The 144,179-nt window shown below is 31.8% G+C and overlaps 4 protein-coding genes and 1 long non-coding RNA gene across 9 annotated transcripts; 2 read left to right on the top strand and 3 right to left on the bottom strand.

Moving 5' to 3' along the window:
• The first annotated feature begins 8,524 nt into the window (after window positions 1-8,524).
• On the top strand, window positions 8,525-19,724 carry LOC127727939 (toll-like receptor 3). Of its 2 annotated transcripts, none has more exons than XM_052235097.1 (2): window positions 8,525-8,554; window positions 17,104-19,724. In XM_052235097.1, the coding sequence occupies exon 2, from the start codon at window positions 17,133-17,135 to the stop codon at window positions 19,500-19,502; it is 2,370 nt and encodes a 789-aa protein (XP_052091057.1). In that variant the 5' UTR covers window positions 8,525-8,554; window positions 17,104-17,132; the 3' UTR covers window positions 19,503-19,724. The 2 variants fall into 2 exon arrangements, with proteins under 2 accessions (XP_052091057.1, XP_052091056.1); XM_052235096.1 differs by lacking the exon at window positions 8,525-8,554 and adding an exon at window positions 15,897-16,012.
• Window positions 19,725-25,360: 5,636 nt separating this feature from the next.
• Window positions 25,361-43,182, top strand: LOC127727988 (zinc finger and BTB domain-containing protein 49-like). Its single transcript, XM_052235140.1, has 4 exons — window positions 25,361-25,395; window positions 32,750-33,201; window positions 37,294-37,513; window positions 38,692-43,182. Exons 2-4 carry the CDS (start codon window positions 32,797-32,799, stop codon window positions 39,621-39,623), a joined length of 1,557 nt encoding a protein of 518 aa, XP_052091100.1. The 5' UTR covers window positions 25,361-25,395; window positions 32,750-32,796; the 3' UTR covers window positions 39,624-43,182.
• A 10,470-nt stretch (window positions 43,183-53,652) lies between these two features.
• LOC127727905 (voltage-dependent calcium channel subunit alpha-2/delta-2-like) lies at window positions 53,653-142,496 on the bottom strand. Of its 4 annotated transcripts, none has more exons than XM_052235061.1 (38): window positions 142,378-142,496; window positions 137,625-137,718; window positions 135,655-135,771; window positions 135,098-135,157; window positions 131,483-131,618; window positions 129,840-129,971; window positions 129,125-129,185; window positions 128,656-128,706; window positions 115,510-115,609; window positions 114,667-114,735; window positions 112,051-112,140; window positions 111,499-111,618; window positions 111,086-111,170; window positions 107,933-107,982; window positions 103,738-103,821; window positions 95,774-95,839; window positions 92,430-92,507; window positions 91,744-91,818; window positions 91,480-91,548; window positions 90,636-90,656; window positions 87,508-87,579; window positions 86,894-86,955; window positions 85,298-85,365; window positions 84,108-84,165; window positions 81,901-81,995; window positions 74,702-74,789; window positions 73,233-73,289; window positions 71,678-71,787; window positions 70,988-71,229; window positions 69,960-70,030; window positions 69,540-69,615; window positions 68,779-68,840; window positions 67,977-68,003; window positions 61,908-61,936; window positions 61,236-61,350; window positions 59,211-59,350; window positions 55,687-55,763; window positions 53,653-54,561 (listed from the first exon to the last, which is right to left on the bottom strand). In XM_052235061.1, the coding sequence occupies exons 1-38, from the start codon at window positions 142,482-142,484 to the stop codon at window positions 54,463-54,465; spliced, it is 3,213 nt and encodes a 1,070-aa protein (XP_052091021.1). In that variant the 5' UTR covers window positions 142,485-142,496; the 3' UTR covers window positions 53,653-54,462. The 4 variants fall into 4 exon arrangements, with proteins under 4 accessions (XP_052091021.1, XP_052091033.1, XP_052091024.1 ...); XM_052235073.1 differs by lacking the exon at window positions 103,738-103,821 and adding an exon at window positions 101,170-101,244; XM_052235064.1 differs by lacking the exon at window positions 103,738-103,821 and adding an exon at window positions 99,876-99,956.
• Window positions 76,426-77,519, bottom strand: LOC127728062 (uncharacterized). The gene is made up of 2 exons (XR_007993985.1): window positions 77,418-77,519; window positions 76,426-76,828 (listed from the first exon to the last, which is right to left on the bottom strand). It is a non-coding gene; the product is annotated as an uncharacterized LOC127728062 (long non-coding RNA).
• On the bottom strand, window positions 120,992-123,978 carry LOC127728044 (uncharacterized). Its single transcript, XM_052235221.1, has 2 exons — window positions 123,763-123,978; window positions 120,992-122,173 (listed from the first exon to the last, which is right to left on the bottom strand). The coding sequence occupies exons 1-2, from the start codon at window positions 123,845-123,847 to the stop codon at window positions 121,659-121,661; spliced, it is 600 nt and encodes a 199-aa protein (XP_052091181.1). The 5' UTR covers window positions 123,848-123,978; the 3' UTR covers window positions 120,992-121,658.
• Window positions 142,497-144,179: the final 1,683 nt, after the last annotated feature.

Raw genomic sequence — 144,179 nt, 5'->3', positions numbered from 1 at the left:
AGAATAATAGATATGAGCGTATAGGGTATACCAAAATATATTTCTAAAATGTTTGCCAGATTAGTAGTTTATAATTTGTCTAAACAAATCTTAAACGATTTTTTTTATCATTTCTCTCTGTAGTTACATTGAAAGCCTTGAGCTTTCATGATTTTTTAAAAGCTTTTCTTCGTTATCATTATTTGTTGGGGGATTTGTTTTTTATTTATTTTTTAATTCAAATTTCATGCGGATAACTTTATTTCTCATGGATGGCGATCGCGTTGGTAAGTGCTGTCATCCTTTATATTTTTTAATACAGATTTGTTTAGGATGTTCAGGTTTGTTTGGTGGGATTTCAAAGAATCAAAGATTTTAATATTTAACGACGTGCGACAATGTGTGTCAAGTTAACAGTCGAAACCAGCTGTCTGGTCCAGGTAAGTGAAACGCTAACTTTAACTGAACTATATTGGAAATTGATTTAAATATTGTGTATTATCAGGAAGTAAATAAACATATCAACGGGAAGTATACGTATCTATATTAATATTAAAGGCAAGTGCCCAGTATTTATAAGATTACCAGTACCTGATTTTAAGTAAGTCAGAAAACAATCAACATCATTACAGAGAATATAAATCTAGAGACTGTCAACTCCATTAAATGGCCATATCACCTATTGAAATATCATTCGGCTCTCTTATTAGTTTTCGCGTGTTCGCCTCGAGAGCAAGAGGTCGTGCGTTCGAACCCCGGCCGGGTGAAACCAAATACTTTAAAACTGATATTTGCTGAATTCTCCACTATGTATTCTGTGCTTTTGTTAACAGTTACCTTGTGAACTAGCATGTTAAAATCCAGCTTAGCGTGTCGGTCTATTACAAAGCAAGATTAATATTCAAAGTACATTAACATGTTCTCGTCCTGACTATGCAATTTATTTGCCGCTGTACGTTAAACAGCCACAAATCATCATCATCATTTTTTTTTTCAAACTACTTTTTCATGTACAGACACATATTCCTATTCTTGCTTTTTCTCATCATAGATTCTATCCGGATATTGTTTAAATGGTTTGAAAAATAATAATTTTGAAATAAAGATTATACGAACAAGGAAGTTCTAAAATTGACGTCAATATATTACAAATCCAACGAAAAAGATGGAGTGTTCTAATGGCTGATACTTCATTTTTGTTGTTGATTTATAAATATGATGGTATAAGATACGGAAAACTAAATGAACTTTTGATAAGGTATTGAAAGTTTTATTTAAATATTTTGTTTGTTGATTTCGGGAGAAATATTATTTTAATTCGTACTATCCATTTTGAATGAAATCACGAGATTTCGCATAGTTGCCAATCTCTTGCACTATATGGTTTGATCTGATTGATTGAAAACTTCTTGATAAATATATAAAACATGTAATCAGAGGTTGTCGCCGATATAAAAAGAAGAGTCGAGTGATTTTTTTCTGTAAATTACTAAAGCCTTTAATCGAATTTGTGTTTGTTTTGTTATACAATGTATGCAGCAATAATTATACAAGTAAATATTGAGACAAGGAATGACACACTGAACCATGATCTTCATACCAATTGATTAATGTGCGAAAAATACCCAAACTATATAAAGTTTACTCAAAGAATTGCATTATCTTCGATGAAGATTGCAAATTTATAGCATATAAAGAGCTGAGTTGAGTGCGTACAGTCGATACTATATCTAATAACAGAAGTCCATTAATAGGGTCCTAGTAATGGACTTCTGGTTATAGTAAAATACCAAAAAGAATAAACATGAAAATACAATTTAAAGGGAAAATATAACCACTGCACGTCCTTGGTTATTTAATGCAGTTCAGATATTCAGAGCAGGCTATTCTAACCATTTTCTTATTTATTGTTTTCAGATTGAACCAGACATCGACTGTATGTAAAAATGATCTTATTCTGGTGTTGTTCTTTGCTTTTGCTATCAGATGTGATCGCCGTGAATTTTACAACTTGTTATTCTAAATATTAAAAAATAATCTGCTCCTGCGACCATCATCAGATGATTTGTTCAAATCATGGTGACACACTTGATTTTATTCCAAAGGTTCTGAATAATATCAAAATGCTTATATTTACAAATAATACCCTGAATCACGTGACAAAAATGACTTTTGCTAATATGACTAGGAGTAAGATAGCACATCTAAGTCTGGCTGGAATTGATATATGGTTCATTTCGAAGCATACTTTTATAGAATTTACCTCTCTTGCCTTTCTGGATCTAAGTTAAAATGCTATTCCAGTATATGTACAAATTTCTTTAAGTGATTTGCATCTGGAAGAGAATGGTTCTTTGATATTAAATCATATGATCATTACAGAAACTAAAATGAATGAACTGTTTCGTTATCTTGATAAAAAAAAGAATCAAAACGCTTTCTTTGGCCTACAATAATCTAATGTACATCGGCAGTTGCAATGCGGTGAATTTTCCTTCTTTGAAAATTCTAAATATAACCGGAAATAAATTGAAGAATATGACATTCAAATGTCAAACAAAAGTCGAAATCATACACGCAGACTTCAACAACTTACTGTCCTTTCCAAATTTTTGTCTTAACAACGATAATTCAACCAATTACTGGTATACTAAATTCGAAACATCTGTTCCCAGTTTAAGAAAATTTTTATTTCCAATAACATAACAAAAGAAATGCCTCCAACTGTACTGAGATGTATGGACGACTTACGTGAATTATTTATTACCAAGAATTCATTTTATAAGATTGAACTCCAAACTTTTTATAAATTACATACTCTTTGAGATGTCTAGTATTTTCAGATATTACCAAATTACTAAACCTCAGTCACATTCAAAATTTTTAACGGCATCTATCGAGCATCTGATGTTGCAGAATCTATCGTTTGGAAGGTTTCGCACAGATCTAGGAATATTTGAAGGACTTCATCATCTAAGGAGTCTTTACCTGTCATATTCCGATCTTCCGTTTAGCCCTATGACATTCAAAATACTCTTCAAATCGTTGTCAAATTTGACGAAGTTGACATTACAGAATGTAGGACGGAAAAGTATGCATTATAATATATTTCACATGTTTCCTTACTTAGAAACTCTAGATCTAAGCAATAACGAAATTAACTATATAAGTTGGAGTCGCTTTAGATATTTTAAATGTCTCAAAACAATCGACTTAAGGAACAACCGATTTTTTTTATCTGGTAAAATACCAGTCCCGTCCTCGGTTTTAAGTTTGAAATCTTTAGATATCTCAAATAATATATATAACTGTAGTTGTGACATTCTTTCATTTTTCGAAGAATTATCAATAAATAATGTGACACTCAAACATTATCCGGAAGAATATATCTGTACAAGTCCGGAAAGAAGAGCTGGCAAGTCGGTCGCCGATGTTGAATGTAAGCAACATTTGGAAACTATAGTTTATACAATTATAATGACTGTTCTATTCGTAAGTGCTTTTGCCATTATTGCATATAAGTCCAGATATCGCATTCGATATTTAATTCATATCTCGAGATCACGACATTCTTGGAAAGTAAGAAAAAAGACTGACAACCACTTGTATTTGATGTTTTTGTAATTTATAGCGAACCAGATAAGAACTGGTTGTATAATATTCTTTTACCATTTCTTGAAAAACAGCATGGATATAAATTATGTATTCATGATAGAGACTTTCAATAGGGAAGACTTATTGTAGAAAATATGATGAACAGTAGAAAGATCGTACTTATTCTTTCAGATAGTTTTGCAGAGAGTAAATGGTGCCAATTTGAAGTTCTTTTGGCTCATGAAAGATTTTTTGAATATGGTCCAGATTCTTTGATCAGTATTAAACTAGAAGAAATAACTACATTTATAATGACAACCACATTAGAAACATTGATCAAATTTGCCACGCATGCAGTTTGGTCAGATCACAACAAGGAAGAATTTTCTGTACGAATACTAGATTGCTTTCAAGTAAAAACTTATAATATTGATAGAAACAATTCAAATAGGAGCAAACATCGATGTTCACCTAGTCCTGCGAAGAAAAATAAGTGGAAGAGAAAAGAAATTAAATTTTAAGTAATAAATTCGAACAGGATGAACTTCGAAATCTGTTCTTTGAAATGTGTAGCCGTGTTGATCTTATGAGCGAAACGCTTTGTAGACGTATGGACTCCCTCGAAAAGACAGTAAAAAGTGATATTACCTTCCTGAAAAACAAAGTACACAAATTAGAAACAAATCTTACCTCACTGCAAGGTTATTATTTAGACTCTCAAAGTACTTCCATATGATGTAATTTTTATAGTTTTTACATCAGGACAAAACTAATAATTCAAGAGGTATTGTCCGTAAAATGGTCAGTGTGACATTTAGTTTGGACTATTTAGTTAATACACAATGATTTGTAAAATTAGGATTCACAATTTTTCTAATTACAATAATTAAGAAATTGACAATTTTTTTTTTCTGATAATTGAGTTAACAAAGATATATTTCTTTTACCTGACCGAATTTCATCTTTATTTGTATTTTTTAGGGTCAGACGCTTCAATCATTTCCCAGTCTCTGAGTTTGCTTAGGAATTCCTAGGCTCTGATTGAGGTAGGCTAGATTCTCAAGATTGTATCTAAGTTTAAATTATTCCGTTATATAACTGATTTCAAAGTTCGAAAATGTGTGATTTCTGTAAAGTCAGGTTTCTGAAATCTGACTACCGAACAGAAACGAACAATTCTTGTCATAGAGTGTTCTTTAGGTTCTCACTCCCATTCCGACCTTTTTTCGTTCTTTTCTTTAATGAACTTATGTTTCTTGATACTTTGTTTTCGTGAGTCTTATTTTACCAAAAATAATGTTATATGCACGCATTTATTACGAGTTTCACTGTTCCCTGTTTATAAGACTTTTCATGTCTGTTTTGATGAGTTGGAGGCAAATATAGGTCTTGTCATAGAGTGTTATTTATGTTCTCATTCCCATTACGATCGACCTTTTTTCGTTCGTTTCTATGATGAATTTATGTGTCTTGATACTTAGTTTTCGTGAGTCTTATTTTACTAAAATCATGTTATATGCACGCATTTATTTTAAGATTCACTGTTCCCTGTTTATATTAATCTTCGTGTCTTATTTGAGGAGTCGGAGGCAAATATAGGTGTTCTTGCGAGAGAAAAATAAGGTCATGGTAGTGATGGTGCTGCGAACGCTGCTGCTGTAGATTTCATCGATTAGAATATATAGTTCATACAACTATATTTTGAGTTTATATGGTATTATTGTACGAAATACATGTACGTCTGGCAGGTTTCGCCTGACATAGACCTCATTTTCGTGGTTCATTGGTCAGCATTAAATTTTAATCATAAAGTCAGTTTCTCAGACACTATCAGTAATAGAGCTACTGTGTCTGGATTATAGAATGATTGTATGGTGATTATGTCTGTCAGGGTTCTTCAAACCTTTGCCTCATTTTCAATGTTTATTTGTCAAATTTAAGTTTTCGAGAAACGATTTTCCATATACTATAAACAAAAGGTCAGCTATGTTCTGTGCATAACATGATTGTAAGGTGTACATGTCCCTCTGGCACAGACTTAATCTGACCTTGGACTTATTCTAAGGAATATATCCTTAAATTGTTAGCTTGAGCAATGTCTTTTGTAAAACCTTGATCTTAAAGACTTTCAACAAACTTCCATCATGATCATTAATGCAGACTTGATACTTCAGTGTATGCACTTTTATTAACCTATATTTTTATGTATTTTCTTATTCGTTAAATGAAGTAATCACTTCATAGATTGTTATATCATATTTTTATGTATATGTGTACGAAAATGTAATGATTTTTTTTTCTAATCAAACTAACAAATGCGAAATACGTATAGTTTGTTTCAAAATTAGCAGCATAATTGTAAACATGTAGTTAGCCAATTTTAGGTATTTGCCAAGATTATTGAGTTCTTTGATTAAGAATTGAATACTTCTTTTTATAATTTTATTGGAGTGTAAAAGCGTTGACCGAACCACATTTTGTATGAAGCACATGAGCTCTTAATACTAAAACTATGCGCATGATCAACACATCAATTCTTATAATTACAGTTTATGCTACAAACATGAAATTAAGAGCTATATGATGCTTTTTGTTCGTTTTTTCTGCATTGTTTTAACATTGTCGAGGATAGCAAATGTAGTCTAGCTGTTAAATGTTTATCCTGAAATAAAATATGATATTGAAGTGCTTTGTAAATTTCATCAGCCCATCAACATTACGGATTCAAATGAAACATACATGTAATGCAATAGTTATTTTGTACAAATAACAGGTGTATCAATTTTTTGGTAGACGGGTGTCTCAAAATATATTGTTTAATATATGTGGTAACATATCTATTACATTCTAATATGAAATGAAAATTGTCTTCGATGAATATTGTATCAGCATCAGTGCATAATATATCTTTTCTGTCAATAGTATAGTATCGTCCTGTCTTTATATTCAAATTATGTGTAAAATTCGATATTTACAAACATATGGTTTCTAAATATAAACCACTTTTTTATCTTAATTAAATTGTAATGTGTGTGCTTTAAAATTATATTTATATTATTGACATTTATTTGAGACTTCACAAAAGGCATTAGCTTCGCAAATAAAAATAAACCATTCCTTCTTTTGATTGTCTCATAAGATTGTCTACCTTTGGTCTAAAACGATCATAGGTGAAGGGGTAAAATTAAGTAAATCATCACCCATTAACTTCAATGTTAACCCATTTCTTCAATTTAATTTATAACAATTTTACCTTTATAAATTTGAAACTTTCATATATCATTCATTATGGTACAAATGAAGCCCCATCTTTTGCAATCATCAAAACTTTTAGTTCATGCGGCATATGTGGGCAGTCCACATGGCTTCATTCACAAACACTAGATTCGTACTAAAATCCTACATACACAATGACCCTAACACTTTTCAATCATATTGTAAAAGCTTTTAAATTCATTCAGCATTATTTATTTTATTCTTTTCTACCTTAGTTTTGATCAATCTAATCAAAATAATTTATTGAAAATTGTATCTACCAATCAGTGGCGAACAAGTATTTAAGGTTATACTGAAAGTTCTCTCCCAAATGGGTGGTGCTTGATGACGTATGTTTATTTACTGAGTTTACCTCTATAAGAAACATTATTATTTCCTCAAATCCTACATTTTTGTATTTATTGTGTTACTAAAGGAGTATTAGCTACCAAGTTGACAAAAAAACATTTAAAAAGGCGGAATTGTGAGAAAAAAAAATATATCGCTATGAGCAGTCAGTTTTGCTTCAATGTTGTCAAAATAAGCTCAAAAACATCGATGATGTATTAATGGCTTGCAAGTCTATAATTCAACTCATTTGAGTCCGTATTCATGCGACCTTCACTTTTGCCCTTAGCTGGGATGTGCTACGCATGAGCTAAGAAAGTTTAGTTATTTAAAAGAAAAGAATGTCAACATTGAAAAATGAAACAAGGCAGCCACCGGGATCCCTTTTGTTGACTGATTCTTCCCAACAAAAATCTTTCAAATACAGTTAAAACGATGATTTACAAATTATTTAATCTATGACATGACATCAAACAGACCCTGAAAAATCGTCATTATACGAGTGCACATGCTTAACTGTGTATTTATATTTATGTTTACATCAGGTCCTATACCCACAGAATTCTTCGGCGATCATCTTGGTGGTTAATTAATTAGCTGGCGTCTATTCGAAAATACACAGGAAATGTTGTTACATTATATCAAGTCCATGCATTATGAATTTTTACTTCTTACAGGTCATAGGCAAGGTTTGAAAGGCTAGAAATTTTGCTAGATTGTCCAGTCTTATTTTGCAAAAATCGCCATAACATTTGAGTTTCTTTTTTTTTTCTTATAAAACACTGGAACATTAGATATTGGTTTGTTTCGGGGTTTGGCTCGTTTCGTTTAAGAGCACATAATATATTTCCATAATTTTTGCTACATTAAAAGTTTAGGAGCTTACAAATCTTATTATGATTATTTTATCATTACTATCTGTAATAACAGTGAGAGCCAAGGGTTTATGAATTTTTAATAGCCGTTGAGTCTTTTTTTCATTTTCATGTGTTTTTTTTAGGTGGGGGAAGGGGGGGGGGGGGGTGATTTTTATTTATTTTTTTAACTTAAATTTCATGCTGATAAACTATTTCTTCATGGAGGACAATGATAAGTTCAGTCATTTACATTTTTAATGCAGATTCATTTAGAGTATGTAGATATGTTCTGTAGGATTTCAACGATTAGATGATTTTATGAAAACTTTTAACAACGAGCGACAATGTAAACAAGTGAAACCAGCTCTTTTCTCTAGTTAAGCGAAACGCTAACCTTTTATAAACTATATTAAACTGATTCAAATATTGTGTCTAATCGGGAAGTAAATGAAAATTTCAACGGGAGTTTTCTTTTAATGCAAGTGCCCGGTATTTATAAGATTAGCAGTATCTCATTTTAGGTAAGACAGAAAATATTTTACATCAAATCAAAGAATATAATCCATAAGACTGGCAACTCCATTTAATGGCCATATAATGTATTGAAATATCATTTGACTCTCTCATTAGTTTTCAAACTACTTTTACATGTACAGACGTGTTTCTTCTTTTTTAATTGTTTTTTTTTTTCTAATTATAGAAGTTTTTCGGATATGGTTAAAAATGTTTTTTAAAGTAAAAATTATATGTACAAGGAAGGTAAGAAAATAAAATCAAGATATTAAAAATTAAATGCAAATGGGAATGGTGTTGTTATGGATTATACTTTATGTTTGTTTTTGAAAGTATAAATGTGATAAAATATGGAAAATAAATTAGGGTATTATTTTATTTTTTTTTTATGTGATTTTGGAGAAAATAAGATTTTAATTCGTAATAAGCCATTATGAAAGCAATCACAAGGACCTCGTAAAATCACGAGGATTTGCATAATTGCCAATCTCTTGTATCATATGTCTCTGATCTAAGTGATTAAAAACTTATTTATAAACACTATAGGATACTTAAGCATTGGTTGACACCAGTATAGAAAAAGTCGATTAATTTTTCTGTAAATCACTGTAGCCTTTAAACGAATAGTACGTTTTCTTGAACAACATATGCTGGTATATTGTAAATCAGTAAATTTTAAGAAAAGAATGATATGCTAAAAATTAACCTTGATCAACTGAAGATACGAATTGGCGGTGCGATAATATCCAAACTATATAAATTTAGAACAAAAATTTGCATTATCTTCAATGACGAAGGAAAATTCCTAGCATATGAAGAGCTGAAACAGGGATTATAACTACAATAAGGTTGAGTACGTACAGTCGATACTCTATCTAATAGCAGAAGTTCACCACCAGGATCCTACAAAAGAATTACAATGAAAATACATTTAAAATGGAAAATGTAACCAAACTTTGTTATTTAATACGGTATAGATATTCAGAGCAGGCTGTTCTAAATATTTTCTTATTTCTGGTTTTCAGATTTAAACAGACCGACTGAATGTAAAAATGATCATATTTTGGTGTTGTTCGCTGCTTTTGCTATCAGATGTGGTCGCTGCAGATTTTACAACTTGTTATTCTGAATATTCAAAAACAATATGCTCGTGCGACGATACTCAGATGATTTGTTCTAATCATGGTGACAAACTTAATTTTATTCCAAGGGTTCCCAATAATATAAAAATGCTTATATTTACAAACAATACCTTGAATCACGTGACTGAAATGAATTTTCTTAATATGACCTGGAGTACGATAACACATCTTAGTCTTGCTGGAAATGATATACGGTGCATCTCGAAGCATACCTTCAGAGAGTTTACCTCTCTCGACTTTCTTGGGGGGCCTCGGTGGCCGAGTGGTCTAAGTAGTTACTACCGTAATCACTAGCCAGTCAACACTGAGGTTGTGAGTTCGAACCCCGATCGTGCAGGTGCACTCGACTCCAATCTTAATTGACTAGGATTGTCAGTTTTCCTATCGAAGGTCGGTGGTTTTCTCCGGGCACTCCGGCTTCCTCCACTAATAAAAACTGGCCGCCACGAAATAGCCCAAAAGCGGTGCTTAAAAGTGGCGTTAAAACACCAAAAATCAAAATCAAAATTGACTTTCTTGATCTAAGTTATAATGTTATTCCAGAATATGTACAAATTTTTCTCGGTAATTTGCGTTTTAAAGCAAATGGTTCATTGATATTAAATTACATGAACATTACAAAAACCAAAATGAATGAACTATTTCTTTATCTGGATAAAAAAAGAATACAAACACTAGCTTAGGCCTACAATAATCTTACGTACATGGATAGCTGCGATTGGGTTACGTCTTCGATTTTATTTTTTAAATCTTTCGATATTTCAAACAATAGCATATACTGTACTTGTGATAGTCTTTCGTTTTTCGAAGAACTAGCATTAAATAATGTGGCGATCAAACATTATCCTGAAGCATATATCTGTTCAAGTCCGATGAACATGGCTGGTAATTCGGATGATGATATTATATTTTAATTAGGAGTTATTATTCGGTATATTTTCATAACTTAGAATTGGACAATGATTTTTATTATAGCCTATTTTAACCAAGGTGCTCTTCTATAACCTGACCTACAGTCATATCTTTTTCAGATGCCTTTTGGGATCGGATCCTTTAATCATTTCCCAGCCTCTGAGTTTGATTGCGAAGCTCTAGGCTGTGTTTGAGGGAGGCAAAAATCTTTGGTTTACATTTTTACGGTGTTTTCTGTAAGGCGGGCTTTCCTTAATTTGAATACGTAGCAGAAACATAATATTCTTGTCATGGGGTGTTATCTTTCACGTCCACATTTGCACTTGTAACTTTCATTTACCTTGCATCTTTCGGAATTTGGCTAGTTGTTTTGTGCTTAGTATCGATTAGCTGTAGAACCGTAGCTCTCTTGGTCATGTGTGTTTTGATAATTTGTACACCATATAAGTACCAAGCTAATGAGTCAATGGTTTTTTTTTATTAGTTGTTATTGGCTTTGAACTAGCTGTCAGTAACTGCGAGTACTCTCAGATCTATATTTAGTGTCTTATTGATGTGGGGGTGTACAAGAACCCTGCCACGTCTACTCTGTGTTTTGTTAGATGTATTTCTTTGTATCTATCTGATGAGTTAAGCCCTTTTCAACTGATTTTTATAGTTTGTTCTTTTGTTGTACTGTTATATCACTGTCCCAGGTTAGGGGAGGGTTGGCGCCTTCAAACTAGTTTAACCCCGCCACATTCTGTACGTGTCTGTCCGCAGTCAGAAGCCTGTAATTCAATGGTTGTTTGTTGCTGTATATCATATTTGTTTCGTTCATTATTTTGTACATAAATCAGGCTGTTAGTTTTCCCGTTTGAATTGTTTTACATTTGTCATTTCGGGACCTTTTATAGCTGACTATTCGGTATGGGTTTTACTGATTGTTAAAGGCCTTACGGTGACCTATAATTGTTAATTTCTGTGTCGTTTTTGGTCTCTTTTGGAGGGTTGTCTCATAGGAAATCATACATCATCTTCTTATTTTTATAAACCCTTTCAGTTGTTTTTTTATATATGTCATCACTCAAGTTGTTAAGTAAAATGGTGCAGAATTCTAAATTGGAGACATAACATGAAACTAATGATGTGCCTTATGGCTTGCAGAATGTTTAAGCACAATTTCAATCATCTACATACAAATTTTGACATGACTTTAAATTAAAAAACGAGAAGTTGAACAGTTACTTAATTTTAAATATACACTTGCATATAGTCCTTTGTATTTCAAAATTTACAAATATTACATTTTATGAATTAATGTAAAAGGTAAGCTATCATATTTAGGCAATTGATAAGAATCATGAAAGTATTTTATCAGTTTCTTTTGCTTGAGTTTTGTACAAGCAGCTTCATGATATCGAGGCGATTCCCACACTTTTTTTTAAAATACTTCAGTTCCATTTCTTTCCTTTGCCCAGACAAACTGTTGCTAGACATATTTTCCTCCATTTTCAATTGATCCTTCTTAATATTACCATCTATTTTATCAGCAATCAAAGACGGGCTTCAAAGTTTCTATGAAACTATCTACTCTAGGGGCGCTTTGTATCAGATGTGGATACTAAAATAACCAAAGATTTGTTAGAATACATACAATCTCTTTCCTCTTGCAATAGTATTAAAACTTTTGACCTCTCTAACCTTTACACCAGTATTCCTCATTCTTAACATAAAGATAGATCGTTAGAATGAGTACAAATTTGTTTCATTAAAAAGAATGGCCAAAGTAGATGCAAATATCTTGTTTTAGAAAGAGATAAGTTATACACTTGATTTCAAAAAAAAATGTCTAAAACTGACATCATTTGTTACGTCAACGAATTTGTACTATATGAGCAACACGACGTGGACCCTTGGTAGCACTCCACAGTTAGAAAATAAAATTAAAATTGAACCATATAATGTTTAATCATCTTCTATTCCTGTCTTTCTAATACATTAAGCCAACTGTTTGTGTCATACATGTGCATATGTATGTAATCAGTACCTTCCATAGATTTGTTTTTCAAAAGTTAAAATTGTGATATATAATTCCTTTTTTGTGCATCCATGGCAACATTCTGCATTTATTTACCATAAAATATTGCAAAAAGGGGCATGGAAACGTCACATATTCCCCCAAAATTTGGTTCAAACTAGAATTTCAATCCATTTGAGTGATACCTTTTCTGAAACTATTGATATTATTCTACCAAATGATCAAATAAATATTGGATGTCTTTCGTCTAATTTTTTCGTGAAATTTAATCACAAAGTTCGTGCGACAAAAAGTAGGAAAAGAACATTACACTAATTTCCTGACCAATGTCTGGTATGGATATGAAAATACGGACTGTCATACAGATAACAGCCCATAATAATCACATTATACAATCTAGATGTTCCTATAAACCCTCTATGACGGCTATATTAATTTTCAGCCATCCAAAAACGAATTTTATTGCACACTAGCTTTCATATTTGAAAAATCCTCAGGGGCCAAAATGCGAAACTACACATCTAACTTGGAGTGCTACCCTATGTTACACAGGATCTGCTTACCATTCCGGAGCATCTGAGATCAACCTCAGTTTTGCCGGTCTCTTCGATATTTATGTATTGTTATACGCATGCGTTAACTTAATAAATATTGCCAGCGAATAATTAACACAAACTACAATTCCTATGTGAAAATCTTTTTGAGCGAGTGTTCAATGATATTTGGCGGTTTTACTGAATTTTCTGCTATTGCATGGCTGTATATTCCAGGGGAAGAAAACCATTTTAATCAAAAACAGAAAAATTGCATTAAATATCATAGGTGCAACATTAAGATCTGCAAAAAGCTATTTCATTATACGGCCATTTTGACCCCAAATGGTACCTCCATGCACTTTCGATTACCCGATATTTCACACATCATCTTTAGAACAATGCAAGCAGTCATTGGAATTCCGGCGAATTATGAAACCAAAAGATTATCTTGTATTACATGTACTGTGTATGTTTAATAGGACATGGTTGCTTATACAATTTTTAAAGATGTTCGGTAGTCGTGTCGGTCATCTGAATTTTCTTAATTTTGATTCTCTGGCTTTTTTTACTCCTGTAAACAAAGTTTGGGGGTATATAGGAATCACCATGTCCGTCTGTCTGTATGTCCATCTGTCTGTCCTTCCGTCCCGCTTCGTGTCCCATGCATACACTTTGTACAATGAAACTTAGGATAATCAAACTTGGCATGCAGTTGCATCATAGGCTGTAGTGTGTCATACACCAAAGTCAGGTCACTCTGACCTTTACTTTGACCTTTGACCACGATGACAGTAAAACCCTATTCAATTCGTGTCCGGCTTATGTATCTTGTCCTGTTAAACTTAGGTTAACCAAACTTGGTATGCAGTTGCATCATGGGTTTTATGTGTGTCATAAACTAAAGTCATATCACACTGAGCTTTGACCCCTATGTTGGTAAAACCTTATCTGATTTGTGTCCATCGCATAACTTTTGTAGCATAGAACTCATGTTGACCAAACTCGGTATGTTGATCCATCATGGATGGCAATGTGTCATATATCAAAGTCAGGTCACTCTGACTTTGAAATTGACCGTTGACCCCTATGATAGGAACGCATTGTCTGATTTGTGTTTGGTGTATAACTTTTGTACGGTAGCACTTAAATCGACAAAGCTTTGTAGCATCATACTGACCTTGACTTTGATCTTTATTTCTAAATTTAAAGTATAGAAACCTCAGACTTTGTTCCTGTGTCAGAATAATTCTTTCACAGTGATCTATCAGTAGCCACTTTCCAATCTAACACAGAGGCAATGATTGTAGAAAATCAATGGCTGATAATTATTAGTCTATGCGGACAGCTCTAGTTTTTATCTAAAACATTAGAAAAAATGTCCAGCTATCACCACCTTTTAATCTGCTTTAGTTCATTGTTAACTTATTCGTTAGTGAGGCATGTCGACTTTTGGGCCAATCAAATTTAACTTATATATAATTCTAGATTTGTGTTCCTGTTGACGTTTTTTTTTGTGAATTATGTTATGAAATGAACTTTTGGATATCAATAGGATGAAAGATATAAGGAAATAGTATACACGTATTTAATGGCTATGAAGACAATAGAAAATTTATTTTCCCCGAGATACCAACTATTTCCTGACACGAAGCGAAGGGTAATAGTTGCTGTCGAGGGGCACAATACACTTGCTATCGTGCGAATAGCCAGTAAATAAGTGTTTTAGTATACAGAAAAAAGGACAGGTATATATTTCGAGACAATGTATGGTATATCACTGTATACTGCAACTCTTACAACTGTTCCAAATGAGATATTCTGTGTAAACCATCAGTTTTTTTTTTATTTGAAGCGGGCGACGTAAAAATTCCGTGAAGCTATATAAGTGAAAATTTCAGAGATTGTTTTCCTCAGATGATAGACACGAAGGTTAGATAAGAGGCGTGAAAGGGAATGCGAAAGATTTATAACGGGGTCATTTCAGAGTTTGATAAACATTGTCGGAGTTCTTCGTCTAATTTTTTCTATTGATTTTTTTTTATTTTCTCATTGTTTTCATTGTTCTGTAGTTGTTGGTTTACAAACGATAACACATTTTGAAATGAACAATTTAAAAAGTATCTCTTTAAATGTTGTTAAGTACTGTCTTACAGGTCAAAGGCAAGGTTTTAAAAGCTTGAAATTTAGCTAAATTGTTCCTGTCTTATTGGATGAAATATCACCGTAACATTTCGGTTTCTTCTTTTTTAAAATCCAGAAAATAAGATGTTTGTTTAGTTCTAGGTTTGGTTCGTCTGCAGCATTTCGTTAAAGAGAGCAAAACATATTTCCATAATGTTTGCTACATTAAAAGTTTGGGATCATAAAAATTATATACGAATTATTTTAGCATTACTATCTATAGTAACAGCAGTTACAATGAAAGCCGTATGTTTTCGTGAATTTTTATTAGCCGTGAAGTCTTTTTTTTCATTTTCATATTTTTTTTATTTGTTGTTTTTAACTCATTCTGATAAATTATTTCCTTACTCATTGATGGCGATGATAAGTACAGTCATCATTTGTATTTTTAATGCAGATTCGTTTATGGTATTCAGATATGTTTGGTTGGATTTTAACGAATGAAAGATTGTATGGATTTTTTAACGACGTGCGACAATGTAAACAGGTGAAACCAGCTCTCTTCTCCAGATAAGCGAGACGCTAACCTTTACTGAACTATATTTGAAATTGATTTAAATACTCCAGTGTGTATAATCAGGAAGTAAATAAACATTTCAACGGGAAGAATTCATATCTATATAGATATTAAGGCAAGTGCCCAGTATTTATAAGATTAGCAGTATCTCATTTTAGGTAAGACAGAAAATATTTTACATCAAATCAAAGAATATAATCCATGAGACTGGCAACTCCATTTAATAGCCATATAATAATGTATTAAAATATCATTTGACTCTCTCATTAGTTTTCAAACTAATTTTTCATGTACAGACTTATTCCTACTCTTTTTTTTCTCGTTATAGATTTTTTTCGGATATGGTTTAAAATATTTGAAAAAAATATTTTTTAAAGTAAAGATTTTATGAACAAGGAAGGTAAAAAATTGACATCAAGATATTGAAAATTAAATGAAAAGGGGGACCGGTGTTGTTATGGCTTATACTTCATTTGATTGTTTTTGATAGTATAAATGTGATGTTATAAGATATGGGAAAGAAAATTAAGTCTTGATAGGGTATTATTTTAATATTTTTTATGTGATTTTGAGGAAAATAGGAATTTTGCTATTATGAAAGCAATCACAAGAACCGCGTGAAATCACGAGGTTTTGCATTATTGCCAATCTCTTGTAGTATATGGCTCTGATCTAAGTGATTAAAACGTATTGAACAACTTTATAGAACATTTAAGCATAGGTTGACCGTTCAAGTTATTGACACCAGTATAAAAAGAGTCGAGTATTTTGTCTGTAAATCACTGAAGCCTTTAACAGAATTTTAGATTGTTTTGTTAAACAATATATATTAAGGTATAATTATATCGGTAAATTTCGAGAAAGGAATAACACACTTAACCTAACCTCGATAATATAAACTGAAGATACGAATTTACATGTGTGAAAATACCCAGCCTATATAAACTGAACACAAAGAATTATCTTCTTCAATGACGAAGGAAAATTCCTAGCATATGAAAAACAGGCACTATAAATACTATGGGGTTGAGTAAGTACAGTGAGTCGATACTCTATTTAATAGCAGAAGTCCACTACTCGGGTCCTAGTAATGACTTCTGTTAAAAGTACAATTACAAAATAATTGCAATGAAAATACAATTAAAAAAGGAAAACATAACCACTGCATATCAAATACTTGGTTATTATTCAATGTGTTTCAGATATGCAAAGCAGGTTGTCATAAATATTTTTTCCTTCTCGTTTTCAGATTGAACCAGACATCGACTGAATGTAAAAATGATCATATTTTGGTGTTGTTCGATTCTTTTGCTATCCGATGTGATCGCTGCTGATTTAAGTACTTGTTATTCTGAATATTCTAAAATAATATGCTCATGCGACCATCATCAAATGATTTGTTCGAATCATGGTGACAAACTTGAATTTATTCCGATGGTTCCGAATAATATCAAAATGCTTACATTTACAAACAATACCCTGAATCACGTGACTGAAATGACTTTTCTTAATATGACAAAAAGTAAGATAACACATCTTATTCTTGCTGGGAATAAAGTACGGTATATCTCGAGGAACTCTTTCAGAGAATTTACCTCTCTCGCCTTTCTGGATCTAAGTTATAATGTTATTCCAGAATATGTACAAATTTCTCTCAGTAATTTGCGTTTTGGAGAGAATGGTTCATTGATACTAAATCACATGAACATTACAGAAACCAAAATGGATGAACTGTTTCGTTATCTGGATAAAAAACGAATACAAACACTGTCTTTGGCCTACAATAATTTAATGTACATCGATAGTTGCGATTGGGTGAATTTTCCGACTTTGACAACTCTAAATATAACCGGGAATAAATTAAGGAATATTACATTCAAATGCCAAACGAAAGTCGAAATCATACACGCAGACTTCAACAACTTAGTGACTTTTCCAAATTTTTGTCTTGATGGCGATAACTCCACTGATTTTAATCATACATCTGTTCCCAATTTAATACATTTTTCTGCTTCCAATAACATAATAGAAGAGATGCCTCCAAATGTATTGATTTGTACGGACGACTTACGTGAATTATTTATTACAAAAAATTCATTTCATGAGATTGAACTCCAAAGTTTCTATCAGTTACATACTCTAGAGATATCTAGTATTTTCAGATATTACCAAATTAATAAACCTCGTTCACAGTCACAATTTTTAACGGCATCCATCGAGCATCTGATGATACATAATCTATCGTTTAGAGTAGTTCCCACAGATTTAGAAATCTTTAAAGGACTTCAACATCTAAAGAGTCTTGACCTGTCATATTCCGATCTGCCGTTTAGCCCTATGGCATCTAAAATACTCTTCAAATCGTTGTCAAATTTAACAAAGTTGACATTACAGAATGTAGGATGGAAAAATATGCCTTATAATATTTTTCACATGCTTCCGTACTTAGAAACTCTAGATCTAAGCAATAACGAAATAAACTATTTAAACTGGAGTCACTTTAAATATCCTAAATATCTCATAGAAATCAACTTAAGCAACAACAGAATTTTTCTAAATGGTAAAATAACAATTCCGTCTTCGGTTTTATCTTTGAAATCTTTAGATATTTCAAACAATAGCATATACTGTACTTGTGATAGTCTTTCATTTTTCGAAGAACTAGCATTACATAATGTGACGATCAAACATTACCCTGAAGCATATATCTGTACAAGTCCGATAAACATGGCTGGCAAATCGATCGCCGATGTTCAATGCAAACAACAATTGGAAATTATAGTCTATACAATTATAATGACTGTTCTATTCGTAAGTGCTTTTGTCATCATTGCATATAAGTACAGATATCGCATTCGATATTTGATTCATATCTCGAGATCAAGACGTTCTTGGAAAATTCGAAAACAGACAGCACAACCACTTGTATTTGATGGTTTTGTTATTTATAGCGAACCAGATAAGAACTGGTTGTATAATAATCTTTTACCATTTCTTGAAAAACAGCATGGATATAAATTATGCATTCATGATAGAGACTTTCAGTATGGAAGACTTATTGTAGACAATATTGTAGAAAATATGAAGAACAGTAGAAAAATAGTACTTATCCTTTCAGAGAGTTTTGCAGAGAGTAAATGGTGCCAATTTGAAGTTCTTTTGGCTCATGAAAGATTTTTGGAACAAGGTCCTGATTCTTTGATCAGTATTAAACTAGAAGAAATTACTACATTTCTAATGACAAACACATTAGAAACGCTGATCAAATTTGCCACACATGCAGTTTGGTCAGATCACAACAAGGAGGAATTTTATGTACGAATACTCGATTGCTTTCAAGAAAAAAAAGATTTTTTTGATAGAAACAATAGCAGTAGGAGCCAGCTTCAAAACTTACCGAGTCATGCAAAGAAAACTAAAGAGGAAGAGAAAAGTAATATGAATGTATCTGAAAAATTTGAACAAAATGAAATTCGATGTATGTTATTTAAAATTTGTAGTAATGTTAATCATATGAGCGAAACACTTTATAACCGTATGGACGCCCTCGAAGAGTCAGTAAAAAGTGATATTACCTTTCTGAAAAACAAAGTACACAAATTAGAAACGAGTATTGCGTCACTGCAAGGTAATATTTCAGACTCATAAAGTACTTTCATATAATGTTAATTTTTACTTTTGTTTACATCAGAACAAACCTAACGTTTTCATCCATCAAGTGGCCAGTGTTATACCTCTTCTTGACACATTTAGTTATGACGATTAAGGTTATATATAATGTTGGTTTTTTTTTAAATTAGGATTCATTATTATTATATTTTCATAATTTAGAATTGGACAATGATTTTTATTATAGTTTATATTAACAAAGGTGTTCTTCTTTTACCTGACCTACAGTCGTATCTTTTTCCAGAGCTTTTTGGTGGTCGTTCTTGTCATAGAGTGTTATCTTACAGGTTCACATTCGCACTTTATGATATGTGTTGTTCTTTCTATAATGGGTTTATGTTTAAGGTCTCAAAGTTCAATATACGAAATATGTTGTTTTTTGTAAGGTGGGTATTTGTTCTTTGCCCTTATCTTGAAACGTTGTTTTCCTGAGACTTATTTTTCCGAAACCATGTGATATGAACGCATTTATTAAGAATGATCCCTGTTTTATGGTGATACTCTTCGTGTCTGTTTTAGGAGTCGGAGGCAAATCAAGGTGTTTTGAGAGAAGGAGAAAAAGACCAGATGGTCCGTGTAAACTTATTAGTCCTTTGAATAAACAGTTTTAAAGGTTATCAATATAGCATGGTAGGTAGATCTTTGAATATTGTTTTTATAGGTGCTTACATCGATTTTATTTTAACAGTCCAATGTGTAACGTTAGCCGTCCTGTTATTTGCACGTGTGGTCCTACATCCTTTCGATACTCAAGACAAAATGTTTAGAGGGAAGCTAATTGATATATTAGTCTTTTAAAAACATTGTCTATTAATTACTTGAAATAAGTTATGGTAACTGCGAGTACTCTAAGATCAGTACCGTTTTTTGTCATTGTGCTTGTTTTTTTTTTGTTTTTTTTTTTTTGCTTTGTACCATTAGCTGCGGAACCGTAGCTCTTATGGTCCTTGTGGATATTTTTGGACACTTTGCGGACCAAATATATAAGTATCGATTCAACAAGTCAAGTCCTTTTCAATTGTTTTTTTTTCTTATTTGTTCTGATGTTGTGTTGTTGCACTGTTGTTCGTGGTTAGGGGAAGGGTTGAACGCTGACAAATATGTTTAACACCACCACATTCTTTATTGCGACTGTTCCAAGCCAGTTAACCTGAAGTCGAGTGGCTGATGATAGTTTCCATCTTTAAATATTGTTTTTTGTATAATTTCACGCTCATGGAACTTTTGCAAAACTCTTTAAAAGAGAGGTGAAAGATACCAAAAGGACATTCAAACTCATAAGTCGAAAATAAACTGACAACGTCATGGCAAAAAATAAAAAGGACCAAACGACAAACAACAGCATACAAAACACAACAAATTTCTGCCCTTACATATCCACCATATCTTTTCCAATGGTAGTCAAAATGTCCCGACCTTCATCCTTGTCGATCGACTTGGTAGATCCTAACTATTGGATTTATTGTTAACTTGTTCTCTTCCTGGTTATGCATGAAATATTTCCCACAAGGCGGTAGTTAAACAACAATCAATCAATCAATCAATCAAATTGTACTCTCATAGCGGCCAAGGCATTTATAAATATATTTCATATCGTAACGTCTTAGCCTGTGTCGCTCACCTTGGTCTATGTGCAAATTCAACAAAGGACACTCTCCAACATTGTAGGCGAGAATAGAATTCATGACAAAAATCTCTGTTTTGTTGATCTTGTATAGCTGATCATTTAGTCTGTTTAGTTTCTCTCTATCTTCTTTAGTTTTTGCTCAAAACACATAAGAGGGTAAAAAAAATCCTCATTTAAGGGCAATCACTCCAATAAAGAGTGACAGTTTACTAACTTTATCTAGATCTTGCCTTGCTGATAATTTTTGTTATTTAAAGTGTCTATTTATCTATTATAATTTTTATCATATAGGGCAAAACGCAAATAAATGGTAAAAATCGTCATTAAAGGGCAATAACTCCAATGAGGAGTCGTCGAACGATTTCTTCCATATTCTCTCAAATGTAGACCTTGTCTTGCTGATCATTTTTGCTTATTTAAGTTTCTATCTATCTATTATCATTTTTAAGATATAAGACAAAAACGCAAAAAAATGGTATAATCGTCATCAAAGGGCAATAACTCTAATAAGGAGTTGACTGACGATTTCCACCATTCAACTTATTTGTAGAACTTGTCTTGCTAATCATTTTTGCAATTTAAAGTTTCTCTCTTTCTATTATAGTTTTCAAGATAATAGGCAAACATGAAACAAAATGGTAAAATTTGTCATTTAAGGGCAATAACTCCTATAAGAAGTCATCTGACAGTTTTGACGTATATAGTCAATTGGTAAAGCTCAACATTCTGATGATTTCTGCTCTGTCAGATTTTCTCTATTTATAACGGTTTTCAAAATAATAGACAAAACTTGCATTTTATCCCTATGTTCTATTTTAGCCATGTCGGCCATCTTGGTTGGTAAGCGGGGTCTTCGGACACATTTTTTAAACAAGATACCCCATTGATGATTGTGGCCAAGTTTGGTTAAATTTGGTCCAGTAGTTTCAGAGGGGAAGATTTTTGTAAAAGTTAACAGACGACGAAGGACGCCAAGAGATGAGAAAAGCTCACTTGGCCCTTTGGGTTAGGTGAACTAAAAATGAAATACTGCAAAGAAAATATGGGGGAAATATAACAATAGGGTTGCATCATTAACATTTTATTAAATATCATTAAATTTCGGAGTTTTCAACATGCCCAACTTGGGCTCTATAAAAATTTATTTGTTGGTATGCATATTTTATGTAATATATATATTCTCATTAATATAAATCCTATTGTGAATAAAATACAGTACAACAGTACAAATAGAACAGTAATTGTATTTTTGCACCTTCTACTTTGTTCATACAGAGATGGTGGCGGTTTCATTTAGAAATTTGTATTTCAACTGCTATATAGTTTTATCCAATCATTATAAATAAGATGTGGTATGAGTGCCAATGAGACAACTCTCCATCCAAGTCACAATGTATAAAAAGTTAACAATTATAGGTCAAAGTACAGCCTTCAACACGGAGCCTTGGCTCACACCGAACAGCAAGCTATAAAGGGCCCCAAAATGACTAGTGTAAAACAATTCGAACAGGAAAACCAACGGTCTAATCTATATAAAAAAAAATATATATATATATATATATATAATTGCATAGATATTTCTATTATTTAGAAACTGGACATTTAGCAAGCAACAATCCATTAATGCAGCGAAAGGTTGAACCTGATTAATACTTGGACATGTTCAGAGCTTGTGTTTCATGACATAGTTTCCTTGATAGAGGTTTGCTTTTTTAAATCAAGGGTACCAAGATGTAAAGTTGAAGTCATCCCTTTGAACGTTTTACGGACGCCATCACAAGTTGGTGACCGTTACGGAAAATCTGTGTCACAGATAGGTTCCAATTTTCCTCAATTGTAACATTACCCAAAGCGACTGATCACCGGATTTTACTTTCAGGTGCTTGGAAAGGGTTATCCAAAATGGAAAGAAGTTTGCCGAGCGTAGCGAGGCAAAATGTTTTGAGACGATATAGAGCAAAAAAAAAATTTTATATTCCGCTCAAAGGGTACGCTCTCTATGCCCCTTGTATTTGCCACTGCCAATATTTCTTAACTATTGTATAGCTTGGTAAATTTGGCGAGCGAAGCGTGACCAGTTTTATGGTGTATATATCTTTGTCTAACTCACCTGAAACCTTTTTCACTATCGAGCAGTCACACGAGTGCATTCCAAAAAAATGAAAATATCAACTTAAAAACGTTGAACATTGAATATAAATGCGAAGGCAGATGTTATATGACAACCGTTCATGTTTCCCCATTTAGATAAACCCTATCGGAAAGCACTATAGAGTTAAAACATGTATTTACAGCTTCAATATAAATTTTTGTCGACTACCATTGTGTCTGTAGTGATATTATTGTAAATAGTTACCAGAACGCGGACGTGAAAAAACGCCAATTAACATGATTTAGGCGGAAAGATATAAAATGAGTTGAATAATTAATACCTAAGATTTGCATCGAGATTTCCATGTTTACAATAAACTTGCGATCATTACAGAGCGTAACTGACGATCGACTTAGTATTCCTTTACTATGCCTTTGTGAAACACACGTAACCGGAACGTAGAACCACAAGTACACGGATCTTAAAATGATAAGATGATCATAAATTAAGTAGGCTTTATAAAACGCTGGCCTGGTCTCTAAGTTTTTTTTTCCTCCAAAAACTGACATTTCATTGCAAAATGAAATTCATCTTTAACCTCTGTTATACAAAGCCCGAAATGGGACACTATTTTTTTCTGTCGGTAATTTAATAAATTACAGTGTCTCCCTTGTTCAATATTTAAACTTCTATTTCAATATCTTATTCTAGTAAAATAAGATGTCATGAATCAGTCTATCAATAAAACAATAATTTCGTACTAATTTATAGAGAGCACATGCAACACATAAAGCAAAGCAACATAATATATAAACTTGTGACACACAGGCATGAAAGGCATCAATACAGACAAAGCACATGCAATGTAAAGAGCAGTTAACCATATTCACCTAAAACACATAATGATACAAACAATAAAACATAAGATATCAACACATATCACACATACAAGCAATAAAACATAAGATATCAACACATATCACACATACAAGCAATAAAACATAAGATATCAACACATATCACACATACAAGCAATAAAACATTAGATATCAACACATATGACATAAGATATCAACACATATCACACATACAAGCAATAAAACATAAGATATCAACACATATCACACATACAAGCAATAAAACATAAGATATCAACACATATCACACATGCAAACACAATAAAATAAAAAATAGTAGAAACACAGGCATAGGAATGCATGTACGCAACTAAAGCACAGTTTAAGCATGAGCTAAATAAGACAGCTTATTAGTTATAGCTGATTATATATTTATTCAAGATAAAAGGCATGAATTTGACAGACACAATAAAGTAAAATGACATACATGCAGATATAGCACTTGACATGAATAGGGTTTCACAGTTACAGACACTAAAATGATTTACTGTTAAGATCACTAAAAAATATAATTTCAAAAATAAAATTATGAAAATTGTCATTATTTTGATATTTGAATAGACTGTAATAATTGATTAAATGGACTAGATTTTCACTGCACTGAGCCTAATACCTTAGGATGACCCACAAAAGTTAATGAAACATATTTCCAGTGGGGTCCATTTAAGAACAGACTACCAGTTTACACCAAGGTTGACACATATAAATAATAAAAATCATTTAAAATTATCACAGATAAAGGCTCAAAGTCTCAGTAAAATTAATATAAAAAAAACAAATTCACTATTTAAGATTGATTTAAAGTTTTCCATCAATTTTTTTTTTACTTGTACTTCAAGTTAAAATTATATTTCTTTTAGCAACTTTTAACTATTTCTGGTAGCGAGTTCATTATATTCCATTATAAAAAAAAGGTGGTAGATTCACACCCTTTTATTCAAGGTATATAAAAACTCATGTTACTAGATCTTGTGTTGAAAGATGTTTCATTTCTAACAATTATTAGTATGCATTAGAATTATCTTAATCATTAAAAAGACAGTTTTTCCAGGAATCTTTATAACGTTTAGCTTATATATTTCTATAGCATTCAGCAGTAGTTTCTTTTAGAAAGTAATCTGATTTTCACATACATTTTATACTATTTATTCGTATGATATCGGGACCAACGGACATTTTTTCTTTTCCAAACAAGGGAAGGGGCGACAACTCTAACCGGAAACAAACAGCTGTTGGGTGAGAACCGAAATATTTTCTGCATATTTCTTTGCTTTTTTAATGTCCTTTTGAATATCATTATAATAAACTAGTGGTGGTAATATTCTTTAAAATAACTGGTGAGACTTATGCACATTGCTCTTGAATAATTTTGTTACTGCAAGTTGAGAAGTTGCAAACAAAATGAAACACTTCACAGATACTGAGATAGGATTTATTGTTATGGCCAGTCACCGATATAATTTGCTTATACTGTTGTTATTCATCAATTTAAGTAGCATCATCTGCAAAAATGTTTACTTTTAAGTGAATACATATACAGTGTAATCCAAGTAATGCCTACTCTCACCTCTCACACATATGTGTAAGACTCAAGTTTTGCAGGCTATGTATCGTATACTTTCACTTCTGTATTGAAACAACAGATAGGAAACAACCCGCCATATAGGGAATAGCTTTACAAACAATGAATATTTTTCCTGTGATTTAAATTTTTTTTAAAACACATTTTATTCTTTAAATGATATCATTAGAACTTATCACAATTTCAGAATCTGCGACATATGACATCATACATGTACATTTATCACTTCAATCTTCAATCTAAAGGCCTGTTGGCACAAATTGACTTTTGCATAACTGTTGGGTCATCCATTTTTCTTGTGACGTCTAAATCTGTGATTACCAGTAGAGGTGGACAAATAGGGATAAGGTGTATTCATTAAAAATACAGCAACTTTTTCATAAGATGAATAGTCTTAAACTTTAAAGTTTCAAGCCATTTCATGAAAACTTCTATAATTTAAAATTTTCAATTCTACATACTTTGCATATTATTAAAGGGGCATTAGCTATGAGATATAAAAAAAAATATATAATTATTTTTTTTTTGTTCTATCATTAATGAAAGTGAAAAAATAATTTGCTTTGAGCAGTCAGTTTGGTTCAATTTCGTCCAAATTAGCTAAAAAAACATTGCTGATGAATTATTCACTTGTAAGTAAATAATTCGACCTCATGATTGAATTTTGTATTCATGTGACCTTCAATTTAACCACTTAGCTGGAGATGTATTCAGCTATGAAAAGGAAAAGAATGTCAACATTGAAAATGAAACAAGGATGAACCATTTGGTTGACTGATTCAATCCACAAAAAATCATTGTTGTACAGGTAAAAATGATGATAAACATACTTTTTATACGACCGCAAAAATTAAAAATTTTTTGGTCGTATATTGGTATGACGTTGGCGTCGTCGTCGTCGTCGTCCGGCGTCGTCCGAAGACACATTGGTTTTCGCACTCTAACTTTAGTTTAAGTGAATGGATCTCCGTGAAATTTTACCATAAGGTTCAATACCACAAAAGGAAGGTTGGGATTGATTTTGGGGGTTATGGTACCAACAGTTAAGGAATTAGGGGCCAAAAAGGGGCCAAAAATAAGCATTTTTGTAACTTCCAGACATAACTTGTGTGTTAGTGTATGGATCTCTCTGACATTGTGCCACAAGGTTCCATATCACAAAGGGAATGCTGGGATTGGTTTTGGGGGTAATTGCCTCAAAATTTTAGGAATTAGGGGCCAAAAAAGGGGCAAAAAACAAGCATTTTTCTAGTTTCATGATAATATCTTGTGTGTAAGTGTATGGATCTTTCTGAAATTGAACTACAAGGTTCCATATCACAAAGGGAAAGCTGGAATTGAGTTTGGGGGTAATTGCCCAAAACATTTAGGAATAAGGGGCCAAAAAGGGGCCAAAAATAGCATTTTTATAGTTTCCAGACAATTACTTGTGTTCAAGTGTATGGATCTCTCTGAAATTGTACTGCAAGGTACCATACCACAAAGGGAAGGCTGGGATTGATTTTGGGGGTAATTCCCTCAAAATTTTAGGAATAAGGGGCCAAAAAGGGGAAAAAAACAAGCATTTTTCTAGTTTCAGGACAATAACTTGTGTTCAAGTGTATGGATCTCTCTGACATTGTACTGCAAGGTACCATACCACAAAGGGAAGGCTGGAATTGAGTTTGGGGGTGATGAATCATAAGGGGTTTCAAAAAATTGGGGGGGGATTTTTTTTTTTTTCATTTTTTTTCTTTTTTTCCTTTTTTTTTCTTTTAAAATTTTCCATTTTAAGTTGGTTATTTCTGATTTATATTTAAAAGCAAATAATAATGATATGGTAGGAGATACACACCAAACAGGATGTGTAAATTATTATATAATAAGTATTGTGCAATAGCAAGAAATTTTCAATTGCACAGTATTGCACAATAGCAAGAAATCTTTCATTGCACAGCATTGCGCAATAGCAAGAAATCTTCAATTGCACAGTATTGCGCAATAGCAAGAAATATCCAATAGCACAATATTGCGCAATAGCAAGAAATTGTCAATTGTACAGTATTGCGCAATAGCAAGAAATATTGAATTGCACAGTATTAATTGCTTATTTCTTGACCAATTTCAATGGGGTTTTATTCTTGAATTCTTGGGGTTCTTTAATATACTGAATCTAACCTTGTATTAAGTTTTTGGATTTTGGGCCCCGATTTTAAATTGGTCCACATTGAGGTCCAAAGGGTCCAAAATTAAACTTTGTTTGATTTTAAAAAATTGAATTATTGGGGTTCTTTGATATGCCGAATCTAACCGTGTATTTAGATTCTTAATTTTTGGTTCCGTTTTCAAATTGGTCTACATTAAGGTCCAAAGGGTTCAAAATTAAACTTAGTTTGATTTTAACAAAAATTGAATTCTTAGGGTTCTTTAATATGCTGAATCTAATCATGTATTTAGATTTTTGATTATGGGCCCAGTTTTCAAGTTGGTCCAAATCGGGGTCCAAAATTAAACTTTGTTTGATTTCAACAAAAATTGAATATATGGGGTTCTTTGATATGCTGAATCTAACCATGTATTTAGATTTTTGATTTTTGGGCCCGTTATCAAATTTGTCCACATTGAGGTCAAAAGGGTCCTAAATTAAACTTTGTTTGATTTCATCAAAAATTGAATTCTTGGGGTTCTTTGATATGCCGAATCTAACCGTGTAGTTAGATTCTTAATTTTTGATTCCGTTTTCAAAATGGTCTACATTAAGGTCCAAAGGGTTCAAAATTAAACTTAGTTTGATTTTAACAAAAATTGAATTCTTGGGGTTCTTTGATATGCTGAATCTAAACATGTGTTTAGATTTTTGATTATGGGCCCAGTTTTCAAGTTTGTCCAAGTTGGGGTCCAAAATTAAACTTTGTTTGATTTTAACAAAAAATGAATATATGGGGTTCTTTGATATGCTGAATCTAACCATGTATTTTGATTTTGGACATTGGACCATAATAGATAAATTAAAAAAATTCAAGTTCTTAGACCACATTCTTTCTGTGTCAGAAACCTATGCTGTGTCAAATATTTAATAACAATCCAAATTCAGAGCTGTATCAAGCTTGAATGTTGTGTCCATACTTGCACCAACTGTTCAGGGTTCGACCTCTGCGGTCGTATCAAGCTGCGCCCCAGCGAAGCATTTTATTATCCTACAATATGAAATCAAACAGACCTAGAAAAATCCAATTGCATGTGGTTACTATCTATTTATATTTATTTTTATATCGGGTTATATGACTGTCGGCAGTCTTCGGAGGTTATCTTAACATGCTCAATGGTTAATTAGATGACATCTAGACAAAAATATACACGAAATGCTGATATATATTATCAAACCATGCATTGTCAATTGTTTATTTTAGACTTTTTGTACTTTGGATATACGTTTTAGTATGTTATAAATCAAATATGAAAATTTGAGTCAAATTGGTGAACATGAATTTGACAGCTAATGCCCCGTTAATTGATGTTTCTGGTTCTCATTATAATTAAGAGTTTTTTGTAGAAAATGAAATGCCTTCATCTCATTAGGTATGCAATTTTTAATAAGGAGGTATAATTTTAACCTTCATCTTTAAAAAAAGCCATTTATTGCTACATTCCAATCTTTCCAGCAAAACTATAGCAACACTTTGATTGCTTTAAAATCTTCCTAAACTACCCATGCTGTTTTCACTAGAAGCAGTATTAGGCCTAGACTGACTAAATTCTTCTGAACACCCTTTTATACAATTTTTTCTTTTTTTTCATTTGCTTAGTTTCTTGTATTTATTATTGCTTGTTAGTCCCCTACCGATGAAGTCGAAGGGGACTTTAGGTTTGCACCCCATCCGTCTGTCTGTCTGTCCATCCATCAGTCCGGCAAATCAGTTTTCCACACTTTTTTTCTTCATGCTTGAAGATATTGATTTAATATTTGGTGTATTGTTTTATCATGACAAGTTGCAGATCAACTTCAAATTTTGTTCTGGTCTGATGATTTTGTGCAGAGTTATGGTCCTTTGGCTTAGAAAATTCACTAAAATAATCAGTTTTCTGCACTTTTTTTCGTCATTCTTGGAGATATTGATTTGAAAATTGGTATATAGTTTTATCATGACAAGTTACAGATCAAGTTCGAAGTTTGTTCCAGTCTGATGATTTTGTGCAGAGTTATGGTCCTTGGACTTAGAAATCAGTTTTCAACACTTTTTTCATCATGCTTGCAAAAAATGACTTGTTATTTGTTATATAGTTTACACCATGACAAGTTATAGATCAAGTTAGAATTTTGTTCCAATACAATGAATTTTTAACCTGTAGGGGACTGACTATGTATTGCCATGCAATACTCACAGAATGCTTGTTATATTTGTGACATACATGTACATGTATATAGAGACAGAAAGTAGTGTCTATTGAAACAGACTTAAGTATTGGACAAATGATTTATTTATTAGTTCTAATAGGCAAGAATTAACCTTGAACTAGCTTTCAATAAGCAGATTGTTTCATTGTGTCTTTTTTCTCTGTTTTTTTGTTGTTTTATTTTTGCTTCATGCAAATCTAATGATTCAAGCTATTTCCAACTAATTTTTACAGTTTGTTCTTATTTTGTGCTGTTACACCACTGTCCCTGGATAGGATGAGGGTTGAGAGTAAGGATCCAGAAATTTTTTCACACAATTTTGGTCATTTTGAGATGACTTAAAAGTTGGGGCCATTTTTTCAAACTGTCGAAATTATTCATACCAAACTACGGCATCAACGAACTTGTATGGACTGTTTCATCGCATTTACTTTAGGAATTTTCTTACTGTTTTTCTAAAAACGTTCAAGAACAATTTATGGAATGCAATATTTTAAAATTGAAAATATTTTAATGACTCTAAACGGTAAATTTCTAAGGAATTGCCAAGCTTCTTTCGATTTTGAAGACAAAAACTGGAAGTTTTTTATTAATACTCAAGTACGTGAATTCCTGATTCATTTCCCGGATTCGTTCTGTTTATCACACATGACAAGAAATCACCGGATTTTTAATTTTATTACCTTTAAAAGTGTTTGAATATACATGTAACAGGTAATAGTTGCACTCGTTGAATTTAGCAAGAATTTATTTTACATTTTACATTTAAGTGTCTTATCTGGTGAGGACAATTTCACGCATGTGTATTACAAAGAGTATATAAAGCACATGTTTGACTCGTCAAAAATGTCTTTTTTCTACTTAAATTAAATCCAGTTATAATTTTTAAATCTTCGCTGAAAAGTAATAAAATAATAAAGAAAGTTATCATGGAATTTTAATTTCTTTATGATATTAGTTCTGAGCTTGTGATCATTGTCAGGTGTGAATTAAAAACACAGGTAAAAAGTGAATAGCAATCCATAGCCAATATTTCCCGGAGGCATTAATATGGTTATTAGGAGGGCCCTCAGGATTATCATACTATACTATAGTGGCAGTTTTATTACCAGAAAAGGATTACAAAACAAAAACAAGTGCTAAATGGCAATTAAGGAACCCAATCTCAATGAAATGACCAAAATTATTTCTGTAAAAAAAATTGTCCTGAATCCCAATCTGCCATTTTGGACAAATAGCTTTCAGTTTAGGTCATGACTGGCAAATATGATCGTTTCCAGACACATGGTTGAGAGCTCACAAGTATAATGTTTACCCCACCCCACATTCTTTATTTACCTGTCCCTAGTTAAGAACCTGTAATTTAGTGGCTGTCCTTAGTTGCTGTCATAAATCAGGCTGTTGGTTTACTCATTTGAATTGTTTCACATTTTGTCATGTTTAGGGTACTTTATACATGTACATTGTAGCTGACTTTACCTGTTTACAGTATGGGTTTTGCTCATTATTGTAAGCTGCACTGTAACCTATGGTTGCTACATTTACATCATTTTACTTTGGTCAACAGTTGTCTCAATTGGTAATCATACCACATCTCCTTATTTTTATATTGCTTAGATTTACACAATTTGTATGCATTGAATTTTTTCAATTCTTTTGTATTCCAACAATAAGTTTAGATTGTAATAGTTTACTTTTTTCTGTGTTTTGCTACCAGTACTTTTGAACCAGTATTTCTTTAGTGCAATAAAAACTTTGCTTAAAAATTCTAAAATTAGAAACAAAGTAGGTAAAAATTAAAAATGGACTATTGTCATTCAAATCTAAAGCATGGTTAGGATATACAATGTACAAAATGTTCATACATGTATGCATTGTATAAATACATGTAAAATATAGAAAAGTGGTAATTGTTATGAATTACAATGTAAAGAACTTTATTTACCACTCTACATGTGGCTAAAAACATGTAATGCTTGATAAACCCTTGTCTCAATGTCCATTTTTTTCTAAAAAAAATAGCAAAATTATAAAATTATTTAATTGGTTCAAATAAAACATGTATAATACATATACACGTATAACGTGTTAATACTCTAAATTGTGAATCACTTTTGCATATTTCTGTTATATAAATGAAATTTTTAGAGAGAATCACTAGCATGTAAAATGTACTAGGAAAAACTACCATTTTGAAGGATTTTTAACTGAATCATTTTGTATGTACATTTGTGTTCTGTAGTCTCTGAATGGTCCTCCTGTCATATCTACAGATGTAATTATGAGCATTTTTAACTTAGCTAAAATTAAAAGCTTAAGATTTATTATGTACAAAATGTATGAACTAATTAAACAAGACTAAAAATGAAATAATGAATTTGTATTGAGTCTATACTTGTATACATTTTAAAAAGTTTAGATTGAATGTTCAAAAAATCTTATACAGAACAATATGTTAGTATTTCTTATGTTACTGTTGTAACCAAACTTTAAACAAGTATGAGTAAAAATAAGAATAACATGAGACTGAAAGTCTTCTGTAGTTTATTTTCTTTACACAGTTCATTCTAATATGTATGTTGTGGTTCTCTAGTTGAGAGAAATGTGTGTTATTAAATCTTTTCTTTTTTCAGGAACCACAGATGATGTAGCAGTGTTTCATCATTTTGGAAGATAGAAGATGAATTCAGCTCCGTTATCAATGGTTTATAGATGTGATAAACAGACATCCAAACTTTCCCAACAGCTGAAACATTTCTACAGCTGTGGTGAATTCTGTGATGTTATATTATACTCCAAAAGTTCACAGATTCATGCCCATCGACTAATTCTAGCAGCATTTAGCCCTTATTTTTACCATTGCATACACCGAAATACAGATAGGAGAAATATAGCAGAAATTCAGCTGAGAAGTTATGATGATCGAATAGTAAAATCTATCGTAGATTTTTTCTACAATGGAGTAATAACTGTTGATTCTGATTCTGCAGAACAGATTTTCTCTCTTGCCAATACTCTTCAAGTGAAAGAAGTAGAGAAGTTGTGCTTAACCTTTTTAAATGCACAACAGTCTTTTGCTTCTGAGGTAAGAAAATGTGTTATTAAAGAACCCTGTACTTTTGATGGGTGCTGTAATTTCTTTTAAGTGGAATCAGTGCAGTTTAAGGAAGATAAGAATTGGCAAGGGTTTAATTTTAATGTTCCTTTGTTTTCAGTTTGGTGATGGTGACATGTACAATGTAGCAGGAGAATGTGATTAAGTGAGCATAAAAAAAATGTTGAAATGAACACAGCATAAAACTACCCATACCATATAATCTTTGACTAGAACAGAAGACAAATTGTTTTATTTTGTTTAAATTATTTCTACTTTTGTTTTGCACATTTCAAAATGTGCAATGAAACCAAGCTTTTGTGACCCCAAAAAATATTAGAAAAGTTACAACAGCAGAACCTTGAAAAAAATGCTTGATAAAGCTTATCAATTTTTCATTCTTGGCATTCTATTTAAAATATTCCTGTTATGAGGAATCAACATATTGGCATGTTTTGTCATTTATAGGAGCTTTAAAATAGAATCAATTTGATTATTTTCTAATGAAAGTGCTTTCATCCATCTGTAGGGACTTGTTAAGACTGGTAAATATATATATTTGGAAGTCTAAATTCAAAACAACGTTCAAACCTATGATTGCGTTGGATAAAAACCACAATTTTTATACGTGTGAATGCAAAACAAATTTCTTGGTAGATGGATCTAAATATAGCACAAACAACATTTTCCAAAAGACCAAAAAAGTGAAAAAGTATATTTTAACAAAACGCATTTGACTAGCAGGTTGAACAATGGATGTTCTTAAACCCTGCTGACTGCCATTGGCGATTGCCAAATAAACGAATCACCAGATGTAACAAAATGGATCTTAACTATTAATTTAATACCAAACAGAAAACAATAAACTTGCGGAAAAGATGGTATACCGCAAACAAAAGGTGCAAAAGTTAGTACACCATATCAGGATTTCGACAATTAAAGTCTCTCCAGTGATGTTAGGAATCGAAACAGTATTTGGAATGCCATATAATTTACCTCAATTTAGAATAGACACTTGAATTTTGAAGAGTCAAAATAGGATGAACGCATCATATAAACCCGAAGGCAAATATAATACAAGCCCAAAGGAAAAAATATAAGCAAGTCTAAATTGAAAACAACGTTCAAACCTATGATTGCGTTGGATAAAAACTGCAATTTTTATACGTGTGCATATAAAACAAATTTCTTGGTAGATGGATCTAAATACAGCATAAACAACATTTTCCAAAAGACCAAAAAAGTGAAAAAGTATATTTTAACAAAACGCATTTGACTAGCAGGTCGAACAACGGATGTTCTAAAACCCTGCTGACTGCCATTGGCGATTGCCAAATAAACGGATCACCAGATGTAACAAAATGGATCTTATCTATTAATTTAATACCAAACAGAAAACAATAAACTTGCAGAAAAGATGGTATACCGCAAACAAAAGGTGCAAAAATTAGTACACCATATCCAGATTTCACAAATTAATGTCTCTTCAGTGATGTTAGGAATCAAAATACATGCACCTGTCCTAAGTCAGGAATCTGATGTTCAGTAGTTGTCTTTTGTTGATGTGGTTCATAAGTGTTTCACGTTTCTCGTTTTTTATATAGATTAGAACGTTGGTTTTCCCGTTTGAATGGTTTTACACTGGTCATTTTTGGAGCCCTTTATACATTTGTAGCTTGTTTTTCGGTGTGAGCCAATTCAAGGCTCTGTGTTGAAGACAGTACTTTGACCTATAATGGTTTACTTTTACATATTGTGACTTTTCAGTTTGGTGATGGTGACATGTTGAATGTAGCAGAAGAATGTGATTAAGTGAGCATTAAAAAAATGTTGAAATGAACACAGCATAAAACTACCCATACCATATAATCTTTGACTAGAACAGAAGACAAATTGTTTTATTTTGTTTAAATTATTTCTACTTTTGTTTTGCACATTTCAAAATGTGCAATGAAACCAAGCTTTTGTGACCCCAAAAAATATTAGAAAAGTTACAACAGCAGAACCTTGAAAAAAATGCTTGATAAAGCTTATCAATTTTTCATTCTTGGCATTCTATTTAAAATATTCCTGTTATGAGGAATCAACATATTGGCATGTTTTGTCATTTATAGGAGCTTTAAAATAGAATCAATTTGATTATTTTCTAATGAAAGTGCTTTCATCCATCTGTAGGGACTTTTTAAGACTGGTATATATATATATATATATATATTTCGAAGTCTAAATTGAAAACATCGTTCAAACCTATGATTGCGTTGTATAAAAACCACAATTTTTATATGTGTGCATGCAAAACAAATTTCTTGGTAGATGGATCTAAATATAGCACAAACAACATTTTCCAAAAGACCAAAAAAGTGAAAAAGTAAAATTTAACAAAACGCATTTGACTAGCAGGTAGAACAACGGATGTTCTTAAACCCTGCTGACTGCCATTGGCGATTGCCAAATAAAAGGATCACCAGATGTAACAAAATGGATCTTAACTATTAATTTAATACCAAACAGAAAACAATAAACTTGCAGAAAAGATGGTATACCGCAAACAAAAGGTGCAAAAGTTAGTACACCATATCAGGATTTCGACAATTAAAGTCTCTCCAGTGATGTTAGGAATCGAAACAGTATTTGGAAGGCCATATAATTTACCTCAATTTAGGATAGACTCTTGAATTTTGAAGAGTCAAAATAGGATGAACGCATCATATAAACAGGAAGGCAAATATAATACAAGCCCAAAGGAAAAAATATAAGCAAGTCGAAATTGAAAACAACGTTCAAACCTATGATTGCGTTGGATAAAAACTGCAATTTTTATACGTGTGCATACAAAACAAATTTCTTGGTAGATGGATCTAAATACAGCATAAACAACATTTTCCAAAAGACCAAAAAAATGAAAAAGTATATATTTTAACAAAACGCATTTGACTAGCAGGTCGAACAACGGATGTTCTAAAACCCTGCTGACTGCCATTGGCGATTGCCAAATAAACGGATCACCAGATGTAACAAAATGGATCTTATCTATTAATTTAATACCAAACAGAAAACAATAACCTTGCGGAAAAGATGGTATACCGCAAACAAAAGGTGCAAAAATTAGTACACCATATCCGGATTTTGACAATTAATGTCTCTTCAGTGTTGTTAGGAATCAAAATACATGCACCTGTCCTAAGTCAGGAATCTAATGTTCAGTAGTTGTCTTTTGTTGATGTGGTTCAGAAGTGTTTCACGTTTCTCGTTTTTTATATAGATTAGAACGTTGGTTTTCCCGTTTGAATGGTTTTACACTAGTCATTTTTGGGGCCCTTTATAGCTTGCTGTTCGGTGTGAGCCAATTCAAGGCTCCGTGTTGAAGACAGTACTTTGACCTATAATGGTTTACTTTTACATATTGTGACTTGGATGGAGAGTTGTCTCATTGGCACTCATACCACATCTTCTTATATCTATCTCTTCACTTTTTGAATTTATCTTAAAATATTATTTTTTTCTTTTATAATGAGTTCAGTAATCAGCACCAATCAACTTATTTTACAGGAGTTATGCCCTTTGGAAATAGAAATGTTATTGAAAATTGCATTGGAAGCAATCTCGCCCCTAAATTTCTTGTTAGATATTTATGAAAATGTTTAAATAACAAGTTATGTTGGACCTATTGCCCTTGGACAAATGCATGCAAGATATGTGCTTTGCAAGGGGAAATTGGAATACTGCTCTGTTATTCATTTGGTAAATGCTTTTGATAATTAGCATCTCTACTTATAAACATTAAATCTGAAATCTTATAGCCTATAATGAATTGTAGTAGGTTATATGCATCATACTCATGTTTTTTGTCTCCCTTTGATAGTTATATACATATAGCTATGTCATGTATTTACCATATGTGAATGCTAAAATGATGGTTGATGTATTAATGGTAATGTTCAAATCAAAAAACATTTCAGTAAAAGGATTTTGGAAAACAAGGAAGTAACCAAAAAATATAATATGCCAGAAATGAAAAACTAGAGGTCAGTTAAAATAATTCATTCACAATTTTCAATATTTTTGGACCATATATTTTTGCAGATTGAAGACAGAAAACCACATTTTGACACCGAGATTGGACGTTACAGCATTGTTGAGCCCTCTAAAGTTGAGAGTTCTAGCCGTTCAAGTCCAAGAACTAGTCCTAGTGTATCTACCTCAGGAAGACCACTGTCAGATTCTGGATCGATAGAGACAGTGGATAGTGATGTTGTTAATATCAAAACTGAAGTGCAAGATTTCTCTTATGAAGCACTACAAGGTAAACTGAATATATATTTCTGAACAAAACCTAGATTCATTTTTATGTCCAGACTGCTATAGAAAGGATTATTATATTTTCTGGTCATCATGTCCATTTGTCATGCATTACAAATGTAGGTTACATTTTTTGGTTAAGGATTATGTAAATGTAGTTTAACATAAAGTTGTGGCCACATAAACTTGAAACTTAGTAAACATGTTCACTATGATGGGAACTTTTAAAATTATACATCAAATTATGGTTTTGACCCCTATTCCACAGTTAACTGATCATGGAAATATAGTGTGACCTGTGCACACAGATTCTTGTACTTAAATTGATGAAACCTGATCACAAAACTGATATAGATAAAAATTACTTGTGACAAAATTATTTATCATATTTGATTTCAAGTCAAAAAGGATTTTTTTGTTGTTAACCTTGTAATCAGAATGTGCATGTTGCCAATATAAAGTTTGCCTTAAACAGTACAGTTTACATCTATTTCAATTATTAAATGAATCATGATCTTTTGGACATTATTGAAGTTAAAATTTTAACATTTAAAGCCTTTCATCACAAGATTAAGTGCTAAACTGTTGAGAAATTTGTTTTCTTATAATTTAACCTAGAAATAGAAAAGGAAAGATATGGAGTATATTCATTTGTGACAAATTTCTAATGAATTACTAAGAAATAACCAGTATATAAAAGGAATAGCACTTCTATTGCTGTTGTTTGTCTTAACAGTTGTTGGAAGACCATTGCTGGAAGGTCTCTTCTATATCTTGTGCCTTATTGTTTGGTTCAGATGATAAGTAGTTCAGACTTAAGCTGTGCTATTGATAATCATCAACAACCACTTTTTTCATTGAAAGAGATGTGTGATAGTTATCAATCAGTTGCTTATATGCTGGTTATGTCTTCTTACAAGTTTTATCATTCATTGTCTTAAAAAATATGATCATTACTACTTAAAAAAACCAGATAATCACAAGGCATCATCATGAACTTGACCAATAAAAACTTAAGTTTGCTTTTTAATCTAAGTAAAAGAAATCAATTCTGACAATTAATTCACATCAATATTATGTGAATCTACAAGTCTAATAAATATTCTATTTAGTATGTCAAAGCAATATCTTCAAATCATTTGTTTGTTCTTATATATAATCAGTATGACTTTGATTTTTTAGATGACTACAGAGAGTATTATAGAGAAGGGAGAAAAAAAGATAGTGAAGGCAAAATTAAACTAACAAAGACAGTTGTTGACATGTCACACATTCAACCAAAATTGACAGGTCAATCCGTTAACTATTCCCAACAATACATGTTTGTAAGACCCTCTCAACCACCACCACCACCCACCTTACAGATGATGGCACCTCAGAGAGATTCAGAAAAGTCAAATGATGCAGAAATGTCCGAGCCAAACAATTCATCTAGCACCTCAGCTAAAAACCAGCAATATCAGTCTAGTGAAGAGGGTAGTGCTGATGCCAGTCAGCAGGAGTCAGATCTATTTTCAGGAACATTAGAAGCTATGTTTGAATGTCAAATTTGTAAACAAATGTTTGTTGCTAAGCATTTGTTAGAAATGCATATGGTGGGTATACATGGTTTTGCTAATCTTCTGAATCATCAGCAGAAGAAGCGACAGCGTGTTTCTCCAGGGGAGGTAAGCCCTGATTTTGTAGGAGGAATGCAGTGTGACACTTGTGGAAAGTATTTCAGAGATGCTCAGTCTTTGAAATTCCACAAGTACAACCACATACTTAGATTTTCCTGTAATGTATGTGGAAAAAGGTTCTCAAGAAGTTGGAATTTACATCGACACAGGAAAACTCATGTGCGTTATGGGGAAGTCATCTTGGATAGTGGGGAAGATGACAGTATGATGGAGAATATTTCAGCAGAGTATGTGGATGAAATCAGCTCTGAAATGGTGGATCTGACCAGTAATGTAGAAGATGATGCAGATTCTTCTCTGTCTTCTATGAATACATCACAAGATATACCTAGTGAAAAAGGTGAAGAAGAGAAAAAGGAAGAAGAGAAAAGGGAAGAATCGGCATCAGAAGAGAAAGAATCAGCATTGGAAGAACAAGAATCATCATCAAAATAAGCATTCTTTTTTTTTCTTTTTAATTAGAAAACATGTATGTACTTAGGAAAAGCTTTCTTAATATGTCCAAAAGAATGTTATCATCATTTTCAATGTCATATACGACTTATTTGTGTTAGTTTACAAAAGCCTAAAATAGATCAATGTAGGAAATTTTCTATTAAGAGAACATTTTCTAACACCTGTACAATAACTAATGGAAGGTTATTAAGAATGTTATTGTAGGAATTCTATCTATCCAAAACAACTCAGCTATTTACAATTCTATAGGTTGATGCAGACATCTTTTTTTCTGTCATTTTTCAAAACTATTTTATGCAAATGTATGCCATATTTTGTCTGATTAAAAGTTTTAATTGTTTGAATCTTTGCTGCACATTTTGGAAATAGTAGACATTTAAGACTTGTATGTTTATTGTCAAAAGAAAGTTTTAAGCATATAGGGCTCATTGATTAAGTATGTTTATCAATGTACTGTTCATTGTAAGGTAAGAGCTTTTATATTGAGCATATTTGGAGATACTTGAAACTTAATAAACAATCCCTTACATTTTGTAAATGAGATGTTTTTCTCACAGCTAATGGAACTCTTTTGAAGCTTTTTTTAAACAAAATTAAATTCCAATTTGTTCAAAACTTTTCATTAAAGTTATAAATCATACAATGTCAGGATGTTCAAATATATATTTATATTTTAAAAATGATTTTTAAGATTGTTATCACGAAATTTAGACTTTGTATTGTAGGGAAAATTTTTACATCATTTTGAATTGTTGTTATCTTAAAATTTTGTACTTACTGTTTTATTTCATTTCCTGTTGAAATGTGAAAGAAAGGGTTTCAAGCTTTAAAATGAAATCAAATATTGCTTCATCATGCAGTGATGCTTCATATACATGATTTTCACTTATCTTTGTTATTTTGCACCAAAATATTTTTTAATATCTTAGCATACATGTACTTAAAATTTCAAAACTCCACAAAAAATGGGATAACACAAAATTAACAGCGCTTATGGTGATCATAGGCTGACCAGTTTAGGTCCTTTGTGGACCTAATTCAGATTTCAAAACTTCACTGAGGAATATTCAAATATCTTGAAATAACAAGGAAATATTTAAACATCCATTTCTTCAAAGGTGGAAATTGAATTAGGTTTATCTATTTTTTTTATCAACTTTTTAATTTGTGGTTTTATTTTCAATAAGAAAAAGAAATACATTATGATCCTAGTGATCTAATTGGAATTCATTGTTTTTATTGAACCAGTGTTTTAAAGATGGCTGTCAAATACTGGTTTTACAAATACAAGGTGATTAAAATGAACTCTGAATGGGACTTATCTTTGAATTTTCTCATTATTATAACGCCACCCAGTGGCCAGGTCATATAGCATTACCAATGTCCATCATTTTTTAACCCAACAGTTGTTTCTTTCTTTATGCTTGTTGTTATTCAGTTGGTTTATAAGGTGATACTGATGAGTTACAGATATTCATTTAGTTTGAATTTTATTTCAAATGATGTACTTGTCACAGAATTACTGTGTCATTTTACAGGCCAGGGCATTTGTGTTGATCTGACATGTGTACGATAGTCTGAATCACTCTGAATCTTTAGAAATTCCCACCAAAAGCATCCTTCAAAAATGTCCAATGGTGATATTTAATAGTTACAAATTTTTAGTTTTAATTGAGAACCAAATATATGCATTCATACAGTCTACAATGTGCATTATATTTTTTTTTAATGTGGAAGTTATTAGTGCATTCTCAAGTTACTAATTTGAATAAATAATCTTTTTATAGGAATAAAAATGTGTGAATGAGACAACAAATGTGTGATTTTCAAACAGTTTGTATTTGAATGTGTGTGTATTAAAATCATATAGATTTTATTCCATTCTGTTATAACAAGTGCTTTCATGATAAAAAAATTTTAAGAAGGTTTTATAAAATAAATACGTTTTATATAATGAAAAAAATATTTGAGGTCTAATTGATTTTTACATCTACAATGTTTTTCATGAATTATGATTATTTAATTTTTTGCATGTATTTATGAAAAATTTCCTGTGTATTGTGTAATGGTATTTAGCAATCACTTTATTCAATATTTAAGATACCAAACAATGACCTCATTCAACATTTTAGAAGGCAAGTCATTGTATTGACATAAAAATTAACGACTATATTCAATGTTTTAGATTGCCAAATATAGTACTTTGACCTGTACACAAGTCTATGTTGTGCAAGCATTCACATAGAATTCGAAACATTCACAAAAAAAAAAAAGATTAATCAGCATCCTTCTAACAGAGCAAAAATTCTGAAAATGTTTAGATTCATATAATTAGTAGGTGATAAACCCGTATTATGAAAGAAGAAAAAATATTTTAGAAAACTGAATTTTTAAGTGTCTTTCAAGATATTTTGAAGAAGTTCAATGAACTATATAAACATATAATCATAGAAATATATTGAATAAAAAGAAGAGCAAAAAATAAAATCTTGAGCAACAAAATTAGACCTCATAATATAATTGAATCCACAATAATCATGAAAAGAAATTTGCAAAGAAAGTAGCCAGTTCAACAAAAGGATGGAGATTTTATTAATGTCATTAAGTTTTGAATTATTTGTTTTGGTTGTATATTTATTTACTCTTGAGTTGTGCGTTCATTCATATCCATTTAAGACATTACAAAATGTAAACCTGATCAGAATGAATGTGTTTTAAGTAGAAAATAGCAATAAAGACCACATGGTGACCTTAAGATGTCTATTTTTGTGAACTTTTGTTGTTGGGTTGTAATTCTACGACATTTACCCTTCACTCTCCTTTCATTCATGCATATTTGCTATTGTAAAGTGGTGCAATATCTACAGATCATGTTGTAATGTAGATATTAAAATATGAACATGTAGGTGCTAAATTTAAGAGAACTGTGAGGGTCAGCCCACTGGCCAATCTATTATAATTTAAAAAATCTACTTGATGTGCAACAGTATAAAGTACCATACCCATAACCAGTATTAGGGTAAGAATACCAATCAGATCCTTAGATGCTCTACTAAAGCTGTTAGAAACATTTAGTACTAAAGTAATAGGTTCATTCTTTCAATTTGTATTGAACTAGGTATCATATACCTAAAAACCCTTGGGTGTACAATGTATATATTTAGATTCTTATTTCATGTGGAAAATGGTCAGGTTTACAGTTGTGTTGTATATAAATCACAATTTTAATCATTTTTATTTTTATTGCCCCATTATGTACAGAATTGTATCTAGTCTATTCATTTTAATGCATGTTTATTTTGGATATTTTACTGGTGTGGGATAAGAGTAGTTGTGATAGACAAAATACACATTTATCATGAAAGGCATTTTACAAGTGAGATGTTTGTAAAGTAATATATTTTATATAATAGTGTATATTACATATACTTGATATTGTATTGTACTTAAATGGTATGGGAATGAGTTGATTTATATAATGATGAATTATGTATATACAAAATTCATTACAATAATCAGAAATAAACATTAAGATTTACAGTTTCTCAATTTTTTCTGTCCACATGCTTTCACTAATCAGCATGTCAACGACAATGAAAATACATTTCAGTTTTGTCTCGCCTGCGAGACTTAGGGATAACAATCTGGCAGTGAGAGACTAAACTATTTGTATAAGGCTTTATATTTCAAAAGTAGAACCCTGGATGCTTCATACCTTGCAGATGCATTATGTTACAAAGTTTCTGCCATATGCAGGGGCGTAGCTAGGTATCCAATAAACTGTAGGCACAAATTGCAGCAGGTCCAGGGCAGAGCCCTTGTAGGGGGTTCAGGGAAAACGGATTTCAGCATTTTAGTTGCAAAATTTTGTGTACAAAAAGACATGAAAACTGGTCATTTTATCATGATAATATACATGAAAAAAATTTCGAAGAAATTATAATATACATAATTTTACAATTACATCTGACTGATTAATTAACCGGCAGTACAATCGGAAATATATAAAAAAAAAAATATTTACAATACGCATTGCCCAGCGTGGATCAGTGTAGCCCTTTATTAAGCAGCACAACCTGTTTAGTATTTTCATATCTATTCCTGTCTGATTGAGGATGATTGATATATACGTCAATTGATAGTACATATTGACGATCCAACATTTAAAAGAAACCTTCACCGTCCCCTGGCTACACAAACACATACACACACAGTTGATGCCTCATGCAGAAGTTCTGTTCTGTTCATACTTTTGAACAAAATTCAAGAAATTCATAATTCCTTAAATCCTGTACTGTAAAATCCCTACCTGCTTAGGAATTTGTATAATTATGGTCATTACACATAGATCTGAGAGTACTCGAAGTTACTGAAAGCTAGTTGATTGATTGATTGCTAAATGTCCAGTGGCAAATAGTTCATGCATGTTCAGGATAAAAACAAATTTACAATAAATACAACAGGTAGCTAGGTCCTATACTAGGGGTCGTCCAGGACGAAGGTCTGGAAATTTGGAAACGCCATGCATTGGAAAATGAGGTTTTATTGGATAAGAACAGAAATTTTGCATTTCAGTAGACCACCTACGAAACGCTCAATGAGTTGTTGCAAGTTTCTTAACGTGCAGAGAGCGTGGCATTCTCTCTACACTAGGCATCGGATTTAACGTCCCCATTCTGACCAGACGTGACTGCGTATTTATATATCCTGCACAGCCAAACGGACGCCAAACTTTGGCATGGATTTTATTGTAGGTCGGATGAAAACCAAGTGGAAAGCTAGTTAAAAGCCAACAGCAACTAATTAAAAAAATCATGTGTCTAAGTTGAGGTTCATTCAAGTATTTGTTGATAGAAGTGAAATGATCTGAACCAAAGATCTAGTTTATAGTTTCTATATAAGGGGGAATATAATGACATACAATTCTAACCAATACTCCATTCACTAAGGATGATCGATAGACTAGTGTACACATGACATTCGATAAATAAAGAGTTTTGACGACTTCACTGGCGTGCATCTACAGATAACGTTTATTATTTTTTTTAATAAAAAAAAAATATTTGTGAAAAAATTATGTGTAGGCACGTGCCTCAAGTGCCTAACGGCAGCTACGTCCCTGATATGTCCATTGTCCTTGACCTCATTTGAATGGTTTAGCGTCTGCTTGAAATTTAAAAAAAATTTTGAGTCATGTGAATAACTCTTATTATGAGTAATAGGATATTCGATCCTTGCAAGTTGTACATGTTTGTTAGACAGGGTTCACCTGACCTCGACCTCATTTCATGGATCAGTGATCAAGTTTTTCAGGTCAAGTCTGTATCTTGGATACTATAGGCAAAAGGTCAACTATATTTGGTGCATGGAATGATAGGTCATTGTTAATGTTAAGTTTATGTGATACTTGTAGTACACTGTAAAACCTTCATATTACAGACTTTTAACATAAATCCAATCAACATAAGCAAAACAGGCGAGGCCAGTGTGTGCACTCTTGTTTATTTAATTAGAGGCATATACAATATTATATCTTTTTTTATTGCCTTCCATGAATGTGAGACATAGTGATGCTAATCCTGTGGTAGTGTTAACTATTTGTATAAAGCTTTATATTTCAGAAGATAGAAAAATTTGATTCATAAACAGAAGTTTTTATCTGGCACATGTCCATTATCCTTGTCTTCATGGTTCAGCAGTTGCTTTATAAAAAAACTATACAGGTAGTTCTTTTATCACATGATAATTTTAATAGACTCTGGAAGAATTAGTTCTTGACAGATTGTGTTAACACCTGTCTATTGTTGGACGTTGCCCTCTTAATGTCTTATGGATTGTTTTGTCTATGGGTTGCTGGTCCTATTGACTTATATCCCACATCTCCCTTTATTAGCTCACCTGGCCATCTTTTACAGATGAGCTTTTGTCGTATGGGCCAGGTGAGCTATATTTTTATAAATTTATATTGTTTGATGTTGCCTACCTACCCACCTAAGAAGCAGACTACCGGTACCCAGAAAATTTTATGACACAAATGGGTTCACATTTTTTGAAGATTTTTTCCTGCTTGAACGTTGTTTTCTTGTCTAAAACATGTAATTTGTGTTTTTAGCCAAAAAAAAAAATGAAATCCCTACCTACCTACCCAACCCTTCAAGGCATGGGTAGGCAACATCAAACAAAGAATTTTTTAAGAGTGGTCTTATATTCTGTCCTCGTTGTAAACTTTTTAATAATCTTCTTCTCTGAAACCACTGGACCAAATTCAACCAAATTGAATGATTAGTAGGGTATCTAGCATAAAGTTTGTGTGTGTCTTTTGCTCCAGACAATTGCCAACATGGCCGCCATGCCTGTAGGTTTGCAAACGTTCCATAAAATTCTTAAGATATTGGTTTCAAACCAAATGGCTGCCATCTTTTGTAAACTGTGCTGAAAAATTACTAGGAGTCTTATATGTTAATTTTTCTGTAAATTTTATTTTTATAAAATGTTGAATTATTTAAAACATTGATTTTTTTTTACCTCCAGGTATAGATTGCCTTAGTCTTGATTAGCACAACCTGTTTGGAATTTTGAGGTTTTAATGCTGTTCAACATTGTATTTGATTTGGCCTTCCAACTGTTTAGATTCAAGTGTCACTGATGCATTTTGTGTAGAAGAAACGCACATCTGGTGTACAAAATTATAAGCAAGTTTTTTGAAAAATTGCCTGAAACAATTCCTTAATAGCAGGTGTACAACTTCAACATGTGTACAATTATTCTGTGAAGTTACAGGGATCTGGGTGGAAAACTGTAAGAGTTGGTTACACAAATTAGATTCTCACGTTTCCCTGCTTGCCCTTACCCCCAATATCACCATTCTTTGTCTAACCAGGCCAAATAGGAGACTATCAAACATATAACTAAAGTATACTTTACTATGTCATTTATAAAATAGAGTAATTTCCACCAGAAACTATAAATCTGATCATTCTGCATTCATTTGATCAGCAAGTTCATTCAAATAATTGATACCAATAACTGTTTTGATGAATGGATGTTTATTCAGGACAAGAACATGCTAATGTGATATGAATTCTTTGTTTTTTTTTCCTAAATTCTGATGACTACCTCAATGTGAGGGTGCTCACCTAGAGCACGGGAGGTGTTTGATTCTATTTCTGGCCGGTCAAACCAAATACTTGAAAATTGGTATTTGCTGCTTCTTTGCTAATAATGACATTTAAGATTGATTTTAAGAGCAAAGACTGGTTGGCACAGTCAGAATAATGTGTCTGAGAAGGGTAACATGTCTTTCTGTAGACTGTTACATTGTGAACTAGCACATTAAAAATCTAGCTAGGCATGTAACCATGTTGTTCTATTAGTTAAATATTCATATTAACATGTTCTCATAAGCATATGCATGTGATATTTGCCACTGGAAAAAAAAACACCATTTCATCACCTTCAACCTAAATAAAGTGTGCTATACCAACTATTTAAACTTCATTTAACCAAACAATGGATCAAATCCATGACTCACTCACAACCAATGAGACTTCTGTTTAATAATAACTTTTTTGCTTTGGACAAGGTTGGTTGATTTGAGAAATTTGGTACTTTGCATTGTTCCCTTCAAACATAACAGTATTAAGTTGTGCTTTGCTGAATACCCATGTTCGAGATTTGTATTCTATTTCAATAGATTAATAATAAGAAAGAACAAAGGATATCTCATGGTTTTATTAATAAAAAGTAAACAAATGATATTGTCTTAAAGTTTTAAAAATCAACAACCCTACAGTGACTAGAAATAAATAAGGATTCATATTAATACATCTAACGAGATTCAAGGAAAAATAATTCACAACACTTCTGGAGATTCAGATACCAACAATAAATATACACATACAAGTTTGAATTGTAATGAAACACGTTGATTAAGCATTGGCAAGTTTAAAGGTTCATATATATGAATCAAATATGTAGAAAAATACTTTGGGTCAAAAAATGGTTTCAACAATTTAACAAGAAACCTAGCAAAATAATCTATTATTATAATCAAAATATTTTTTTTATTTTTAATTATTCTTGACATTTTAAATCTGTATATAAAAAAAAACAACAGATAAAATATGTAGAAAAGGGAAAAAATATCATTGTATTTTACATTATTCACATATTAAAAAAAATATGCAATAGACTTTCAATACCACATACATGTATATCCAACTTGTCAATAAAAAGCAAGCTGGCTGATATTGATTGATAGTTAAAATCTCAACACAAATAATGAAATAGGACAATAATGGACAACTCTTATCTGAATGAAACCAAGAAAATTTTCAATGCAGTAAAATTAAATCAAGAAAGCTGAATAGTTTTTAAACAATATCAATATCTACATGTAAAGTTTGTCTGGCTTACTCTTAATGCTAATATTTATGCACTGAACACAAATTAAAATACTGAGAAAAGTACTTATTATTGATTGCATGGTAAATAATAAATTCAATAATTATAGATTATCGATGGTTTTTCAAATGAGAGGGTGTTTCTCAGCTACAATCTCATTGAAGGGCAATAGAGAAACATCCTCGTGTTTGAAAATCTGTTTATTGCTATTTTGCCCATGACATCGTTGATGTTTACATTGTCAACAGCACATGCTCCTTAGTTTCTGATAATTTTCTATCTCAAGTGAGTAGCATGATATGAAAAATTATCACAAAAAAAGATCAAAGGAAAAATATACAAAATAGCGATAATATTGTTAATAAAGTAATGAACGCCTGATATTATGCTTGATATATATTCAGAAACACATTGCAAATATAACTCAAAATGTATAAACTAATAAAACACCTATAAAACAATCAATAAAGAAAATATAAACTGGGACTCTATGTTTACAATGAAAGAAATATACCCGATCTTAAATATGATCAATATCTTTGAGGAGTCAAGAGGAATGATTAATTGAAATAAGACAGATGGATACTAAAAACTGTTGGTCTATAAATAAATTTCATGATTTTATGCCAATATGCCAAAGTCTGTCAATTTTAGGTAGTAATTTCGGATTTCCACTAGAAGTGTCAAAATTTGAACACTACAAATTAAATAGCTTTAATTATAAAAAAGAAAATATTGCACAATATGAGATGTAAAAGGCACGTAAAACAAGAAAGACAAGCATAGATTGTAGCTTTAAAAAAAAATATATTTACACAACAGGGTCACAACCTACAAAAAATATATTTCAATAATTGTTTACATTTACAAGAGTTGACACACTTTAAAGTCTCGCTTACTGCAACATTATAATTTTGTTCAAAAGAGCAATGAATTCTAAAACTGGGGTAAACTTAAAATTGTCTGGTGCACACATTCAAATACAAATACAAACTTTTTCTAAAGCATCATGTATAATTTGGTCGAAGGTAAATAAAAACTCTTACCTAAAGGTTAAATAAGGAACATCACTACTAAACATTTAATGCTGCACACATTCAAGGGATAATTTATTTTGTTAAATAACTCTGGCGGAAGATAATGTTGAAAGATAAAGGGTGAATGTTATTTTTTTTGTCTTGTTTTACACTTCAAATCCACAGAATTAAAGCGCTGAAAAAGGCAGTTACTGTTTATTCAATTTTGTGACTTCCAGTTTTACATCCTTGTTTATAAATAGAATCACACATGAACAAATGTGTATAAATACATGGAAAACAACTGTTGTTGAAAAGTTTTTCTAGATAACTAGAAAAAAAAAGGGTATTAGTAATAGCAGAAGTATAACCACAGTTGAACAATTTAATATGATGACCTGTAGACCCCTGTCACAGACAAATACAGTGTCTCATAACAGCAATAAAGGCAGAAACTACATTTAAATAAAATCAAATATTAACTTTGACTTGATGACACAATATGACTTGAGCATCATTATACTGTTGTCATATCAGAAATTAGTCATATTTAAAGCAAAAATAAGCAAAGTTTAGGAACAATTTGAATATTTAAATATCAAAGCACATGAGTTATTTATAATAATACTTTGGCAGCAAATACATAAAAACAAGAAACTTTTTTGGTGGTGATATCTTTTAGGGTAAGGGTTTTAACTGTCATTTCATGACTCTATAATCCATAATAAAATGCTCCGCTGGGGCGCAGCTTGATATGACCGCAGAGGTCGAACCCTGAACACAACATTCAAGCTTGATACAGCACTGAATTTGGATTGTAATTAAATATTTGACACAGCATAGGTTTCTGACACAGAATGAAAGTGGTCTAAGAACTTAAAAAATTTTCAATTTACCTATTCATACATGTGATGGACTGTGAAACTCAGATCAGGAGATTGGGAAATTTTGGTCAGGAGATTAGGACTCAGATCAGGAGGTTTTTAATCGACATTAATTTTGTTGTAAATGTAACCGTGTGCTGTAAAAATGGTCTTTTAAAGTGTGTTTTCTTCAACTTTCCATCCAATTTATTATGTTTATAGTACCCTTGTACTTATAAAGTTTCTCCATCTTTATATTCTACATGTTCAATCTAACATTGTTTTTTTCCAGTATGTTCTTTAAATTTTTTACTTCATATTCTATAAAACAATCATTGCAACCAGAACATTTGTTTAGCTATCTGCAAATAGTTATTTTTTTTTTTTTCTCTTGCAAATAGTTTTTATTTGCAAACTCAGAAAATCATTCTACCTGTAAAATTAGGGTCATAGTTATTATATAAATTTCAATTTAAGCCTTGAAAGGAAGTATAGAATCCTCAAATAATTTTCAAATTATTATTTTTTTATTTGTCCTAAGACATTTAAAATCATTTAATAACCATCCTTTTATGATTATTTGTTCAATTTATATTTTATTTATATTCTTTTAAAAATTTTCATTATTAAAAGGAAAGTAACTTAAAACAGGATAAATCAAGGGAAGTAACCCAATAAATACACAGTTTTTGTTACACAACGGCAGTTAGCCTGAGGTAAAAATCGTTGATTACCAGTATGTTTGACACCCAAGCTGACAAGTGAAGCCATATAATTATGCATGTTAATTGATTTACAGGTAAAATATAACTTCAGGTAATGTCAGTTACACCAGATGCCTGAGATGATATGTTGGGCAGAAATTTTTCATTCATGAAAAATTTCATACACGGGATTTTTTCCTCTTCAATGGGAGGTCGGGAGGAGACCCCTGAAAACGGGATTATTGTACTCCCGTCGGGAGGTTCACATGTATGCCTATTCAAACCATATCATTATTATTTGCTTTTATATATAAATCAGAAATAACCAATTTAAAATGGAAAATGTTAAAGAAAAAAAAGGAAAAAAAAAATCCCCCCCAATTTTTTGAACCCCCTTATGATTCATCACCCCCAAACTCAATCCCAGCTTTCCCTTTGTGGTATGGTACCTTGCAGTACAATTTCAGAGAGATTCATACACTTGAACACAAGTTATTGTCTGGAAACTAGAAAAATGCTTGTTTTTTGGCCCCTTTTTTGGCCCCAAATTCCTAAACGTTTAGGGCAATTACCCCCAATCTCAATTCCAGCTTTCCCTTTGTGATATGGAACCTTGCAGTACAATTTCATAAAGATCCATACACTTACACACAAGTTATTGTCCTGAAACTAGAAAAATGCATGTTTTTTTTGCCCTTTTATGGTCCCTAATTACTAAAATTTTGAGGGAAAACCCCCAAAATCAATCCCAGCCTTCCCTTTGTGATATGGAACCTTGTAGTACAATTTCATAAAGATCCATACACTTACAAACAAGTTATTGTCATGAAACTAGAAAAATGCTTGTTTTTTGCCCCTTTTTGGCCCCTAATTCCTAAAATTTGGAGGAAATTACCCCAAAAATCAATCCCAGTATTCCCTTTGTGATATGGAACCTTGTAGTACAATTTCATAAAGATCCATACACTTACAAACAAGTTATTGTCATGAAACTAGAAAAATGCTTGTTTTTTGCCCCTTTTTGGCCCCTAATTCCTAAAATTTGGAGGCAATTACCCTCAAAATCAATCCCAGCATTCCCTTTGTGATATGGAACCTTGTGGTACAATGTCAGAGAGATCCATACACTTACACACAAGTTATGTCTGGAAGTTACAAAAATGCTTATTTTTGGCCCCTTTTGGCCCCTAATTCCTTAACTGTTAGTACCATAACCCCCAAAATCAATCCCCACCTTCCTTTTGTGGTATTGAACCTTATGGTAAAATTTCATTGAGATCCATTCACTTAAACTAAAGTTAGAGTGCGAAAACTAATGTGTATTCGGACGACGACGCCGGACGACGACGACGACGACGACGACGCCAACGTCATACCAATATACGACCACAAAAATTTTTTTGCGGTCGTATAAAAAGAAATATTTAAACCCAAACCCAAACTGTTATGTTTTATTTAATAACATTTATTCAAAATTTGTAAAATTCTGAAAGCTAGAGAATATTTTTTAAAAATTTGATCCAAAATCAAGCTCTCTTTACATAAGATTATTCTAAATTCTATCAATTTTGGATGTCGTAATATATTTTTTCAAACTAACTTTTTTCAGAGAATTTTCAAATAAATAAATTGTTTTTTAACTGTAACAAATAAATCTCACCATTGGGCCACCTGTTATAATTTCTTATAAAATTACACAAAAGATTGAACCATACAATAAACATATATAGCACTCTTATATACAATAATTTGATTAATGTGCCATTATGGAAAGACAAATATGCAAAATTAATCGAACCATCCTTTAATATAATATATATGTAAATAAACATGCTGTTCTTAGGCTTTGAGTTTTAAAGTGTTAAACACAATTACATACTAAAATATCACTCAACAATTGTCAATAGGTATTTCATCACACATGAAACATTCCAAATAAAAAACAATATCTATAATACCTTATATATAAATATCAGGGAATGTTATTTGGAATTGTTGTAGGATAATACACAAAAAAATCTATACACAGTTAACGTTCAACTTCAAAATTAAAGACATTTCTCCTATTTCAATCTTTAAGAGTACTATATGTATAATTTACATGAAATCTATTGTATTATGGTATATAAACCATTTCAACATATAATCTTTAAATTATTGTTTTACCTATATCTGAAACTCATCTTTTTCATTTCATAGATTACAAATCAATTTGCTTAAAACTGTTGTATATACAAATGTTTGGCACAAAAATGTATTCAGTAGTTTGATATATATGTTTTATCACTGGTCTCCCCACAAATCTAATAGTGCATCCTGGTAAACAATGAATTTTGAAATAACATCATAATTGTAGAAATTATTGTACTATATCCAGAACAATATTAGGAGAAAAGTTCATTTTAGATAGCATCTCATTCAAACAATTTGCATCACTTTACCAGGATGCTAAAATGCCCTGGGGAAAACACTTTTTACATTGCCATTTCTTTAATAAATTGAATACATTTAACCTGAAATATTATTTTTTTCTCTTAATTGTCATTACCCATAATAATATTGCAGGTATAGTTCTTATTTCAAAACTTAATTTCAGATTTATTTTTTTTTCAAAATTATATAAAAAGTAAATACTCGTATGATGCAAGCATCTTTGTTTAACACAACACCATGAAGTATTTGTTAGAACTTTTATCAACACACAAACAATCTATGCCAAGTTAAAATATGAATTTGTATGTGACCTGTCTAAAGTAACAGTACCCAAATTGCACTGAGTACCCAAATCGCACTTATTTAGCAAAAATAGCAGCAGAAATCTTACAAGTTTTATTAGAGACTAAACAATTTGTATTTTTATAATTTTACATTTTGCAAGTCTTTCAACATAGCTAAATGTATTTTAATATACACAAAACATTCACAGCATATATCAACAGATGAATTACTCATTGGAAAAAGTAAAATCTACTGATACATCACATGCCGACGTGCACAAAAAGTAAATTTTTAGATTCAGATGTGAATTTAAGCATGGATGCAATTTGAGTACTCCTCATTACAGAATCATCGATCTTTGGGAGGTAGATTCAAACAAATTTTACTATGATTCAATATGGCCTCTAAAATTATATTGGTGGAACTATAATAATAAGGATACATCTACAAAATAAACACAGAGTGGAAACTTTTGTCTGGATCATAAATAAACAGAGGGGAAAACCGTCAAAATAAGAGCAAATTGGGTACCATCACATTAACTTTAATACTGATGTATGTAAGTATGAATGACCAAAAAATTGGGGAACTAATGTCTAGTGCAATATTTTATATTGGATTAAGCAACATTCATGTCTCAAAATTTATTAGAACAATATTTTTTTTTATTTCACTGTATAATAAATCTTACTCTTCTAGAACACCATCACCTATACTTTTAAATATGAAAAAAATCTGATCCTTAATGAAGTAATTTCTAAAATGCTGTTCTCTTACAATTTGGTAAAAACTGTAAGTATTTAATGGTTCTGTAAATTATTTTTTTTATAAATTCAAAATATCCATACAGAGGAACCACAATTTCTAACAGCATTAAATTTTATCAGAAAAAAAAAACCTGATGTGACAAAACAAAACAACATGAACAGATGATATTAAGTATAATGTACTTGGCAACTTTAAACACAATCGATGAAATATGTACACATGATTACAGCGGTATTTTTTTCAGCACAATTCCAGACCGTTTTACTCTATCCAATAATCCACCATTAATTGAGGAATCTTAAAGCGGCATTTACATGTATTTATTTCTTTACATTTCATGCTACTATCATCTAATCCATGTGCATAAAACAGTTACAATTGTTGCTATGACAATCACTGCTACTGACACTGGTGTTGATAGTGGTCCACTACAATCACTTTCTTCCTACAAAATACCAATTATATATATTCAACAGAAAAATATTTATAGTTTACTTTGTATGTTCCTCATTCATATATATATATTATTCTATTTTTCTGTTTGCCGTTTAACCCATTTTGTACCAGTTGTTTATCAAAATTCAACATAAGGTACATAAAAATCAATGATCGACTAATTTAAGATCAATGCTGCTAAATATTTCTAAATTTCTAAAACTGCACAAATAAGTACAAAAAAGAAGTGTATAAATAATTTGTGCCAACTTTGAATTACAGATTGATTGATAAAACAAACAACACCCATCAAGATCTGCATGCAACTGTAAATCTTATTTTATTAACATTACTTTGTGAACTTCCAAATTTCCTAGATCTCTTTTACATCATCTTTAGATGAATTTATTGTTAAGTCTTGTTTTTATAAGGCAGTTCTTCATCACACTATTCCCTTAAACATGCTTTTGCAGACATTGCAAAAATATGAAATCAAAAGGCTGTAAAATTAACAGCAAACCAGGTTTTTATTACATTTATTAATTGTCATTGTTAAACATGTTAAAGCATTGAAATGCAATTACTCCTGAACAGCAAAAATGAAATATTGATTTTAACTTCAATTTCGTCATCAGTTACAACATATCAAAATGTATAAAGCATTGGTAGAACAGTTCTAAACTTATTGCAATGACAAGATTTAAAGTGACATTTAACAATGAATCAAAGACCATAACTCCTGAAAAACAAAAGTAAAAAAATCCTCCATATCAAATTTGAATTCCATTTTGTCACTAGTAACAACATATCAAAATTAGAAGTGCATTGATTAAGAGGTTCATAAGTTATTGTACTCAAACAACATAAAGTGGCATTTCCAATCAATCAAGAACCATAACTTCTGAAAGGCAAAAGTGAAAATAGTCAAAATCAAACTTATCTTCCATCTTGTCATCAGTAACAACGTATACAAATTTGACAAGCATTGTTTGAACAGTTCATAAGTTATTGCATGGAAACAACAATAGCCACCTGTATGCCCAGACAATAGCCTTTTAACTCCAAATCAATAGCCCCTCGGAAAACCGTGTTTCAAAATCATCCTTATTTTGCAACAGCTTATGCATATACAGACCTTCTCATGATAATCATAACATGGCTCTGTCACCCTTCTGTATCTTGCCTGCTTATTACAAAAATGCTCACTTTCCTCTGTCAAAATAAAAGATATGAATTGTCTAGACTGAAAATGATAGCTTGTAAATTTACATATACTATTCTAATGCAATTATTTTGTATCAATGGTTCTGATTGAATGACAATACTCGTAAAATTCTCTATCTCCCTGTCTGTAACTAAGGAAGCCGACATTTTGAATTCCGGAATGTACTGACATGTAATTTCTCCAATAATAAGCCAAAAAACCTTACATTTTGCACCTAGAAATCTTCTTTTTATCAAATTTTAATACATTCTAAAACGGACAAGAAGCCAGAAAACGCCCGGTGTTTACTTCTGATGCCGGAAGCTTACCTATGACGTCACATAGTTTAGGTGCCAAAGAAGATAATATCATTTCATGGAATTTTTTGCTTAATGAAAATTTTACACTGAAATAATGACTAAATTTCAATGATTTGTTTATTTTGTATTAGAAAAGAGTAAACTATATTGTATTTGAAGCTTTGCGGACGTCCATCGGAAGTTTTACTGTCGCAAATATCTGTTTACCTGTCTCCGCTTAACGTCGCCAGGTAAACTAAATTTGCGACAGTAAAACTACCGATGGACGTCCGCAAAGCTTCAAATACAATACAGTTATCTCTAAAATACAACACAACAAAATATTAACAAATTTAGGGTTTAACATTGACACTCATTATTATTTTAGATATGCATGGAAATACCAATTGATCAAAATGTTTTTCAAATTCAGGGGCAAAATATAGATACATCCCCTTAATTTCATTTTAAATGGTATGATAATAATAACAAGAGGCTCATGAGAGCCTGATATCGCTCACCTGCAGTTTCAGGCATTTGACTTATTTGTAGATCTTACTTTGCTGAACAATTTTGTCATTTACATTTTCTCTCTTTCTATAATAATATTAAAGATAATACATAACCCAAAACTGTAAAATTTCCTAAAAATTAACTATTTCTGGACAGTAACCCAACAATAAGTTGTCCTATTGGTCTGAAGATTACTTGACAGGTAGATCTAAACCTGTTGAACAATTTCACCTATGTCAGTTTTGCTCTTACTGCTTTATTTTTGAGATGAAAGCCAAAAACTTCATTTGACCCCTATGTTCTATTTTTAGAAACTGCCGCCATGTTTTTGAATGGATCAAATCCCCAAATACAATCTATAAACTAGATACCCTAAGGAACATTGAATTTAAGTTTTTACTTATTTGGCCAAGTAGTTTCAGAGAAGAATATTTTTGAAAAAGTAATTAGACTTTCACAAAAAATGTAAAAAAAAACCCTTTTAAGGGCAATAACTCCTTAAGGGGTCAATTGACTATTTTGATCATGTTGACTTATTTGTAGATCTTACTTAGCTGAACATGTATTGACATTTATACTTTCTATCTATTATAATATTAAAAAAAATAACCAATAAAATGCTCCGCTGGGCGCAGCTTGATGCGACCGCAGAGGTCGAACCCTGAACAGTTGGGGCAAGTATGTACACAACATTCAAGCTTGATACAGTACTGAATTTGGATTGTAATTAAATATTTGACACAGCATAGGTTTCTGACACAGAATTAATGTGGTCTTAGAACTTAGAAATTTTTAATTTACCTATTCAAACAATATCATTATTATTTGCTTTTATATATAAATCAGATATAACCAATTTAAAATGGAAAATTTTAAAGAAAAAAAAGGAAAAAAAAAATCCCCCCCAACCCCCCAATTTTTTTTAACCCCCTTATGATTCATCACCCCTAAACTCAATCCCAGCCTTCCCTTTGTGGTATGGTATGTTGCAGTACAATTTCAGAGAGATCCTTACACTTGAACATAAGTTATTGTCTGGAAACTAGAAAAATGCTTGTTTTTTGGCCCCAAATTCCATAACGTTTAAGGCAATTACCCCAAACACAAACCAAACTTTCCCTCTATGATATGGAATCTTGTAGTACAATTTCATAAAGATCCATACACTTACACACAAGTTATTGTCCTGAAACTTAGAAAAATGCTTGTTTTTACCCCCTTTTGGCCCCCAATTCCTAAAATTTTGAGGCAATTACCCCCAAAATCAATCCCAGCATTCCCTTTGTGATATGGAACCTTGTGGTACAATGTCAGAGAGATCCATACACTAACACACAAGTTATGTCTGGAAGTTACAAAAATGCTTATTTTTGGCCCCTTTTTGGCCCCTAATTCCTGAACTGTTGGTACCATAACCCCCAAAATCAATCCCCACCTTCCTTTTGTGGTATTGAACCTTATGGTTAAATTTCATGGAGATCCATTCACTTAAACTAAAGTTAGAGTGCGAAAACCAATGTGTCTTCGGACGACGACGCCGACAACGTCATACCAATATACGACAGCAAATTTTTTTTGCAGTCGTATAAAAACAGTAAAATTTAATAAAAATAAACTAATTCCAACAGTAACCCAACAATGGGTTATCGAACTGGTCTGAAAATTTCATAACAGATAGGTAATGACCCATTTATCACTTTAACTCCTTTCACTTTTGCTCTAACTGCTATAGTTTTTGAGATAAAAGTCAAAAAACTGCAATTGACCCCAATGTTCTATTTTTAGCCATGGCGGCCATGTTTGTTAATGGATCAAAACTTCGGATACAATTTATAAACCAGTTATCCTAAGGAACATTTAGGTAAAGTTTAGAAGTATTAGGCCCAGTAGTTTCACAGGAGAAGATTTTTAAATGTTAGCAAATATGATGAACAATATTGTGTAAAATTGTCTTTAAAGGGCAAAAACTCCTTAAGGGGTCAATTGACAATTTTAGTCTTATTAACTTTTTTGTAGATCTTACTTTGCTGAACATTTTTGCTGTTTAGTTTATTTTTATCTTCAATAATATTCAAGCTAATAACCAAAAACTGCCAAATGTCCTTAAAATTACCAATTTAGTGGCAGCAATCAACAATGGATTGTTCGGTTCGTCTGAAAATTTCAGGGCTTATAGATCTTGACCTACTGAACATTTTTATCCCGTCAGATTTGCTCTAAATGCTTTAGTTTTTGAAATTTAAGCCAAAAACTGCATTTGACCCCTATGTTCTATTTTTAGTCATGGCGGCCATGTTTGTTGATGGATCAAAACTTCGGATACAATTCATAGATACCCTAAGGAACATTCAGTTAAACTTTGAAGGTATTAAGCCCAGTAGTTTCAGAGGAGAAGATTCTTGAAATAGTTTACGACGACAGACGACGGAGAACGGATGATGACGGATGCCAAGTGATGGCATAAGCTCACATAGGGCCCTTTGGGCCCGGTGAGCAAAAAATATGCTTCAAAATAGTTCCCACTTTTTTCATTTGAAATGTCATCATATTAGAAATATGCTTCCAAATAGTCCACATTAAGTTTATTTTTCTTGCTACTAAAATGTTCAAATAGATATTTCCCAAAATGTCATGGCCACTTACTTTCATAAACTTGTGGTTCTTGAAGAAGATCCATCTCACTGCTCTTCTCTTCTAAACACCCATCACATTTTGCATCAGCCATGACAAACATTAGATTGCTCTTCAGCTTGCTGTTGTTTAATTTTATTGCTTTATAATTCCTAAAAGAGAAAAGAACATGTAAAACAATCATTAAAGGTACTAATCTATGACGAGGAAAACCCCTTCACAAATCAATGACAGATGATAAGCAATGAAATGTTACAAGCACATTTAGGACATTTAGTTTGACTGTCCCTCTGGTATCTTTCATCCCTCTTTGAGGACTGTTCAGTACATTGCACTTGAAACTTTTTGAAAAGCTGAAGTAAATTTAGTAACCCCTTTTGGATGTGACGGAAGGTATTGGTGAAACAATATATAAATATCGTCAAGATGGATGGATTCCTTAAAGAAAGACAGCATCTTTTGTTTAACCAGTGAAACCTATTATCTACCTTTCATGTATTTCCATTGGGACATAATTCTTAGTGTTGGGTTGATTCTTTTTGTAACTGAGATTAACAAGAGTGCACAAGCTGAAATGTTTTGTCTTCTTTACTGATCATGATTGAATTTGTGCTGAAAGTCTTTAAAATAACGGTTTTAATACAAAGATTCATGTACATGAGGTCCAGGTCAGATGAACCCTGCTAAACAGATTTGTATACCTTTTATAATCATTCAAGATACCAAACAAAGATAATCTATTGCTTAAAGAATCTGAGAAACAGACATAACCATTATATATGTTAGACTCAGATTGACGTTCAGTCTCAAATCGACGTCTGTTCCTCAAATCGACGTCCAAATCTGACGTCAGATTCTCAAATCAGTTTCCAATATTTTGACCCTCTAATCTATATCCAAATATCCAATGTGACGTCATGTTTTGCCAAAACTGTAGTTTCTCTAATCAATGTCCAATAAATTACTGCACGTATACATGTACATGTATATTACTGATTGATTTTGGAACATTCAAATACAAAATAAAAGATGAATTTTGGTCTGTTTGCTTTTTAAAACAACCCAATTTTCAAATAGTTACAGACTTTCCATAGAGATTTTTTCAACCTGAAAAGGTAACTGATGTATTGATATTCATTTGCATAAGGTCGATTTCTATCCAAGTCATAATCCGATGCAGCATTATTGTTATTAGATTGATCTCTATTTATATCTAATGTATCCTTTTGTCTTTATGTTAAGCTGTTTTAAGAAACTTATTGTCTTTATACAGTACAAATCATAATGACTTAGTAGACATATGAGAAGGAACATCACAGTCAGTTACATCTCTTCCCAAAGAATTAACTTAAACAAAATAAAAGGACTAACATCGATAAATGACAACAAGACAACCACCGACATCTTATAACATATACATGTATATTGATATTTATCTTGATACAAACTAATCCAATCTATCTACGTCGTTGAATGTCATTCATATTCATACTGATAAATGACATGTGAGTATACGTCAATCACAAAACAACCCTACGACAAAGAAAACCAAACGACATATAGAGGGCAACATTCAGCATTCTGTTTTGGGAGTATTATAATTCGGACTCTGTAAGATATTTTTCAACAAACTTCTGAGTTTTACACCTGGAGTGAAACATATACAAAAGAAATTGGCATTATGAATAAGGTCAAAGTCATAAGCGAGTAATCCACATTACTAAAAAAAAAATTTTTTTAAGGGGGTTACTGAAACATGAAAATGAGGTCAGGAACAATAGATATATGTCACATAAAAACTGTGTAACATAAGGCATATATATACAAGGTATAAAGCATCCAGGTCTTCTTCCTGCTGAAATATAAAGCTTAAGTGTTTTGTTGATTTTGATGTAAGATTTCTGGTTAAATAGTATCAATTCATTCAGAACTTGTTTAACTAATGATTCTTAGTTGATATCTCAATGTTTACCCAACATTTCTTTACTCAAATCAACATTACTAACAAAAGATAAATACAAACAAATGATACTTTACCTTGTACAGTTAACATTTATACATTCAATTACACCCTCTATTTCACTGAAATCTGTAGGTATATAATACTGAGCTTGTCTTTTTATACAGTTTTTATTAACTTCTGGTGCGGTAGCTGAAAGTAAGTAGATAAATATAAATAAGAAAGTCATTTCAACTTATCTACATAGCTCTATTTAAACTTCAGACAGAAAACATACCTAGATGCATCATTTTTGTACAGGAATTCCTTCCATAAATTACATTGTTTTACAAATTACTTTCATTAAATGAAACTTACTAGTGACAAAAAAACAGATATTTTCTATTTGTCTCCAACATTATGCCCCTCGGTAAATTTCATCCACTTCCAGAAATAACATATCCCTTTTTTCCAACTGCTTTCAAATGTGTGTGGCCAATTTGATAGTTTAAATGTATTTTCTGTGATTTTTTTATGCCTATCTTTAACAAACTTGCATAAATGTGTTAACATTTGATACTTTTCATGACCCTGCTACTGTATTCAGTTTCTTTACAGATGATTGTGAGCCTATGACAAGTAAGTTGAAATTCTAAAATTCTAAGAGTAAAATAAAACACTTTGCAATCTGTCTAATCTTACAGCAGGACAAGGGGTTTTCATTTGCTTCTCAAGAATAAGATCAAGCTTAAGAATGCTATTAAACTTACCTGTCTCTACAACTGGAGCATTTAACCAGCTGAAAAAGAAACATGTAAATTAATGCATTAAATTGAAAAATTTGTAAGGGTTCTGCGGAACCCAGTGTGTTGTCTTCTTTTGCTGTTAATTGCAGGCGCAACAAAAATGAGGAAAAAAATTAATAAAAATATTCCTCTCTATACTATCTTCTGATTGTAAGTAGCTTCTGTCCAAGTTTGGTAAAAATCCAGGATAGTTAATGAATCTAATAAATGTTTTAAAAACTTAAACTGCAGACTGTATGTAATGTTAACTGGAAGAAAAACTAAGTCCATTTATAAATAAAATACGGAAAAAATGGAACAAAATTTTAACAAAATTTCGTTCTAGATACTGGGTTTTAATCATAAACAAGCTTCTGTCCAAGTTTGGTACAAATCCAGGATAGTTTAAGAAAGTTGTTTAAATCTTAAAAACTTTAACCACAGAGTGAATGTAATGTTAACTGGCAGAAAAACTAAGTCCATTTATAAGCAAAATACGGAAAAAATGGAATTTTTTTTTTTACAAAATTTATTTCTGGATACTATCTTATGATCATAAACAAGCTTCTTTCCAAGTTTGGTAGAAATCCAGGATAGTTTAAGAAAGTTATTAAAATTTTGAAAACTTTAACCACAGAGTGAATGTAATGTTCAGTGTTTTCCCTAGGCTGTTCAAGCATTGCGGTACCGCTACGCATAAATTTCGACCGCCATGCTTTCATCATTGCCGCAATGCATCCCGCTATGTGTGAAAATTATAACTGTGTAAAATATTTATTATCGATTTCGAAAGTGAAGTGACAAGTGACCACACTCCACATGTGTTTTAAACTCATCCGACTGATAATTGGATGCATCACGTCGCGCCTGCCGGGATTTTACAACCTTCTTGATTAGTTGGTTATACATCGAGACTTCGGTTACATAATAGAAGTTGCCAGTTAGCTGATAAATAAATAGTCAGATTAATCTCCAATGCATATCTTTCTGTGCTAAATAAAAAGTTTAACCTTTTCCAGTATAAATTTCACCTTAAAACGGGTGTTTGACATGATCGTTATTTTACTGCGATCTTTAAAAAGTAGAAATTAAAAATTTGGTATAGTCTCTGGTATTATAAAATAAAACTAACGTAATTTCACCGAGAATGGACAAAACTTTTGTATAATAAAGTTTCGCAGTTTTTTCATCAGCTATATTTACATCGATGAATTATTTTTTGATTGGTCACAACAATCAGTTATTTTTAGATTAGTCGCGGTTGATTGATTATATCAAAGAATACACATCACAGCCACCGGGCCGAGAAAAAGACGTGTTTTATGAAATATTTAAAAGATTTGATAGAAAAACTTTCAAAACATACATAGATATTTACGGAAATATTGTTTTTAATAAACTTGTGTTGTTCTACTTTTATTTTAATGGGTCACATGAAGCTTAAGTGTAGCGGATTCATTTGCCGTTTTTTACACAAGTGGGGCTAAATTTCTTTCACTTCGGCAAGATAGGATTTTTACAATTATGAAGCGTTCTAAATAAATCGGACAGGGATGTATTTAAAAACAATAGTTACAAATTGTCATGAAATAAAATGTCAGCTTAGCTTCCAAACAATGTCATCCGTTTGTCCGTTTGTCAGGTATTCTTTATTGACGACTTCTGTAATTAACGCAATAAACTTTGTTTTATTGTTTCCTGTAAAATCTCTGTGAAGCAATGATGACATTCAAAGTTTTATTTAACAACTTGCTGTTCCAAGATGCTGAAACCATTCTATCAGCTAACTGAGGACACTGTTAGTGAAAGAATGTAAAGACATGACATTTAGGCAGACAATGAACAAAGTTGCCAGTCTTGGAACTTTGTATCCATGTCTGTCTAAGTATGCAGTATTGAGTCTTCCATTGCCAGTTTCAACAGCTGATTGTGAAAGGTGTTTTTCATGCTTAAACAGAGTTAAAACACCTTTGAGAAAAAGAATATGCCAAAAAGGTGCTGAATTGCTTAATGCATATATCAATTGAAGGACCAAAGGAGGAAGATTTTGATTTTGAAAAATGTGTGGTGACCTTTGGAAAGTTGAAACAGAGGAAGATATCAACAAAATAATGTGTAGGCCTACATGGCATTATTTTGTAAATAACTATTACAGACTGGATTATTTTTATTATTGTTTATTAAGTCTTCCTCTCATCTGTAATAAATACTTTAAAGTTCCATGACTTATATGAATTGCTGTACCTATAATAAAACAATTAGATTGGTATATGGCTTTAAACATATAAATTATGTAGTGTTACTAATTCTGGAAAAAGAAGCGTCGCGCGCCGCGTTGCAAATTCACCATGAACCCACCATGCATGAAAAATTTTCTAGGGAAGACACTGATGTTTCCTGGCAGAAAAACTAAGTCCATTTATAAGTAAAATACGGAAAAAATTACTTTTGAATATTATCTTATGATCATAAATAAGCTTCTGTCCAAGTTTGGTAGAAATCCAGGATAGTTTAAGAAAGTTATTAAAATTTCAATAAAAACTTTAACCACAGAGTGAATATTTGTGGATGCCGCAGCCGACGACAACAATGACGACGCTGCCGCCGCCGACAACAACAACGACGACGGAATGTAGGATCGCTATGTCTCGCTTTTTCGACAGAAGTTGAAGACTTGACAAAAAATGAAAAAATTTATGCTAGTAGTTCAGCTGCTCTAGGTCAACTTCCATTTTTTTTTTATAAAACTTTATCACAACATTGTTTCCAAAGTTAACTTAAATTTTCAATCCTTCAGGACATTAAGAGAAATTTTCAAAAAGGTGGACATATGTCCTTTATAGACAGGGTCCTAGCTAAATAACTTATATGGAGGAGTATACATTATTTAATAGTTTGTTTTTTTAATCAGCGGTGAATTAGCACTACTTCTTTCATAAATGTATATAACTAAAATATAACTATAAAATAAGTCAAACAAAATAAGATAAAAATGAGCTATTGAAAAGATAAAGACAAAAATTCACACACATATGTGACTTTTGCAGAATTATAAAGCAATATGCAGATACAAAAAAAATAATAAATAAAATGCTTCGCTGGGCGCAGCTTGATACGACCGCAGAGGTCGAACCCTGAACAGTTGGGGCAAGTATGGACACAACATTCAAGCTTGATACAGCTCTGAATTTGGATTGTGATTAAATATTTGACACAGCATAGGTTTCTGACACAGAAAGAATGTGGTCTAAGAACTTCAATTTTTTTAATTTACCTATCATGGTCCAATGTCCAAAATCAAAATACATGGTTAGATTCAGCATATCAAAGAACCCCATATATTCAATTTTTGTTGAAATCAAACAAAGTTTAATTTTGGACCCCAACTTGGACAAACTTGAAAACTGGTCCCATAATCAAAAATCTAAACACATGTTTAGATTCAGCATATCAAAGTACCCGAAGAATTCAATTTTTGTTAAAATCAAACTAAGTTTAATTTTGGACCCTTTGGACCTTAATGTAGACAAATTTAAAAAACGGGACCCAAAATTCAAAATCTAAAAACACGGTTAGATTTGGCATATCAAAGAACCCCAATAATTCAATTTTTGATGAAATCAAACAAAGTTTAATTTTGGACCCTTTTGACCTCAATATGAACCAATTTGATAGCGGGCCCACAAATAAAAAATCTAAATACATGGTAAGATTCAGCATATCAAAGAACCCCATATATTCAATTTTTGTTGAAATCAAACAAAGTTTAATTTTGGACCCCAATTTGGACCAACTTGAAAACTGGGCCAAAAATCTAAAATCTAAATACATGTTTAGATTCAGCATATCAAAGAACCCCATATATTCAATTTTTGTTGAAATCAAACAAAGTTTAATTTTGGACCCCAACTTGGACCAACTTGAAAACTGGTCCCATAATCAAAAATCTAAACACATGTTTAGATTCAGCATATCAAAGAACCCAAAAAATTCAATTTTTGTTAAAATCAAACTAAGTTTAATTTTGGACTCTTTGGACCTTAATGTAGACCAATTTAAAAAACAGGACCCAAAATTAAAAATCTAAATACACGGTTAGATTTGGCATATCAAAGAACCCCAATAATTCAATTTTTGATGAAATCAAACAAAGTTTAATTTTGGACCCTTTTGACCTCAATATGAACCAATTTGATAGCGGGCCCACAAATAAAAAATCTAAATACATGGTAAGATTCAGCATATCAAAGAACCCCATATATTCAATTTTTGTTGAAATCAAACAAAGTTTAATTTTGGACCCCAATTTGGACCAACTTGAAAACTGGGCCAAAAATCTAAAATCTAAATACATGTTTAGATTCAGCATATCAAAGAACCCCATATATTCAATTTTTGTTGAAATCAAACAAAGTTTAATTTTGGACCCCAACTTGGACCAACTTGAAAACTGGGCCCATAATCAAAAATCTAAACACATGTTTAGATTCAGCATATCAAAGAACCCTAAGAATTCAATTTTTGTTAAAATCAAACTAAGTTTAATTTTGGACCCTTTGGACCTTAATGTAGACCAATTTAAAAAACGGGACCCAAAATTAAAAATCTAAATACACGGTTAGATTCGGCATATCAAAGAACCCCAATAATTCAATTTTTGATGAAATCAAAGAAAGTTTAATTTTGGACCCTTTGGACCTCAATGTGGACCAATTTAAAAACGGGGCCCAAAATCCAAAAACTTAATACACGGTTAGATTCAGCATATTAAAGAACCCCAAGAATTCAAGAATAAAACCCCATTGAAATTGATCAAGAAATAAGCAATTTATACGAAGTATCTTCTTTTGCACAATACTGTGCAATTGAATATTTCTTGCTATTGCGCAATACTGTACAATTGACAATTTCTTGCTATTGTGCAATATTGTGCTATTGGATATTTCTTGCTATTGCGCAATACTGTTAAATTGAAGATTTCTTGCTATTGCGCAATACTGTGCAATTGAAGATTTCTTGCTATTGTGCAATACTGTGCAATTGAAAATTTCTTGCTATTGCACAATACTTATTATATAATAATTTACACATCCTGTTTGGTGTGTATCTCCTACCATATCATTATTATTTGCTTTTAAATATAAATCAGAAATAACCAACTTAAAATGGAAAATTTTAAAAGAAAAAAAAAAAGGAAAAAAAGAAAAAAAAAAAAAAAAAAAATCCCCCCCCCAAATTTTTTGAACCCCCTTATGATTCATCACCCCCAAACTCAATCCCAGCCTTCCCTTTGTGGTATGGTACCTTGAAGTACAATTTCAGAGAGATCCATACACTTGAACACAAGTTATTGTCTGGAAACTAGAAAAATGCTTATTTTTGGCCCCTTTTTGGCCCCCAATTCCTAAACGTTTCGGGCAATTACCCCCAAACTCAATTCCAGCTTTCCCTTTGTGATATGGAACCTTGTAGTACAATTTCGGAAATATCCAAACACTTACACACAAGTTATTGTCATGAAACTAGAAAAATGCTTGTTTTTTGCCCCTTTTTTGGCCCCTAATTCCTAAAATTTTGAGGCAATTACCCCCAAAATCAATTACAGCCTTCCCTTTGTGATATGGAACCTTGTGGTACAATGTCGGAGAGATCCATACACTTACACACAAGTTATTGTCTGAAAGTTACAAAAATGCTTATTTTTGGCCCCTTTTTGGCCCTTAATTCCTTAACTGTTGGTACCATAACCCCCAAAATCAATCCCAACCTTCCTTTCGTGGTATTGAACCTTATGGTGAAACTTCATGGAGATCCATTCACTTAAACTAAAGTTAGAGTGCGAAAACCAATGTGTCTTCGGACGACGCCGGACGACGCCAGACGACGACGACGACGACGCCAACGTCATACCAATATACGACCAAAAAATTTTTAATTTTTGCGGTCGTATAAAAACACTACAATTATCAAAATATTTTTCTATACTATTTTACTGTCTGAAATGAAATATAAATTGTTTACAACACATATATAAACTGCATTACACAAACATACCTGTAAAAACTTAAGTTTGACACCCACCTGAAAACAGAAAGATGAATCTGTTAAAACAAGATTGCTAAGCTGAGCATAATGTCTCTCACGTTACAACTCATCACTCTGAGCTGCTGATCAACTTTAAAGTCATTCTTTTCAATAGTACATGAAAAGTAATGGTCCAATAGGACAAAAGCATGGTGTATTTGTGGTACAATAACAATAATAACAAAAATTGTCAAAGTCCTATAACTCCTGAAAAATGGTCTAATCAAAATGATATCTGATTACTAAGTTTGATCCTATAATTCTTAGAGGATTTATACTTTCTCTGACTGGCTGATTACTTTTTATTTATAATCAATGTGTGGTTTGTTTGATTGGAGTTCTTTAACTTTTTAAATTCCACAATGATGTCAAATTTTCTTGCTTTCCTCTGAATTTTCTATTGTGACGTCATGAAATAAGGTGACCATGCCTGGTGATATCACATAAAAAAACACATCTTCATATCATCAGAGAAACAGATTCCACTATAAAAACTACCTGCAAGTAAATATTGCTCCACTATCCATTGGTAAATTTTAAATATCTAACTGTGTTAAGTAGAGAAATATTGTAATTGTATCACACTAGATGTAGTAGAAGAATCAATATTTAATAGACAAAGTTTATCACTACTTTCTTCACATTTGTACAATTTTATGGTTGATGAGTTTATTAATTGAATACTTACCCAGAAGATTTTGCAGTACCTTTAGCTGTATTTTCAAATGTACAATTATTAATATTTATTCAAATAACAATAAAAAATATTTACCAAGTCCAAATAGATGACCACCAGTTCACTGTCAGTAACTCAAACAGTATGTTAATGGATGGCTGTAAAATAATAATAACATCAATGGCACACACAAATAAATCAGAAACATCTGACTAAAATTATTAACAACAAAAAAATGTATAAAAGGTTTTCTGAGGCAAAGATTTCATAAAAAGCCACTTGGTGGCAATATCTCATTGAACATTGGGCAAGGTATGCTAAAATGAATTAAAGTCGAAAAAAAATCACAAAAAGGCCATCTATGGTCAATTGTTCAAGTCTGTATAAATTTTTATCCATTATTAAGAAGATGTTGTGACATTTGTCCTACTCTTTAGAAACTTACTAATACATCTTAAATTTAAAGTTCATCTTTTTTTATATTGAAAGCAAAATATTGATTTTAATAACCTATTTAATTCAAAATAATGATTTAAAAATCTATTCCAGATCTTAAGTTCAAAGTTAGAATAAAGATATATAATGAATATACAGAAGTGGTGAAACATTCTAATGATATATCCTAAAACATGCTTCAACTTCAACTACAATTTGCAGCATATATCATTAAATATGACGGAAGTACAACTAGCTGGATTTTTCACATCTTACAATTAATCTTACAATATGTTACTAAAAAGTACTTATAACTGCACTTTCATTTAACACGGTACTCTCATACCAGATATTATAGGTTCCAAAAACACATAAACAGTTCTCATCTGACTAACATTTTTTATAACTTGACAGGTACTTACAATACGTAGTCGAATAGCACTGCTTGTTATGCTGTCATTTAATGAGCATGTGGCCTGGTAATCAAAATCTTCTAACCTAAAATAAGTGAATAGAAAATACAATACTTATTGTTTACTTTTCCATTTTAATAACATACAAAACATTTCAAAACTAATCTTATCAAATTGGTAATGGGAATTTTTCATTTCTTTTTCCCCGTAAACAGGTATATAATAAAATTTTAGAATACATACTTAAAAAATAAAGACTTGATAAATAAAAAAAAGTTTTACACAAATTCTGAGAAATAGGGGTGCATCTGATTCTTAACAATTAATGAAGGAGTCATTTTTTTCAAAAAGCAAGAGAACAATCATACTATATATTTCATTGTCTCACTAGAAAATCATCCTATTCTTTACAATGTTATAACAACTAACCTTTGATACACTGACATATTGTACAGCTCGTGCATTAACAGAGGATCTATTTTCCCAAAAAATCTTCCAACCTGAAAAATTGTTATAATGTAAATAGTTCTTCATATATATTTCATCCAGAAATAATTATTAAATGTTATTTTTGTGTATTTTATTTTAAAAATTTGTAAAAGATTCTGTGAAACCCTGCGTCTTGCCTATATCAGTGTAAATTGGCAATGTTGACTGCCAAAAACTAAGTCAATTTATTGTCGATCTACAGGGGAAATATCCAACTTTTTCTTCAGATGCTATTTATTGATCATGAAGAAGCCTCTGTCCATGTTTCATAACATTCCATGGTGATTTGACAAGTTATTGATGTCTAAACAAATCCTTTTATCAGTAAAATGCAGGAAAATGATTTTTTTTTAAATTTTTGCCTTAGATGTTATCTTTTAAACACAAAAAGCTTCATCTGCATTTGCAAGTTTAAAAGGCACCTGACCCTTATACCAATGTTGGGCATAGGAAGATATAAACTTTGACATGATTCGGCACACATTTGACTATAAATTACCTAATAAATATAATCCTAGGCAAGTTTTATTATATAGAGAACTGATTTTGATATTTGTTGAGCCTAAAAGATATCTACATTTTCCAGTTGTCTATATATAAAGCAATGAACCAAAGCCTGAATTAAAATCTTCAAAATCAAATGGGAGCTTCATTTCCTAAATCTCAAAGTTGTATCAAGTATTATGAAAATCAACAAAGTAGAAGATTTTCAGGATTTTTTAATCCCATAACTCTTGAACAACACATTCAAACAACTTCAAAACTGAAAGGAACATTCAAGTCTGCACTTCCAACTATGTATAAAAAATTACAACAATCCATAAAAGCAAGCATGAATTATTATATTACATAAAAATACTCAACTTTGAAAAATTGACAAGTGATTACTATCAGGTACCATCTAAAAGTCTACAGGGCCATTATAAGCTGCAAATTTTATAAGGAGTCCCAAATAGAAATAATAATACCTCATCAAAGTGATCTTCCCTATTACTAGCAATCAGGAAAGCACCATCATCAAGTAAATAGCAATCAATACTGGAGTCTACTCCACAATTCTGATCAGTCTCTGTCCCTAATATCTCTACTATCTTCTCATGTTTGACAAATGATCCAATGACAGCAGGTTTGTAGTTATATGCTGTTACAGTCACACTTTTGGTTATCATTATATCAGGAATAGGTTCAGTGTCATTCTCAGTTCTTTCCTCTGAAAAAGAATATTAGTTGTAGTCAACAAAATATTTTTTTAAGAATAAAATTTGACTTGTGAAATATTTGGTTTTATTCTACAACATAAGTTTTTAAAATTATTTTGCTATTTTACTGGACAGCTTCTTGTTAACAGAAATATTATTTCTTCCACAACATATTCCCCAAAAAATTGTGTCTTTCATCAAATTGATCATTATAGAAACCAACTTCCTTCTGTTAATTGCAGAGACTCACAAACAATACCCTTTTCACATCAGAAAATCCAAAATGACATTATCCTTATAATGCAACACTGATTCTGCATAGAATCATTAGAATTGGACTTAATTGATAAATGCAAAATTAGGCATTCCATAGGGGAAATTATCTTTGCTTTTCACATTCCTATAGTTAAATAGGTTCATCTTTTAATCAATGAAAACTGCAAAATAAAACCCACTTACTCAGAGTATAAGGAGCACTGAATACAAGTCCGTCGTAATCTAGAGCCCTCTTAAAATATGATGCCTTCCATGTATCTCTGTCCCTTTCTATTTTTTCTTTGTATTTTGATCTACAAAAATACACAAATTAATGACTCATGTATAAATTTAAGGCATCAAACATGATTGCGTTGCATATGGATTTCATTTAAATTTAAAATCCCTGTTCATATTTCATATACAAAAACATATATGCTATGTTTTCTACTTCGGATCACTTTTTTGTTTTTACAGCTACAATGCAGTGATATTTTTCAAATGAAATGGAATGCATATAAATAGTTATTAATTTATTTTTGGCCCAGAATAAAATATTAATATGTATGAACAAACATATGTTTCAACTTTCTATATTTTTTTTTCAACCATTACTGAAAAAATAAACTGCTTCACTGAGCGCAGCTGGATACGCCTGCAGAGGTCTAACCCTGAACAGTTGGGGCAAAAATGGACACAATATTCAAGCTTGATACAGGTCTGAATTTGGATTGTAATTAAATATTTGACATACATCTATTATAGGTTTCTGAATAAATGTAGTCAAAGAACTTGAAGTTGGTTATATGAATTGAATTTATATTCAATTAAAGATTTCTTGCTGTTGTGCAATACACTGTGCTGTTGCGCAATACTTAGTAAATCTGTTGTCAGACTATAAACAAATAAAATTTATAAAATTCTAAAGGGAGCTTACATCAATAGATATTAACAGTTTACCAAAGTTTCATATGAATTGCTGAAAGCATTTTTGAGTTTTTGTCTGAAAACTGGAAAATCCCCCCTTTTTTAATGAATAAACCCCATAATTCGGAAATGTAAAATCTAAAATTTATAAAATTCTAAAGGGAGCTTACATCAATAGATATCAACAATTCATCAAAGTTTCATGAGAACTGCTGAAAGCATTTTTGAGTTATTGTCCGAAAACTGGAAAATCCCCCTTTTTTTTTATGAATAAAACCCCATAACTCGGAAACGTAAAATCTAAAATTTATGAAAATCCAAAGGGAGCTCATGTCAATCGATATAAACAATTAACCAAAATTTCTTGCAAGTTGGTGAAAGCATTCTTGAGTTATTGTCCGAAAACTGTAAAATCCCCCTTTTTTAATGAATAAAACCCCATAACTCGGAAAAGTAAAATCTAAAATATATAAAAAACGAAAGGGAGCTCACGTCAATAGATATAAACAATTCACCAAAGTTTTAAGCAAATTGGTTAAAGCGTTTTTGAGTTAATGTCCGACATGTTGACGACGGACGGACGGACAGACGGACATACAACGGTATACCATAATACGTCCCGTAAACGGGCGTATAAAAAAGGACTGTTCCGTTAGAACACATCAAGGTCCCTCTCAAGGTATTTTGAAACTGCTTCTATAAAAGAGGAGACTGAAAATACCTTTTCAAATGAAAATGTAAGAGCATTGGAGCTATCCAATTTTCAAATTGATTCCCCTACAAACCACCTACATAGAACATCATTAATTGAATTTTGTCTGCATATACTAACCCAGTTGGACAAATTCTGGTCAGACCTCCATATGTGGCTACAAATATAGCTTCTGTCCTGCAAAATAAAGAAGACAGGAGTTCAAATCAGGATGATTCATGAAAATTAAGAGCAAGTCCATCTGTAAGAAAGAAATACAGAAGTTGACAATGGTTAAAGTTGGTTAGAGGTTTTTATCATGTCAGGTAAATTGCAATTTGAATTTTAGAATCATGCTTTAGCAAATGTAAAACAACCCACCAGATTTTATCTTAAGCTAAAACCTACTGTTAGTATAAATCCCTTCTGCGCTTCAATGAACACTTTTACACCTCAAAAAAATTACAAAAAGAAGGATCTAGTTCTTACCTAAAAATATTTTTTAAGATTTCAAAATTGGTCCAGCCAAGTCAGCTCCCTAAACTGCATATTAATGGATGGACCACAAGATTTCATCCAGAAAGCATTTGTTTAAATTTTTTTTATATTTTATTTAAATTTTGACCCCAAAATCAACAGGCTTTTCCCCCTTCCCTATATCCTCCATTGGTATATGGCTATTTTTAATCAAGCAAAGGAAAGTCAAGATTTCATCAGGAAAGCATTTGTTTCTGACCCACAGACAGGTGGACAGATGGATAAGGCCATTACTATATACTTCCGATATTAATTTGGGAGCATAATGGGTCATCAAACTTGTGAGTGGAAGGCTTAAAGGGACATTTGATATGATTAAGACAAAAAATAAAAATATGATATTTATTTGTTCAAACATTGATAAAAAGCTGAAAATTTATATAATGTATTGCTATTAGCAGTCACTTTAGTTCAATTTTGTTAAAATAAGCTCAAAAACATCGCTGATGTATTATTGGCTTGCAAGTCAATAATTCAATATCATTTGAATCTGTATTATTTGACCCTTAGCCGAGGATGTGCTGCTCATTGATAAGCATGTTCAGTTATTACAAAAAAAAAGAAGACCAACATTGAAAAGTGAAACAAGGGTGTCACCAGGACGAACCATTTCCTTCACTGAAAAAAAAAAACATTCTTATCAGGTAAAACAATGATTCAAATTTTTTTTTTATCAATAACATGAAATCAACAGACCTAGAAAAATAGTTATTATTGGATTGCATGTGCTTGTCTGTTTATTTATTTTTGTATTTATGTATATATCCGATCATATGACCATCGGCAGTCTATAGGTCGTCTAATGGTTAATTAGATCGTGTCTAGTCTAAAATACACATGAAACGATAAGTCCATGCATTATTAATTGTTTCTATTGGACTTTTTGCAATTTGGATATACATTTTTGTATGTAATAAATCAAATATGAGAATTTGAGTCAAATTGGTGAACTAATGCCCCTTTAATATATAGTCTATAAATACAGTAATTTTTTACCATATACAATTTCACTGATTAGATCCATGCGTAATTCTATTGTGCTGAGTCTTAAATATGTATATATAAAATGTTACCTATTAAGCATAAACTGATTGAAAAATTCATGCATATGTTTAGTCTTTTCCAGATCCAAGTGTAATGTTAATAGCCTCTCATTGTCCCCTGGAAAAAAAAAGATTTCACAGTAAAACATACACATACCTAAAAGAATGAAATTATACATATATATATTTCCAGGGAAAACATACTTATTTAAAAGTGAAGTCAAGTATGAAGTACAAGTTTGTAAGAAATGTATAAAAAAAAATGACCAGAAACACATGTTGAACTATGAGCTATTGCTTACTAATGATAACCCAACTATAATCAGTAAATTAAAATCATACTAAATAGTTTTGTTATACACATATGCACTTTAACGGTACTACAATCTGTCGATACCTTTATTTTGGCATTGCACAAGGTCATGTTTTTCTCTGACTGTTAATGACGTCTGTACACTAAATCCATTGGATGTTGGATGTGTACTGATTGATATTTTAGTCTTAGATACATGATTTTTTTTATTACTTATTGGCTTTGAACTAGCTGTCAGCAACTGTGAGTACTCTCAGATCTGTATTTAGTGTCCTTTATGTTGTTAGGGATGAGGGATGGATAACTACCCTGCCACATCCGGTCTGTATTTATGTTTGATGTTTTTCTGCTTTGTATCGATCTGATGAGTTGAGCCTTTTTCAACTGATTTTTATAGTTTGTTCTTGATGTTGTGCTGTTACACCACTGTCCCAGGTTAGGGGGAGGGTTGAGCGCTCCCAAACATGTTTAACACTGCCACATTCTTTATGTGCCTGTCCCAAGACAGGAGCCTGTAGTTCAGTGGTTGTGGCTGGTTCATGTCTGTCATATTTGTTTTTTTCGTAAATTGTTTTGTTATAAATTAGGCAGTTAGTTTTCTCAATTGTATTGTTTCACATTTTTCATGCCGGGGCCTTTTATAGCCGACTATAAAGTATGGGTTTTTCTCATTGTTGAAGGCCGTAGGGTAGTCTATAACTGCTTACATCCACTTCATTTGAATTTTGGTGGATAGTTGTCTCATTGGCAATCATACCTCATCTCCTTATTTTTATATAAGTATTCAGTAAAAAGTGTGTTGATTAGCACTCAAAGTGAAAACAAAAACAGAAACGCATGCTCACATGAAGCTTGATTCGTACTTCCTGAGAAAAATGTGACAAGAATCTCATACATCGCCTAATGTGCAGGAATATACAAGTATTTGTTTAACAGAAATGATGATGAACAATGAATGTGAAAATGCATCACATCTCATACCCACATGAAGCTTGCTATTGAATTTCAGGAGGCCCTGATTTGTAGTTACTGAGTAAAATGCAAAGAAAATATCATGGGATGGTCCAGGATGGATGGAGATATGTAAACAAGTATACCAGTCCCCAATGCTTTTGTAGCCTGGGTAGTATTGAACAATAAAAAGCTCCGCAGGGCGCAGCTTGATACGACCACAGAGGTCGAACCCTGAACAGTTGGGGCAAGTATGGACACAACATTCAAGCTTGATACAGCTCTGAATTTGGATTGTGATTAAATATTTGACACAGCATAGATTTTGACACAGAATGAATGTGGTCTAAGAACTTAAAAATTTTAAATTGGACATTCACCTATTATGGTCCAATATCCAAAATCTAAATACATGGTTAGATTCAGCATATCAAATAACCCCAAGAATTCAATTTTTGATGAAATCAAACAAAGTTTTATTTTAGACCCTTTTGACCTCAATGTGGACAAAGTTGATAACGGGGCCCAAAAATCAAAAATCTAAATACATGGTTAGATTCAGCATATCAAAGAACCCCATATATTCAATTTTTGTTGAAATCAAACAAAGTTTAATTTTGGACCCCGATTTGGACCAACTTGAAAACTGGGCCCATAATCAAAAATCTAAATACATGTTTAGATTCAGCATATCAAAGAACCCTAAAAATTCAATTTTTGTTAAAATCAAACTAAGTTTAATTTTGGACCCTTTGGACCTTAATGTAGACCAATTTGAAAACGGAACCAAAAATTAAGAATCTAAATACACGGTTAGATTCGGCATATCAAAGAACCCCAATAATTCAATTTTTGATGAAATCAAACAAAGTTAAATTTTGGACCCTTTGGACCTCAATGTGGACCAATTTAAATAAAATGGCAGGGCGCAGCTTGATACGACCGCAGAGGTCGAACCCTGAACAGTTGGGGCAAGTATGGACACAACATTCAAGCTTGATACAGCTCTGAATTTGGATTGTGATTAAATATTTGACACAGCATACGTTTCTGACACAGAATGAATGTGGTCTAAGAACTTAAAAATTTTAAATTGGACATTCACCTATTATGGTCCAATATCCAAAATCTAAATGCATGGTTAGATTCAGCATATCAAATAACCCCAAGAATTCAATTTTTGATGAAATCAAACAAAGTTTTATTTTAGACCCTTTTGACCTCAATGTGGACAAAGTTGATAACGGGGCCCAAAAATCAAAAATCTAAATACATGGTTAGATTCAGCATATCAAAGAACCCCATATATTCAATTTTTGTTGAAATCAAACAAAGTTTAATATGGACCCCGATTTGGACCAACTTGAAAACTGGGCCCATAATCAAAAATCTAAATACATGTTTAGATTCAGCATATCAAAGAACCCCAATAATTCAATTTTTGATGAAATCAAACAAAGTTAAATTTTGGACCCTTTGGACCTCAATGTGGACCAATTTAAAAACGGGGCCCAAAATCCAAAAACTTAATACACGGTTAGATTCAGCATATTAAAGAACCCCAAGAATTCAAGAATAAAACCCCATTGAAATTGATCAAGAAATAAGCAATTTATACGAAGTATCTTCTTTTGCACAATACTGTGCAATTGAATATTTCTTGCTATTGCGCAATACTGTACAATTGACAATTTCTTGCTATTGCGCAATATTGTGCTATTGGATATTTCTTGCTATTGCGCAATACTGTGCAATTGACGATTTCTTGCTATTGCGCAATACTGTGCAATTGAAGATTTCTTGCTATTGTGCAATACTGTGCAATTGAAAATTTCTTGCTATTGCACAATACTTATTATATAATAATTTACACATCCTGTTTGGTGTGTATCTCCTACCATATCATTATTATTTGCTTTTAAATATAAATCAATAAAATGCTCCGCTGGGGCGCAGCTTGATACGACTGCAGAGGTCAAACCCTGAACAGTTGGGGCAAGTATGGACACAACATTCAAGCTTGATACAGCACTGAATTTGGATTGTAATTAAATATTTGACACAGCATAGGTTTCTGACACAGAATGAAAGTGGTCTAAGAACTTATAATTTTTTAATTTACCTATTCATACATGTGATGGACTGTGAAACTCAGATCAGGAGATTGGGAAATTTTGGTCAGGAGATTAGGACTCAGATCAGGAGGTTTTTAATCGACATAAATTTTGTCGTAAATGTAACCGTGTGCTGTAAAAATGGTCTTTTAAAGTGTGTTTTCTTCAACTTTCCATCCAATTTATTATGTTTATAGTACCCTTGTACTTATAAAGTTTCTCCATCTTTATATTTTACATGTTCAATCTAACATCTTTTTTTTTCAGTATGTTCTTTAAATTTTTTACTTCATATTCTATAAAACATTTATTGCAACCAGAACATTTGTTTAACTATCTGCAAATAGCTTTTGTTTGCATACTCAGAAAATCATTCTAACTGTAAAACAAGGGTCATAGTTATTATATAAATTTCAATTTAAGCCTTGAAAGGAAGTATAGAATCCTCAAATAATTTTCAAATTATTATTTTTTTATTTGTCCTAAGACATTTAAAATCATTTATTTACCATCCTTTTATGATTATTTGTTCAATTTATATTTTATTTATATTCTATTAAAAATTTTCATTATTAAAAGGAAAGTAACTTAAAACAGGATAAATCAAGGGAAGTAACCCAATAAATACACAGTTTTTGTTACACAACGGCAGTTAGCCTGAGGTAAAAAATCATTGATTACCAGTATGTTTGACACCCAAGCTGACAAGTGAAGCCATATAATTATGCATGTTAATTGATTTACAGGTAAAATATAACTTCAGGTAATGTGAGTTACACCAGATGCCTGAGATGATATGTTGGGCAGAAATTTTTCATTCATGAAAAATTTCATACACGGGATTATAATTTTCCTCTTCAACCGGAGGTCGGGAGGAGACTCCTGAAAACAGGATTATTGTACTCCTGTCAAGAGGTTCACATGTATGCTATTCAAACCATATCATTATTATTTGCTTTTATATATAAATCAGAAATAACCAATTTAAAATGGAAAATTTTAAAGAAAAAAAAGGGAAAAAAAATCCCCCCCCCCCCAAATTTTTTGAACCCCCTTATGATTCATCGCCCCCAAGCTCAATCCCAGCTTTCCCTTTGTGGTATGGTACCTTGCAGTACAATTTTAGAGAGATCCATTCACTTGAACACAAGTTATTGTCTGGAAACTAGAAAAATGCTTGTTTTTTTGTCCCTTTTTGGCCCCTAAATCCTAAACTCTTAGGGCAATTACCCCCAAACTCCAACCCAGCTTTCCCTTTGTGATATGGAACCTTGCAGTACAATTTCATAAAGATCCATACACTTACAAACAAGTTATTGTCATGAAACTAGAAAAATGCTTGTTTTTTGCCCCTTTTTGGTCCCTAATTCCCAAAATTTGGTGGAAATTACCCCCAAAAATCAATCCCAGTATTCCCTTTGTGATATGGAACCTTGTGATACAATGTCAGAGAGATCCATACACTTACACACAAGTTATTGTCATGAAACTAGAAAAATGCTTGTTTTTTGCCCCTTTTTGGCCCCTAATTCCTAAAATTTGGAGGCAATTACCCCCAAAATCAATCCCAGCATTCCCTTTGAGATATGGAACCTTGTGGTACAATGTCAGAGAGATCCATATACTTACACACAAGTTATGTCTGGAAGTTACAAAAATGCTTATTTTTGGCCCCTTTTTGGCCCCTAATTCCTTAACTGTTAGTACCATAACCCCCAAAATCAATCCCCACCTTCCTTTTGTGATATTGAACCTTATGGTAAAATTTCATTGAGATCCATTCACTTAAACTAAAGTTAGAGTGCGAAAACTAATGTGTATTCGGACGACGACGCCGGACGCCGGACGACGACGACGACGACGACGACAGCGACGCCAACGTCATACCAATATACGACCACAAAAATTTTTTTGCAGTCGTATAAAAATAACCAACTTAAAATGGAAAATTTTAAAAGAAAAAAAAAAAGGAAAAAAAGAAAGAAAAAAATCCCCCCCCCCCCCAAATTTTTTGAACCCCCTTATGATTCATCACCCCCAAACTCAATCCCAGCCTTCCCTTTGTGGTACAATTTCAGAGAGATCCATACACTTGAACACAAGTTATTGTCTGAAACTAGAAAAATGCTTATTTTTGGCCCCTTTTTGGCCCCCAATTCCTTAACGTTTCGGGCAATTACCCCCAAACTCAATTCCAGCTTTCCCGTTGTGATATGGAACCTTGTAGTACAATTTCAGAAATATCCAAACACTAACACACAAGTTATTGTCATGAAACTAGAAAAATGCTTGTTTTTTGCCCCTTTTTTGGCCCCTAATTCCTAACATTTTGAGGCAATTACCCCCAAAATCAATTACAGCCTTCCCTTTGTGAAATTTAACATTGTGGTACAATGTCAGAGAGATCCATACACTTACACACAAGTTATTGTCTGGAAGTTACAAAAATGCTTATTTTTGGCCCCTTTTTGGCCCCTAATTCCTTAACTGTTGGTACCATAACCCCCAAAATCAATCCCAACCTTCCTTTCGTGGTAATGAACCTTATGGTAAAATTTCATGGAGATCCATTCACTTAAACTAAAGTTAGAGTGTGAAAACCAATGTGTCTTCGGACGACGCCGGACGACGACGACAACGACGACAACGCCAACGTCATACCAATATACGACCAAAAAATTTTTAATTTTTGCGGTCGTATAAAAACGGGGCCCAAAATCCAAAAACTTAATACACGGTTAGATTCAGCATATTAAAGAACCCCAAGAATTCAAGAATAAAACCCCATTGAAATTGATCAAGAAATAAGCAATTTATACGAAGTATCTTCTTTTGCACAATACTGTGCAATTGAATATTTCTTGCTATTGCGCAATACTGTACAATTGACAATTTCTTGCTATTGCGCAATATTGTGCTTTTGGATATTTCTTGCTATTGCGCAATACTGTGCAATTGAAGATTTCTTGCTATTGCGCAATACTGTGCAATTGAAGATTTCTTGCTATTGTGCAATACTGTGCAATTGAAAATTTCTTGCTATTGCACAATACTTATTATATAATAATTTACACATCCTGTTTGGTGTGTATCTCCTACCATATCATTATTATTTGCTTTTAAATATAAATCAGAAATAACGAACTTAAAATGGAAAATTTTAAAAGAAAAAAAAAGGAAAAAAAGAAAGAAAAAAAATCCCCCCCCCCCCCCAAATTTTTTGAACCCCCTTATGATTCATCACCCCCAAACTCAATCCCAGCCTTCCCTTTGTGGTATGGTACCTTGCAGTACAATTTCAGAGAGATCCATACACTTGAACACAAGTTATTGTCTGGAAACTAGAAAAATGCTTATTTTTGGCCCCTTTTAGGCCCCCAATTCCTAAACGTTTAGGGCAATTACCCCCAAACTCAAATCCAGCTTTCCCGTTGTGATATGGAACCTTGTAGTACAATTTCAGAAATATCCAAACACTAACACACAAGTTATTGTCATGAAACTAGAAAAATGCTTGTTTTTTGCCCCTTTTTTGGCCCCTAATTCCTAACATTTTGAGGCAATTACCCCCAAAATCAATTACAGCCTTCCCTTTGTGAAATTTAACATTGTGGTACAATGTCAGAGAGATCCATACAAATTTCATGGAGATCCATTCACTTAAACTAAAGTTAGAGTGCGAAAACTAATGTGTCTTCGGACGACGACGACAACGACAACGACGACGACGCCAACGTCATACCAATATACGACCAAAAATTTTTTAATTTTTGCGGTCGTATAAAAATTCCATGGCAAAACCTAATTTTCTTAGTTTTAACAGACACATTACTAAATAACAAACTACTTACAGAAACCATCATCTTTGCCCGACTTCTCCCATTTCTTGTAAGCACTATAAATATCTGAAAGATTGCTGGCTACTGACCCATTCTTGACATACTGCCTACAAAACAATGAAAATAAACACTGATACATGTTAATCTGAAATAATCTCTGTCCGACCAAGAAAGGTCTTTTTCAATTTCGCTCAAATCAAGTGCCAGTTAATAAATACACTGGGAGGATTTCCATAGATGTCACCTAACTTGGTAATTCTGAAGGACATTTCACTAATAATATTGCTGAAAAAAGTAACATAAAATTCATGTAACATTCCAAATCAACTCAAACCTCTCCCCCAAAGCATAACCTGTAGTAAGGTCAAAACTAGGTCTAAATGTTTAATCTTTCATAGGATCTGTAACTACTCGTTACAAAATTAAATAAAATAAACTGTTGACACAGAGATATGTCTCGCCATTGGGCATAAAATTCACAAAAAGACAATCTGATGGACAGCGACATTGCTAATTAATTCAAAGTCGCTGGACCAGCTAGTGGGTAGGGCCTCGAAATGGTTGACAAACTGAGATGTACAGACAGCAATGTAACTTTATAGAAAATATTGTCTATTGTAAGTAGTTCCTATCACACTAACTTAATCAGAAAACTGAACACTGAAAATTGTTAATTGATTGAAAGTCACTGGACCATGACCTAGGGGGCAGGGCCTTGAAATAGTCATCAAACTGATGTACTGATAGTAATGCAACTTTATAGAAAATATCATTGATCTATCCCAAGTGGTTCATATTAAACTAACTTAAGCAGAAAACTTATCATTGAAAATTGCTAATTAATTGAAAGTCACTGAACCATGGCCTAGGGGTGGCAGGGCCTAAAAAATAGTCGTCAAACTGATCAAAATATCATTGATCTATCACCAGTAGTTCCTATCAAACTAACTTAAGCAGAAAACTTAACATTGAAAATTGCTTATTAATTCAAAGTCACTGGACCATGTCTTAGGGGCCACGGCCTCAAAACAGTTGTCAAACTAATATGTACTGATAGTAATGCAACTTCATACAAAATATCAAAGATCTATCACAAGTAGATCCTATCAAACTAACTTGAGCAGAAAACTTAACATTGAAAATTGCTTATTAATTCAAAGTCACTGGACCATGTCCTAGGGGCCACAGCCTCAAAATAGTTGTCAAACTGATATGTACTGATAGTAATGCAACTTCATACAAAATATCAAAGATCTATCACAAGTAGATCCTATCAAACTAACTTGAGCAGAAAACTTAACATTGAAAATTGCTTATTAATTCAAAGTCACTGGACCATGTCCTAGGGGCCACAGCCTCAAAATAGTCGTCAAACTGATATGTACTGATAGTAATGGAACTTCATACAAAATATCAAAGATCTATCACAAGTAGATCCTATCAAACTAACTTAAGCAGAAAAATTACCATTGAAAATTGCTTATTAATTCAGTCACTGGACCATGACTTAGGGGCAGGGCCTCAAAATAGTTGTCAAACTGATATGTACTAATAGTAATGTGACCTCATACAAAATATCAATGATCTATCACAAGTAGTTCCTATCAAACTAACTTAAGCAGAAAACTTAACAATTGTTGATGCCGTTCGCTAGCGAGACAAAATATTGCCTAAAGATCTGTTTCACTTGAATGGTGCAGAAACCTATTTTTTGCTAATAATGCAAAGGTTAGTCAGCTAATCAAAACTCCTATAATAGCTGAAATTATTATAGCACAATTTAATACCAAACAATATTCCCATGGATTGCTGAAAACAGGAGATGGAAGTCATTTCATGAAATGGCTTCTTAATTAGTATGCATGTATACACTCCAAAAATTTAATAGAAATATAACCATCATCATTCAAACTTAAAAAAAAAAATATCTACAAACTCCCTCTTAAAATGACAATACCTTTACATGTTAACTATGACATACCATTAGTGGTTCCCTTTAAACTGACCTTATCACAAACTGTAACATATTGTTGACGTCACTGATGCCCCACAAACGCTAAACACAGCACTCCAAAGTCTCACCTCTGTAACTTTGTAGGGCCAAACAAAAGTTATGATATATTTGAAGATGAAAAACATAGTAAATTTGAATATTTTGTACTGACTTAATATATAATAAATTTTGTCCAATTGTAAGATTTGTCATGCTTCAGACTTACCAAGGAGCTACCAACACTATACTTTTATTATCTTCTATAAAAGGTGTCCCATTTTTAACTGAAAATTAAAGACACTAATTAATTCAAATATGATGGAGTTCCTTTGCTTTGTAAACAAAGCCATGTCTTATTTGCTAGGAAATTCAATAAAATTCTTCTAAAAGTATGTCTTTATGTATTAGTACACTTTTAAATCATGATACCGTTAGTTTTCTAGAACTTTTTTGCTTCATCAAATCAAAATGGCAGCCATTTTCTTTCATGTCATAACTTTCTTATGCTCAGTGTAAAGATATTGACAAATATAATACCTTGTGTAATTGAAACTTTATCATCAATTTCAACTAGCAGTGAAAAAAACTCTGGAAAATTGTTTTATGTGACAATTTCTGTACTTACATCAAACATGAGCCATGTATTTTCATTAAGGTTTAAATATTTATCCATGTTAATAACATAAAACTGTCTGTAATAATTTTCAAACATTATTTTCCATTGTTAGTGAATGTTTTAAGTTTACCTATTGTTGTAAATAATGATGGATGGCTATTTAACATCCAGTTGAGATTAAATGCATATTCAGAACATGTTAATTTGATATGAATATAAACCATGCTTTGAACTAGACTGGCATGCAGAGCTAGATTTTCAACTTGATTCTTTTCAAGGTAACTGTCTGCAGGAAGACATATCACCCTTCCCAAACAAATTATTCTGACTAAGAGGCAACCAGTCCTTGATCTTACTTCTCAATGCTGTGTGCTTAGCGGAGAAGCAGCAAATACTAATGTTCTAGTATTTTGTTGGACTGGGCCAATGAGTGAATCCACGAACTCCCACAATTGATGCAAACACACTACCAGGAGACCACCAAGGTAGTTACTTGTTTATTGAAAATCTACTGTTCTTCAAACTAAACATAGATCATTAAATTATGATTCAGGTACAAAGAAAGTATGACTTAGGTTATACAAGGACAAAAGATAGCAGTGCAATACTGCATGGAATCTGTTACCATTGGTCTTTCGTTGTTGAAATGTCATCAAAAGTAACTAGAAAATATCGTCTGATGTAAAACATGAATAATGTTGACAATCAGTAGCAGTTGAACAATTCTCCTATATGATGCAGCTTTAGCTATAGAGAAATTTTAGTAATGATGTGTTGATTTAAATGATAACCATGCTTACCTATATTCTGTGGTGTTGATGTAAAAACCATTGTATATTGCTGGTAAGATGGAATACTGAGTCCAAGACTGAAAGGAAACACAAATATTAAGATTAAAATCAATTGATCAAAGTTCTTAAAAAAAGACATACCGTAGAAAGGCTTGTATAGTTCGCACTGGTACATAGTCCGCACCCCCTTCTCCCCACGAAATTTTAGGTAAAAAAACTTTTTGTAATTGTTAGAAAAGGTCTAATGTCAGTAATGAAACTCCGGTAATTTCAAAATCCTGTGCGGTCGTTTGCGGTATTTTCTTGGAAAAACCTGTTTTCCATCATCAAACAGAAGCTGAAACTGCTTGTAAATGATTCTAGAACGCTTCATGATTGTTAAAATAAGTTTAATTCACTTAAAAAACAATTTAGAAACTTGTGTATGTTTAAACAGGAAGTTTAAAAAGCACATGTAAAAGAAGAAATTAACCGGTGAGAGTCGAAATCCGTACATAACAGATATCACTATAATACGACTTTGAAAGTAAAACAGTTCCATCCTTTTGTAAAACAGTCTTTAATATATCTATCACATTAATGTTTGAAGGGTCTTAAGCTAATAAAAACCATATTAGTCTGTATGAAACACCAAAACGGAACGAACAATAACCGATTACGTTTTGTAGTTTACAAATTCTAAGCTGGTTTACGGTTGTCTTTTTCACTATGTTTGTATCGTTTCAATCAAGCAGATACCAGTTTATTTCAACCAATGCATTGAAAAGAAACGAGAAATTTGTAATGAAAGGTTTTTAGATTTATCAGTATTAATTTGATATTGAATAGAAATAACTTATTAATATGGATGAGTTAAAATTATTAGTTTGAAAAATGATAAGAGCGCTCTCTACAATATAAATAACAAGATGGCGGAACGTAAACAAACCACCTCGCCCGCGAAATTGAAATTTTTCTCTTATTTCTTGCTTATTGTACTCTATAGTCCGCACCCCGTCTGGAAGGTCCAATTTTGGAGAATAAAACCGCGGACTATACAAGCCTTTCTACGGTAGATAATTATGACCTAAGTTCACCAGAGAGCAGCTATATAGGAATACCAATACGAATATGAATACTTTATTAAATCCAATTAAAGAGCCTGTTTCAAGCATATACATATATATATATATATATCTAGTATTAATTATACAGTAATTTTAAAGATATATTACACTGAAAATAAATAAATGAATAAATAACTATATATAGCTATCCTCTCCATACAAGATGGTGTTTAAAAAAAATATATTAGAATAAAGAAATACAGGTAAACACAGTAAGTTATATATTAAGAAGACATCTCTAACAAAAAAGGGTTTCATTTCCTACATACTTCAATAATTTACACTGACAAGCTGGTCTTTTGTATTTAACATGCCAGGTTGACAACTAAAAGGCACTCCTTTAACTCATAAAGCTTTTAAACAATCAAAACATCATGTATCTCATGACCTTGTGTGACTTGAATTTTGATTTCGTATATCATTTAATGTCAATTCAACCTACTGAAGTTTTAATATATTTGTAGGTTTTCTGTTTCGCATTACCTATATATTATCCTACCTGAATGAAGTGTTTTTAATGTTTCTGTAAAAATAATGTCTTCTTTCTTGATCTGTATGATTCTATAAATAGATAAAGAACAAACATTATGATAACTTCAATATAATTTTTATCAAATCAATTTCTTTATCACACCTACATTGTCAATGCATTTTATTTTTAAATGTTTAATTAGACTACATATAAATGACCAAAAAAAAATACAGGGGAAAATGCAAAGGGGTGGTTTTGTTGAACTAAGTTTTTAACCATGACTTTCAGTGTATGTTGTCTTCCTTGTTTACAACACACCTTCTGGTAGTGATGAATAATCATGTTAAGTTTTATCACTGAACTCCAAGGTGTTTTAAAGTTAGAGAGTGGAAACGATTTCTGTTCATATGCAAAGGGGGTTCTAAGTTGACCATGATTTTAAGTGTTCAGTTTTCTTCCTTGTATACGACACACCTTGAGGTATAGAATGAACATATCTTAACTACCTTGAATTTGGGTATAGCATAGCATTTTTGAAGTTTTGTGTACATTTATTTTTGAGATTGTTTAATAATGGACAAAAACCAAAATATTGCAAACAATTTCTGAATGTACAGTAAAACGCTTTTGTATCAACTTACATTGTCAGCAGAAATTACATAGGTAACCATGGAAGCGTCACCAGTTATACCATCTGTCATGTTTTTTCTCAGCTGCAAATATAGCAAGAACTCATTCAATTTTACTTTCTTCCCCTTATGAACAACATTTCATTATTTTAACTTTACACGGATTTGCTTCCTCACTAGTGATAAAACAATTTTACCCTTGAATTTTATTTATCAACAAACATTTATATTTTTTTCTTTAAAACAAAACAAATTATATTAACAAGTTTATTGGTCTATGTACTGTTTGTTCTCTATCAAACTTACTGATTTGATAAAAGCTAATCCAATTCAACTTTTCTGACAAAAATTTCAACTATATGTCCTAAATGTGAATATCTTCAATTGGTGCAGGTAACAATTTCCAAAGGAACTAACTACTTAAAATTCTAGACCACCTTTGGGTTCCCACCATAAAAGCTACTCTTCTAATAATCTAAATTTTCTACATGTTCTGTTGGTTCCAAATATTTTCTAATGGGTAATTTTCAGCTATGAAATGAGGTGCCATTTAATGATAAGGTCAAATGGTGATGATCACTGATGTTAATGGAAAGCTAAGAACAAAGCTGCATGACATTGTCTGACATTAAGTGAATGATTATCCTTTTCTTATCTCTAGCCATTTTCACAAATGAGAACAATATTTCAATACATATACTGATCTTTCCATCTGATCACATGTGTGATACAAATGGCAATATTGATTAACTTTATTTAAGCATTACATTCCATTTTTATACCATGGATTATTCAGAATTCTAATATGATAACCTATATATCATCATCCAGTATAATCACAGTATATCTAGTTTTGGCGCAAACGCATTAATACACAAAATTGGCTGTTTCATGTTACGCCAACCTTAGTTCACTCCATTTGCGACAGTAAAACCCACGTGTTACATAGGCCAGGCTTCATATACAATAAGGTTATCTCTATTCTAATGCAAAATAAACAAATCAGTCCATTACAGTTTTTATTTCGGTGTAAAACTTCATAAAACGAAAAATCTGTGAAATTATGTTATCGCCTTTGGCAACTAAATAGGTGACATCATATGTATGCTTCCAGCTTTAAATGTAAACACCAGGCGTTTTCGCCTCAAGATGTAATAAAATTACATAAAAAGAACATTTTTAGGTGCAAAATGCGAGTTTTTTAATTTATTAATGAATAATACAATATTATCAATATTATCAAATGGGGGTAAATCTGAACAGCCAAAACAGTATCATGTGTATAGATACGGCTTTCACGGTTGACAAAATTAACGTATTTGTCCTATTAGAATAGAAATAATTCATGGCAGCCATAGATTTGTTTTGATTTAACCATGGCTCGGGATAATATAATTGAATATAAATGCCCAACCCATGGTTAAATGAAAACAAATCTACGGATGCCATGAATTATTTCTTAAAGATGCAGACATTTTTACCCTTTTAATATATGTCAGGAAATCTATTAGCACCATGATGATTTTTTTTGAATATTGAATTTGATTTTCCTGTTTTGAGTAGTGAAATTTACTATCTCACTTCTACTTATTTTTTTTATTTTTTTTCTATAAGAGAAGGCATGATAAGAGTAATTATTAGATTCTTGAAATTCCAAAATTAGTGAGATTTCTCAATCTTTATCAATCATTTTAATGATTTAACTTTATTTGATCAAAAATGATGAAAGAAATTAGATGCCCTAAAGCTAATATGAAATAAATATTCAAATATCTGATTGCTTATTTCTCAAAGACTGTTGACCAGTCAACATCTATAGGATGTTGTTTTCATATAAAGAGGTCAAAAAGAGGCTTCATCATACCTTCTCCATTACTTCAAACCACTTTTGTAAAATCCACAGAAACTTTAATTATAAAGCAACTTCAGATTGTTGTTGTATAAAAATGAACATGCTTCATGTATGCAGATATTGCCATGCAGAAAAAAATTATTAGCCATTGTATAATTAGGTTAAAGTAACATAAGATATTAACGATCGGATAATTTGATATAAAATAACCAAGACGTTCACCTTCCAATATATGCTGTTCTAAAATAAATGTACGGTGGCAGCTGTTCAATATTCTTGAAAACAAATCAATATTTTCATTTAAGAAAACCTTCCAATATATAAAAGTGATGCACCTTATCTTTATATAACAATGCATAAGTTTAAGGTCTATTACAATCTCACTTTTATGGGTTTTGTTTTAACACTTAATTCGTTTATGCTGTTTACCAGAATATTATGTATAAGACACACAAGGACTATTTTTCATTCTTAACACATGGCTAAAACTAACATAGATAGAATATATTTTGTATGATCGCAGTCCAATGGTAAAAATCTTATAATAAAAACAAACTTTAATGTTTAAAAAATAGAATTAAAGAAATACAAACCAACTCAATTTTTATTAAATTTTATTTGTCAGCAGACTGTAAACAACATTTTGGCTATTCAAAAGCTTGATCTTATGTACTTATACATTTTTCTGTAAACTTTTACTTAGCTTTTAGAAAATCAAGTATCAATTTATCATAAATATAAAAAATAAAATTTAAGTTTAGCCCCATTTTTCCCCAAATACTAACAAAAAAGTTGGTTTATACCTTTTTTTAAACAAAATATTTCATCAAACACATGTATTTAGCATAGTTGACAAAAATGAGATTGTGAAATGTGGAAGAGATGAAGAAAGAAGTCTGAATGTGCATTTTAAAGTTTGAAGTCAGTGTTTGTTAGTCTTCAAATTAGAGCTTGTAAATTTTTAAGGAACAGAAGGTAGATTAGATATTTCATTAAAATCTCTATGTACAGTGACACTGGACTATTTCATCCTTTCTGAAGTATTTTCACCTTCTACCGATCCCTGACAGATTTTCCTCTTATAGCCTTTATAATTAACTAAATTAGGTGAACACGGAAACCCAATATGAACCTGTTATGCAATTATTTTCTCCTTCAAAAGCTCTAATTTGAGTGACTGTAGAGACATAGATTCTAAAAATCAGCAGAACATTTACTGAATATTTGTGCTCTGATTTCATTCATTTTCTTTTTTGAAGATGTTCTATTTTTAAAATGCTAACTATACCTTGTTCCCAACTGATTTAGTCTTTAATACAAGACATACTTTATAAATAATACATGTACAAAAAGACCATGATTAAATAAATGCACACAATCCCTTGTTAAACTGTATCTATCTTCCTATATTTGCTAATCAAATGAGATTCATAAAGTATTCTATATTTAACCATTAAAATTATTGAGGTATAATACTGACATTTTGTATTTAGACATGTATTTAAAAAGATTGAACTATTTCCAAATATTGCCGTCAGTTTTTTTACTTTGAAATAGTTTTTTCTAGTATGAAATATATTTTCTTTCTTCTTTATTAAATCTCTAAGATAGCTGCATGTGCCTATGTTTAAATACCTGTACAGACTTATTTCAAATAGCTTATATCAAATATTTCTTTACACTGATTCTATGAAGGTTTTACATAATGATATTTTTATGCTTGCATTAGATTTGCACAAATATATCTTCATGACTGTTTGTTACAGGGTACTAATAAAATTTTTCTTTCAAGACAAATAGCTGTCAAAAAAATCTTCATTTGACTGCATCTGTATACTTTCATCTGAAATCAAATCTTTTTTTATCAAAAAACTGATTTTTATACATAATTGTTCAGATCCTGTCACATTGACTCAGTTTCAGTTTCATTTTCATCTGATGTGATCAAACAAAAACAGTCTTTTCATCAGTCAAAATAAATTTCAATAATCTAAGTAACCACATAGACCTTGGAATATGGTCTCAGTCAATACAGATTAGTAAAGTTCAGTCAATATTGATTAGTAAAGTCTATATAAAACTCCTCAAACACTTTAATTCTAATATTAGATAGTTGTGAAAACAATCGTTACCTCTTCCTTCTCCTTATTTTCTACTTCGATGTCTAGAAAATCCATATTTGGTGGGTCTTTAAAATCATCCTAGAAAAATACAATAAATATAATGTCATTAATGATTTATACCATTCAATTAAACAAATAATAAATAAATGATTTTTCAAATCAATTTGATAAAAAGACTAGCTTGACATTCTCTTTCATACAATTATTTTTTTCTTCCTAAATAATGTAATGTTGATGCTGCTGAATTTCTAGTTTAAAATAAATAAAACTTACATGAACTCTTAACTTAGGATGGAACATCACATAACCATTCGCATTAATAGCAAAGCTGTATCCATTTGGGCCAAGCTGAAATATTAATGAAAAATATGACAAAACCATTTTCATAAAGCAAACCATGAACATCATATCAATAGCATATTGATATAGGAAAATAATGCTAATAAAGTTGATGCTGTCTGACAGTCAAAATGTGCTTTGTGCAAGAAAGACATACCAAAAAACCCGATTTCCAAAGAAACATAGGCTGCCTTTATCATTTCTTTAATCTGCTTAGAGTATATGAACTACCAACACATGGGAGTAACATAATTTGACTATTTTGCTATAATTAATTTCTACAAGGTGGCTTTCAGACCCAAATCCAGGATGTCTCTGAAACAGCTTATTTGGGGGTAATAACGATCCAAATTTAATAGCCAATATTCAATTTGAATCTCGACTTTAATGGTCTTTAAAAGTTGGGGGTTTTCAAAGGGGGTTTGTCTGAACCCCCCTCCTCTGTCTACAGATATGTTTTACATGATGTTGTATTTCGTTTCACTGCATTCAAGTCTAATTAAGATAACCTACTAGACCTTAAGCTGAGCTTGAATTGCTCAACAGACTTAAAGCTGCCAATGCAATATTTGAGAACAAAGTAGACGTTCAAGGAAGTGAAATGGAGACAACTTTCTTACCTTCCATACAGGAGTATACTTCTCCATCTGAGCTGTAGTCACGTCAGTTCCCATCACTCCTAGTATAGTTTGATTGGCCTGTAAATAAATTAATCAGATTGAATTGTACTAGATATTACAATGTTAAACCTTGATTTTTTTGTTTTAGTAACATTATGTTATTTTATTAAATAAAGAGACAATGGCAAGCCATTTTACTTTTATTTCATTATTTTAAAGTGACTGCTTTATCACATCATTTTTGCCTCAAAATTTTCTGCACAAATGACCAATTCATGTAAATAAGCTATATATAGGATAGCTTCTCTCTTCAGCATATAGACGGGTCTTTCTCATTATCCCCCTTAGTATTGCACATGTCCGCACGAGGTCATCGATGTCCGGTCGCCATTAAGGTCGTGAAACATTGTAAACATTAGAGAAAGCACGCTATCTGAACACACATAATTTTATGAATGATCTGAATTATTAAATTTGATAATTATCTCATATTAATGAGATAACACATTGGTATGCAATGTTGACGTTTGGACAAGAAGACTTCATAGACATGTGTGTAATTTACTAGGGATAATCACAGTTGGAAAGGCAAACAGTGTTGACTTGTTTACCTTCACATGTTAACGTAATTGCTTGTTATGTAAAAAAATGTATTACCCCAGGAGTTCACTTCAGAAGACCCGTAATTCCTACTTTGATAAGTCCAGATGCTTCTTATTCGATACAATTTAATAATAAAAAGTAATGAGCAGGTCTATGATTACCAGTATATATATATGATTTAATATACAATTATCTTTTAATTTTCACTTGTTCATAACAACAATAATAAAAAGAAGACCAGCCCTGAGGAATTATCGTCTCCAAGCTAGTTTAAACACTCACATTTAATGACATCCAAGACAGGAGATTTAGTCCACTGTTCATTGAAGAGTTTTGATGATTTAATCTAACTTTTATTGTTGGGTTACAGTCTCATTGACATATATCACACTTCCTGAATTCTCTCATTCAAGTCAAATATGGAAATCAATTAATTAAAATAAAACAGTCTGAAGGTTGAATAAAAATGTAATAAAAAAAATGAAGGACGAAAAACACAATTTACAATGTAATTATATTCAATCCGTATCTACATTGACATCCCGTATTAAATCTGATCTCAAATTTACCAATGCGGAACAAACAATAAGAATGTCATCAAAATTCTTTAAAGACTACACTGGTACAGTTCCACTTAAAACTTTAAATACTTTCAGTCTACGAATAGCACGCTCTACATGTATTCGTACATGTGCAATACGTCTAGTAGTTGTGACATCTTCATTTGAAAGCTGGGGTTTGCATTTTGTAGATAAAGGAATGTTTAATTTTACACGACGAAGAAAACGAAAATCTTCAATTGTAAATCCACGATCTGCCATTACTTCGTCACCCGGCAATACATAGTTTAAAAATCCACTCTTTTCCACAATAAACTTGTCACTAGTTCTTCCGCCAAAATTAAGCTTTGGAAATAAACATGATTTGTCCATGTGGAGATATTCCAACAAAATATTTTGCGATATTGTGCGACTTGTAATTACTGAAAGTTTCACTTCTAGTTTCAAGTTCGTAGGTCGTTGTATAAATGTTTCGGCACAGTCTATTATTACAGTGGTGCGAGGGTAATTTTCTCGGAAAGATTCGGGACAACATGCTTGTATTGTTTCCCTCGGCAACCATGCAACTAAATCCTTTAGTTTTTCTGCAAGCATTAAACATTTTACTAGCTTAACTTTTGAAATTCCAAATCTACGAGCTGAGTCATCAAACAGCAAGTTTAGTTTAAGTTTCAAAAACACTGGTAGTAACTGGTCGGCGACTTCAAGTTGAAAGTTAAATGTATTTACTGCTGACATAACCTCTGCTAACGTAAAGAATACTTCTGTACTTACACTAGTATATAACAAAGAGTCACTGTCCGTTACAATACTTATTTTTGCGGACATAGCGCTACTTTCAATTTTGACTTGAACCCGGCCCCTTTTCTTCAGTCAACGCCGTATTCGTTTGAGTAAAGGTATTCTGTATGTCCGACCAGGGTTTTGAATACATGTGATCCTGTGAAATCAAATAATCAGAATCGACATATTGTGTCCCAACTGATGCCGTAGGTGGATTAACCACATTAAAATCAAAAAAAGCTTCTGGAAGCCAAGCTGGAAGCAGTTGAGAATTAGACGGTCCTTCAGTCTGATTAATGTCAACACTCGTCTCGGTACTACTGCTTTCTTCCAGTAAACGTTTTCTTTTTCTACTTTCTGGTTCTTGTCTCGACAGTTTACGTCTACCGGGGGTTGTCTGGCTTTCATACCCAAGATTTAATTTCGGGAAAGGATTTTGTTCCGTCGGAGCTCCGTCTATAAAGTGATCCGAGCATACGAATACTTGCTTTAGAAGTGTTTTTCTATTTAAAGCTTTAATCCACTGTAATCGTTTTGTCTCATTAGCGGGCATAACATGTAGTTTAAATGGAGCCAAACAAGAACAGTCTTAGTGATTTTGTCCATATAATTCACAAAATGATACGTTCCAATCATTTAATTTACGACGATTATTAGAACATCCATTAACAGCACAAGAATTTCCACCCCCTTTCCTATATTTTTCGTTATTTGCCATGGTCATATGTACATGAAATATGTGAAACAAAAACGTTATAAATGACCGATAATTATATAGACTATATAGATTATTGATTGCACGTGCGTTATCATTCACGAGTGCTATGGCCGACGTACCACGTGACCTCTTAATGGCAGCGCACATGTTTTTGAGATAAGACGTGGATAAACCCGTCTATATTATGACTAAAAATGTTGTAAAGATCAGCTTTGTACGGTGTTCTAGATTTTCATTTTTTGTTGAGTCTCCTCAGTGATCTTACAGTCTATAGACCTTTCAATACACTTAGTCCTCAGCCATCAGAAGAAAATCACAACCCTTCCTGTTATTCGCAATGTCACAAGGAACAACATTTGATGTCACATGGCAGAACATTTGATGTCACATGGCAGAACATTTGATGTCACAAGGAGAACATTTGATGTCACATGGAAGAACATTTGACCTCACAATGAAAAAAATTTGACCTCACAATGAAGAACATTTAACCTCACAATGAAGAACATTTGACCTCACAAGGAAGAATATTTGACGTCACAGTTTGATACTGTCTAGAACATTCAACATAACAGTTTGCTATTAGTTGACTAAACTATTAAACTTCTGGACATCTGTTAGTCAGAGAAAATTTAAGGGTTACTCTGTAGTGCAGTTTATCATGAAAAATGTCTCCATACCTGACGATCAGCATTATCAGTCTTGTTGTAGACAGGTAAAGTAACAGTTGTCATCATCCCCAAACCCTACAATGTGAAACATATTCAGAGTAAGAAAGGCACATCATAAATGTCTTCAGTCAACATGACTTTATAGCACCATTTCATTAGTTTTTCTCATTAAACAACAATTGTTATTCAACTTAATTACAAAAATTAAATGTTGACCATAAATACTTTTCAATTTTTGAAAGTTTAAATATTACTAATTTCTTTAAAATGCAGTGCATCTAAATGACAAGAAATCATATTTAATCAGAAATGTTTACTATTTGAAAACAAACATGTACATAATTATAAAAGAGACAGAACTTTATTAATTACTGATAATATCTTATCTACAGATTTATATGTTGAATAGAAAAGCAAGGTAAGTTTATCATGTTTAATCATTATAATATTTCATTTGCTTATTATTTACATAAACAAAATAAAAGTACAAAACCAAGTGTACAGTTGTCATTACTCCATTACTTCATATTATTATCTTTATATTCTTCTTTATAATAAATCAATATCTGTTCTGCAATAATATAATTAATATAAGTACATTTTTAACAAAACAAAAGAAAACGAATGCCAGTTAAACATGAATGCTACCATGCAGAACTTAAATGCAAAAATCAGTTTAAGAATTAAACAAACAAACATAATTAACATCAGATGTTATGTTCTGATCAGGTTAAGGAAATCAGAGAATACAAGTAAAGAAAGAAGGTATAAAATAAGAGGAGTAGAAACGTGTGGCTGTGATAGGCCAAAGGGTGCAAAATGGGCACAGAGATTGTGTCAAAATAGTTTTAAAATAAAATGCTTCGCTGGGCGCAGCTTGATACGACCGCAGAGGTCGAACCCTGAACAGTTGGGGCAAGTATGGACACAACATTCAAGCTTGATACAGCTCTGAATTTGGATTGTGATTAAATATTTGACACAGCATAGGTTTCTGACACAGAAAGAATGTGGTCTAAGAACTTCAATTTTTTTAATTTACCTATTATGGTCCAATGTCCAAAATCAAAATACATGGTTAGATTCAGCATATCAAAGAACCCCATATATTCAATTTTTGTTGAAATCAAACAAAGTTTAATTTTGGACCCCAACTTGGACCAACTTGAAAACTGGGCCCATAATCAAAAATCTAAACATATGTTTAGATTTAGCATATCAAAGAACCCCAAGAATTCAATTTTTGTTAAAATCAAACTAAGTTTAATTTTGGACCCTTTGGACCTTAATGTAGACCAATTTAAAAACGGAACCCAAAATTAAAAATCTAAATACACGGTTAGATTTGGCATATCAAAGAAACCCCAATAATTCAATTTTTGATGAAATCAAACAAAGTTTAATTTTGGACCCTTTTGACCTCAATATGAACCAATTTGATAGCGGGTCCACAAATAAAAAATCTAAATACATGGTTAGATTCAGCATATCAAAGAACCCCATATATTCAATTTTTGTTGAAATCAAACAAAGTTTAATTTTGGACCCCAATTTGGACCAACTTGAAAACTGGGCCAAAAATCTAAAATCTAAATACATGTTTTGATTCAGCATATCAAAGAACCCCATATATTCAATTTTTGTTGAAATCAAACAAAGTTTAATTTTGGACCCTGATTTGGACCAACTTGAAAACTGGGCCCATAATCAAAAATCTAAATACATGTTTAGATTCAGCATATCAAAGAACCCTAAAAATTCAATTTTTGTTAAAATCAAACTAAGTTTAATTTTGGACCCTTTTGACCTTAATGTAGACCAATTTGAAAACGGAACCAAAAATTAAGAATCTAAATACACGGTTAGATTCGGCATATCAAAGAACCCCAATAATTCAATTTTTGATGAAATCAAACAAAGTTAAATTTTGGACCCTTTGGACCTCAATGTCGACCAATTTAAAAACGGGGCCCAAAATCCAAAAACTTAATACACGGTTAGATTCAGCATATTAAAGAACCCCAAGAATTCAAGAATAAAACCCCATTGAAATTGATCAAGAAATAAGCAATTTATACAAAGTATCTTCTTTTGCACAATACTGTGAAATTGAATATTTCTTGCTATTGTGCAATACTGTACAATTGACAATTTCTTGCTATTGCGCAATATTGTGCTATTGGATATTTCTTGCTATTGCGCAATACTGTGCAATTGAAGATTTCTTGCTATTGCGCAATACTGTGCAATTGAAGATTTCTTGCAATTGTGCAATACTGTGCAATTGAAAATTTCTTGCTATTGCACAATACTTATTATATAATAATTTACACATCCTGTTTGGTGTGTATCTCCTACCATATCATTATTATTTGCTTTTAAATATTAATCAGAAATAACCAACTTAAAATGGAAAATTTTAAAAGAAAAAAAAAAGGAAAAAAAGAAAAAAAAAAGAAAAAAAAAAATCCCCCCCCCCCAAATTTTTTGAACCCCCTTATGATTCATCACCCCCAAACTCAATCCCAGCCTTCCCTTTGTGGTATGGTACCTTGCAGTACAATTTCAGAGAGATCCATACACTTGAACACAAGTTATTGTCTGGAAACTAGAAAAATGCTTATTTTTGGCCCCTTTTTGGCCCCCAATTCCTAAACGTTTCGGGCAATTACCCCCAAACTCAATTCCAGCTTTCCCTTTGTGATATGGAACCTTGTAGTACAATTTCAGAAATATCCAAACACTTACACACAAGTTATTGTCATGAAACTAGAAAAATGCTTGTTTTTTGCCCCTTTTTTGGCCCCTAATTCCTAAAATTTTGAGGCAATTACCCCCAAAATCAATTACAGCCTTCCCTTTGTGATATGGAACCTTGTGGTACAATGTCAGAGAGATCCATACACTTACACACAAGTTATTGTCTGGAAGTTACAAAAATGCTTATTTTTGGCCCCTTTTTGGCCCCTAATTCCTTAACTGTTGGTACCATAACCCCCAAAATCAATCCCCACCTTCCTTTCGTGGTATTGAACCTTATGGTAAAATTTCATGGAGATCCATTCACTTTAACTAAAGTTAGAGTGCGAAAACCAATGTGTCTTCGGACGACGCCGGACGACGCCAGACGACGACGACGACGACGACGACGACGACGACGCCAACGTCATACCAATATACGACCAAAAAATTTTCAATTTTTGCGGTCGTATAAAAATCACATACAACACTTATCTCTTTTTAATGACAAAAGTAAACAAAAAAAAAATAACACTGACTATAAAACCAACCAAACATTATCTATGTAATGATTAATAATTGACCCTTTTTATCATTAATTTATCTTTCAAATAACAGGAAATTTACCAATTGATGAGTTTGTCTAATGCTTTGTAATAAATATGTCTTGACAGCTTACTTTTGTTTTAAGTTATTTCTATTTAAAAATTTTAATCTAACTTTTGAAAATGTCTTATATGCATCATATTAAAAATAGAACAGTTTTCTGATTCCAAAAATTAAATCTTGAAAATATTTATTCCAAAAGACAGCATATGAAAACTGGATTATTTAAAAGAATCTTTCCATTCAAAGGAAGCAATCTTGAAACCAAAAGGCTAAGATTTATCTTCTCTGTTTGGCTGGTCAATTGTAAACAACAGAGGATACAATTATATCTACTTAATTTCTCAACAAAGAACTTATTCCATTCAACTGGATATACCAGTAAGTCAGAATAGATGTTGGACCATGTAAAAGTCTGGATATTCTGTATAGCCAAGGGTCTACTCAGGACTGGAACATATTCCTTCAAACAAGACCAGTTAGTCAAGGTTAAGTAATATAAATTAAGGTCATTTGTTATGCACAAAAAGAGTGACAATGGCTGGGTTGCTGTTTATACAAACATTTACTTCAGCATGCCTTCAATCTGTTATTCTCTGGAATGTAATATCTTTTACTATCAAATGTTGCCAATGAAACATTTCCATATAAAATATCAATTTTTGCAAATTTTCAACAAAAAAACGGAAGAACATGCTATTATTTTGGGAGTTTCATCTTTAAGTTTTGGGTCAAACAAAATTTGCAAACTCCCATGCTTCTTTACCAAAGGGTCTACTCTACTACTCCATTGTAATTCTTGAACATAATGATATGCTTTTTCTTCTATAATAAGGGGCAAATATTCCTGTAGAAAAGTAAATAAGTTTTGTTCAATATGATTTAAATTATAAATCATATTTTGAAATGATTGTACATGTGACCTCTTTATGTATTATAAGTCATAAAAACTAGGCTAAATTAAAACGATATGAATGAATTAATTAGCTTGTTTGTTGATGGATTCTAATGGAAAAGAAGTACATGTATGAGTCCCTTTCCCAATTTGAACAGATGATTGGAGGTAGATTTGAACCCAGTTGAACCCCGCAGCAGTGTTCATAGGCTGACAGTATTTCTAACGTAAATTTTTTACCAAATATCTATCAATTTGGACATCAAGGCAATCAGGACGTAAAAGTAACTATGCAGGTTATTTAAAAAATATTAATCAAATTGTGGGCATAGTCAAAATAATGCTGGAAATTCCAAAAGAAAAATGGTCCCTTTTATTTAAAATTCTATAATAGATTTACATCTCATAGGATATAGATATTGGATTTGATTTTTTTCTATAATGTAATATTGATAATCTATTAAAAAGGATAAATATATCATATGGAAAAATGAGTTAGTTTGAAAACTATTTTAAACTACACAATATTTCTACAGTTTGTGAATTTTTGCCATATACATAGCTATTATCATTAATTCTAGGACAATCCTGTGTTGGCTACATCTAAACCAAAATGATGCACAAGGCAAAAGAATGTTTCTTTCATTATATGAACACATATTACAGTAGAGAAGATTTTGTCAATTGTTCTCTCCCCTTCTTTTCAATCTAAATAAAGTATACTTTTTGGTGCAATTTGTCATGTGTTTTTCAATGAAATGAAATGATGAATAAAATAGACTTGTGGATAACAAAGGTTCCAGAACCAATTGATTTGCAGAAAACATACCAGGTGAGACACAAAGTAGATATAAGAAACATTCTTATTTGCCCAACAGTTGGTCCCTAATTAACAAACAGTCAACTGACTAATCATGACTGATTTAAAACTGCTTTGGATTTTAAATGGTTTGTGATAAATAATTTGTTAGCTATTTTAATATGCTAAAAAACAAATCTCTTTTTTTATATAGAAGATGAATAAAGTAATATAGTATATATAATTAATGCCAAAGATTAAAATGCAGCATGTTTAAATGTTAATTGACTGTTTGGTTTGTACAATCCCAATAGTACATGGGGTTGAAGGTTAATGCCAAGTCCCATGTATGGGATGAAGTAATACCGTTTTATCTAGATATACTCTTGACCAGAGTGGACCATCTGGCTTAAAAGTTTTGGCAAGGACAAAAGTGTACTCCTAGGAAAAGTAAAGAAAACAACAATACAGAATGTTGTGTGCATGGATGAGAAACAAAACACTGATGATTTTTTTTATACATTTGTGCTTTTGTATATATGTATACAGCATAGTATGTACATAGTTAAGCCATTAGCATAACTAAAATTATTAAACATGGATTGATGTATCTGTCACATTGGGCTTATTCGGAATGTAAAGACTGATTTATACTTTGGTCCTCAATAGCAAGTTATAAGCTTGCTGAATTCCTAAAAAATAGCTTTTTTTTAATGACAACTCCTCAGAAATTGTCATCACTGAAAATTATTTGTACAATTTCTAAGCAATGACTGATTTCAAAGTATAAATGAGCCTCCAGATGCAGCAATAGATGAGATATAACAGCTATCACCAGAAATAAATAATTTCTGCATAATTTATTTGGATTACAGCATGGACTTTAACATGTAACTCTACTCAGGCTTTGTTATGTGTTATGTGTTTTTGTTTTTTTTATTATTTTGTTGTTTTTTTTTTGCTTTGTTGTGTCTTTTCGATTAAAAAAAAAAATTGATGCCCCCTCCGCTACGGCGGGGGCATAAAAAATCTGAAAGGAAACAACATTTTAATAATTCCAACAATAATTTTGCTAAAATTACAAAAAAAAGAATTAATGAATATAAGATAAATTTCTCTACCCCGAAATTTACAGGAAAATAAGAATATAAAGTGTTCAAACTTTATACCGTGCTTCATGCATAACTGAATTTACAGTTCCCCTTATATAGATAAAGCTTCAGTGAAATGCTGATTTTCTACAATGTCATTGCTAAGATATCAAAACAAGACTTTTAAAAAAACTGTGGTCCATTAGTCCAAATCAAAAAAGAGATTTTCATCTCTGAATTTCACTTCAGTGCTTAAATTACTTTTCTTTGCCTTCTGACAACTCATTAACATTGGACAATACATTTAAAGCCTAAATCAAACAGTCATTACAGTTGTCCAGATAATGGTCAAAACTTCTAGGTACCTAGAGTTACCCAGTCTGCATTCAGGAGTGGCCTCTTCTTGGGGGTAAGTCAAGTTATAGTAATAATACCTTGTCTGAGGACCACAGTGGCTGTTATTGAAAAATGTCATGCTCACTGTTTACATTTAAAAAACAGGAGCCTCTTTAATAACATTCATGAAGTTAATCAACTTGTTCTACGTTTACCTATTTTTTCTTTGGTATTCAAAAGTCATGGCCAATGTGTGTGTGATTCCTCACAATTTCTATTTAGAAAACATTTTAAACAAATTGATTTCCTATAAATTCATGAAAAAATATGTCATTGCATTAACAGTTGCTAAAAGATGATTAACAGTTGGTTTAATATATTAAACAAAAGCTCACAACTGTAAAGCCCTTAAATTATCAAATGATCGACTCCATGAAAACCTGTCAACCCGGAATTATCTCCCTTCCTTTGAAATATCCCTTACATTAGATAAAATTTTACAACTCTGTCAACCCATCAACAAAAGTGCTTATTGGTCTAGTTGATACAGTTACTTTAACATTTAACTACTGTGAATTCAGAAATTATTGCGATGTTTTTATTATTGCGAAAAAATGCAACAGGGTTATAATCGCAATAATTTAAACTCGCATTTTGAAATTTTTTATATGAATTTAACAGGATTTTTCTCAATATCGCAAAAATTAAAATCGCATTTTAGTCTAAAATGACTATATTTCAATAATAAATGCACGCAATAATTTCTGAATTTACAGTAACTGTTCCTAAGTGCATCATATAAACGACTCACTGCATATGACCTGACATATGATGCAAAATTAACTGTCTTAAGTTGTCTGAAATTTGTTACTGTGCAGTAGACCAAAACACTTTATTTAACAGATAAAGTTTTCGAACTTTTTGTTTAAACTGTTGTTTTAAAAGACTATAATTCACATCTTGGCTATGACATAAAATGATTAATAAATGTAGCATCAAACCTGTAATAAATCTAAATCAATCTACGTTTTACATGTAATATGTATTACAACTCTGTATATCCTTCACCAAATATGTGAATTATTAATTAAAGCAATCTAAAGGTGATTCCATATAATTTCATCCCATCATGATTCATACTTATATTTCAATCAAAACTTATGGTTCAACTTAACTTTGAAATTGAATGTATATCGCACGTGCCATTTTCTTCATACTGCGATGACTGCCTTCAGACTCACAGAGATGACAAAATTTAGTTCAAACACTAAAAATCTTTTTTTTAGATATGAATGTTTCACGAGTGTATACAAAAATGTTTTACAAAATGAAAACATCTAAAATTCAATTCTCATGCAAAAGGTACCGACTTGGGATATCAATATTCCCTTAAGGAGAAGTCCAATACTTGTATTATACTTCTGAGAAAAATCTTTTAAACCATGATGAAAATCATTAAATATGGGACCATCTTAATATGATTACTTATTGATAAAAATATCTGTACCAGTCCGTCACGGTACACGCTATTCCATTTCTTGTCATGCCGATTTGAAAGCACAACAGGGCGAGCTATTACATCTACATAACCCTGTAATAATTGTTTCATAAATTTTCACCTCTTGTTAGATAAAAATCACACTACTAAACTGCACAATGTTTTTATATCATTTGTCATACTGTTATAACCATTTCAAAAAGTTTGAAAAGTTGAAAGAAACGAAACAAATATGAACAAAAACTCTAAATAACTTGGTTAATTTGTAATTTATTTGGTCATATAAATTAAATTAACTGGTTCTAAGATGCATTGAAATTTATCTCAAGGTCTAAAATTGTACTGTGAAAAATATAAGAGCAAACCTATATGTTTAATATTTTGTCCAGTTCAAGGTTACCCCTTTGGTATTCTAATATTAGATTCAAATAAAAATCTGTTGATGAATGCTTATTTTCTGTACACAAATAATTGTTTCAAAGGAGGAATCGGTTCTGATGATATAAAAACAATGGATGCAATACACATCCAATCATCCACCACAGCAGGAAATACTCTGACATAATTTAGGCATTGTATTTCAAAACTGTGACTTTTTTCACAAAAAATCTTGATTAAAATTGTTTGTAAGTTATACTGAATTGTTCTTGACTTGTATCTATGCTCCAAGGATTTTTTTTAAATTAGTCGCAGATATCACAGAACCAATTAATTAATCTTATATACCATATGAACACAAAAGTATTACTCCTGGTTTGCCCACTTTTAATTATACCAATTATCTATTAGTAAAGAAAACAAAAAAGACAAAAGGTTTAATGAGCATACAATTGTATAGTCTGTTCCAACTTGGGTATATAGTTTATTAGTGTTTTCTATATATTTTTTATTTTACATTTTCATTTGTATAGAAAAATAATAAATAAATCAAATATTTTTTCTCTCAATAATTTAATATCAATTCAATCGATTCATTTGTGTACAACAGTTACTAATGATTAAACATTGACATTCAGTTATAAAAGGGTCTTAATTATTCCATAGTTTTTGAATCATTTTCATATAAATACATCAATACAAGTTGTCTTTTATTGCAATCATAATTTATATAATATATGAATCAAGTTTATATAAATGCATTGCATAAGGAAATAAATAAAGCTATATGGTAAAATAAGTAATATGGGGCACTATATGTATAATGATGGGAAATGCAATCTTTTTTTATATATTTATTTCAAAAGTCACAAAACAATATATTAACAAAGTCAGTAATTACAATATTTCACGAAGTTGTTCAGTTAAAATGGAAAAGATGGGGTGCTGCGTCAGAGTAGTCTATCACGATCAGTCCTTGTTGGTATCTGTCTTTCAGTAGTTGGAGTCTAGTGTCTATTACTCTGTATCTGCGTCTTTTTGGTGGGCGGAGGACTCCTCCTGCTGCATACTGGATAATGTTACATTCTGTCAGTACCTGGGTCTTCTTCAGTTACTCAATTATCTCGTACATGTTGGGGTTGACATGTTGGAGTCTCTTCTTAATTTTGATGTGCCATCCTTCCAGGTGATTGGTGGTGCGTAGTCCTTCTGTGTAGTAATGGTTCCATAGAAAGCGATATCCTTCAACCCAGAACTCTGTCACGTCATCAGTAAATGATGTTGTAGCGGGTATGTTGTCAGCTTCACCAATGTCTTCTAAAGTTTTAAGCTAAACAGCCTCAACAAGGCGGGTTGGAAGGTGTAATACCAACATCGATTTCCCCCTATTAGTCTTTGTAAAATTTGCACTTTTTAAAAAATTGTGCATAATTTATCTGTGTTTCAAATAAAGAAATACTTGGCATGAGTAAAGTTTTATCCTGTCCAGTACTATGGTTGCTGTTTAGTAGTCAGTAAATTCTGTTTCTGGTGAAGTTGTAACTGATGTTGGTGTGTCAAATGTAAAGCTTTTCAGAACAGTATATTTTTTAAAAATAAAAAAAAAAAAAAAATTGAATAATAAAGAGAAATTTAAATGACATTTATTCTAATCTTCACTTTAATTATTTTACTTTTTTACTTTTTTTTCAGAATGTACCAACAATGAAAACTATTCGCTGATAAAGTGTAAAAATAATATACATTTTCTATACACACATTGGTCTATTTTTTACTTGTTTTTTTTGTTAAATACAATACATTTTCCTGCTAAAAACTTTATAAAATATAAAATATTTTTGCATTTTTCCTTGATTTAATAGCAGATTGTAGTATCTTTTTTGAAATTTTACAGGTAAAATAAAAGGTAAAAAATATGACTATAATTCAGAAATAAACTATAATTGTTAAAACAACAAATCCCCCTATGTTTACATATGCATGTAATTAAAAGTGGGCAAACCAGGATGACACCAGTTTCAATGACCAATACCACTTGGTTTATTCCCGATTGTCCCACTTCTTAAAATTTTAGAGTTCTGATTGTCCCACATGAAAAGTTCTGATTGTCCCACATTATTTTATGAAGTAAAATGTTCTTAGATAAACAATGTAACTGTTGTTTGTTTTGCTAAATAAACAAGAATTAATTTATTGCACATTTAATATTAATTTTATAGAAGTTCAAAAAAAATGTTTTTTAAATCATTAGATTAATGCACTTTTGATTAAAAAAAAATTATTTCTGATTTATGAAATATATCTACAATGTTACGTTATTTATAAAACAAATTTCAATACCGTAATTTTAATTACATTTTCTCTATAAAGTTTTTGAATAAATAATGCATGCAATTTAAAAAAAAAGGTATAAACTCATTTACATTCTACACTTTACACGATCTTGTTGATGGAGAGATTTTTCCAGAAGTCTTTACAATTTAACTAGGGAAGTCAGAGGACATTCATACAACATTCTCTGCACTATTGAAGACTGCTAACACCCAACGTCAGATTCACCTGAACCCAACAACTTCCTTTTTTTTGATAACGAAGCTGTTGTCTAGAATTCTGCCAGATCAGCCTTTCTAAGAATCAATATCAAAGGTTGTTTTTCCAATATTCCCAGTGTATTTGCCATAAAGTGCAGTCAACAGGACTCGTCACCAACTATAAAGAAGAACCAGACTTCCAAAAAAAAAAAAGATGTGGTATGATTGCCAATGAGACAACTCTCCAAAAAAGACTAAATGACACAGAAATTAACAACTATAGGTCACAATACGGCCTTCAACAATGAGCAAAGCCCATACAGCAGAGTCAGCTTTAAAGGTCCCATATGAAAAATGTAAAAAAATTCAAACTAGAAAAACAACGACCTAATTTATGTACAAAATAATGATCGAAAAACAAATGTGTTACACAGTAACAAACGACAACCACTGAATTACAGGCTCCTGACTTGGGACAGACACATACAGAACGTGGCGGGGTTATACTTATTTGAAGGCGCCAATCCTCCCACTAACCTGGGACAGTGATGTTACAGTACAACATAAGAATAAACTAAAAAAAATAAGTTGAAAAAGGCTTATCTCATCAGATGGGTACAGACAGAAATACATCTAACAAATCACAGAGTGGACATGGACGTGGATGGCTACTTATACATCCCCACAACAAAGACACTAAGTACAGATCTTAGAGTATTCGCAGTTACTGACAGCTAGTTCAAAGCCAATAAAAACTAATCAAAAAAATCATGCATCTAAGACTAAAATTTTATGATTTCATATTATATTCCATGTTTGATGATACTTCAATTGTACCTACTACATGTATGTGCAAAATATAATATGTTAGTATTATTATTTGTTCATGGTGTTTTTCATATTTTATAAGTTACAGTGATTAGTAACTTGTAATTAACTGACACAGACTATAAAAACAAATTAATCACTATCAAAACAATTCCCAATTGTCCCACATTTAAACTTCCCAATTGTCCCACAAACATATTCCCGATTGTCCCACAAAATTTCATTACTTTTTTACCTGTAATTTCAAAAAGTGGGACAATCGGGAAGACCACCTACCACTTACATCTAATTTTCTATAACCTTCTACAAAAGGGGATTAGATTTTAGATTAATATTAATAAACAAACATGTCATTGAAAAATACTTAAAATCTATAATAACTGACTTAAATAAAAATGTGTTTGTATTCAAATATTAACATTTTATATGAATGTTTGAACTTTCTATCTTTCAATCCTTATTCTTACCTGTACTCTAGCTCTGATTGCTCCCATAGCTGGAATTTCTGAAAATTTACCTAAAATAACAAAAAAAACATAAATCAGTGAAGCAGTTATAAAACAAGTTGAAAAAAGTAAAATAACAAAAATACCGAACTCCAAGGAAAATTCAAAACGGAAAGTCCTTTATCAAATGGCAAAATCAAAAGCTCATAACACATCAAACGAATGAAAAACAACTGTCATATTCCTGACTTGGTACAGACATTTCCTTAGGCCAAAATAAATTAATAGTGTGTTTCCTATTTCACCTCCAAAAAAATTAGGTAGGGTAGGTAGGTAAAACATTTTATTTTATGAAAACATTTTATTTTTTTTCTATTGACGACAGTAGATAGAAGCTCCAAATCAAATCGTTTGATGTGCCTGCTTCTTTGATATTTAGAATAGTAATTAAATCTACAGCTTTTTTATTTTTCTGTTTTAGTTCTGTGTCAGAAATATGAAAATAAACTTAAATGAAAATTTTATGCATTTCAATGGTCATAATAGGAATATGTTCTTGCTGATTTATTATCTTAAACCAAAAATGGCAGTGAAATATCTGGCATGGTATGTTGTTATGTTGGGCCTTGTTGAACTTAACAATGTAAATGTCACACAGAGTATACATGTGGGAGCAGATAAGTAGCCCTTAAGAACACTGTGAACTGATGCTAAGCAGCGGTTAATTAAGATTTTTCGAGGGGTAATACTCTGCCCTTGCACCCACTTTATTTAATTTACAGATGTGTTTTGATGTTTGACAGAATGTGATCTTGAAGAGTGGGTGGTTATGACAATATTAAAATTCCAGGTTTTGAGAATGTGAAATCTTTGTCTTAATTATAATCTACTGGTCAAATAAATTGCAGATATAAATATGACATGATTTTTTTCAATTTCTTGTATAAATTTTTATGGGACCAGCCAGAGAAAATACTAGGGAAAGCTTCTTTTCTTTTCCCCTTTCTCGTTCCATGTTGTCTGCCCCCCCCCCCCCTTTTTTGCCATCATTAACTAAAAAGCAATAACAGTCGTTTATGTTGCGTCCTTAGCCCAATTCTGCATAACATTCGTAAGAGCGTTTTTTGCAACAAATGCTGGATAATCAGGATTGATTTTAGCAGTAAATAGAACTCATTTTACTCTAAAATTGTTTGTCAATTAACCGACAAATGCAGTCTTTCCAACCTGAAACAATTCTGACATTTGGTCCAAAGAAGCACAGGTACAAGACGAGATTTTGTTAATATATGTATATACACTGAATACACTAATCATTATATATACAAATATTCAAAAAATCTCGCTTGTACCTGATCAAAGAAGTTGAGCAGAATGGGTCAACTTCGTATTTTTTTCGTCTATAGGTCCATCATGTGTTCTTCAAAAAGATTCATCATATTGTAATTATCCGAATCGATGTCATTATATTTTGCGTCCATGTGATCACATTTCGCATATTTGACAGCTTATACGCTCCACTATTGCTGAAAAGCCATGCTTGTTTATTTAAAATCTTGGTCCTTGAAACGCTTTACTTATCCATATTGGTCATTATTAACAAACGTTTTGAAGATCTACAGTATTCTAAACAAATAAACGGAAATGGACAGACTGAAAAATCTGGATTTTTGAATTTTTTTTTATTTTTGTCAATAAAATGTTTAGGGTCGGCATCAGAAACGGAGGTAGGGTCGGGAAACCGAAAAAAACACACCATTAATTTATTTTGGCCTTATGTAGAAAATGATGGATTAAACCTGGTTTTATAGCTAGCTCTCATTTGTATGACAGTCATATAGAATATTGAACTGATGCTCACTAATGACACCCCAGCAATAAGAATTCGTTAAACAGGAAATTGTTGAGTAATTGGTGTGAAAATGCATCATCCAGTGTAGCATGCTTATATGAAGACAGATACCAAATTTCAGGGTGCTCTGATTCAAAGTTCCTGAGAAAAATTAGACGAAAACTACATACATGGTCATAATGTGTTAGAATATATAAGAATTCATTAAAAAGGAAGTTGATGAGTGATAAATCTGAAAAATGCATCACACAGTAAAGCATGCCTACATTACAATTAATTTGAAGCTTGATACCAAATTCAAGGAAGCTCTGATTTGTAGTTCCTGAGAAAATGCATCGGAAATTTTATGGGATGGACGGAAACACTTATGGACAGACATACCCAGTATGTCCCCCTTTCCTTTCTGAGCCGGGTTGTAATAATCCATCTGTTGTGATTATTTTGGTAAAATTATTAAATTGTTTAGTAAATATTGCTGACATTGCCTATTAAATATACAGAACTAGAAATAAAGCATTTCCATAAATATAAATTGTACTATACTATAATATTATACATGTTAAGAAGTGATCATTTTGGTTAAAAGAGTAAACTAATCTGATGCCATGAATACTTGGATCTGTAGTTTGGTTTGCTACCTTTTTATTTTCAATATTTGGTTAAATCCACTAATGAGCAGAAATATATTTTTATATGTGCAAAGGGTGCATTACAATTCAATATCTTGTAACATTTGCATCATTACTTTTGAGTGATGCCATTTCAGATAGACTACATGTTCCAGCAGGTATCACTTTCAACTACTAGTCACATGCTTTTATACTAACACAAAATACTTTGAAAATAAGATGTAAGATTTGTTAAATACTTGATATTATTGCTATTTGGTGTTTTTTTCCTTTGATCTTTTTGTTTGTTATAATTTTTTTAATCATGTTACTCGCTTGAGATAGAAAATATAGCTAGAAACTAAGGGCACACTATGTAAACATCAACGACGTAATAGGCAAAATAGCGATAAACAGATTATCAATGGTCTTTCAAACTCAAGGATGTTTCTGAGTTTGTAGCTGAGAAACACCCTCGTTTGAAAAACAACTGATAATCTATAATTCTCCCCATCAGCTGATTTTGTTGTCAGATAATATCTTATATTGGATCCATCACTCTTCCCCTTTAGATACTTTTGACTTCAAATGTTTGGTTGTAAACACCACTGAATAATATAATGCACACCCATGCATCAAATTAACTTTGGCATCAAGGAAATTTGAACTTGTACAGCAGGCAAAAATCTTAACAGACAGTTATGTGAATATTACCTCTATTAGCACAAGCCATCCATCTGATACCTCTATTTGGATTTGCTGTCTGTCCAACTGCATATGTAAATACCCTAACTTGGTCCTGTAAAATTTGATCAAATTATTCAGCTTACTGAGCTAGTCTTTTTTTATTCAATGATGGTTTGATAATCTTAAAATTCTTTTTAATACAACACACTTAAAGTATATTACTTAAAAGAATATTTAATTCAAATAAATATCAAAATATTTTTTTTTAATATAAATACATGTTTGTAGCACATCACATACTGAACATGTGTATTTTTCTCATAATCCATATCCTTAACCAATTAAAAAAAAATACAAGATTTTTCAATAATTTTTTTTAATTTCAGGTATTCAAATAAAAATTATATCTCTTTGTTTTTGCAGTATATAATATATCCAACCTCATCTGGTCTTTTAAAGTTGCGTTCATTAAAGACCTTTTCTGCATCATCAGTACCTCCATCAGTCAACAGCATGATCATCCTGTTACACTTAGCACCACTGTTGCTTGAATTGTCAAACTACAAAATATCATCATAAAATTTAAAGTTACCTGTAACCGGCTCCATTCAGCTTTTAGATCAATAAATATCAAAAGCATGAAGTATTACATCAATAGTTGGAACTCATCAATATTTAGAACTATTACATGTTGATGAGATGTGAATATATCCTGCTTTGAACTAGACGGACACACAAAGTAGAGTTTTTGACATGCTAGCTCACAAGGTAACCGTCAACAGGAAGATAAATCACTCCACTCAGACATATTATTCTGACTCAGAGCTCCTGTCGTTGCTCTTACTCCTAATTACCAGCAAATATCAATTTTAAAGTCCCCGACAGACTAAAGGACATTGGACAGACATACAGACAACTGTTAAACAGTAAACCCCTCATTGGGAGTTTGAGTATAATAATAAATGTGAAATATCTCTGGAAAAAATATTTACCTTATCAAATTCATCAAATGCAAATGTTAAAGCTGACTCATAATTGGCCATATCTTTTGCTTGTAAGTTATCAACTCCCTCCTTTAAAATCTACAATTATAAAACATTAACTAAGCATACAAATTTCAAATTACTCAGCCATACATTAAATAAACTTAAATGTCAAAAGTTCCTACAAATGCAGTGCCGTTATTCTCCATGACTAACCAGTGGACCAAGATAATATACAATACTGTGAAAGTATTATTGTTCCTGGGGTACCAATGGGGATTTGTTGGTTCTTCCCTTCAAAAAAAAAAATTAAGATTCAGGAAAGGTTAAAATTGATCCTTCTTTTTTGTATATCTGGCTGATATACTTAAAAATTTTACATAAAACAGTTGTGATATAACTAGTGATACAAAAAAAGACGTCTTTTAAATGCATCACATTATAAATTACAAAGTTATGACCTCTTAATTATGCCTTACAGTGTTCCAGCTAGGTCGTTTTCACAGGGCGGTCCGGCTGCCCTTTCCAGAGTGCCACCCTGTGCCCTTTTTACAGTTTACAGGGCGCCCTGCCTTTTTTGAAGATCGATTGGTATATTATTTTGATCGTATTGATATGATCAGCCAATTACGAAAATTTACCTGGCGACAAGTATATGACTTTGTTTACGACCCCAAGCTAATCAACGGTTACAACAGGTGTCATAATCTGTTGTTATAGGTAATCCGTTTATCGAATGGGTCATTTAATGATCATCAACATTAATTCATTCAAATAGAATCGGTCAGACGGCATTTGTCTTTGAACTTGAAGAAATGTTCATACAACTTGGGCACAATTAGCAATGTTTACTGTAGTTTCATGGAGAAAATGTAATTGACAGAAAGTCGAAAACCATAATCAACTCGTTAAAAACATTGCTCTTATTGTTTTCCGTGAAATAAATAGCAAATTAAGACGTATTTTTCATTGACTGCCTTCATTTTTTATACGAAAATAACAAAATCGGCCGCCATATTGTTGATCGTATTTACATCTTCTACGTACTGTTTATTATCCTCCAAAGACGGAACACACCCAAATAAAGAAAGATAACTCAATCTTATTTTTTCCTAGCATTGAGTAACCTACTAAGATATTATAAAATATGTCTTCATACTTCTGGTTTTAGAATTTATATGTTTAGGTGTTTTGAGTTATGGGAAAAGTTAAAGAGGGTCTTAGTAGCAGGGTTGGTAGGGTGCCTTGGTCATCTTTTTCTGTATTTTTTATTTTCAATCCAAATTTTCACTGTTCACTATATCCTAACATTGTGCATTTACAGCTGTTTTGTGCTGTATTGCCATTAAGCACAGAAAAGGTAGAAAGGTGAAACTTGTAAAGTGTGTCAGACCATAGAAACAGAATGAAGCAGGACATTTTTCAAAAAATACTGCATATAAAGCTTAACTGTGCCAAGCAATGATTTAAAACTTGTGTCACAAGCTGCTTGATAAGTTTTCAGCCTAAAAAGTAGAAAGATAGTTTTTCTCTGGGCTAATGATGTTGTTCTTGTATATTTATAACCAGTGATTCAATGAACAAACAATGTTTGGTTATAATCTTTATTAAAACATGCCCTTTTCATATTATCATATCACGCGTTAAATGCCCTTTTTCAGGATTGGCACCCTGCCCTTTTGAAATCCTAGCTGGAACACTGCCTTATTTATGTTGTAATGTCAGATTTGGTCTTTCTTTTTATAATTATTTTAATAACAACTTTTTTGCATTTCTTTATTGTCCCTCCCGTTATTTGATGATTAACATGTGACACTCACTAGCTCTTGATAATATGCTACTAAAATATTAGTACAATCATGATATCCTATAGTTCTAACATACATATGATTTGGGATCTGAACAACAAACCAGAAAACCTATGTGTGAAAAAAGAGACATTATATATAAATAAGTCAATGAGACAGCAACCCAAAAACAAAACTAACCAAAAGACATGTCAAGATGAATAAACATAACTATTTGCCACACATTATTTGACGATTCCAACCAATCAATTGATTTTAGCTGACACAGTTGAATATCTGTCAAATTCTTATGTGTGATTAACGTATACCATGAGTTTTCATCTTTTTTCTCTTATTTTGAATGGTTTGCTCATAAAATGCTTTAGCTTGTCAAATCTGTGAATATACTTGTATAAAATTCACTAAAATATTTAATGAATTCCAAAGTTTTTATATAAAGATGGTGTTAACCCATCAAATAAAATACAATATTTAGGTCATAAAATTTCATAATGAATTTTCTGTTTCAATTTTAATCAACAAATCACGAATAATGCATTATATGTATAAATAAACTCATCAAAGATACCAGGCTTATAATTTTCTACATCCCACACTCTTTTTGTTTACAAACCACTCACAAGCAACCATCAAATTAAAATAGTTAAAAGGCCAAAGAAATACGAAGAGCATTGAGGACCCAAAATTCCTGAATTTTTGCTGAATACAGCTAAGGTAATCTATTTCTGGGGTAGAAAATCCTTAGTATTTAAAAAAGATAATATATACAATGTACCTTTTAAACTGTATTGGTGAGCATAAAAGTTTCTAAACTTACCTTCTTATTTCTGTGGTTAGCCTGGACAAATGTTTCAAAACAGCTGACAAATGTCACACTTTTGGAAAACTAAAGATAAAAGATTTGAATTAAATAAGATTTCATATTGATAAGGAAAAAAGAAAATGAAAACAAAATAAAATCAATCTAATAACATACCCAATAATTTCTTTGTATCTTAAGCATTAATTTCATATACAAATAAAATGTATATGTAACAGACTATATGATATGGGTTCTTCTCATTGTTGAAGGCCATACAGTTTCCTATAATTGCTTACATCCACTTCATTTGACCTCTGGTGGATAGTTGTCTCATAAGCAATCATATCACATCTCCTTATTTTTATATATCAGATATATATGTTCATAAATAGGTATAGAAAATACTTGAAATGCATGATCATTACCAATGTTTCTATCATAACTGCAGTCCCTTGGACTATTTATATATCAGGATATTACCCTTTTCATAAATAATCATTATATAACTACCATTGATATACTTTTCTTTGTTTCTGAGAAATGAGACTTAAACAATGAACTTGGAGAGAAAAGTTTAAATATCCTTGCCAAAAAATTTGAGAAGCCATAGCGGGCATAAAAGTTCCAAAATTTTAAAAATTGAGATAAATTTATGAAGCTAGAAATGTTAATCAGCCCAATGTAAAGTTAGAAAAAAAATAAAATATTTGTTAAAATTTTACCTGAACATGAAATATTTTTGAACTTCAATATACTAGAATATGTGAAACCTTACTTCCATTAAAAACACAAAATTGAAAAAGGTTCTAGAAAAAAGTATGTTTTGTTTTGTGGCTGTCATTGAGTTATAGTTCTTACATTTGCAATATTGACAAAATCATTTTCTCCAAGTGTGTCGAGAATGGATTTGACTGCCACTTTGATTAAACTTAAAGCTTGCCCATGTACACTTCCACTTCTGCAATAATAAAATACACAACATGTCAAATTTAAATAAAATGCTCCGCAGGGCACAGCTTGATACGACCGCAGAGGTCGAACCCTGAACAGTTGGGGCAAGTATGGACACAACATTCAAGCTTGATACAGCTTTGCATTTGGATTGTGATTAAATATTTGACACAGCATAGGTTTCTGACACAGAATGAATGTGGTCTAAGAACTTAAAAATTTTAAATTGGACATTCACCTATTATGGTCCAATATCCAAAATCTAAATACATGGTTAGATTCAGCATATCAAAGAACCCCAAGAATTCAATTTTTGATGAAATCAAACAAAGTTTAATTTTGGACCCTTTTGACCTCAATGTGGACAAAGTTGATAACGGGGCCCAAAAAGCAAAAATCTAAATACATGGTTAGATTCAGCATATCAAAGAACCCCATATATTCAATTTTTGTTGAAATCAAACAAAGTTTAATTTTGGACCCCGATTTGGACCAACTTGAAAACTGGGCCCATAATCAAAAATCTAAATACATGTTTAGATTCAGCATATCAAAGAACCCTAAGAATTTAATTTTTGTTAAAATCGAACTAAGTTTAATTTTGGACCCTTTGGACCTTAATGTAGACCAATTTGAAAATGGAACCAAAAATTAAGAATCTAAATACATGGTTAGATTCGGCATATCAAAGAACCCCAATAATTCAATTTTTGATGAAATCAAACAAAGTTTAATTTTGGACCCTTTGGACCTCAATGTGGACCAATTTAAAAACGGGGCCCAAAATCCAAAAACTAAATACACGGTTAGATTCAGCATATTAAAGAACCCCAAGAATTCAAGAATAAAACCCGATTGAAATTGGTCAAGAAATAAGCAATTTATACGAAGTATCTTCTTTTGCACAATACTGTGCAATTAAATATTTCTTGCTATTGCGCAATACTGTACACTTGACAATTTCTTGCTATTGCGCAATATTGTGCTATTGGATATTTCTTGCTATTGCACAATACTGTGCAATTGAAGATTTCTTGCTATTGCGCAATACTGTGCAATTGAAGATTTCTTGCTATTGTGCAATACTGTGCAATTGAAAATTTTTTGCTATTGCACAATACTTATTATATAATAATTTACACATCCTGTTTGGTGTGTATCTCCTACCATATCATTATTATTTGCTTTTAAATATAAATCAGAAATAACCAACTTAAAATGGAAAATTTTAAAAGAAAGAAAAAAGGAAAAAAAGGAAAAAAAAAAATCCCCCCCCCAATTTTTTGAACCCCCTTATGATTCATCACCCCCAAACTCAATCCCAGCCTTCCCTTTGTGGTATGGTACCTTGCAGTACAATTTCAGAGAGATCCATACACTTGAACACAAGTTATTGTCTGGAAACTAGAATAAAATGCTTCGCTGGGGCGCAGCTTGATACGACCGCAGAGGTCGAACCCTGAACAGTTGGGGCAAGTATGGACACAACATTCAAGCTTGATACAGCTCTGAATTTGGATTGTTATTAAATATTTGACACAGCATAGGTTTCTGACACAGAAAGAATGTGGTCTAAGAACTTGAATTTTTTTAATTTACCTATTATGGTCCAATGTCCAAAATCAAAATACATGGTTAGATTCAGCATATCAAAGAACCCCATATATTCAATTTTTGTTAAAATCAAACAAGTTTAATTTTGGACCCCAACTTGGACAAACTTGAAAACTGGGCCCATAATCAAAAATCTAAACACATGTTTAGATTCAGCATATCAAAGAACCCCAAGAATTCAATTTTTGCTAAAATCAAACTAAGTTTAATTTTGGACCCTTTGTACCTTAATGTAGACCAATTTAAAAAACGGGACTTAAAATTAAAAATCTAAATACATGGTTATATTTGGAATATCAAAGAACCCCAATAATTCAATTTTTGATGAAATCAACAAAGTTTAATTTTGGACCCTTTTGACCTCAATATGAACCAATTTGATAGCGGGGCCCACAAATAAAAAATCTAAATTCATGGTTAGATTCAGCATATCAAAGAACCCCATATATTCAATTTTTGTTGAAATCAAAAAAAGTTTAATTTTGGACCCCAACTTGGACCAACTTGAAAACTGGGCCCATAATCAAAAATCTAAACACATGTTTAGATTCAGCATATCAAAGAACCCCAAGAATTCAATTTTTGTTAAAATCAAACTAAGTTTAATTTTGGACCCTTTGGACCTCAATGAAGACCAATTTAAATCAAAGCGCGAAAGCGCTGTAAAGGCAGTTAATTACAGGTTGTGTGTATTTTTAGTCCAGTTATATCATTATCTTGCATAGTACATTGTACTTATCAGAGGTGGCTTTCAGTATTTAAGATTTAGAGTTCTCTAATGATATTGAACAAGTTTTATGAATGTCATATTCTGAGCACTATATGAAGGCGATTGTTCTCACTTGTTTATGAACTAGTGCATTATGTCCAGTTTGTACCTTTTTTATCTATGTTTATAGTCAAATACTGTTTAAAATAGTTTGGCATTTTCTTTTAAGTAATAAGTAAATGTTATCAACTGTATTTTATTCAACTTTGCAAATGTGGTTTGTTACTGGTAAGTACATTGTATGGATGATAGTTGTTTCATTGGCAATCATAACACATCTCCTTATTTATATAATGATCTATATTCAACGACCTCAGGTACAAAAAAAATGTATGTAACTAAACTATGATGGGAAACCTTTGACTTCTTTCTTTAATATAAACTTTTGATTTGGTACCATAGAACTATGTAGAATAAATGTACATTGCAACATGTCAACTCTTGCAATGACAATACTTTTTTTAGAAACTATAACTCCAAGCAAAATTATATTTCCAAGTATAAAGTAATTTATGAATGAAACAAGAGTGCACACGCTGAAATGTCTCGCCTTCTTTACTAATCATTGATATTATGTTGATAGTCCTAAATATAAAGCTTTATTACAACTGTCACATAAACTTAACATTAACCAAGTAAACTAAACATTGACCAATGAACCAAGAAAATGAGGTCAAGGTCAGATGAACCATGCTAGGCAGGCATGTACAGCTAACAATTCTTCCATACAACAAATATAGTTGACCTATTGCTTATAGTTTAAGAAAAACAGACCAAAACACAAAAACTTAAAACTGAGCAATGAACCTTGAATATGAGGTCAAGGTAAAAAAAAACCTGCGTGACTGACATATAGATCATAAAATATTTCCATACACCAAATATAGTTGAACTATTGCATATAGTATTAGAAAAAAAGACAAAACTCAAAAACTTAACTTTGACCACTGAACCGTGAAAATGAGGTCAAGGTCAGATGACACCTGCCAGCTAGACATGTACACCTTACAATCATTCCATACACCATGTACACCAAATACAGTAGACCTATTGCATACAGTATAAGAAAAACAGACCAAAACACAAAAACTTAACTATAACCACTGAACCATGAAAATGAGGTCAAGATCAGATGACACCTGCCAGTTGGACATGTACACCTTACAGTCCTTCCATACACCGAATACTAGACCTATTGCTTATAGTATCTGAGATATGGACTTGACCACCAAAACTTAACCTTGTTCACTGATCCATCAAATGAGGTCGAGGTCAAGTGAAAACTGTCTGACGGGCATGAGGACCTTGCAAGGTATGCACATACCAAATATAGTTATCCTATTACTTATAATAAGAGAGAATTCAACATTACAAAAAATCTTAACTTTTTTTTCAAGTAGTCACTGAACCATGAAAATGAGGTCAAGGACATTGGACATGTGACTGACAGAAACTTCGTAACATGAGGCATCCATATACAAAGTATGAAGCATCCAGACCTTCCACCTTCTAAAATATAAAGCTTTTAAGAAGTTAGCTAACGCCGCCGCCGGATCACTATCCCTATGTCGAGCTTTCTGCGACAAAAGTCGCAGGCTCGACAAAAAGGAGTTCTTAATTAAGTAATAGACTGATTCGCTGAGCGCAGCTGGATACACCCACAGAGGTCCAAACCTGAACAGTTGGGGCAAAAATGGACACAATATTCAAGCTTGATACAGGTCTGAATTTGGATTGTAATTAAATATTTGACAGATTATAGTTTCTGAATAAATGTAGTCAAAGAACTTGAAATCGGTTATATGAATTGAATTTATATTCAATTAAAGATTTCTTGCTGTTGTGCAATACACTGTGCTGTTGCGCAATACTTAATAAATCTGTTGCCAGACTATAAACAAATAAAGTTCAATTTCTTCTCAATGTCATATTTGAAATTTATGAAAATCAATCATGTTGTCAATAGGGAGATTACATCAATAGCTATAAATAATTCACCAAAGTTTCATGCGAACTGCTTAAAGCATTTTTGAGTTGTTGTCCAAAAACTGGAAAATCCCCCCCTTTTTAATGAATAAAACCCCATAACTCAGAAATGTAAAATCTAAAATTTATAAAATTCTAAAGGGAGCTTACGGATTGATAATTTAGTCTTAGATGCAAGATTTTTTTATCAGTTGTTTGTGGCTTTGAACTAGCTGTCAGTAAATGCGAGTACTCTCAGATCTGTACTTAGTGTCTTTTTGTTGTTTGGATGTACAACTACCCGGCCACGTCCACTTGTATTTGTATTTATCCATCTGATGAGTTAAGCCTCTTTCAACTGATTTTTATAGTTCGCTCTTATATTGTACTGTTACACCACTGTCCCAGGTTTGGGGGTGGGTTGGGATCCAGCGAACATGTTTAACCCCGCCACATTCTGTATGTACATGTATGTGCCTGTCCCAAGTCAGGAGCCTGTAATTCAGTGGTTGTCCTTTGTTTATGTGTTGCATATTTGTTATTCGTTCATTTTTTGTACATAAATTAGGCCGTTAGTTTTCTTGTTTGAATTGTTTTACATTGTCATTTCGGGGCCTTTTATAGCTCACTGTGCAGTATGTGCTTTGCTCATTGTTGAAGGCCGTACTGTGACCTATAGCTGTTAATTTCTGTGTCATTTAAATTTGGTCTCTTGTGGAGAGTTGTCTAATGGCAATCATACCACATCTTCTTTTTCATATTTACATCAACAGATATAAATTAAACAATTCACCAAAGTCAAGGTGAGACAACAAAACTTAGTTGTAAGATCTCTGAAATTTTTTACACGGTACAAGTTTTTCTAATTGTTGGAGATTGTATGGTGACAGTAACACCTGTAACTGCTTAACCCATTTCTTATGCACTTTGGTTCGATAAACTCACTGAATATCATACCACATCTCCTTATTTTTATATGCATTACAATTTACATGTGCATGTAATTGTAAATAATATTTATATATATATATCAGAACAAACTTCATTGCGTCACTTTTATTTATGCATCCTTTGGCACAATACAAGTTCTAAAATTACACAACATAAAACAACTAAATGTTATTTCAGATGAAAGTTTTGTTTCAGTTCCATTCATAGGATTTATTAGAATTTTGTATGTTTTGCCAAGTCCAATAATTAGCTCTATGTGCACGTGTTAATTGGAGACTTTTCTATCCCGTATAAGAGTTTTGGAACTAATTCTGTTTCTTTTTTTGAAAAAAGTGAGCAAACAAATCTTGCACATTTAAACCTTTGTCTGCCATCACACTGTCACCTGGATCACATAATTGAACTATTCTACATCTGTCAACTATTTCACAGTCACTGGTACAACCAACATATGCATTAGAGACATAGTTGACTAAACCACCAGGTGTCGAACATACAAGTATTTTCAGTGTTTCTGTTTTTATATGATGAAAAGGTTGCCTGAGCTCTAGGAGCTTTAGGTTTTATCACGGGATATTCTGTGCTGTCAATAATAATCCAAGTTGTAGGAAACTTTAATTCTAAGTTGGATGGCGAAAAATACCTGACTAAACCACTAAATGGCCAAGTGTTAGCCTCACGCCACTGTTTAGACATAAAAACAATCCATGTTTACACAATATTCTTAACACTAGTTTCAATCTAGAATCTAGACAGTTCAAAGTTGGTTGTATAATGCATCAATTTCATCAAAGTCATAAAAAAACTGATTTTCAAATGACACCCTATCAATTTGAAAATATATGTATCTCAAACAATGTGCTGTTGGACCAAGTGTGGTCAAAACAAATAAAAATTTAGTATACAACTCTAAACCGGTATAAAAATGCATGGCTGTGTCACGTGTCTTCATTTCAAAATTCTCTGCTGAAAATATAGGCATTGATGGTGTTTGCGTAATTCCATCTGTGAAGCTCAACATTAGCTCGGCAGTTGGTGGTGGACAGTCATAAATCCTGTCTGCAGTATGAATTACTTCTTCAGGAAAACCAACTTTACAATCAAAACTTTCCTCTAGATTTCTACTACAATATTCATCAAGTTTAGTTCTTTTGTTTTCACAGGAAACTGCCCTGATTTTTCTTTTTGCGGACGATTCAGTCTCTTGCTTGGTCCAGGAAAATAGGCTGGGATTGGCAGTAGACTTAAGTCTCTGTATGGTGGGTTTGTGCCCTGAAAAAGGTTATAAAACATTAGTTTTTTGATAATTAAATGAACTTCCATTAGCAATGCATACTTTGTACAGAAGCAAGTTAACTCGTACCATTGTAAACTCGTACCACTGGGAGGTCGTACCAATCAGAACTCGTACCACTGCAAACTCGTACCATTAAAAATATATTCAAAAATATGAAAGTTTTATGATTTTTTTTTGGTAAACTAAATAAAAAAAGTTGAATTACTTGAATTTTATACTAGATTTTAATGAAAACTTAGACAAAAATACGAATGTTTTATGATTATTTTTTTTTAAAGCTTCATACAAAAAATTAAAATATCTTTGAAATTTATACCAGATTTTAATGAAAACTTAGACAAAAATACAAATGTAATTTCTTAATTACCATGCTAATAAATATATTAAATTCCTTTGATTGTGTGATTATTGGCCTGGTTGATTATTAACTAATCAACTTGTTTTTTTTTATCTTTAACTAATCAACTTGTATAATCATATAAGCATGGTCATATTCTGCTGAAATGTGCTGAATATTGTATAAAAATAAATTTCATACTTTCTAACTGTTGGTCATAAACAATTTTAAACCTTTAAAACACAATCAATAAATTCTTTCATTAAATAAAATTCCTTTTAGAAACAATAGAAAAATACCCAAATCTATTCAATGTTACTGATTTGGAATGATTAAAAATTAAATCAAATAGTTGTCAGTAAAAGTTTAAAAAAGAGTCTATTCAAGGGAGACAACAAAGCCAATCTGCCACGGTTTTCTCTATCCAATTAGACAAGGAAAATTAGCTACAAATTGGTTATTGTAATTTCAAATTATATACATTTTACAGACTTAAGAGGTATTGAGTGAAATTAAAGTATATATTCATCATTAAACACCATTTGAATGCATTTAAATAAGTTGGTACGAGTTTACAATGGTATGAATTTACCGTGGTACGAGTTAGCAGTGGTACGAGTTTGCATTGGAACGAGTTTTTGTTAAGTGGTACGAGTTGACATTGGTACGAGTTACAATGGTACGAGATAACTATAATTCCTTTGTACTCGTAACCTGGCAAAATATTAACTAGATTTATTCATTACAATCTGGATAAAACTATGTTAGCCTGATTCAATGTACATCAAAATGTATGTTATGTAAATCCAAAGGACAAATGTAACAATGAGAGACGTATGCAACAAACATACATTGTTTGTACCTAAATAACTATAATATAGATGAGAGCATGTCATTGTTTTGTTCCTGTTAACATTGTCATTGATATTTTTCAAGAAAGTCTATGAGGCATAGCTTATGCATTCCTGTCATTACTACATATGCATAATTACTGCTAAAATAATTCTCAGTATGATGTACCTCTTGTAAGAAATCATTATAATTGTAGCAAGCACCAAAAAATCTCAAACAGATCACATTAAATCGTAATCCAAAAAATTATGACGTCTTGAATTAACCACCCCCTTTTATTCTAAAACGATAATTGCGGTTGTAAACTGACTTTGGTTTATTCGCATGGCGATTACATATATAACTATATATTTTAAAAAGAAAATAGAGTTTTACCATGAATAGTTTCCTGCACGTAGTCTTTTTCAGTAAAATGTGCCTTGCAAACAACAGCTGATTGAAATGGACTCCACGATTTCATCGTGTTCTCGTCCAATCTGCGTATGGGCCATGGCGTTGATCCAACTTTTCCTTCTTTTTAAGTCATTTGGAAATGCATGTCCTCCTCTTAAATGACATCCAAGTACACAACAACAAGTACTTGGCATCGTTAATTAATGCACAGTGCAGAAACCGGAAGTGGAAGTACAGGATCGGCTACCACGGCGCCACCTATTCAGGAACGATAATTTGCTACTTTATATAACTGCGAAATAACTATAACGTTAGACGGGTTCGCGTGCATAAACAGAAATGCGCTTTTAATTGTATAATATAATTCATGTTCAGTCGACCTTTAATTATTATATCAACGACTGAAATGATTTATAAACATCTAGATTGCAGATAACACTCGAAATTAACCCGACTTCTTTCCACACGGAATTCAAATAATTCTAGTTTGTCAATCGGTTGACTGCTTATAATGTAAAATACAAATATATCAAAAGTTTTTAAAACTAACAAAACACAATGATCGTTTCTCTATTTCCCAATGTAAATGAAATGAGACAAAACACATTTTATACCACAATAAGAAGAGGAGAGAATCAACATTTTCCGGATCTACTTGGAGCTAAATGACCCCCCACGTAGATAAGTTGGATATCGCGGAAAAAAATATTAACACGGCAACTAGAAAGGCATTAAAGCACTGCCTTTAAAAACGGAACCCAAATTAAAAATCTAAAAACACGGTTAGATTTGGCATATCAAAGAACCCCAATAATTCAATTTTCGATGAAATCAAACAAAGTTTAATTTTGGACCCTTTTGACCTCAATATGAACCCATTTGATAGCGGGGCCTACAAATAAAAAATCTAAATACATGGTTAGATTCAGCATATCAAAGAACCTCATATATTCAATTTTTGTTGAAATCAAACAAAGTTTAATTTTGGACCCCAATTTGGACCAACTTGAAAACTGGGCCCATAATCAAAAATCTAAATACATGTTTAGATTCAGCATATCAAAGAACCCCATATATTCAATTTTTGTTGAAATCAAACAAAGTTTAAATACTGGACCCTATCTTGGACCAACTTGAAAACTGGGCCCATAATCAAAAATCTAAACACATGTTTAGATTCAGCAAATCAAAGAACCGCAAGAATTAAATTTTTGTCAAAATCAAACTAAGTTTAATTTTGGACCCTTTGGACCTCAATGCAGACCAATTTAAAAAACAGGACCCAAAATTAAAAACCTAAATACACGGTTAGATTTGGAATATCAAAGAACCCCAATAATTCAATTTTAGATGAAATCAAACAAAGTTTAATTTTGGACCCTTTTGACCTCAATATGAACCAATTAGATAACGGGGTCCACAAATAAAAAATCTAAATACATGGTTAGATTCAGCATATCAAAGAACCCCATATATTCAATTTTTGTTGAAATCAAACAAAGTTTAATTTTGGACCCCAATTTGGACCAACTTGAAAACTGGGCCAAAAATCAAAAATCTAAATACATGTTTAGATTCAGCATATCAAAGAACCTCATATATTCAATTTTTGCTAAAATCAAACAAAGTTTAATTTTGGACCCTTTGGACATTAATGTAGACCAATTTGAAAACTGGACCCAAAATAAAAAATCTAAATACACTGTTAGATTCGGCATAACAAATAAATAAATGTGATCAAAGATTTTACAAATCTAATGCGCCATACTGTGCAATTAAAGATTACTTCTTGAAATTTTTCAATATTTGAAATTTGAAAAAAAAATAATATTTGAAGAATAATTCTTTTTAATTTCTGAAATCTGAAATGAGAAAAAATTGGCCCCCCACAATTTCTTTTTATCCCCCCCCCCCTTTTTCCCCCAAAAAAATTCTTTCCCTCAAGATATGGTCATAATCTCAATTCAAATTTCCAATGGAGTTGGCAACCATAATTACCCATTTAAATTTACCATAGTGCTAACTTAATCTATTTTATAATAGAATTAATAAAAATATAGTGTCAAATCTTTCATATGGATTTTTTTGTAAAAAAAAAAGATAAAAACATTTGCAGATATTTTTACTGGTCTTCCTTTATAAATATGCATTTCTTTAAACATAATTTAAAAGCAGTGTAAGGGAAGTAACCAAAACGTTGTATTTGGATTACCTCCCTTACACTGTTTTAGATTATCTTTATTGTTCATTAACCATTACTTTATACATAATTTAAAAGCAGTGTAAGGGAGATAATTTCAATGATGTATTTGATTTATCTCCCTTACACTGCTTTAAATTATGTTTTGTACTAAAGTATTTGTCCATTAACCAGGACAACCTTGTTTTCCCCCCTTTTTTGCCCGTAATTCCTAAACGGTTTGAGCCATAACCCCCCAAAGCAAATCCTAACCATCCCTTTGTGGTATGGAAACTTGTAGTATAATTTCAGAGAGATCCATACACCGTTCCACAGTTATTGTCTGGAAACTAGAAAATGCTCATTTTTGGCCCCTTTTTGGCCCCTAATTCCTTAACTGTTGGTACCATAACCCCCAAAATCAATCCCAACCTTCCTTTTGTGGTATTTAACTTTATGGTCAAATTTCAAAAAGATCCATTCACTTAAACTAAAGTTAGAGTGCGAAAACCAATATGTATTCGGACGACGACGCCGGACGACGACGACGACGCCGGACGACGACGCCAACGTCATACCAATATACGACCACAAAATTTTTTTGCGGTCGTATAAAAATGTGTTTTTTGGCCCCTTTTTGGCCCCAAATTCCTAAACGTTTAGGGCAATTACCCCCAAACTCAAACCTAGCTTTCCCTTTGTGATATGGAACCTTGTAGTACAATTTCAGAAAGATTCCTACACTTACACACAAGTTATTGTCCTGAAACTAGAAAAATGCTTGTTTTTTGCCCCTTTTTTGCCCCTAATTCCTAAAATATTGAGGCAATTACCCCCATCATCAATCCCAGCCTTCCCTTTGTGGTATGGTACCTTGCAGTACAATTTCAGAGAGATCCATACACTTGAACACAAGTTATTGTCTGGAAACTAGAAAAATGCTTATTTTTGGCCCCTTTTTGGCCCCCAATTCCTAAACGTTTCGGCAATTACCCCCAAACTCAATTCCAGCTTTCCCTTTGTGATATGGAACCTTGTAGTACAATTTCAGAAAGATTCCTACTCTTACACACAAGTTATTGTCATGAAACTAGAAAAATGCTTGTTTTTTGCCCCTTTTTTGGCCCCTAATTCCTAAAATTTTGAGGCAATTACCCCCAAAATCAATCCCAGCATTCCTTTTGTGATATGGAACCTTGTGGTACAATGTCAGAGAGATCCATACACTTACACACAAGTTATGTCTGGAAGTTACAAAAATGCTTATTTTTGGCCCCTTTTTCCTTTACTGTTGGTACCATAACCCCCAAAATCAATCCCAACCTTCCTTTTGTGGTATTGAACCTTGTGGTAAAATTTCATAGAGATCCATTCACTTAAACTAAAGTTAGAGTGCGAAAACCAATGTGTCTTCGGACGACGACGACGACGACGACGACGAAGACGCCAACGTCATACCAATATACGACCACAAAAATTTTTTTGCGGTCGTATAAAAAATTGTCCAATCAATAATCTATTTTTCATAAACCTCTTCTTTACCTCTGACAGGATGTTTTGGGTTTCTTTTGTATATTATCATTTATCTAAATCTTTTTCTTAAAACTAAAAATATAACAGGTAAAAGTATTTTCAGTCTAAACTGAAGCTTTAAACACCATAGTTTTTAGTATTTTGTCACAGCCATTTTCAAGCCAAAAATTGTGTCAATGAACACTTTTAATATAAAAAAAAATGCTTCTGCCTTGGACTTCTAGCTGATTTGAAAGCTGTTTTCTTTACATTAATTTTTACAAAATACTGCAAAAAAAGGCAGCTTTTCTAGAAATTGAAAGCAACAAAAACTAAAGTGAAGTCTTATAATATTACTTATTCAACTCTCTTTAGTTTTCTCCACTGTCTTTTGTCGTAGCACATCAAATATATAACAAGCATTCTGAGAGTATTGCATGGCAATACATAGTCCCCTACCGCTTAAAAATTCATTGTACTGTAACAATATGCTAACTTGATCTATAACTTGTCATGGTGTAAACTATATAATAAATATCAAGTCAATATCTTCAAGAATGACGAAAAAAAGTTTAGAAAACTTATTATTTAAGTGAATTTTCTGTCCAAGGACCATAGCTCTGCACAAAATCATCAGAACAGAAATTCAAACTTGATCTGTAACTTGCCAAGATAAAACTCTATACCAATTACCAAATCAATATCTTCAAGCATGACGAAAAAAAGTGAGGAAAACTGATTATTTGAGTGAATTTTTTAAGTCCAAGGACCATAACTCTGCACAAAAGCATCAGACCGAAACAAAATTCGAACTTGATCTGTAACTTGTCATGATAAAACTATAAATCAATATCTTCATGCATGACGAAAAAAAGTGAGGAAAACTGATAATTTGAGTGAATTTTCTAAGTCCAAGGACAATAACTCTGCACAAAATCATCAGACCGGAACAAAATTCGTACTTGATCTGTAACTTGTTGTGATAAAACTATATAACAATTATCAAATCAATATCTTCAAGCATGACGAAAAAAAGTGCGGAAAACTGATTTGCAGGACTGACAGACAGACAGACGGAGTGCAAACCTAAAGTCCACTTCGACTTCGTCGGTAGGGGACTAAAAATCGTTTAGTTATTTGGAGTAGTTCCAAGTGATGGAATGTTGAAAAGTTGTTTTACTTACGTATCTATGAGAATTAACATATCTTTTGGTGAGCTAGAGCCTTGTGTATACCTATAAAAAAATTATTTATATAGCCTTTCTCTGTTGTCTAAAAATTACATATATATAATTGCCATTCCTTAAATTTTTTTCCTAGTTTTTTAAAATATTGTTCATGAAACATGCAACACCTCTTAAAATCAATTTTTCATCTTGCTGTTCATAAGTTTACAAGGATAATAAATAATGGTCATATTTATAATCATATAGAAATATTTAACTTACAGTGTCATCTTCATACGTGTTGACTGAATGTTTACAATACTATATACACAACTTCAATCATTCTGTATGTTAAGCAAGATTTTATGCAAGATACAATATTTACTAACTGTATATAAAAAAAATATTTTACTCAATATTAATAAAAAAAATGAGAAAAATAATTAACAACTTTTTTTATTTAAGTTTCCAGCAATAATGCACTAACCATGGTCTTCTTCTGACATCAAACAGATCAACATCATTATGTTTTATGCTCCATTTACTTCCTGTGAAAATAAAAACCAGAACATTAACTATTGTTGTATTCATAATAACATCTTAACATACTTTCATAAGTTTCATAGCCTATTTTGTATTTGGAGGTTAGTTATTATCCAAATTTTTGAAGAATGTTCAACATAAAGCACACTAAGACTATCCCATTTGCATCTGATTCACTTTTTTGATATTGTGTTTGTTCAATCAACAGAATAAGAGGACTGAATTTATTCATCTGATTAAACAATTTATTGTTGTTGAATATTGTTGTTAAGGCAATATCACTGCCATAAGTTACCCTATTTTTACTTTTTTATCAATTATATAAACATACCAGTAAACTTCCAAATAAATATTCCATTAAAATCCCTTTAGCAGAAAGAGTTTTATTAATTAGTAAAATGAAATTAAAATATGAATTTGTTGTTTACTACACTTCTCTCATTTCCTTTCATCAAGGATCATAAAAGTTTTTTTTAAATCAAAGACCAATTAATGGAGTACAGAGACCAACAAAAATATCAAAGGCAACTGTCCTTTACCCAATATTGTTTAAGAGAGCTGATAATAAGTTACAAAAGAAATAAAACTGTATTTGTGAAAGAATCTTCTTTACAACTCCGAAAAGTATATAACCCATTTGAATAAAGACAGCAACTTACCTGGAAATGTTCTCATAAACCCTGTCTGACTACCAAAGTACTGCCACAGGATGTCAGGATCATTTTCATAGTTCTTGAGGAATGCCTGGTCTAAATCATTGGACCACTTTAGACCATTTAATATGTCAATATCTATAAATAGCATATGACAGATGTAGTAAACCACACAACACTTTATTTATCTATAACCATTAATAATATATTTTTTCACTACTTTTACACGTTATCATATTCAAAATAAACATAAAGGGTTCAGTAGGAACCTACTATTGCTGCTGTCAGAGTAAAAGTGTAATGTTAACAGCCAAAAACTATGTCCATTTGTCAGTAAAATAAGGAATTTTTTTTTTATTGGAAATTTTTCTTCAGATGCTGTTTTTTTTAATCTTCAAGAAGCTTATGTCCAAGTTTCACAATATTCCAAGTGTTTCAGTTTTATGTCGGGCATCACAATAAATAAAGTGTTTCAGTGAATTCCATGATGAAGATATGCTGTTGCATAATTAAGTTTGGATTTTGCTGTGTTCATGTGTAAAAAATTTACGATACTAATCCTTTTTACACAAAAAAATTCGTAAGGGTTCCGCGGAACCCAGTGTGTCGCCTACTTTTTCTGTTAATCGCAGGCTCAACAAAAATGAGGAAGTAAATCAATAAAAATATTCCTCTTGATACTATCTTTTGATTGTAAGAAGCTTCTGTCCAAGTTTGGTAAAAATCCAGGATAGTTTATGAATCTAATAAATGTTTAAAAGCTTTAACTGCAGACTGAATGTAATGTTAACTGGAAGAAAACAAAATTTACTTCTAGATACTAGCATTTGATCATAAAACAAGCTTCTGTCCAAGTTTGGTACAAATCCAAAATAGTATAAGAAAGTTATTAAAATTTACAAACTTTAACCACAGAGTGAATGTGTTGTTTCCTGGCAGAAAATCTAAGTCCATTTAAAAGTAAAATAAGGAAAAAAATGGATTTATTTTTTTTACAAAATTTCCTTCAAGATACTAGCTTTTGATCATAAACAAGCTTCTGTCCAAGTTTGGTACAAATCCAAAATAGTATAAGAAAGTTATTAAAATTTTAAAAACTTTAACCACAGAGTGAATGTGTTGTTTCCTGGCAGAAAATCTAAGTCCATTTAAAAGTAAAATAAGGAAAAAATGGATTTTTTTTTTTTACAAAATTTACTTCTGGATACTATCTTATGATCATAAACAAGCTTCTGTCCAAGTTTAGTACAAATCCAGGATAGTTTAAGAAAGTTATTAAAATTTTAAAAACTTTAACCACAGAGTGAATGTTATATTTCCCGGCAGAAAAACTAAGTCCATTTATAAGTAAAATACGGAAAAAATGGAATTTTATTTTTACAAAATTTACTTCTGGATACTATCTTATGATCATAAACAAGCTTCTGTCCAAGTTTGGTAGAAATCCAGGATAGTTTAAGAATGTTATTAAAATTTCAAAAACTTTAACCACAGAGTGAATATTTGTGGACGCCGCCAACGACAACGACGACGACGACGCCGACGGAATGTAGGATCGCTATGTCTCGCTTTTTCGACTAAAGTCGAAGGCTCGACAAAAATGAGCTCTCATCTAAAACAGCCCTAACGTAAAGATTTTTTCAACTTACTTCCATTGTAAATTTCTACTGGAATGTGAACTGTTGATACAGATTCATTGATAGATTGTAGGAATCGTTCATTGTATGAAAGAATATCATTCAGTTGACTGTGGTTCTTGGCATCCCAATATTGCACATCACCAATCTAAAATTAGAATTTACATTACTAATATACTATTTACTAAACTAAAACATTAGAATTTAAGTTACAAATATACTATTCAATAAACTAACATCAAATAGTGAACCTTGTTATCTCAAAATTTAAAGAATGGAATATATTTATTCCACCTTACTGACGTGCGAGTCACCAGATGTTGAGATGTGTACAGGTTTTATCTGGGATATAGTGTAAACCAACTTATTATTGAGGATCCTTCCCCACCCCACCCCAGCTGCTTTGTTGGTGTGTTCATGCAAGGGAAGATACAAGCTTGATATACTCCTTTTATTATTCTACTTGTGGAAAAGTCATTTCAATAATTCACTTGTGAAAATAATAAGTACATTAGTAAACAGTATATTTTATGATGTAGCTTCCCCACATTGCACGTATTTTATCTATCCAAGGTACAAGGGCAATAACTAAACTTTAAAACTTTTTGTTAATATCTTAAGAGAAATGAAGGCTTCAGAGCAAATGCAATGTGATTTCCATTATAATTTATATTTCCAAGGGGCATAACTTATTTTCGAAAGTGTCAAAGACATTGCTGATATAAACCAATGATATAAGTTTAAAAAAATTCTAGCAAGAATTTAATACATGAGAGCGATAACATTGCAATTTTCCATATAATCAATATTTTCAAGGGCATAACTCTTTTAAAAAATAATTGATCGGCACTGATTTTTGAACTCTTCAAGTACATTGATGAAATAAACCTATAATATAAATTTCATAAAAATCTGGCAAGAATTGTACACATGAGAGTGCTCATAAGGCAATTTTCCATATAATTAATATTTCCAAGGGGCATAACTCTTTTAAAAATTATTGATCGGCACTGATTTTAATATTCATCCAAGACATTACTAATATAAACCTATGATTTAAGTTTCATAAAATTCTGGCTAGAATTGTACATATGAGAGCGCTAACAATGCAATTCTCCATGCGATTTATTTTTTCAAGGGGCATAACTCTTTTAAAAGTAATTGATTGGCACTGATTTTCGAACTTGTCCAAGACATTGCTGATATAAACCTAAGGTATAAGTTTCTTAAAAATTTGAGAATTGTACACGTGAGAGCGCTCCCAAGACAGGATGCAGTGATTTTGCTAGCGCTCGTCACTTTCGTAATTTACGAAACTGTTTTCAAAATGACGAAAGTATTTCAAATCAATTTCGTCACTTAAATTTGGAAAGTGTAAAAATATTTTCGCATGAAAATGCTATAATTCTACCTGTCTACATGTTTCTGACAAGTTTATGGCCCTCAGCTAATTAACATTTACAACAGGTGTTATAAAGTTGTGATTACAGCTAATCCGCTTATCGGCATCGGATGGGTCAGTAATCCGGTTAATTATTTTCCCCAGTAAAGTTAGTCAGTCTGCATTTTAATTTCAATATTTCCCAAGGCCAACGACCACAATTTGCAGTTCGTTTGTCGTAGTTTCGTCATTTGAACAAAATTGTTTTCCCCCGGACAGTTCGCTTTTTAATTTCAATACGTAGTTTCGTCAAATGGTCGTATTTTCGTCATTTTTTATATAAAACTTTCAATTTCGATTAAAAAGATAGAACTTTATTCAAAACGTTCAGAAATGTTTTCACGTTAAAAACTTCCATCATCATCAACGAGTCAAACAGGTGCTTCTTTTACGATATACTGCGCATGCGTGAAAGTATTCCTATAGACACTAAAACGTAAAATACGAAATAGATTTAGTGCCAAAATAAATGAGAGAGACAAATATAGTTCTTACTAAGCAAATTGAAATAAGAAAATGATAATTTCCTGCCTTCTAAAGTTCTTTTAAACACGAACCAATCCGTAGATGAATCCGGATTCATTCTGAATTTATTATCTACTTGTCACTTCCGGTTACATTTCATTTGAAAATCGAAAGTAAACGTGATTTATTGGTTACAAGAGCGCAATTATTTGTTTACATTTTACCGGCAAGTTTTTTACCCCAAGATGGTACTCAGAATAGAATCCTATACGGCTTCTGATTGGATGATACAGGATTGGAATTACATTTAATCGAAAGCTTATCCAATTAGGTTTAAAAATTGCAAAAAATCATATTCACATTATACGAAGTATAGAAAATATCCTCCATTTCTGCACGTCGGAGCCATTAAAAATATGCCTTTTTCATTAAGCGAAAAAAATAGACGATCTTTTTCAACTGCATTTTAAGTCAATTTCTGCCACATGACCCTATATATTTTTTTGGTTGTAATGCAACACTGGCATTTCTTGTAACAGGAACTGCAATCCGTTTTTCCCTAGTTTGTGTAGTCTTTGAGAAAAAAAATACGGAACACCAGTGGTACCCTATGGAAAATGCATTACGAATAATTACGCTCTTGTAACCTATTCTCGATTAATTTACAATTTACAGTTATTAGAATCGTTCCATGTGAATTTGTACAAATCCATGGTCCCAACTTTATAGAAATTAATCCAAAATATCGATTTTAACGTTTTATAAGGATAATGATTATGCAGTGTAATAGTCTCACAAAGTTCAACAAGTTCATTTATACTGTGATTCCTGGTTTTAAGAAAAGGAACCCAAACTTTTGTTGATCAGGAATGCCCCCTGAAACTAATTGCAGTATAATTTTGAACTAGATTTTCAGATCTTATATTCTAATCTTCATATTTTAGTGACACATCAGTCAAATCATGCAATTATTGCCTAGTAAATTGATGCCTTTGTCTTTCAAAGTCTGACAAAGATGTATAGCTAGTAATATGAATACATCCTTGGTCCCTTGCTGTTACCCCAAATAATGTTGATTTTTATCTCGCGCAAAAGTGACTAAAGCCCTCAAAATCCTAGCTTAAACCCTGCAGGATGGATGGACTCACAAACAGACTGAGGGAAGGACAGAAGCCTGGTATTTCCATGTCCCCCGCAACGCATTACACAGGGGACAATTAATCAGCACTTAATTTCGATCTTGTCCAACACATTGCTAATATAAACCTATGATATAAGTGTCTTAAAACTCTGGCAAGAATTGTACTAATGAGAGCCCTAACAATGCAATTTTCCATATAATTAATATTTCCAAGGGGCATAAGTCTTTTATAAAATTGTTGATCTGCACTAACTTTAGAACTTGTCCGAGTCAATGCTGATATAAACCTATGATATAAGTTTTATAAAAATCTGGCGAGAAATGTACATGTGAGACCAGACGGAAGGACGTACGGACACCCAGTATTTCTATGTCCCCCGCAACGTGATGTGTTGAGGGGGACAATAAATGAGGAGGTGCAAAATGCTATAAGGCATTTAAATTTAAAGAAAATCAGATATCTAACAGGAGGTTCAGACAAACACAAATTCCACACGGACCTTTATAACTAGTGAAGGATATAATAATAACTACAAAACATGTACCTACAGTTCACAATAAATATATGTTGTTAACTTACCCTCATATCCTCCCTCCATTTGTGATCTCTCACTGCAGTTTCAGCTGCATTAACTAAATCCTGTAAAGATATACATTTATAGGTACATGTAACAACATAAATTTTCCATCATAATAAATGAGGCTTCAAAACTTCAGTACAAAATATCCTGTTCTATATGAATTAAATGTCACATTAGAATGATGAATTATAACCCACGAAATACTGATTTGACAAAGATGTGACTTGTCAAAAAAAAACAATATGGTACTTTATAAATAGGAAATTATTCTCTATAACATCAAATGCATCAGACATTTTTCAAGCGTTTTTTTGTTTTTCTTTACTTATAAAAGTAATTAGTTTTGATTTTTTCATTTCTTCATTTGCTAATCTTTTAAATGTTTTTTGCCTCAGAGGCAACTATTCTTAGCACTTACATGTACTCCTAGGTCTGACCTTAGGCTTTAAATCAACACATGCTACCATTTGTTTATCTTTCTTTTTTTTAACTTTTAAGGTAATGATTTTTTGTTAACTATGCCACCATCATCAGAGGTCAGATCCATATAACAAACCTTCAGTGCTGCCATTTTCTTTCCAAGCATTTTTTCTAGTTGTGTGGCCATCTCTCTCACTAGTTCAACTCCATTATTCTTTTCAAATGTTATGTAACTTTCTGCCTTATTGTATTGCTATAAGAACAAAAACAAGTTATACAAAATTATTTATTCACAACAGAATGTCAAAACAAAATTTGTCATCCATTACATTTTTGTAATAACGGCACAAACACTATAGTGAAAATGACAGAAAAAAAAATCATTGATTGTGATCTGCAAATTTCAATGTAATATCAACCATAGAGAATATATGTGCCATTGCATTAGCTGATCTGAAAAAAATAAAACTAATAAAACCTCTCAATTTATTTCATATCAAAGCTTTCATCCAACTCTTAGTATTTTAGATCTGAACCTAATACTTTATCAAAGTCAATGAAGAGTAAAATATAGGTCAGATTGAATTACTTTTAATAGCAAGCTGTCATATTCCCCTGGATGCATTCTTGCGTCATTGGTCCAAGTTTATGATTGTAGATTTCTTAATATCTGAGGACTGAACTAAGATGCAAATGTACTAAAGCTTAATAAACTGCGTCGCTGAGCGCAGCTGGATACGCCCCCAGAGGTCCAACCCTGAACAGTTGGGGCAAAAATGGACACAATATTCAAGCTTGATACAGGTCTGAATTTGGATTGTAATTAAATATTTGACATATTACAGGTTTCTGAATAAATGTAGTCAAAGAACTTGAAATTGGTTATATGAATTGAATTTATATTCAATTAAAGATTTCTTCCTGTTGTGCAATACACTGTGCTGTTGCGCAATACTTAGTAAATCTGTTGTCAAGACTATAAACAAATAAAGTTCAATTAATTCTCAATGTCATATTACAAATTTATGTAAATCAAAAGGGAGCTTACATCAATAGATATAAACAATTCACCAAAGTTTCATGAGAATTGCTGACAGCATTTTTGAGTTATTGTCCGAAAACTGGAAAATCCCCCCTTTTTTAATGAATAAAACCCCATAACTCAGAAACTTAAAATTTAAAATTTATAAAAAACGAAAGGGAGCTCACGTCAATAGATATAAACAATTCACCAAAGTTTTATGCAAATTGGTTAAAGCGTTTTTGAGTTAATGTCCGACATGTTGACGACGGACGGACAGAGGTTTACCATAATACGTCCCGTAAACGGGCGTATAAAAACTGTATAAAAGCACACTGAACCATGAAATGTGTATGGGTCATGTCTCATTCATCATTTTCATCTAATTGAACATGGGCAGTTTCTTTCAGATGCATCTAAATATCAAATTAATTACATTTCTGAAAATGGATGCAAGGGTACTCAAAAATCTCTACTTTATAGAGGCAAACTAAAAATTGAGTGTATCCTAAACTTTACAGAGAAAATATATACCACAAACAAAGATGAGACACTTACATGTACTCTTTAAAGAGTTCTCAAGATGAACTGCTGGAATAGGTACATGCAGCTACATTGTACATGAATATCAAGCATAAGCGAGAAATTTGGATGAAATATGCATGTATGATAAGATTCTTGATTGAATCAAAACTACCTGAAACTAATCAGATGTTGATACATGTATATGTACTTCTTAGTGAAGTGATTTAAACCACTGATAAAAATGCAGCAGATATTTGTCAAATCTTTCTTTGGCCAAAAACTATTGATAGCATTAATAGGTAGGTATTTTTTACTATTCAAAATGTGAAGGGTGGGTTACTAGATGTCTCAGTTGCCCATCCTTACCCATGTTACCACAAAAGGATTGAAGTGGCCCCCTGAACCAAATACACATGTATGATAAAGTCTGACTCCACATATTAGTTTTTACATACATTTTGTTAGTGTTGATTGTGAACTCTGGTCAAACTGACGAACACCTTCAAAAGCATTGAAGCATACAAAACTATTGTAAGGAAATTCCATATAGGTGTACTTACAACTTCAATGAAATTTGAAAAACCCATTGATTCCCCCATTGAAGATGTATTTAACTTCATACTGATTTTCTCTGACCATTCTTTGGCTGTGCTCCTGCAAAAAAAAACCTTTTAAAGTGAGTAACATATTTAATTTGAATGAAAAGCTGACTTTATAAATTAAACTTTTGAATATGTATCTATTGATGGTTATTTAAAAAATTTCTTGGTAAGAGTTTTGCATAAATGCGTAAAGTCAACCTAGTAAATCAACTGTACTTCCCTAGCTAACCATGCTGTTATTCCATTGCCACAACTACTCTTAATGATGTTTATATATGCAATCACCATGCATATTTAAAAAGAGAGAAGGAGACGGATTTGTATAAGAGCATTGCTCTTGTTTCCTAATAACATTTTTTGAATTACTTGTATATTACGTATTTACAAATGTATTTACTCCTGTAGCTATACATAACGATTTCTTTAATAAAATATGTTTAAACTGAAGGCCTATTTGTGTGAGAGATTCTGTTGTACATATATTTCTACTAAGTTTGCACTAACAGCGTTTGTGAGAGATTCTGTTGTACATATATTTCTACTAAGTTTGAGGAAAAAATCAGAAATCTTTAACCAAGTACAATATTAATTGGACAACCCTTAAATGGTGAATCCTGTGGATTACCGTCAGTCAGAAGATGAACAGGTAATATCAATACCCCAGTCATCTACATGTACAGGGTAAATATAATTTACTATTATAGATCTGTCTTTAGTGGTTACTACATGTATGATGGGCGGGTGTCTCATTCAAATATTTACTCTACATATGTCTTTTTTCAATCTGGTATCATTGCAAAATATTTAGATAACCTTCTTCTAATGCAACATTTGATGAGGTTTTTATCATATATAAAATCTCTACAGTTGGATGGATAATGAAATACAATTGCATGTATTTATAGATATTCCATAACATCATAAAATAACAATAAATCCAATATACAAGATTTTCCTGTTAAACAAGTTATCTGTATACAGTATTTAAGGCCAAACAAAAAAGTATCACTGTTTGTGTTGTGGTTTCAACCATTTCAAACTATAATAGATTTCTAAATATTTGTACTTTTATTGATTTTTTTCTAACTGGAAAATCAACAATATTATTCAAATGTATTAACTAATAAGACTAACAATAGATTTTTTTAACACTCTACTACCGACATGACTGAAAAAAAAAACAATGAAATTTAAACCAGGTACCAGATCTGGAAAAACCAGATTCACATGACAAGTATTTTTCATTTCATAATCATAAGTCAACAAGGATTGAATTGCCACATCTTTTGTGTCTATGAAAAATTGCAATTCAGTGTTTTCCCTGGGCTATTTTAAAATAATGGCCCTGGTATGCACTAATTTTGGCGACCATGCTTTGATCAGCACAGCTACACTTCCTGTTGCTTGAACATATAATCTGCTGTGTGTATTTCTTATTGATATGATTTGGAAACGTGAAGTGAAAAGTGACAAAACGCAACAGGTCATCACACGTCCTGAAACTCACTTGACTGATAAATAGCAACGCAGTGTGCTGGACATTTACAACCTTGTTTATGATACATTGTAAGTGTCCCCGTGTTAAGTATAAATTAAATAAAAGGTTGATTAATCCTGCAAGCACAGTTCCCACATACATGCATCTTTCCATATAAATAAAATTAACGCCTTTTCTATCTGGTACCAGAGGTTTGACATCCAGATTTTAGTTAATCATATAATTGCAGTTTATTAAAATTTTTCAACACTAGTAATGTCTTCTGATGGAAACACTTGTTTTCTATAGACTTATAAAGCTCAAATTAATGTTAATATGTGTATCATCAATTATAATGTACATTTTGTAAAATCATATTCTACACGGGTAATTGATTCAGTTGATCAATGATAATGACAGCTTTGGCCAATCACATATTTATTGCTTTGACGCCAGGATAAAAGAGATGCTTATTTAATTAGAATTAATTAATTGCTCATTATATTTGTAAGTTGAACAATATTTTTGTTTTTACATTGCTCAGTTTGGTAAGGGTCAAGGATCCTGACATTTTTTCAAACAATTTTGGTCATTTTGAGATGACTTAAAAGTTGGTGCCCTTTTTTCAAATTGTCAAAATCACACTAGATTCATAGCATCAACAAACTTGTATTGACTGTTTCATCGCATTTACTTCTTGAATTTTTTTACCATTTTTCTAAAAAACATTCAAGAACAGTTTAGGAAAGGCAACAGTTTAAAATTGAAATGATTTTAATGACTCAAAATGGTAAATTTCTCAGACATCAGTAACGTTTCTCTTTCTATTTTGAAAACGAAATTAAAACCGGAAGTTTTGCGACAATACTAAAGTACGAGTTATTCCAGATTCATTTCCTGGATTCGTTTTGTTTATCAAATTGACAGGAAATCACCGGCTTTTTAATTTTATTACCTTTAAAACTGTTTTAAAAAACAGATAATAGTTGCACTCATTTAATTAAACATTAAATCATTTTGCATTTACGATTAAGTAAAATTGAGAATGGAAATGGGGAATGTGTCAAAGAGACAACAACCCGACCAAAGAGCAGAAAACAGCCAAGGTGTCTAATCTGCTGAAGACAATTTCAGGCATGCGTATATACTTTTACATAGTAATTATATAAATAAAGCACATGTGTAATTCTTGAAAAAATACTTTTTTCTACGTAAATCAAAATTATGTTTTAGTTTTTAAATCAGAATTGACGATTGTCTTAGCTGGAAAGTAATTAAATGATGAAGACAGTTGTCATGGAATTTTAATTTTTTTTTATGATATTAGGGCTGAGCTTGTGATCAATGTCGGGTGTGAATTAAAAACACAGGTAAAAAGTGATTTGCGAACATTAGCCCGGAGGCATTAATATAGTTATTAGGAGGGCCCTCAGGATTATCATACTAAACTGGAGTGGCAGTTTTATTACAGGAATGGGATTACAAAACAAAAACAAGTGCAAAATGGCGATTAAGAAACTCGATCTCAATGAAATGACCGAAATTATTTCTGTAAAAAAAATTAAACTATTCCTAAATCTCAATCTGCCGTTTAGGACAAATAGCTTTCAGTTTAGGTCATGACTGGCAAGTATGACTGTTTCCGGACCCTTGGTAAGGGTTGATATTAACCAGGTATCAGTGTGAAACAACCCTAATTCAAAGAAATTATTTTTTTCTGTGAGAATCAAGATAAAAAAAATGTGCACAGTCACATATCTTTTTTTAATAAACTAGTATTACCAATGGGCTATGCCAGGTCTGACGAAAATTAACATGCAAGGAAGTGAATAAAAGAGAAGTGAAGGCCGTACTTTGACCTATAGTTGTTTAGTTTTTACACATTGTGACTTGGATGGATAGTTGTCTCATTGGCACTCATACCACATCTTCTTATTTATATGAAAAGTATAAATAATATTGAAAAGATAAACTTCAAAGTAAATGTAAATTTTGAATGTTTTAACATCACAGGAAATAAAAGTTATATGTATTAGATACAACTATGAGGGCGTAGCCCGATTTGGTGTATCTAAATTACACCAAGATATCATTGTCAATGCAGAATAATAGTTTTCAATAATTTAGGAGGGTGGTCTTTCAACAATTTGACCATATGTTATTGAAAAGCATGATAAATGCAGGTATCCAATTTAATTTAATGACATCTTGGTTGAAATAATAACATGGTATTACAACAGTTTCAGTATGAGCTGAAGTCCATTATTGAGTTATATAAATGTACATGTAATACCAGTTGACTATTTTGCAATCCACAGGTAATGAGTACATGTAGGAACTAAATGTCATATATCTATTTTTTCTTTAAATTTAATAGTCAGTTGCTTTGGCCCATATAGTATTCTCTGGGAGAATAGTAGCCTTTAACAAAAGTACATGTTTATGTTTTCAAAAATTAAAAAATATCAGTAAAAAAATGTTTAAATGTCTACTCAGAATTACAGGGATATTAATCCCTTTAACATGTTTAACGAATCTAAGGTCGGAGCAATTTTCTGATAAAAATGCCTTTTAGAAACCACTCCAGACTCAGTATCCCAAAACGAGGATATTACTTTGTTATTAGTGTTCGTCTTCCATATACTGCCCACATCCAACATGTTGCATATTCTGGCAACAGTGAAAAGTGTTTAACCCTGACCAGATCTAAAGGTTTGTACCAATAATAATTTCGAAGAGGTGACTATAAGTTCCAAAGCATACGTTTAACACTAACAATTACCCTCTATCACAGTCGCCTGAAGATTTCATAATTATAGTGAAAAAATGGGGGAATTAAAATATTTTTGGTAGTATTATTTAGTATAATACTAACTAAAAATATTTTATTTCCCCCATTTTTTATACTACTAGAAATATTTTATTCCCCAATTTTTTCGCTATAATTATGAAATCTTCAGGCGACTATGCCTCTATCATCATGATATCCGAAACCGAGATTGCCCCCCAAAAAAGTAACAAATGTTATTATTTTTTTGAAAAGTTGAGGTAATTAAGATGACTATGAACGCTTTTTAACTGAAGATATATAAATAAAAGAGGACTGTATTTTCAAATTCCAGATTTAAATGAGAGTGTAGATCTACTCCCCCCTTTTTTGTTGGCTGCTGAAGCTGTGTTTCGAAAATATTGTGTATTATATAAATATTTTTGGTGATTTTTATATTGACTTACATTTTAACATTTTGAAGCTGAAACGTGGATCCTACTTCGATTACTAATATACAGAAAAGCACAACTTTAATTCCGATGCGGGCACCTGAATTTCCCATGTCCGCCATTGATCTCTGTATACAAACCTCGTTTTGGATTTTTTACCTATTTTCGCGGAAAATGTCAAATAAGGAATACACAGATAGCTATCGCTAATTAATTAATTATGTTACTAATTAAGGCAATGTAAAAAGTTTGTTTTCTGCTTAAGATCGTAATATTATGGTAAAGTTTGTGTAAAGCTTTAACTTGATTGTCAAAGGGACTGACGACCTCTCTTAAAACCTTTCGCTGTATAAAATCACCGTTTATTATGTTTATGTGCCTCTGAAAAATATTTTTTCTTCTAATTACTATACAAATCCTTGTAATTCTAAAAGTCCTTTTCAGTCCTGGAGTGGAACGGACTGTTTTTGCTCTGCCTGCAGGTAATTTTAGATACATTATTTGTGCATTTTTATGCTGCATTAACAGCTTGCATTGCAATTGAAACTTTTTGTTTCAAGTTACGTTTTAATAATTACAAGTTTTTACTTTAAATTATTTACTGAAAATTTTTAGCTGCAAATATTAAAAATTATTCCTGTCTTAGTGCTTCATATATATGTTTTCAAGTGATAGAAAGATACACGTGTATGCTAGAGTTAAGGTGGTGCTGTTTTTATTACTATATTTATTTGCATGCTGCATGCCTTGTTTTATTTCTTATAGAATATGTTTTTATATTCGGTGAAAAGCTCATTAGAGCTTATATGTTTAATATGTTTGTCAAATATGCCGAATCCAAATATAGTTTTACTTACTTTAATATATGTATACTCTACAAATCCTTGTATTTATTAGACATTAATCGATTCATTTTTAGCCGAACACCAAGCTTCTCCAACAAGAAATTATTTACCTTTATCAAGGATTTGTATACTATACAAATCCGTGCCTATATACAAAATTTCAAATGTTGGAGAAACGATAGCACGCCATCTCAGGTGCTCTGGAAGGGAAAGAGGATCCTACTCCACACATGAACCCGTCGCATTGATCATGGTACATAACAATCTCGGCGATTTCATAATGGAAATGCGACACAGATATTCGTAGCGGTCAACCAAATCAATATGATGTCTGTAAAAGTGGGGCTTCAATGTTGCTACATAGAAATGAAAAGTTCTCAGTTTGATAGCTCAGATCATCTCTTTTGTTGTTTACTTTTGTTCTCAAACGACTTGCATTGTTATATTTTTAGATATAAGTCACTGAGATATGAGCCTGAGGAAGACCGAAGTTAACTATATCCGGCTCAGGTATCTTTTGCTTTAAGTTTGATGGTGATAGATGCGTTTAATATAGTGACTAAACTTTGAATTATTTTGTGAGAGAACAGCATCTATTTGGCGGAACTTGAAGTTAAACGATAATGCTAGCTTCTTCTCAATTCTTCTTGAGAGGCTCCTCATATATGGTATGGATATAAAAATAACGAGATGTGGTATGATTGCCAATTAGACAACTATCCACCACAATTAAAATGAAGTGGATGTAAGCAATTGTAGGCAACTGTACGGCCTTCAACAATGAGAACTACCAATACCGTATAGTCGGCTACAAAAGGCCCCGACATGAAATTCTTGAAAGAATTCAAACGAGAAAACTAACGGCATAATTTATAACCGAAACAATTTATGGAAAACAAATATAACAGACATGAACCAACGACTACTACAGGCTCCAGACTTGAGACAGGCACATAAAGAATGTTGCGGTGT

The sequence above is a fragment of the Mytilus californianus genome, unplaced genomic scaffold, assembly GCF_021869535.1.
Source record: "Mytilus californianus isolate M0D057914Y unplaced genomic scaffold, xbMytCali1.0.p SCAF_1, whole genome shotgun sequence".
Taxonomy (NCBI): Eukaryota; Metazoa; Mollusca; class Bivalvia; order Mytilida; family Mytilidae; genus Mytilus; species Mytilus californianus.
The sequence above is the reverse complement of the archived record's forward strand: the minus strand, read 5'-3'. Positions and strand labels throughout refer to the sequence as shown.

Coding starts and splice junctions, on each gene's coding strand:
- LOC127727939 (XM_052235097.1), top strand. CDS start 17,133: ATGATCATATTTTGGTGTTGTTCGATTCTTTTGCTATCCGATGTGATC.
- LOC127727988 (XM_052235140.1), top strand. CDS start 32,797: ATGAATTCAGCTCCGTTATCAATGGTTTATAGATGTGATAAACAGACA. Junction 33,202..37,293: donor AACAGTCTTTTGCTTCTGAG/GTAAGAAAATGT, acceptor ATATTTTTGCAG/ATTGAAGACAGAAAACCACA. Junction 37,514..38,691: donor CTCTTATGAAGCACTACAAG/GTAAACTGAATA, acceptor TTGATTTTTTAG/ATGACTACAGAGAGTATTAT.
- LOC127728044 (XM_052235221.1), bottom strand. CDS start 123,847: ATGAAATCGTGGAGTCCATTTCAATCAGCTGTTGTTTGCAAGGCACAT. Junction 122,174..123,762: donor CGTGCAGGAAACTATTCATG/GTAAAACTCTAT, acceptor AACCTTTTTCAG/GGCACAAACCCACCATACAG.
- LOC127727905 (XM_052235061.1), bottom strand. CDS start 142,484: ATGGCGGACATGGGAAATTCAGGTGCCCGCATCGGAATTAAAGTTGTG. Junction 91,819..92,429: donor AGTATACTCCTGTATGGAAG/GTAAGAAAGTTG, acceptor TTAATATTTCAG/CTTGGCCCAAATGGATACAG. Junction 74,790..81,900: donor GGGCAAAGATGATGGTTTCT/GTAAGTAGTTTG, acceptor TTTTTTTTCCAG/GGGACAATGAGAGGCTATTA.